The 144,179-nt window shown below is 44.3% G+C and overlaps 2 protein-coding genes across 6 annotated transcripts in view; one reads left to right on the top strand and one right to left on the bottom strand.

Annotated features, from left to right (window-relative positions):
* Positions 1–54,650: 54,650 nt before the first annotated feature.
* GALM (galactose mutarotase) lies at positions 54,651–127,893 on the top strand. 2 transcript variants are annotated; one of them, XM_009442346.4, is made up of 7 exons: positions 54,651–55,105; positions 65,318–65,472; positions 70,710–70,916; positions 79,375–79,456; positions 121,534–121,675; positions 124,904–125,078; positions 126,614–127,893. In XM_009442346.4, the coding sequence occupies exons 1-7, from the start codon at positions 54,916–54,918 to the stop codon at positions 126,689–126,691; spliced, it is 1,029 nt and encodes a 342-aa protein (XP_009440621.1). In that variant the 5' UTR covers positions 54,651–54,915; the 3' UTR covers positions 126,692–127,893. The 2 variants fall into 2 exon arrangements, with proteins under 2 accessions (XP_009440621.1, XP_054534324.1); XM_054678349.2 differs by lacking the exons at positions 121,534–121,675; positions 124,904–125,078; positions 126,614–127,893 and adding an exon at positions 100,593–100,958 and having other exon boundaries at positions 54,663–55,105.
* Positions 127,894–138,321: 10,428 nt separating this feature from the next.
* SRSF7 (serine and arginine rich splicing factor 7) overlaps positions 138,322–144,179 on the bottom strand; it is a 6,614-nt gene continuing 756 nt past the window's right edge. The window contains exons 2-8 of one of the 4 annotated variants that reach the window (XM_009442347.5): positions 143,433–143,613; positions 142,964–143,140; positions 142,014–142,088; positions 141,485–141,595; positions 140,130–140,183; positions 139,580–139,615; positions 138,322–138,617 (exon numbers count right to left, since the gene is read on the bottom strand). In XM_009442347.5, the coding sequence (XP_009440622.2) occupies positions 138,563–138,617; positions 139,580–139,615; positions 140,130–140,183; positions 141,485–141,595; positions 142,014–142,088; positions 142,964–143,140; positions 143,433–143,613 (689 nt within the window). In that variant the 3' untranslated portion in view covers positions 138,322–138,562. The remainder of the gene's footprint in view (positions 138,618–139,579; positions 139,616–140,129; positions 140,184–141,484; positions 141,596–142,013; positions 142,089–142,963; positions 143,141–143,432; positions 143,614–144,179) is intronic. The other 3 variants (XM_016948377.4, XM_016948378.4, XM_016948379.4) reach the window with 3 other exon arrangements.

Here is a 144,179-nt window from a genome sequence, read left to right as displayed (position 1 = left end):
ACATCCTCTTTAATATTTTTGCAATAAAAATATTACAGGTTAAAATTGAGTACTGTTGTGAGTCACAAACTCTTCTAAGGAGTTTTAATCTTTAAAAGTTATTATACAGTTTCATTATTAGAGATAATTTTAATCTCCCATTATAATGACATCAAAGGAAACTTTATTTAGAGGATTGCAAAATCATTTTTTAAAAACCCATAAGGCCAGAACTGATATGTGATTCAGATGGAGAAGGACAGAATGACTCATTAGTACTAACCATAATTCTTATTCTGCAGAATGCTTCTTGGAGCTTGCTCAAAATCAGAAAGAATTTCTAAGGAAATTTGGTATAAGAAAAAAATGAATTCAGAATTATTCCATCACTGCTACCCAACACTGGATTTGAGTAAGAATTTAATGTATGTTTGGCGTCAATGGGAAAGTTACTTAAAATATTTTGACAATTCTCAATTTTATTTTTAAAAATGTATTAAGGATTACAGCGTCTAACATTCGCAGAATGTTCTACCATGTTCATTCTCTCATTTAGTGAATTTGAGCACAAGAAATAGAGCTTCAGTTGTGAACATGTGCTGAGTAACATAAGTAGGTAATATAGAACAAAGAGTGTAGGCTACTCTAACACTGTAGGGTTGGGAAAGAATAAAATTGTCAATATTCAAATAGCCATTCTATTCCTTGCTCTGGTAGAACAGGTGATTTTAAACTGTTTTAGAAAGTCTCAATAATATTATTCTACAAAGCAATATATCTGAGAAGTGGGTAACCCAGTGCCTAAACCTTGCCAGAGAGGCAGATGTAGATGGTTGACAATCACCCTTTCCTGTTCTGAGGCATATATGTGATTCCATAAATAAGTGCAGGGGTATTTGATGCTTGACTTGGAGAGCTAAGCCTGGAGGCTTGGGGGAATTTGGAGGCTGAGGAAGAAAGGAAAAGGTAAAAGGCTATGAGCAAGAATCTCAAGAGAGTGGAGAGAAAAACATGGCCTCTCGCTCTTCCACCTTTACTCTACCCCAACCCATTTGGTCCTGTGGACCCAATTAGGTCTTCATGAAGATCAGTGTTAGAAGACAAAGGAACTTTCTCATGCCATATTGTCAGATTCAGCATGTACAGCATTGAGACCCAGGTAATAAAGGATAGAGTGGGCTGGAGGCGTTGCCTTCATTTCTACACAGTGGGAGCAAAGCAGTCCACCAAGTGCTGTGAAGCACAGGGCAGCAGAAAATCAGAAATTACAGGAAGGGCCCCATCAACAGGGCCAGCACCTCCATCCAACAGATTTGGAACAAGGGACTTCTGCCAGGAGACTGGACCTTCATAGGAACATGAGCAGACTTGTTCCTAAGGACATACCGGAAACTTGCTCACAACTCCCAGATTAACTGGTGGAGATTTTGTGAGGGGAAGTTATTGAAACCTTTCAGTTAGGCATTTAGTGTTATTATGACTTTTTTTGGTTTCCATGGGTTGACTAGGTATGGGAACATTCCAACTACCTCTGATTTACAAAAAAAAAAAAAATACCCCACCAATTCCCAGTTTTATATTTCACAGGTGTCCCTCACTTTAAAAATAAGTATTTCATAAAAGTTCGCTATAAATAAGATGTAAAGCAAATTCTATTTTCTCATAGGTAGACATTTTTAGGTATAATTTACATAAGCACTCATCATTAAATTATTTTTCAATGGACAAAAAATTCCAATAAGTGGATCAAAAACTTTTGATAATGAAGGACAGTGAGATGAAGGCTAGCTCAAAGTAGGCTGGGCACTGCAAACCAATAGAGACACATCCCCGACTCTAAAAGTATTCCTCCACCATTGGCCACTGCCGTGGTCACAGTTACCAGATTGTCAAGTTAATATTATGAAGCTATGAAGTAACAGTGTAATAGCATCACTTCTGCAGGTACTATGATCATTACTCTGAATTAAAGTTCACTTAAAGCTACATAGAACAAATCAGTTCTGTGTCCATTCTGAAAGTTTAGAATGTTTTATATTGAATGAGGTGATCTGTGTTAGGGGCTATGCTAGCCAGCACACAAGGGCAAGATTCTAATCCATCGGTGGTAAGTGAACCTGTAATGGACAGCTCTCATTTTTAATAGCCAGGTTCCTCCTTCTTGTGATAGAACTCTCTTTCCTGTGAGGAACCCGATCCATGTGTCTCAGCTGGAGCTGAACTCTCACTTGGGGCTACACAGCCATTATCACAAGAGTAGGCAAGTGACCCGACAAAGCCAACCAGAGTTCCCCATTTCCCTAGTCTGCTTGGTTGTTCCAGAGAGATATATGTGACCAAGTAGAACATATCAGAATCAACCCCAGGAGTTTTTTGTCAGAGCTATTGGGAAAGACTGGCTCTTTTTACCAGATTTACTAAGCTAAGAACATAGGAGCCTGGGATTGGAGAAGCTCAGAATGAAGCTGCAAGAGGTAAGCAGAGCTAGGAGACAGAAAAACAGCCCTAAAGACATCATCTGAGCCCCTGGATCCCAGTTCTGTCTGAAGCTGGTTCCACATTGACTCTTTTTTTCTCCTACCATCCACTCAGGAACAGTAGGCTTCATTGCTCCAATCCAGACCAGTTTCCCAAGGTCATCAGGAGTAGAGACTCCCAGCATTTCCCAGTTCTGGGTTCCTGGGGTTTCTTCCAGGCAGTGGTGCCAACAAAACAATTGGTGGGACAATAAGAATACACAAACACACAATTCACTGTCTTTGTTAACTTTGACCAAAGTCAGGGTGAGAGACAACAGTTGGAAGTACCTACAATCACTATCAAGCCTGCAGAGTCTAACTAAACCTTTTTATGTAACATAAATTATTTTCCTTCTGATATTATTCTTCTATTTATTTTATTTTATTTTATTTTAGACAGGGTCTCACTTCGTTGCCCAGGCTGGAGCGCAGTGGCACGATCTCGGCTCACTGCAGCCTCCACCTCCTGGGTGCAAGTGATCTTCCCACCTCAGCCCGCCAAATAGCTGGGACTACAGGTGCACACCACCTTGCCTGGCTAATTTTTTTGTATTTTTTGTAGAGGCAGGGTTTCATCATGTTGCCCAGGCTGGTCTCAAACTCCTGAGCTCATGCAATCCGCCCACCTTGGCCTCCCAAAGTGCTGGGATTACAGGTGTCAGGCACGGTGCACCCAGCCAATATTATTATTTTATCGGTGGCACAAATCACTTTCAAAGCTCCACTCCAGATAGTCCCCCAAGGTTCAGTTAGCTAGACCACCTATAGTTTTGCCCCTAATTGTTGTTTACTTTATTCAATGTGGTCTTTGTCATTATCATAAAGAGGGTGTTCTATTGTCAGAACTGGAAGGGGAGCAAACAGCACACCACAACTTGAATGGAACTTGAATCATACCAGGTGAAATTCCCATGGATTCTTGGCTCCCTTTGCATTTGTTTTCACATAAACATTCTGCAATTGCTGCCAATTTGTGTCCTTGCTTTCTCTCCCTTTCTAAAACTTCTGGCTGACAGGTTCACTTTGCCCTGAATTTACTGATTTAACTCATTTTACTTCTACTAACTAACCTAAGGAGCTTTTCTTCCTCCTACATAATAGATTCACGCTCTGAATTTCTCCTTTAGATCAAAAGTGTCCGTTCAACTTGAACCACCCACTTTAGTGAAACAATAAATTCCTCTTTTGGAATTCCTCTTTTGGAATCCTACCTGTTTGGGTAGGATTTATTTCACCAATAAGTGATTTGAGCTCCTGCCACAATCCGCTGAACTATTCAATTCTTCTCAGAGGTTTTCATTCCTACAGCCAACTATTGGGATGCTACTATGGTTTGAATCCGTTTCCCAATATTCATGTGGTGGAAACTTAATTTGCCATTGTAACAGTATTAAGAGGTGGAGTCTTTAAGATATGATTAGGCCCTGAAAAAAATGTTATCTCAGGAGTGGGCTCCTGATAAATAGATAAGTTTGGCCCCCATCCTGTCTGTTTGTCCTGTGTGCTTGCTTGCCCTTCTGCCATGGTTATAACACAGCAAGAAGGCCCTCATAAGATGCAGACCCCCCAACATTGGACTTCTCAGCCTTCAGAACTATAAGAAATAAATTCATTTTCTTTATAAATTACCTAGTCTGTTATATTCCATTACAGCAACATAAAACAGACTAGGATAAATGCTCACTACCATACATTCTGGGATTCAAAATAAAGTTAACTAGAAAAAGGAAGGAAAACATGGTACAGTGACCACACTTCTGTGCCTCCTCCCAAACACCAGTGACACAATAGTAAAGGAATACACAGAAAAGAGGTTTTAGCCCCCAGCAACAAGTTGGAGAAGAAACAAGAACAAAGAATATTCAACAAACTTAGGGAAGATGGAAAGTGAATGGAGAAGTAAAAAAGACTTAATAGGACAGAGGAAGTGGAAATCTAAGCATCTTGGCGGGGAATTTCAATGAGTAATGAGCTGTAAAGAGTCTCAGTGCTTGCAGGCAGCAAGAGCCACAGAAGGTAGAAGTGAAGCTGTGACTCCAAGATTATTAAGATTGGAGGGCTACATGTGTGGGAAATGGTTGGACTTCCAGTCTCCTCAACAACTCTCAAGCAGCCAGACCCCTCTCTGCTCACTACCCCAAAAGAGAATGGAGGTTCATATTCTGATTAACCCAGCAGTCTCTGAACTTGAAGATTAAGCCACATGCAGGACAAAATGAGTTACAGAGCTGAAAACTGTAGTTTCATGTAAGAGACTATGTACTGACCTGTGAACATGTCAGGCATGTCCCTTTCCTGCTCTCAAAATGCCAGTAACCAAGCATGTACCTACCCCCACCCCGTGCCCCACCACCACCAAACCTAATCAATCCTCTGGAGAAACTGGATAGTCCCAGAGAAAAGGCCTTCAGGCTCTGACATTACAGGGTTCCCCAATAATAAAGCTGGTCCACCATCTAATCATCCTACAGAAAAGCCCTTTAGGCAACACACATTGCCAATGCGCCCAGAGTTTCCAAAGAGGCTTTTTAGGAGGCACTCTTAAAAATAATAGCCAGCCAAGGATCCCAGACATTTCAAAACGGTCTGCAACATGAAACACAAATACCAAAACAAACAGAGAAAAATGGAATTCAGATGTTAGAAACCAGAGAGTTCTTGACCCTGGAAAGAGTAAAGTCAAGTTACAATCACTGTTTGTGAAGCTGTTTGATCAACAGAGTTAGTGCTGCTATGGCTACAGTCTCATATCGCCAAGGATAACATTCAACTACAAGTAACAGAAAACCAGACTACAATGGCTTAAACAAACAGCCGTTTATTTTTGTGACATAACAAGGAGTTGGAGGTAGCAGCTGCAGGCATTGATTCAATATCTCAATCGTGGCAGAAATGGCACCTCTGTAATTTTCCACTCTTTTCTTCAGGGTCCAAGATAGCTGTTGCAGTTTCAGGAATCACATATATATTGTTCAAGGCCACAGAGGGAAAAAAGGAGGCAAATATGGTACCAACTATATCTTTCTTTATTGTATCATCTTATTGGCCAGAACCATGTCACGTGGCCCCCGATTTGGCTGGAAAAGTTCGTATCTATACCAGGAAATGCCATTGCTGCCCTAATAAAATTAGGATTATCTCAACAAGAAAGAAGTGGGAAATGGTCACTAAACAGGTAACTAGCAGTGGCTATCACAGTCTTCAAAACAAATTGTTGTTCTCTGGAATTTATACTTTCGTAAGATCATAAGTGATTTTTAGGTGGTGATATAGAAGAAAGACCTGGAAAATGTTGATGAAACTAAAGGTAGAGATTCTGGTGTTTTATCTTTCAGATGACAAGACTTTAGCCTTTTTATAGCTGACATCACTTAAATGTCTTCCTGTAACAAAGACCAGGAAGAAGCCACAGTACCACAAAAAATATGAGGCTATAAAGAGATGGAATTCAACGTAGATGACCATCAGTGGTGGACTGGTTAAAGAAAATGTGGTAATATACACCTTGGAATACTATGCAGCCATAAAAAAGAATGCAATCATGTCTTTTGCAGCAACATGGACGGAGCTGGACACCATTATCCTAAGCAAATTAACTCAGGAACAGAAAACCAAATACTGCATGTTTTCACTTATAAGTGGGAGTTAAACATTAAGTATACATGGACATAAATAAAGGAGCAACAGACACTGGAGCCTCCTCGAGGGTGAAGAGTGGGAGGAGGGTGAGGATCAAAAAACTACCTGTCGAGTACTATGCTTATTAATTGGGTGAGAAAATAATCTGAACACCAAACCCCTGTGACGTGCAATTTACCCATGTATAAAACCTGCACATATACCCCCTGAAGCTGGAATAAAAGCTGGGGGGGAAGAAGGGACATATTTTAAAGGGAGCGAGAACTTTGGAAATTAACAAATAAATGCTCACAAAATTGAAAAAAATATATATATGGCATTTCTATAACATTTTCCAGCCATATTTCCTACCTCTAATTTCAGTTTTGGGTTTCTACACACCTTCTTGTATATGGTAAATGTTAGCTCACCAATGGCATCAAGAACAGCACCACCACAATTGCTGTAAGAATTCTCGGCAGGGCACGGTGGCTCACGCCTGTAATCCCAGCACTTTGGGAGGCCGAGGTGGGCGGATCACGAGGTCAGGAGATCAAGACCATCCTGGCTAACACGGTGAAACCCCGTCTCTACTAAAAATACAAAAAAATTAGCTGGGCGCGGTGGCGGGTGCTTGTAGTCCCAGCTACTCGGAAGGCTGAGGCAGGAGAATGGCGTGAACCCAGGAGATGGAGCTTGCAGTGAGCCCAGATAGCGCCACTGCAGTCCGGCCTGGGCGACAGAGCGAGACTCCGTCTCAAAAAAAGAATTCTCATAGGTGAATATTTGCATTTAATATCTACGGTATGTTCCAACGTAGCTATAAGAAGTATACTATAGACTCAAATGAGAACATTACACATCATTATGCACCAACAGTTCCCATACTCATGTCCAGTATAACCTTATTCCAGTTAGAATTCCAAATGCAGAGATCTTTGTTTTGCTTCTATTAACAGTGCCTGGAATAGTGCTGGAACACAGTAGGGCTCAATGAGTATTTGTTGAATGAATGACTGAATCTCTTCAGTCATTTCCCTTTTCTCCTTACTTCCCTATTCCACCTCCCGCTTCTTTTGCAGAAGAAAACCACAACATGTCTGACATGTGAGGGCCTTGACCACAAAAGATAGAATTGTCCCCTACTTCTCATTATATGCTATAGTATTTTCACATTGTGCAGCCAGCAAAATAGTATTACCAATCACCTACAGATCGTTGAATGTCTAGAATTTTAAAATTATACCTAAAAGATATGATGAAGAAAAATAATTTGCATAGGCTTTACCTCTGCTCCTAGTATGTGTAAAAAGCATATTGTTATGGTTGTTTGTGAATGGATTCTTCCTGATCTGTGTCACGGGCAAATGCTCCTGTGTTCTTTAGGGTATAGTTTTAAGGAGCAGGGAGTGAGGTGGTCAGGATAGAATGTGTTTGCAAGACCGAATACAACACAAGTCTGAAGCAGGACATTTTTAAGCAGCCATTTTGATGTAGCCAGGTCAAAATGGCCCTGTATAAGCGTAAAATCCCGGTTTTTTTTTAAGTGCAAGTAATGGATTCAACAGACATTCTTGAACTTAGTTCACCTCCTATCAGCACTATCACTAAGGTACTACCTACAAATTTAATGAGGTTTTCTTTCTGAACTGAGAATAATGGAATCTGTTTGGCGTGTGTGTGTATTTTTCTCTCCAACCAGAGTCTAATGTATATAAGATCAAGGATAACGTAATCAGGATGTCTACAGAAAGCAGGCTGTTCATCCTCTAGTGTAGAACAGTTTAAAAACTCCATTTAGGCCGGGCGCAGCGGCTCACGCCTATAATCCCAGCACTTTGGGAGGCCGAGGCAGGCAGATCATGAGGTCAGGAAATCGAGACCATCCTGGCTAACACGGTGAAACCCTGTCTCCACTAAAAATACAAAAAATTAGTCGGGCGTGGTGGTGGGCGCCTGTAGTCCCAGCTACTCGGGAGGCTGAGGCAGGAGAATGGTGTGAACCTGGGAGGCGGAGGTTGTGGTGAGCCGAGATCACGCTACTGCACTCTAGCCTGGGCGACAGAGCGAGACTCCATCTCAAAAAAAAAAAACAGACACACACCATTTTAAAAAATTTCTCTGGCACAGTGGCTCACGCCCATAATCCCAGCACTGTGGGAAGCTGAGGCGGGTGGATCACCTGAGGTCAGGAGTTCAAGACCAGCCTGGCCAACATGGCAAAACCCCGTCTCTACTAAAAATACAAAAATTAGCCGGGGGTGGTGGGGAGCACCTGTAATCCCAGCTACTTGGGAGGCTGAGGCAGAGAAAGTTGCTTACAACCCAGGAGGTGGAGGTTGCAGTAAGCTGAGATTGCACCACTGCACTCCAGCCTGGGATATAGAGCAAGACTCCATCTCAAAAAAAAAAAAAAAAAAAAAAAAAATTCTCCTTTTTAGTACAAGAATCCAAGATCCTATAGCAATTCATTTTCCTATCACCCAAAGAGATTTCATCAAGCTTTACATTATTTAATAATTTTATTACTAATATTAATCATACTAATTATTATTTTACCATCAGAAAAAGTGGGCCATTAATTTTTCAGCCTGGAGGGATTAGAGAGAGGTCCTCAGCTCCACAGCCCCTGTCACTTTGGTTCCTTCGGAGGCAGTTCACTGGTCATTTGGGACAGCATGTGATTTGCATGAGGCCTGATAAGCCAAGGAGGAGCGATTGTGAATAGTCCATCAGGACTGGTCACTATGGAGAAAAAGACAGAAACAAATAGATGTCTACCACTTTAACTGCTGTGGCCTGTGAGCACCAGAAGACAATGTGTGCCTCGCTAAGGGGGAGTAAAAGTCAAGGTGGAAAAGTGAATCTGAGATGAGAACTGGATTCTAGATTCCAACTATTTGAAAACTGACCAGCCAATCAAAAGTCTCATAGTCTCGGCTTTTAAACAGTCTTCTGGATGACTGAGTCATGGGGACAGATGTCCAGTGGCATCCTCAGGATGGCAGCTCAGTGATACTGGATTGCAGCATTCTGGGGCAGTAGGGGGAGGGGCTTCAGATCCAGTTGGTATCCAGGATCTTTGCTGGTCTCTGCTGTGGAAGGACTAGTTTGGTCTTATTCCTGGATGATGACCCCTGAATGAAAATGTTCCTTTCTCTGCCACTCATGGTATTCTGCTGCCCCCACTGATGGAGTTGATGGTTTTGTCCATTTGCATTTTCATCCTGAAGTCTCTAAGTACACGGCTCTTTGTCCCAGCACATGCCTCTATTCAGTGTGTGCTGGTAAACGTTTAACTGGCTATCTCCAAATTACTTCTTGTCCTCGGGCCCCTAACTGCTCCGGGCTGTCTCTAGCATGCCTCTTCTAGGACTGTCTGTTACTCTGGCTGTGCCCCCATGGACTCTACCTAATCTCCGAATACACCACATGTCACGCATTTTGTCAAGCAGTTTACATATATGAACTCATGCAATCCTTACAGCAACTCTGGCAAGTAGATACCAGAGGGCAGAGTGTCTCAAAGATCGCACAATGTTTTTTCTCTGGTCTGTAGGTAAATAGAGCTGAGAGCTTAGGGTGGCCAGAAGCAGACAGGGACTCCAGAGAGCGGCACTGAGAAAATTGATGGTGGTGTCCCACACTCCCTTCCCCTTCAGCCCTCTTCTCATGCAAGACTGTGTTACTGGCCAAACCAGAGAGGAGCTGGGAAACAGGCAGCCTTGCTATCACCTCCTGGTCCCACTCCTAGCCTCCACACCCCCATCTTGATCAGCCGCATTCACTTTTTTTTTTGAGATGGAGTCTCACTCTGTCACCCAGGCTAGAGGGCAGTGGCGCGATCTCGGCTCACTGCAACCTCCACCTTCCAGGTTCAAGCAATTCTCCTGCCTCAGCCTCCTTAGTAGTTGGGATTACAGGCATATGCCACCACGCCCAGCTAATTTTTTGTATTTTTAGTACAGATGGAGTTTCACCATCTTGGCCAGGCTGGTCTCGAACTCCTGACCTCAGATGATCCACCCGCCTTGGCTTCCCAAAGTGCTAGGATTACACACATGAGCCATGGTGCTCTGCCCCCATTCACTTTTTCAATAAATATTTATTAATTGTCTTTTATGGACAAGGTACATATGTCTTTTATGAACTAGGTATTTCAGGGAATGCAATTGTGAGTAAACCATGATTCTCATTTGTCTTCTGAGCGATTATAATCTAGAACAGACAAGATGTGCACACAAATTACGATTTTTAAAATTTGCTACTTTGTAAGTGTCAGAAGAGTTTTAAAGACAGTGAATCAAACCTCTTGTGTGGCCCTAACCCCCAAATGCTCTGTAACCATCTCTCATAGCTCAAGAGCAGCTTGCATTTAGATGGGTGATTTGTCATTTAAAGAAATATGTCAATCATCATTAAAGATACATGGAAAAATGAAACTGGTTTATTTGTTGAAGTAGTGGAATTATGGGTGATTTTTCCCCAGTGGTTTTGATTTACATTACCATTATATAATGGTGCTTGAGCTTTGTTATGTTTAAAAGAAAAAGCTGGAATTGTTGTCATCCACAACCCAGCTCCAGGGACTGATTCCCAAGTTAGCTTAGCTCATCTCTGAATTAATCTCCTGAGGATCTGAGAAAACTCTATAGAGTTCCACAGAACACTGCCAGCTTTACATAGTCACAGGAACATATCTTTAAACCATTTGAGGATGTTTTCTATATTGTATGTAACATGAAATGGTTTTTAAATGGTGTTAAACCTTTGAAAAGTGATGTGCTTGTAGAACTGTCTTCTTAAGACCCACTGTGGGATTTTTCCCCTCCCCCCACATCCTTTTGATGTCAGTGATAACAGTCCCACAAGGGCACACTGTCAGTTAACTAGATAGGAAGCTTCGTTAGGCAAGCAGGTGTCAGCAGTGGCACAATCTACTAATTTATAAATGAGTGTATTAGTCAGGGTTCCCTACAGGGACAGAACTAATATATATACGTATACATAAACGGGAGTTTATTAAGGAGTATTGACTCACACAATCACAAGGTGAGGTCCCACAACAGGCTGTCTGCAAGCTGAGGAGCATGGAGGCCAGTCCGAGTCCCAAAGCCTCAAAAGTAGGGCAGCCAACAGTGCAGCCTGCAGTCTGTGGTCTAAAGCCCAAGAGTCCCAAAGCTGCCCTCAAACAAAGACTTGCAGTCTGATGTTTGAGGGCAGGAGGCATCCACCACAGGAGAAAGACAGAGGCCAGAAGACTCAACTAGTCTAGTCTTTCCACATTCTTCTGCCTGCTTTTTTTTATGGCCATGCTGCCAGCTGATTAGATTGTGCCCACCTAGGTTGAGGCTGGGTCTGCCTTTCTCAGTCCACTGACTCAAATGTGAATCCCCTTTGGCAACACCCTCACAGATACACCCAGGAACAATACTTTGCATCCTTCAATCCAATCAAGTTGACACTCAGTATTAACCATCACAATGATCATTACCTGACTACTTGCATTTAACACCAATCTAAGCCAAGAGTCCTCTGATGAGAAACTGGGCTCTACAAATATGAAGAAAGATTTCTCTGAGCCCTTGGCAGCCATTAAGCTACTCCCATTAACAGCCTCCCTTACACTCTGTATAGGATTCCCCACTCATAAAGAAGGGCATGGGGACTGCATCAGCCTTTAATAAGATATGATTCCTGAAACTGCAATGACCATCTTGGACCGTGAGAAAACGAAGGAGAAAATCACAAAGGTGCCGTTCCTGCCATAATTGGGATATTGAACCAATTCCTGCAGCTGCTACCTCCAACTTCTTGTTTTGTCACAATAATAAATGGCTATTTGTTTAAGCCACTATAGTCTGGTGGTGGGTTACTTGCAGTTGAATGTAATCCTTAGTGATATGAGACTGTGGCCATAGCAGTGCTAACATTGCAGATCAAACAGCTTTACAAGCAGTGATTGTAACTCGACTTAACTCTTTCCAGGGTCAAGAACTCTCTGCCTTCTAACATCTGAATTCCATTTTTCTCTGTTTGTTTCAGTATGTGTCTTTCACGTTGCAGGTTTTCTTGAAATGTCAGAATCCTTGGCTGATCATTAGTTTTTAAGAGTGCCTCCTAAAAAGGCTCTTTGGAAGCTCCGGGTGCATTGGCAAGGTGTGTTGCCTAAAGGGCTTTTCTGCAGGACAATTAGATGGTGAACCAGCTTTATTATTGGGGGACCCTGTAATGTCAGCAGCAGCCCCTCCAGAGAGATACTTCCACCATTTCTCCTCATCACCTTCCCCCTCCACTGTTCCCAACCCCAACTCCAGCCTCTCCAGTGATCTGAGACTTTCAGGAAAGAACTTAGGGAAAATAGATCTTTATTTTAGAGGATGATATGGCCAGAGTGTATCTGAAGCTCTGTGTCAAGTAATGTTATAGCAGTGCTCTATAATTCTTGTTGATATCACAGTGTTCTGTACTCAGTGACAGCCTAACTGGAAAAAATTTAAGTAATAATAATGATATTTGACATATTAAGAACACACCATGTGCCAAGCAGTTCGTTAAACACTTTATACATATTAACTCATTAATCCTACCCAGCCAAGTATACTCTTGGTATCCCATTGTACCAATGAGGAAAGGGAGGCTAAGAGGTTACATAACTTGCCTAGAGTTACACACCTAGTGAATGGATCATTGGAATCAGGTGTTTTTGTTTGTTTGTTTGTTTTTGAGATGAAATCTCACTCTGTTGCCCAAGCTGGCGTGCAGTGGTGCAATCTCAGCTCACTGCAACCTCCACCTCCTGGGTTCAAGCTATTCTCCTGTCTCAGCCCCCTGAGTAGCTGGGACTACAGGCACGTGCCAACACGCCCGGCTAATTTTTGTATTTTTAGTAGAGACGGGGTTTCACTATGTTGGCCAGGCTGGTCTTGAACTCCTGACCTCATGATCCACCCACCTTGGCCTCCCAAAGTGCTGGCATTACCATGAGCCACCGCGCCCGGCCTGGAATCAGGTTTTCTTACAGTGCAAGCACTTGGCAGGTATAAGCAAATTATCTTTGGCAGGACACACTTTAAACCCAGACTTTGAAGAATTCTCACAAAGTTCCAAGGAACATGACCTCACAACAAAAAATTATATAACACACAAAGAAACAAGCCACAGTATGTGAGAGTCATCAGAAACAACAGCAAAATCAGCTTGTAAAAACTTTTGATATTGGATGATCAATTATAGATTTATTTTATAAATATATAGAATGTATTTAACATTGAAAGTATAAACAGGAGAATATAAAAACTGACAAAGTAGATCTGAACAATTAGAATAACTAAAAATTAAAAATTTTAATTGAAATAAAAAAATCAAAGGGACTAGTTAGCATATTAAAAACAGATGAAAATTTAACAGTAGGCTGTCATGACCAAAAAAAAAAAAGAGAGAGAGAGAGAGAAAATCAGTCCAGGCACGGTAGCATATCCCTGTAATCCCAGCACTTTGGGAGGCCGAGGCAGGTGGATTGTTTGAGCCCAGGACTCCAAGACCAGCCTGGCCAACACAGTGAGAACCCGTCCCTATCTTAAAAAGTAAAAAATATTTTAACTAAAAAAAAATACCATTAGTGTACTAGAAGATAGAAGTCAAGAAGTTTCTCAGAATACAGTACAAAGAGAAAAAGAGTATCTTCAAAAACCCTCTAGCAGGTGGTACATTAAAATCATATCCATTAAAATCAGAAATTTAAAAATGATGGCTACTATCATCATATCTATCAAATATTGTACTAGGGGTCTGAGCAGCCCAATAAGATAAGAAAGAAAGAACTGGGAAAGTAGAAAGAAAACTACAGTTATTTGAAAATGATAGAATCTGATGGAATAATCTCCAGATAAATTCTTAGAATAAGTAAGGTTCTTAGATACAAAAATCAGTTCACAAATATCAACAGCATTTCTATAAAGTGTAAGATATAATAAAATTAATTTTTAAAATGCCATTAAAATGGCAATGAAAACTATAAAGTGATTAGAAATAAATCCAGCAAGTTATTTTTATAACAGCTATGTGTGGAACAATATTGCATTTGTGTCCTATTACTGCTGTAACACATGACCACAAACTTGGCATCTTAAAACAACCCAAGTTTATTATCTTACTGTTCTGGAGGTCAGAAGCAGGAAAGAGTCTTATGGGCCAAAATCAAGTTGTCATAGCCGCATTCTTCCTGGAGGCTCTAGGGGAGAACCTTTTCATTGCCTTTTCCATATGCTACAGGCTGCCTGCAATTCTTGGCTAGTGGCCCCTTTCTTGATCTTCAAATTCAAACCCTGCTTCAGTCCTCACATCTTCTCTCTGACTTTGACCCTCTTGTCTCCCTCTTATAAAACCCTTGTGATTACACTGGGCCCATCTAGATAACTCAGATGTAATGTAACATATCACAGGCTCTGGGCATTAGGACATGGACATCTTAGCAGGGGGCATTATTCTGTCTACCACCAATATAAATGGAAAGACACATCTGGTTGTTTGTTTTTTTTTTTTTTTTGACGTAAGGTCTCACTCTTAGCCCAGGCTGGAGTGCAGTGGTGCAACCACGGCTCACTGCTGCCTCAATCTTCTGGGCTAAAGCAATCCTCTTGCCTCAGCCTCCCAAGTAGCTGGGACTACAGGCATGTGCCATCATGCCCAGCTAATTTTGTATTTTGTGTAGAGACTTGGTCTCACCATCTTTCCCAGGCTGGTCTCGAACTTCTGGCCCCAAGTAATCCTCCTGCCTCGGCCTCCAAAAGTGCTTGGATTGTAGGCGTGAATCACCACACCTAGCTAAGACATACCTTTTTCATAAACAGAACATCATAAAGATGTCTGTTCTATCAAATTGATTTATAGAGTCAATGCAATTCTGAATCATACTCTATTAGGTTTTTTTTTTTCATTAAACTTTACAAGTTTTTTCTAGCATTTATATGAAAGAACTAAGTGCCAAGTATAGGCAAGACCCTCCTGAAGAACAGGTGTAAAGATCTGCCCTACTGGATATTAAGACGTAATATGAAGCTATAATAGTTAAGACTTAGTGGTACTGACCAGAGACAAATCCACCAGGAGAACAGACTCAGGTAGAGACGTGATATGTAATAGAACTGTACTGCATCAGCTCATAGAAGCATGCATACACTCTAATTGCATTGATACAAAAGTTGAAAACAGGAAATATCAAGCAATATATTACTTAGAGACACACACACACACATATATGTATGGTAAAGCTATAAAGAAAGGCAAGACATAAAATTTAAGACTGGTAACCCCAAGACTTGGGAAGGTTGAGACTGGGGAGTTTTACATAGTGCTTTCCAAAGTACTGCTAATGTTCTGCTTCTTAAGCTGAGTGTCAGGTATAGAGGTGTTAATTTTATTATTAGTCTTTTTTTTTCTTGAGACAGAATCTCACTCTGTCACCCAGGCTGGAGTGCAGTGACACAATCTCAATCTCAGCTTACTGCAACCTCTGCCTCCCAGGTTCAAGCAATTCTCATGCCTCAGCCTCCAGAGTAGCTGGGATTACAGGCGCGCACCACCATGCCTAGCTAATTTTTGTATTTTTAGTAGAAACAAGGTTTCACCATATTAGCCAGGCTGGTCTCGAACTCCTGACCTCGAGCAATCCTCCCGACTCAGCCTCCCAAAGTGCTGGGATTACAGGCATGAGCCACTGAGCCCAGCTTATTATTAGTCTCTAAATTGTGCAATATGTTATAGATACCCTTTTGTTTGAATACTATCTTCATATTTTTAATATAAAAGGTAATCTGAGTTCATTTAAAAATTTTGTTTAAAACAAGTTAAAATGCATAAAAACAATGTAAAGTATCAGTGTTGTATCCAGTTCATATAAACTATCAGATAAATATTAAGACTACGTTAGAAAATGGCATAGAAGTCATTAATAAACAAATTCACACAAGAAGAAATCTAAATGGCAATTAAATATATAGTATTTTTAAAAAAATCTTCCATCGATCTAGTAGTTAAAAAATTAAATATTTAAATATTATCGCCTCTCTAATTCAAACGGGGTTAAATATATCATATTGGTTGTTGGTATGATACTGCTGATAGGCAAATACATTGATAAGAATTTGTGAAAAACAATTTATCAATACCTATCAAGCGTCCTAAAGTGTTTATGCCCTTTTGTTAAATAATACCATTTCCAGAAATCTGTACTAGAGATAATTCTTATATATCAAGAAATATTTTTGTGACCAAAAAAATAGTATTAACTGAATGCTTATGCTGGTGCCAAGTATGGTACTAAATCCGCCCCATAAATTAGGAGACTTGGGTTACTGCCAACACTACTCAGCCTGGAGATACTAGGAGGGTCAGGATCAACACCCAGCAGTGCGATTCCACAGCCCATATTTTTAAGCACCACACCACACTGTAGCATTGCCACCTGGTTTCTAATTGTTGAGAAAAAAAAAAATTAATGATTAAAAAATCAGTGTGAGACAATTATTCGAAATGAAAATGAAAGAAAAAAACCTAGAAATGACCTGAATGTTCAGTAATAGCCAAATAGCAAAATTAAGCATGGTATATTTATATGTAGCAGGCAGGGAGAAAGTAGTCATTACAGAAATTTTAATATGTGGAAAAATACATCTTAAAATTGAAGAAATGTGGTATTGTGATTCAGTGCAAATGTATCACTGTTATAATTAAACTAAAAATTAAAGTCCTACTGATAGTGGGTCATAGTATCATCTTAATCATCTTAGCAAAGAACCACAAATTGTTTTTTTGTTTGTTTGTTTGTTTGTTTAAGATGGAGTCTCGCTATGTCTCCCAGGCTGGAGTACAATGGCGCGATCTTGACTCACTGCAACCTCCATCTCCCGGGTTCAAGCAATTCTCCTGCCTCAGCCTCCCGAGTAGCTGGGATTACAGGTGCCCACCATCATGCCCAGCTAATTTTTGTATTTTTGTAGAGATGGGGTTTCTCCACGTTGGCCAGGCAGGTCTTGAACTCCTGACCTCAGGTGGTCCGCCCACCTTGGCCTCCCAAAGTGCTGGGATTACAGGCGTGAGCCACTGCACCCAGCCCACACATTCTTTATTTCTATTTTAATTTAATGTGAATAGATAACACATTCATTCATTCACATTGTCCAAGCAGCAAACAAGTATAAAAATATACACAATAGAAAGTGTCACCCCTACTCTGCTCCAGGGCCCACTGGTTTCCATTCTCAGCCTCAATTGGGTTATCAATATTAGTAGTTTCTTGTCTGGCCTTCCAGAAGGCTGTTCCTAGTCAAAGACAATATACATTCTTTGTCCTCTTCTCTTTTTATACAAATTACAAAATACTATACACATTTTTCCAGCAAGTTACTTTTTGCATTTAATAGATCTTGAAGATCTGTCTAAATCAATACAAAAGCACTTACTCATTTTTAATAGCTATATAGTATTCCACAGTGTAGCTATGCCATAAATAACTTAAAAAGGCCTGTACTGATTGACATTTATGTTGTTTCCAATTTTTTTTCTGAAAAACTTTTCTGAAGTGACCATTTCTTTTGCTGTTACAAAAAAAAAAGCAATGAATAATATTCCTTCAATACTATCTCTAGAAATCATTATTAAAAGCATAATAGAATGCTGGGTCCAAATGTACATGTATTTGTAATGTTTAAAAATAATTTTAACTTTTGGGCCAGGTGTGGTGGCTCACGCCTGTAATCCCAGAACTTTGGGAGGCCGAGACGGGCGGATCTTGACGTCAGGAGATCGAAACCATCCTGGCTAACATGGTGAAACCCCGTCTCTACCAAAAATACAAAAAATCAGCCAGGCTTGGTGGCGGGCGCCTGTAGTCCCAGCTACTCGGCAGGCTGAGGCAGGAGAATGGCTTGAACCCGGGAGGCGAAGCTTGCAGTGAGCCGAGATTGCGCCACTGCACTCCAGCCTGGGCGACAGAGCAAGACTCCATCTCAAAAATAATAATAATAATAATAATAATTTTAACTTTTATTTTAGATTCAAGGGGTGCATGTGCAGGGGTACATTTTAGATTCAAGGGGTTCATCCCCATGTTTGTTACACCATGAGTATATTGTGTGATGCTGAGGTTTGGGATATGAATGATTCCCTAACCCAGGTAATGAGCATAATACTCAATAGTTTTTCAACCCTTGCTGCCCTTCTTTCCTCTCCCATCGAGTAGTCTCCAGTATCTTTGTTGTCATCTTTATGTCCCTGAGTACCCAATGTTTAGCTCCTACTTATAAGTAAGAACATGCAGTATTTGGTTTTCTGTTCCTGTATTAATTTGCTTAGGATAATGGCCTCCAGCTGCAACTATCTTGCTGCAAAGGACATGATTTTGGTTTGGTTTTTTTTTGTTTGTTTGTTTGTTTTTGGCTGCACTATTGTAATTTTAATGGATACTGCTAATCTCTAATTGGCTAACATCTTGATGCTGTTAGGCTTCCTCCCCAAGAACATGGTCTACCTTTCCATTCGTTCCAGCCTTTTTTTGTGAAGGACAACACAATTTGGATCCACTACTTTTCAAAAAGCAGTGTATATATGCAAAACTTTATCTACCAATGATTTCAGCTATGCACCCCAAAAAAAGTTAAAAGGAAATGGGTCACTATGTTAATATGAAATGATCTATCAGGGCAGGTGGGATTTGGGGTTGTATGGGATATAGGTTATATGGGTATTCTTTATTCTTTCTTGCATTTTTCAATTTCTTGCCTTATTTTGTTTTATCACTTTTGTAATAAAACAAAATAAAGCAAGAAATTGTCACCCATACCCTGGGCGATAGAGCAAGACTCTGTCTGAAAAAAAAAAAAAAAATCTTTTTTCTTTAATCACAGAATAGTCAATAACTTTCAAAGTAATAAAATTTAGCATCATTCACCAGAGAAAAAGCAATATAAATCTATTAAAGTTTGCCCCAAAGGATTAGATACTTTGAGATGAAATTTTAAACTGTCTAGATAAAGCACATTCCCCCTTTGACCTAACCATGTCCCTATATCAGATGACAAACTCATGAAAGACCAGTAAAGAGGAAGCTGTACCCTTGCTCTGAGTTTGACCTTTCTCAAAGCAGAATGTGGTTTTGCTAAAATAAGAAAAGAATCTGTCAAGGTCACGCAGTACTTGATTGTTATCTTACAAAATTTGGCAGAAGTTTTGCCCTAAACGTATCAGCAATACTGACAATTCCATTAAAAAATTTATTTAAGCTGGTGCCACTGCTGCTGATGCATAATCTCATTTTAGGAAACTTCATTGTTTTTGGAAATTACAGTTTTAAAGATTCGTAATTTGATTTTTAAGTAGGATAATTTAAATAAAGATTGCCTGAAAGGAAAAATTCTAATACAATTGAGACTCATTGGAGGAAAATTTTACTGAAAATTTCCTTTAGGGGACATTTCCTATGTAGTATAAATGACTTTTCCCCTTTAGTCAATTTTTATAATAATTCTTTTTTTATGGCCCCAAACCTTTTGTTTGCTGTTGTCATTATGTTTTGTATGTTTGAGATGGGGTCTTACTGTGTCACCCAGGCTGGAATGCAGTGGCACCAATCGTAGCTCACTGCAGCTTCAAACTCCTGGGCTAGGCGTTCCTCCTGCGTCAGTCTCCCAACTAGCTAGGACTATAGGCACATGCCACCACATCTGACTTATTTTTTAAAATAATTTTTGTAGATACCAGGTCTTGCTATTTTACCCAGGCTGGTCGTAAGCTCCTAGCCTCAAGTGATTCTCCTGCCTTGGTCTGCCAAAGCACTGGGATTACAGGCATGAGCCACTATACCTCAAAACCTCTTACTTCTTATTTTGGGAAGAAGAAAAGATAGAAGAAAATGAAAGCAGGTCTTAAAATCCTAGGGAAGCAGAGGAAGGACCATCCTTAATTACATTAAGGGCTCATCCTAGGCAAAATTACAAGGAAATTTCCTTTTCTTCTGCTATCATACCTCCCAGTATCCTTTCCAACTTACCTGTTTTGTATTTCTTCAAACTCTTGCTCCAAGTCAGATGTCAAACATGGACAACTATCTAATAAACAAATTCTCACTGAGATGGTTTCCCTTTCCAAAGAATATTCAGATTTCTAAAGACCAAACAAACATAAGTCTGATAGTGGTATTTTAGAAAATATGAGAGAGCATGGGTGCAGTGGCTCATGCCTGCAATCCCAGCACTTTGGGAGGCCGAGGCAGGTGGATAACTTGAGGTGAGGAGTTCGAGACAAGCCTGGGTAACATGGTGAAAACTCGTCTCTACAAAAAGTACAAAAATTAGCCAGGCATGATGGTGCACACCTGTGGTCCCAGTTACTAGGGAGGCTGAGATGGGAGGATTGCTAGAGCCCAGGAGGCAGAAGTTGCAGTGAGCCCAGACTGCACCACTGTACTCCATCCTGGTTGACAGAGTGAGACCTTGTCTCAAAAAATAAAAAATAGAAAGAAAATATGAGAGGCTGTTGGAAAAACATAGGAGGCTCTTATCAGCATCCCTGACTCACAACACACAGGTTAGTCACATATGCTGCCTGCTTAAGATTAGTCCCAAGTCCCCAAAATGCCCTAGAGAAAATATCTTGATTATTTCTGCCTTCAAATAAAGAAAGAGGGAAAAGATTTAAAGTGACAGCATATAGGTTTTGTTTTCTGAAGCAAAAGAAAACATCCAAATCACACATCATTAGTGTTTCATTTAATGCACTCAAAATATGTTTAAACTATTAGATACAGGAGATTCACAAAATATTCATAGAAAAGTAAAAAATGAAGATATATACCACATCCAATGTATATCTCAGTACCAGAAATAATTAATCCTCCCAATTATAGGAGGATTTTTTTGTTACTTGGCAGCTCACTGAGTTTTTCCAGATCAGGGACAATGAAAGCTCCCACCTACTATAGATTTTTATTCTCCTGGCTGGGTGCAGTGGCACATACCTGTAATCCCAGCACTTTGGGAGGTCAGGGCAGGTGGATTGCTTGAGGCCAGGAGTTCCAGCGAGACTCCATCTCAAAAAAAAAAAAAAAAAGATAGTGAGTGAGTTTTCATGAGATCTGGTTGGGTAGCACCTCCCCTTTCTTTATCCTGCTCTGCCATTATAAGGCGTGCTTGCTTCCCCTTCACCTTCCGCCATGATTGTAAGTTTCCTGAGGCCACCCAGCCATGCTTCTTGTACAGCCTGTGGAACTGAGTCAATTAAATCTCTTTCTTCATAAATTACCCAGTCTCAGGTAGTTCTTTATCACACTGTGAGAACAGACTAATATAGTTACCAAGGGATTAAGATGCAGAATTGTAGAAGGGAGAAGTCAGAATATATGTAGGAGAGAGCATCCCACTAAATCTGATGGCTAGAGGGGACTCACAGACCAACTTCTTCAAGGCCTGGTGTCTGGGGATACAGCTGCCACCTGGCTTACCCCAATCCAGCAGGGAAAACTGGAAGTCCCAAGATTAAGAGCAAGCAGCAAGAACTCCATTCAAAATAATGAAAGAAAGAAAGAAATGCCGGGCACGGTGGCTCACGCCTGTAATCCCAGCACTTTGGGAGGCCGAGGCGGGCGGATCACGAGGTCAGGAGATCGAGACCATCCTGGCTAACACGGTGAAACCTCGTCTCTACTAAAAATACAAAAAATTAGCCGGGCGAGGTGGCGGGCACCTGTAGTCCCAGCTACGCGGGAGGCTGAGGCAGGAGAATGGCGTGAACCCCGGGGGGCGGAGCCTGCAGTAAGCCGAGATCGCGCCACTGCGCTCCAGCCTGGGTGACAGAGCAAGACTCCATCAAAAAAAAAAAGAGAGAGAGCGAGAAAGAAAGAAAGAAAGAAAGAAAGAAAGAAAGAAAGAAAGAAAGAAAGAAAGAAAGAAAGAAAGAAAGAAAGGAGGGAGGGAGGGAGGGAGGGAGGGAGGGAGGGAAGGAGGAAGGAAGGAAGGAAGGAAGGAAGGAAGGAAGGAAGGAAGGAAGGAAGGAAGAGGGAGGGAGGAAGGCAGGACGGCCGGGCGCAGTGGCGCACGCCTGTAATCCCAGCACGGTGGGAGGCCAAGGCGGGTGGATCACGAGGTCAGGAGATCAAGACCATCCTGGCTAACACGGTGAAACACCGTCTCTACTAAAAATACAAAAAAATTAGCCGGGCATGGTGGCGGGCACCTGTAGTCCCAGCTACTCGGGAGGATGAGGCAGGAGAATGGCGTGAACCCGTGAGGTGGAGCTTGCAGTGAGCCGAGATCGCGCCACTGCACTCCAGCCTGGGCGACAGAGAGAGACTCCGTCAAAAGGGAAAGAAAAGTAAGAAGGAAAGAAAAGAGGGGAGGGGAGGGGAGGGGAGGGGAGGGGAGGAAAGAAAAGAAAAGAAAAGAGACAGGAGGGAGGGAGGCAGGGAGGGAGGGAGGGGAAGGAAAGGCATTCATGACATAGAATAAAGAAAATAGTAGAAAGTATGAAAATGAAATTCAAAGGAGTCACAGCAGATTTATGGCAGGGGAGGAGACAGAGATGAGAACGTGATGAGGGTGAGGGTCAAAGATACTTCACATTTATTGGGGACTATTTTATTGTATACATATAAAGCCTAAAAGCAAATATGTCAAGACACAGATAACTCTCAATTCCATGAGTCAAGAAAACTTTATACTTATCTGTATTTTTAACTTATTTAAATTTTTTAAAAATGGAAGAGCTTGAAGTAGAAGGGGGTGCATTCGTAAAGGATTCCTGAAGAAGATGAATTTTGAGTGTGTATGCAATGTACCCCTAAATGTAAAAAATGGACCTTGGAGGAGTTTTCCTTTTGGATACTGTGACAACACAGAAAGTGCAATTAGCAGTCCCTGTTTTTCAGAAGCTAGTTTGAGATATAAAAATTAGCTATGTGAAACACTCAGTGACCAATATATACTCAAAGTTATCACTTATTACTAATAAAAGAGAAAGCAAAAAATTACTCAGAATGAATGATTCGGAATTTTTCATGACCCCACCTCAAATACATCATCTATATTTCTTTCAACTTTCCCACCCACTATCATCTATAGCTATGCCATCATCACATAAATGATTCCTTTGGAATGGTCTTAAACTAAAAAAGAAGGAAGGAAGAAAAGGAGGTAGGGAGGGAAGGAGAAAGAGAAAGAATGGGGGTACAAAGGAGGGAGGGAAGGAGACAAAGAGGGAGAAAGAGAAGGAGGGACAGAGAGAGACAAGGAGGAAAGAGAGCAGAGAGCTCAATATATGTCCAGGTAACTCACAAATGGGCTGGATTATCTTTCATTCTAGAAAAAAAGGAAAAAGCAGATAAACCCACAATATCACAGTGGACAAAAAGAAGTTTTCTTTTTTGAGGGACAAAAGCAAAAGTTGTCCTAGAAGGATATAAGTCTCTAACCCTGTGACTAAAATATACCAGAATATTTTTGGCTCTTTTGGGCTGGCTATTTTTATGAATATATGATTTCAACAAAAATCTTCCCTCCTCATGTTTCTCAATCCTGTGTGTATCCACCGAAGTGCTTGATGTCATTTTTTGTGTTAGGTCTTTTTCTTTTTAAGAATAATTCATGGCCAGCGCTGTGCAACCCTCCAAGTGTGAAGTGACAGCCTTGTGTGTGACACTTTGCCCTCCCCAAGTTTGCATTTTCAACATTAAAGTTTACTTTTTATTAAAAAAAAAAAATTCATGGCCAGGTGCGGTGGCTCACGCCTGTAATCTCAGCACTTTGGGAGGCCGAGGCAGGAGGATCACCTGAGGTCAGGAGTTCAAGACCAGCCTGGCCAACATGGTGAAACCCCGTCTCTAATAAAAATACAAAAATTAGCCGGGCGTGGTGGCAGGCGCCTGTAGTCCCAGCTACTTGGAGGCTGAGGCAGGAGAATGGCGTGAACCCGGGAAATGGAGCTTGCAGTGAGCCGAGGTAGCGCCATTGCATTCCAGCCTGGGCAACAGAGGGAGACTCCATCTCAAAAAAAAAAAAAGAATAATTCATTTCATTATCTTGCTATCTTTGAGTACCGTGGTATCAATTAACAACATAAGCCACAGGACATCTGACGACAGGAGATGTTGCCACAGCTGCAGAACTCACCTAGGCCATAAAACTGCATTTACATTTTGTCTTTTAGAGTTTGAATAAAATCTGATTTCATTACTATGCTATTGAGCACATTTATAGTGTGAGCATTCATAAACACCCCTCCATGATAAGATGACTCAATTGCCCTTTTTTCCTGAACTGCTGAAGCCTGAGATGCTACCTGTGAACAGCCTAAAATGTGAGGTCAGAGTCAGGCCAAAAGTATTAAACAGTATGTCTTTTCCAGAGAAAACTTTTAAAAAGAAATTCTGATGCAGATAAAATATTTAAATGAAGGGGGAAAGTAAAAACATTCAAGTCACTCTGAAACTAAATAATGGTAAATTATAACAGCTTTCAACAATACTTAGTTCTCATGAAAAGTATTTATCATGGCAACCATTGCATCAAATTGCTCTTAAACAAGGAATAAATTCAAGAGATCTATTGTACAGCATGGTGACTACAGTCAAAGACAATAATATTGTATTCTTAAGAAATGCTAAGAGAGTGGATGTTAAGTGTTCTCACTACAAAAATGATAACTATATGAGGTAATGCATTTGTTAATTAGCTAGCTTTAACCATTCCACAATGTATATATACTTTAAAACATAATGTTGTATAAATTATTATAATTTCATATCAATTTTTTAAAATAAATTAATTTGTTCAGCAGCAATAAAAAATAATTTATTTTTAAAATAAATTTTAAATTTTAAAATTTTTTAAATTTTTAAAATTACAGGTGGCTCATGCCTGTAATCCCAGCACTTTGGGAGGCCGAGGTTGGCAGATGACCTGAAGTCAGGAATTTGAGACCAGCCTGGCCAACATGGTGAAACTCCATCTCTACTAAAATTACAAAAATTAGCCGGGTGTGGTGGTGGGTGCCTGTAATCCCAGCTACTCAGCAGGCTGAGGCAGGAGAATCACTGGAACCCGGGAGGTGGAGGTTGCAGTAGGCTGAGATCACTCCATTGCACTCCAGCCTGGGAGACAGAGCGAGACTCCATCTCAAAAACAAACGGCCAGGCGCAGTGGCTCATGCCTGGAATCTCAGCATTTTGGGAAGCTGAGGCGAGCAGATCACTTGAGGTCAGGAGCTCGAGACCAGCCTGACCAATATGGTGAAACCCTGTCTCTACTAAAAATACAAAAATTAGCCAGGTGTGGTGGCGGGCACCTGTAGTCCCAGCTACTCAAGAGGCTAAGACAGGAGAATTGCTTGAACCCGAGAGGCAGAGGTTGCAGTGAGCTGAGATCGTGCCACTGCACTCCAGCCTGGGCAATAGAGTGAGACTCTATCTCAAAAAACAAACAAACAAACAAAAAAACAAACGAAAAACAAAAAATAAATTTGAAGATAATTGCTCTTAAACAGTTCCCAAACTATAACAAAAAAGGGAAGCAAGAGAAGGTTATCTCCTAGAATTATACACTTTCCCTACACATGCTTATCCATTTTTATGAACTTAAAAGCTCACCTTAAAAATAATAGCACCCTTTGACCCAGCATGTCACTTGCACTCCTAAGTACAAATATTAGAGAAGCACTCACAAGATAATATATACATAAACGTACATAGCAACATTGGAATTACAAAAATTTGGAAACAAACTACACTTCCATCAATAAGAAGAAAGTTAAATGAATTATACATATAACTCATACAAACTACACAGCACTTATGAAACTGAATAACTTGAACTACATATAACAACAATAGTTAATCTCACAAATAAAAAGTTGAGCAAAAAAGCAGGTTGAGGAAGATTACAGTATGTAGCACTAAGCCAGACATGGTGGCTCAGGCTTGTAATCCCAGCTACTCAGGAGGCTGAGGTAGAAGGATAGCTTGAGACCAGCCTGGGAAACATAGCAAGACCCTGTCACTTAAAAATGTATGTATACATTTTTTCATATTCATATGAAATACAAATATTTATATATAAATATTATCTATAAATATTTTTATATAAATATATATTATCTATAAATATTTATAAAATATGTAGCACTACTAGAAGTATACCAAATAAATATTTTGGCATAAGGTCAATAAATTGAAATCAATATTTAGTTGAGGAGAAAATGAATACCAACATCAAAGAATGATTTCTGGGGTACAAGAACAAACCTGAAATTATGGCCGGGTGCGGTGGCTCACGCCTGTAATCCCAGCACTTTGGGAGGCCAAGGCAGGTGAATCACCTGAGGTCAAAAGTTCAAGACCAGCCTGGCCAACATGGCAAAACCCCGTCTCTACTAAAAATACAAAAAAATTATCCAGGCACAGTGGTGGGCGCCTGTAATCCCAGCTACTCAAGAGGCTGAGGCAGGAGAATCACTTGAACCTGGGAGGCAGAGGCTACAGTGAGCTGAGATCACACCATAGCACTCCAGCCTGGGCGACAGAGCAAGACTCCATCTCAAAAAAAAAAAAAAAAGAAGAAGAAGAAACCTGAAATTATATTTAAAACATTGATGACTATTGTATTATAAATTTTAGTAGTAACTGCATCATAACACATGAACAACTATTTCTTTAGCACTGTCAGATGGCTGTCTTGCTCTCGTAGTCACTGATCTACCCATGTGTGATACCAAAAAGACACTCCTTTGCACCTGAGGTCAGTTGAGGAGCAAGATATTTGGGGGTCATCTAATTTTTCTCTAACACTTTTTTCTTTTTTTTATATATTTTATATTTTTTATTAGGTTTGAATCAAAAACTGATTCATTATAGATGTTGTACATGAATTTGGAGTTTTTTCTTGGTGAAATTTTGAGATGACAAAATTAATATTCTACTTTAAATATATCCTCATAAAGGCCAAGTGCCGTGGCTCACGCCTGTAATCAGCACTTTGGGAAGCTGAGGCAGGTAGATCACTTGAGGTCAGGAGTTCAAGACCAGCCTGACCAACATGGTGAAACCCCGTCTCTACTAAAAATACAAAAATTGGCTGGGCATGGTGGCAGCTGCCTGTAATCCCAGCTACTCGGGAGGCTGAGGATGGAGAATTCCTTGAACCTGGGAGGCGGAGGTTGCAATGAGCCAAGACTGGGCCACTGTGCTCCATGCTGGACGGAGTGAGACTCGGTCTCAAAAAAAAAAAAAAAAACCAAACAAACAAAAAAATTATCCTCATAAAGAGAAAAGAGGCCAGGTGCGGTGGCTCATGTTTGCAATCCTAGCACTTGGGGATGAGGCGGGCGGATCACTTGGGGTCAAGAGTTTGAGATCAGCCCGACCAATATGGTGAAACCCCATCTCTACTAAAAATACAAAAATTAGCCGGGCGTGATGGCACAAGCCTGTAGTCCCAACTACTTGGGGGGCTGAGGCAGGAGAATTGCTTGAGCCCAGAAGGTGGAGGTTGCAGTGAGCCAAGACTGTGCCATTACACTCCAGCCTGGGTGACAGAGCGAGACTCTGTCTCAAAAAAATAAGTAAATAGGCCGGGCGCAGTGACTCACGCCTGTAACCCCAGCACTTTGGGAGGCCGAGGTGGGCGGATCATGAGGTCAGGAGATCGAGACCATCCTGGCTAACACAGTGAAACCCCGTCTCTACTAAAAATACAAAAAAGTAGCCGGGCGTGGTGGCGGGCACCTGTAGTCCGAGCTACTAGGGAGGCTGAGGCAGGAGAATGGCGTGAACCCGGAAGGCAGAGCTGGCAGTGAGCTGAGATCACGCCACTGCACTCTAGCCTGGGCGACGGAGCAAGACTCCGTCTCAAAAAGAAAAAAAAAAAAAAAAAAAAAGTAAATAAATAAAATAAAAAAGAGAAAATAATTTCCAAATAACACTTTTTCTTGAACACTCATGATCTAAATGGAATTTAAAAGCTAAAAGTCAAATAGAGTTCTTAAAGATTATTTGTTTTGGAAACTAGTATACAAACAACTGTAAAATGATTGAAATTATAATATAATGTCTATTATTCTAACTTGTATTATTTTTATAAGGAGTTATCAAGTCAATAAAAATCTACTGTTCTTCCCAAAATTGTCAACTAATACACTGTCAATATTTTTAACTATTTATTTCCCTATTTAACTATTGAAAAGTTTTTAATAATTTTGTACGTAAATTAACAGCTTTCAAAATAGTAATTATTACAGCATATTCCACTTGCAATAATAGATATACATTTGTACTTCACCCTACTGAAAATCTCAACATACACAGGAATACAAAGATATTTTCACTATGAGTTACATCTAGAATATGCTTAACTATGTTTGAAAATGACTTTCCAGCTATTAACAATAAATTGAAATAACATGTCTTGTTTGTGTAACTGATACCATGGCCTAAATGACTATGATCTGCCTACACAATCACATGATCATTGATTGGGCCTCGACCGCTGAACCAAGTGCCAGAAACTACACTGAAATAGGCATTCTGCTGTTTGACTTTCCAAAACCCAAAGCTGAGGCAGGAATTGTAGTCCTTCCCTCATCTTGAAGTTTAAAATATGCAGAAACAACCTTATTTTGTTTAGGGAGCACATGAATATTTATCACAATTATAAAGATATGCCTGAGAATAGACATGAACCCAGGGCATAAATTTGATTCTTTTTGGGGAGAAGGTGGGGAATGCAATAGGGGAAAGATACACAAAAGGGCCGATTGTGTTTGCAGTGTTTTTTGTTTGTTTGTTTGAAGACAGAGTCTCACTCTGTCACCCAGGCTGGAGTGCAGTGGCATGATCTTGGCTCACTGCAACCTCTGCCTCCCAGGTTCAAGTGATTGTCTTGCCTCAGCCTCCTGAATAGCTAGGATTACAGGTGCATGCCACAACACCTGGCTAATTTTTGTATTTTTTGTAGAGATGGGGTTTCGCCGTGTGGGCCAGGCTGATCTTGAACTCCTGACCTCAAGCGGTCCCCTGCCTCGTCCTCCCAAAGTGCTGGGATTACAGGCGTGAGCCACTGCACCTGGCCTGTAATGTTTTATTTCTTAAGCAAAATTTGCAACTTGAATGTTTATTATTCTCTATGCTTTTTTTGCATGCCAAAACATTTTAATATCAAAAGGATAAGAAAAATAGCAGCTAAGTAAAACCTGTGATTATTAAGAAGCCCATACATTCTAGAAGCCAGAAATATTACTTTCTCATTTATGAACTTTCTAATTTGGAAAAAATATTTGAAAATAGGAACTTTTCTTCAGAGGTGACATTATTGGTTATTAAAGTGATGCTAACAACATTCACTCTGCCAGAGCCTAGTAAAGCAATCACTGTGACAATGGGTTTTGTAAAAGAGAAGATTTATTCCCAGGGCAGCCCAGCGAGGAGGTGGAAGAATAGCTCTCAAATCTGCCTCTCCAAAGATAAGGCTTAGGAATATTTATGGGTTAGAGAAGCGGGGTGGTCTAAGGCATGGGGAAAGGTGACTGGCAGTGGGGAAAAGGAAGTAATCAGTGATCTGTGTAAGCATAGTCCAGGTTCGTGGCTCTTCACAGGATGCATGTTCAGAAAATAGTGGTGTTACCATGATTTGAAGGTGGAGTTTTTGGCCCTCTGACATCAAAAGACCACGTCTCATGCATTTGAACAGGTCCAGTTGAAGGGAAGGTGGTCTCAACCGGTTTGAACAGAACAGGAGCTGCTCTCAAGTTCCTGACAAACAACTTAAGTAACTGTTACCAGGGTGACACATACATCACAAATGTTATCAGTAAGGTAACCAGTGAAGGTTAAGTAATAGCATTTAACAGCATGGCTTTTAGATATATGAGTGAAAAAATTAGCAAAAAGCAAACAACCAAAAGAAAGCCAGGGCAGGTTAAGTTTGGCAGACCTAATCAGATTAGCCCTTCAGTTTTGAAAGCATCCACTTAATGAGTGATTTATGTAAATCTCAAAAAATAAGATAAAAATAAGAAAAAGCTAACTTTATAGTCAACCACTTTATTTTACTTTTTTTTTCTTTTTTGATACAGAGTCTTGCTTTGTCGCCCAGGCTGAAGTGCAGTGGCGTGATCTCAGCTCACTGCAAGCTCTGCCTCTCAGGTTCACACTATTCTCCTGCCTCAGCCTCCGGAGTAACCGGGACCACAGGCGCCCGCCACCATGCCCTGCTAATTTTTTGTGTTTTTAGTAGAGACGGGGTTTCACCGTGTTAGCCAGGATGGTCTTGATCTCCTGACCTCGTGATCTGCGCACGTCAGCCTCCCAAAGTGCTGGCATTACAGGCATGAGCCACCATGCCCGGCCTTTATTTCATTATTTTATGTTATTTTTTGAGACAAGGTCTTGGTCTGTTGACCAGGCTGGAGTGCAGTGGCACCATATCTGCTCACTGCAACCTCCAGCTCCCGCGTTCAAGTGATTCTTTTGGCTCAGCCTCCTGAGTAGCTGGGACTACAGGCGTGCCACCCTGCCTGGCTAATTTTTGTATTTTTAGTAGAGATGGGGTTTTGCCATGTTGGCCAGGCTGGTCTCGCGCTCCTGGTCTCAAGTGATCCACCACCCTAGGCCTTCCAAAGTGCTAGGATTACAGGCGTGAACCACCTCCTCTAGCCCACTGGGTCATTTTAAACAGCAAACTGATACAAAATGTCTTTCTGCTACAGCAATCATAATTAAAGGCAAAAGAAAACAAAAAGCTCAAAGAAAAAGAAACTTGGTAGTGTGTCCGAAATTGGTGAGTTCTTGGTCTCACTGACTTCAGGAATGAAGCCGTGGACCCTCGCAGTGAGGGTTACAGTTCTTAAAGATGGTGTGTTCGGAGTTTGTTCCTTCTGATGTTTGGACGTGTTTGGAGTTTCTTCCTTCTGGTGGGTTCGTGGTCTCACTGGCTTCAGGAGAGTAGCTGCAAACCTTTGTGGTGAGTGTTACAGCTCTTAAAAAGGCGTGTCTGCAGTTGTCTGTTCCTCCCGTCTGGAGTTGTTCATTCCTCCCAGTGCATTCGTGGTCTCGCTAGCCTCAAGAGTGAAGCTGTTGACCTTCGCAGTGAGTGTTACAGCTCTTAAGGGCAGTGCAGACCCAAAGAGTGAGCAGCAACAAGATTTATTGCAAAGAGCCAAAAGACAAAACTTCCACAGCGGGGAAAGGGACCCCACGGGGTTGACGCTGCTGGCTCGGGCAGCCTGCTTTTATTCCCGTATCTGATCCCACCCATATCCTGCTGATTGGTCCATTTTACAGAGAGCTGATTGGTCTGTTTACAATCCTTTAGCTAGACACAAATGTTCTCCAAGTCACCACTAGATTAGCTAGACACAGAGCACTGATTGGTGCGTTTACAAACATTGAGCTAGACACAAAGTGCTGATTGGTGCATTTACAATCCTCCAGCTAGACATAAAAGTTCTCCAAGTCCCCACCCGCCTCAGGAGCCCAGCTGGCTTCACCTAGTGGATCCCTCCCCAGGGCCGCAGGAGGAGCCTGTCCAGTCCCATGCCGTGCAGCCTGCACTCCTCAGTCCTTGGGCGGTTCGATGGAACTGGGTGCGGCGGAGCATGGGGTGGCGCCCATCAGGGAGGCTCCGGCCGTGCTGGAGCCCACCAGGGGTGGGGGGCTCAGGCATGGCAGGCCGCAAGTCCGGAACCCTGCCCCGCGGGGAGGCAGCTGAGGCCCAGCGTGCGCTGTGCAGGCGGGCCAGCACTGCTGGGGGACCCAGGGCACCCTCTGCAGCTGCTATCCCAGGTGCTAAGCCCCTCACTGCCTGGGGCTGGCGGTGCCGGCCGGCTGCTCGGAGTGCGGGGCCCGTTGAGCCCACGCCCACCTGGAACTCGCGCTGGCCCGCGTGCGCCGCGCGCAGCCTCGGTTCCCGCCTGCACTTCTTCCTCCACATCTCCCCGCAAGCAGAGGGAGCTGGCTCCGGCCTTGGCCAGCCCAGAGAGGGGCTCCCACAGTGCAGCGGCAGGCTGAAGGTCTCCTCAAGCGTGGCCAGAGTGGGTGCCAAGGCCGAGGAGGCGCCAAGAACAAGCGAGGGCTGCCAGTACGCTGTCACCTTTCGGTAGTCTGATCCTGATTGAAACCAAATGAACAAGATTCAAATCTGCAGTCGTTAGGGGTAAATAAGATCTGTCGACCTTAAGTGGTAGTAACTCAATATCAAAAGCCAGCACACTGGGATGCCCCCTCACTTCTGTTTGCGCACAGCTTTCTTTTCTACTATTATCTGGTACAAAACTGGTTTTCTGTACATCTCCTCAACCTCTGACCAGAAAGCCTTGGCCCTGGAACCTCTTGGTGATAGTTGTTTGCCTGTGCTAAATAACAACCTCATTTCCTGTTTTCTCTTTTATCTCAACACAACAGGTACAGAGTGGAGGATGTGACAGTTAGAGGGAATGTTGCAACAATAATGAAAGCAATTACTCTGGAGTCTTAGGCTTCCTTGCTCGTTTTCGTTTCAGTAGATTATCTCTTGTGAATAACACTTAAAGTGGACAGGGCTTGTACAGATACCAGGGGAGAAGAAAAGGCACGTGACTCCAGTGTCACTGTCAATGAGCAGCTTGTTTGGCCGCTTCTGGCGTTAGGTAAATTTTTTGTTTTTAACTAAAGCCTTACTTATAATCAGACCCTCAGTTTCTTTCTTTTTTTTTTTTTTTTTTTTTGAGATGGAGTTTTGCTCTTATTGCCAAGGCTGGAGTGCAGTGGTGTGATCTTGGCTCACCGCAACCTCCACCTCCCAGATTCAAGTGATTCTCCTGCCTCAGCCTCCGGAGTAGCTGGGATTACAGGCGCCCGCCACCACACCTGGCTAATTTTTGTGTTTTTAGTAGAGACGGGGTTTCACCATATTGGTCAGGCTGGTCTCGAACTCTTGGCCTCAGGTGATCCGCCCTCCTCAGCCTCCTAAAGTGCTGGGATTACAGGCGTGAGCTACTGTGCCCGGCCCCAGACCTTGAGTTTCTTTTTGAGTTTTGTAATTTTATATCTACTTTATGTCTTTATAAATCTCACTTACCTTAAAGAAAGGCTGAACTATAAGACAGCCAAGATTTAGAAAACAGTATGATTATTTAGGACAGTGAAATGAGGAAAGAAATGAAGTGCTTAGAAATTTTGCTTTCACTAAGTGCGGTATGGAATCAGTTCCTTCACAAAAAACTCTCCTACAGTAAATGAATTGCCTTTCATGATATATTTAAATTTAAGTATCTACCCTGCAGCTCATTTTTATAGTGTGTTCTACTGACTTTCCAGCAGAAAATCTGGCTCTTTTAAACATTTTTGCTCAAATAGAAATTAAATGAGCGGTTGCCTGGTGGTGGGGTTTGGGGTGCAGATAGGATTGACTCCTATGGGGTGGGGGTTCCTTTTGGAGATGATGGAAATATTCTAAACTTGGATTTTGGTGGTAGTTGCACAGTTCTGTGAATATGCTAAAACCATCGAATTGTACACCTTAAATGGGTGAATTTTATGGTATGTGAATTATATCTTGATAAAGATGGTTTTAAAAAAATCTATTCTGGGCTGGGCGCGGTGGCTCAAGCCTGTAATCCCAGCACTTTGGGAGGCCGAGGCAGGCGGATCACAAGGTCAGGAGATCGAGACCATCCTGGCTAACACGGTGAAACCCTGTCTCTACTAAAAATACAAAAAAATTAGCCGGGCGTGGCGGTGGGCGCCTGTAGTCCCAGCTACTCAGGAGGCTGAGGCAGGAGAATGGCATGAACCCAAGAGGCGGCGCTTGCAGTGAGCCGAGATCGCGCCACTGCACTCCAGCCTGGGCGACAGAGCAAGACTCCGTCTCAAAAAAAAAAAAAAAAAAATCTATTCTGGAGGAAGAATCTACAAGAGAGAAGACTGCCATAAAAGAGAAGTTAGAGGTCTCTTAGATTTGAGTGATTTCTTTGCTAAACCGGAGAGGCCAAGAAGCCAATGACAGACTTTGAGGTTTTTTTAATCCAAAATATCCTGCCGGGTGTGGTGGCTCGTGCCTGTAATCCCAGCACTTTGGTAGGCCGAGGCAGGTAGATCACTTGAGGTCAGGAGTTCAAGACCAACCTGGAAAACATGGTGAAACCACGTCTCTAGTAAAAATACAAAAAAACTAGCCAGGAGTGGTGATGGACGCCTGTAATCCCAGCTACTCGAGAGTCTGAGGCAGGAGAATCACTTGAACCCGGAGGCGGAGGTTGCAGTGAGCTGAGATCACGCCACTGCGCTCCAGCCTGGGCAATAAGAACAAAAAACTCCATCTCAAAAAAAATACTAACATTCCACCATTCTCTCTCTCCACCTTCTATCAAGGTCCTTCATTATTTATCTAATGAGTAATCTCACCCAATACAGCATTGTGATAGACATTGGGGATTCCTGTTCTCTTGCCCTTTTCTGCTATTTAAAGGCTGAATAGCAAAATTTTCTGTTTTCCTTTTATACAGCCAAAGGTGGCTATATGATTTACTTCTGGCCAATAAAATGTAAGGTGTCTCTTTCCAGATGAAAAGGGATAGATACAGCTGGAAGAACCCTGCTTCTTCTGTTCCTGTTGCCTCGTCCCCCTTTTGCCTGTCTAGAAAGCAGATGTAAGGTCTGGAGACGCAGCAGCCAATTGGTAACATGAGGTGTCAAGCATGAGCATAAAAGTCCCTAAGCTAGGAAATGCAGAGCAGAAAAACTAAAAGAGCCTTGGCCCTTGGGTGCATTTCTTAGCAGCTACACCAGCATTGCTCAGCTCTTGGCTTCTCAATACCTAAGAAAAATAACTTTTTTTTTTTTTTTTTGAGACAGAGTTTTGCTCTTGTTGCCCAGGCTGGAGTGCAATGGCGTAATCTTGGCTCACTGCAACCTCCACCTCCCAGGTTCAAGCGATTCTCCTGTCTCAGCCTCCTGAGTAGCTAGGATTACAGGCATGCACCACCACACCTGGCTAATTTTGTATTTTTAGTAGAGACGGGGTTTCTCCATGTTGGTCAGCCTGGTCTTGAACTACCAACCTCAGGTGATCCGCCCGCCTCAGCCTCGCAAAGTGCAGGGATTACAGGCGTGAGCCACCATGCACAGCTCTAACTTTTTTGTTAATGTACCGTTATTTGCCGTTGAAACCAATATCCTGTTATTTGTGACCAAAAGCACTTGAATAAAGGCCAGGAGCGGTGGCTCATGCCTGTAATCCCAACATTTTGACGGGCAGATCACTTGAGCTCAGGAGTTTCAGACCAGCCTGGGCAACATGGTGAAACTCCATCACTACAAAAAATACAAAAAATTACCCGGACATGGTGTCACATGCCTGTAGTCTCAGCTACCCAGGAGGCTGAGGTAGGAGAATGGCTTGAGCCCAGGAGGCAGGGGTTGCAGTAAGCCAAGATCTTGCCACTGGACTCCAGCCTGGGTGACAGAGGGAGACCCTGTATCAAAAAAAAAAAAAAAGAAAGAAAAGAAAAGAAAAAGCAGTCTAATAAACCAACTCTGAGATGTTCATATTTTACAATTATGTAAACATGTCAGTGTCTAAAGTGAGTTTGTTTTAATGACCAAGGGCTGCTTCTTGTGCACACAAAAGAGCATTTGTTGTTAATTGGTTTTTAAATTATTACACAATTTATTGAAGAAACAAATTTTTCTTAAATTTTTAAGTTTAATTTAAAATAGTTCAGCTTACATATAGATGTAACAAGTGACATACTAGAGATCCATGCAAAAAGAAAGAAAAAGAAAACATTGTTTCACAGAGAAGCATTTGAGCTAGGCCTTAAATAATGAGAAAAAAAGAAAATTTAAGGCAGAAAAAATAGCACATGGGGTCCTAAAAGGGTGTATTATGTTAGATGTCCACATGAGGCAGGAAAAATAGAGATGAGGCTGGAAAGTAAATGAAGGCCAAATTGCTTAAGGTCTTATTTAAACCAGACTAAGCAGCTGAAAGTTTATCCTATAGAAAATTGAGGTTGGGCACGGTGGCTCATGCCTGTAATCCCAGCACTTTGGGAGGCCGAGGCGGGTGGATCACTTGAGGTCAGGAATTCAAGACCCGCCTGGCCAACATGGTGAAACCCCATCTCTACTAAAAATACAAAAATTAGCTGGGCGTGATGGCTGGCGCCTGTAATCCCAGCTGCTCGGGAGGCTGAGGCAGGAGAATCACTTGAGTCCAGGAGGCAGAGGTTGCAGTGAGCCAAGATCACGCCACTGCACACCAGCCTAGGCAACAGAGCAAGAGTCTGTCTCAAAAAAAAAAAAAAAAAAAAAAAGAAAAGAAAAGAAAAGAAAAGTGGAAGCTCCTAAGGGTTTTTTATGACCATATGGGCATTTTAGAAAGATGCTCTGCAGCTGTGAGAAAGAGACTGGAGGAGGCCATAGGTGGAGAGGCTATTCGGAGACGATTATGGTATAACTAATGATAGAGGACACAAGTCTGAACCAAGAGAAGACCCCGCTGCATAGGCTGCAGCAGGCCACCCTTACTACAACACCAGGGCTTCGTTCTAGGTCCTACTGTTCGCCACACAGAAACCCAATCACTGGGGCAGTGAGTATTGCCAGGGAAGAAGGCTTTAATCGGGGGCTACAGCCAAGGAATTGGGAGATCAGTCTCAAATCCATCTCCCTGATCAACTAAAATCAGGGGTTTATATAGCAAGGAAGAAATGAAACTACATGCAGGAAAACAGGAATAGGGAGGGGTGAGGAAGAGGAGTTGGTCAACAGGAAGCAGGTGGTGAGTTAGGCAATCATGATGGGTGAGGTGTCTGGCATCTCACTGTCCTGATGCAGCAACCTGGTAAGTTTCAGCTTCCTGATACTATCTGGGAGGCATGATGGTTGGTTTCCTGAGAATGGAACTCACATAAGACAAATGGAACTTACTCAAGTTTTAAGACTAAGAGGATTCATTCATATGTTTATTCAGAAGAAACTATAAACATTAGTTGTATGGGACAATTGGGCAGGTTTCACAACCTGGGCAGGTTTCACAACCAGGGCAGGCGACAAGTGGGGGACAAAGCAGAGGCTCAGAGTTCACAGTCAGAGCTGAGGGCAAGTCAAGTCTGTAATGGAAAGGGGGCCAGTGTTCCCAAGATGCATTGCCAAGGCTGTGCAGGACCACAGGACCAGTGCCGGACCTGCAGGACCTTCAGTTCAGGACCACATGCTAACTGCTACAGGCTGCAGCTTCAGAAGCCAGCAGAGCACACAGAAAACAGGTGGACAAAGGAGAGAGAAGGTGGGGGACCCAGCAGGGGCCCGTGGCTCTTCCTGCTGTGGTGAAGACTCGTAAGCCATACTAGTCTCTCTTCTCCATACATCTGTTCACCACATTAGGAGAAGAAGCATGGAGACCGGGAGATTATTGAGATAATTCATCCAAGAGAAACTGAACATAGCTAAAGGAATTATGTCAATGATCAGCATTACCGTGCTTTAAACCAGATTGGACATTTCAGTCATCTTCACCACCACCACCACCAACTAACCAAGTGAGTGGTGGCTTAAGAGAAGACCAGAGCAGCTACGGACAAACTGATAGGAAAACCCATTTCATCTGCACAACAAAGTTGGAGCACAAGTTAAATTATGCAACTCTCTTGGGGAGGCCAAGGCAGGAAGAGCATTTGAGGTCAGAAGTTTGAGACCAGCCTGGACAACATGTTGAAACCACGTCTCTACTAAAAATACAAAAATTAGCTGGGCATGGTGTTGCGCGCCTGTAATCCCAGCTACAGGGGAAGCTGAAGCAGGAGAATCGCTTGAACATGGGCAGAGTTTTCGGTGAGCTGAGATCGCACCACTGCATTCCAGCCTGGGAGACAGAGCGAGACTCCAACTCAAGAAAAAAGAAAAAAAAAATTGTGCAACTCTGATACAGAGGCATAGAAAAAGAAGAGTTGAAGATACAAACATTGTTTGATAATATCCAGCACTGTCCAGGGAAGACACTGAATCTGAGGAGCATCAGCAGTTCGTCATCAGAGATGAACTCCCCCTTGTGAAGCATGGACCTTTCCTTGGGCACGTACATTTCCTAGCCAGCTCTTTGCAGCAACTCATGCTCATAAAATGGCCCTTCTTTTTTTGTTTGTTTCTTTTGTTTTTTTTTTTTTTGAGATGGAATCTCGCTCTGTCACGCAGTGGCATGATCTCTGCTCACTGCAACCTCTGCCTCCCGGACTCAAGGGATTCTCCTGCCTCAGCCACCCAAATAGCCGGAATTACAGGCGCCCACCACCATGCCCAGGTAATTTTTGTATTTTTATTAGAGACGGGGTTTCACCGTGTTGTCCAGGCTGGTCTGGAACTCCTGACCTCAGGTGATCCACCCTTCCTCAGCCTCCCAAGGTGCTGGGATTACAGGCATGAGCCACCACGCCTGGCCGGCCGTTGATTGTTAATTCATCTAATTCATCATCACCAGTTCTTCCATACTAGGAAAGGGAGATTAGAACATTCCAGGCCCTGGAAGAGGATAATCTCTTTTAAATAGATAGAATAGGCTTTTATCTTATATACCAGTCCTTAAAAATGTAGCTGGGGTTAGTCTCTAAGCAGGACGAATCCCGGGGCACTGACAATACTGAGTTTCTTGCCTGAAAGGCTGAGGACCAGACCCTGGACTAAAAGGTGAATTTACACCCTGGTGATCACTTGGCTAATTTCTCCCGACAACACCGCTACCTTCCTGTCCTGTCCCTTCCATCAATGTCATGTCACACTGCGACTCCACCTTGGATGAATAAACAAACTCATGGAAGTACAGCACAGTTTGGCCAGGTGCACATATTTCCTCCAAGCTCCTATTCTTGCCCTGTGACATGCTCCATGTGTGTTGGCCAAGCTGTGGCCTCACAGACTCATCCCTAAATCACCTCCCATCACCTATTCCACTCTATTCTGACCTACTGTCAAAGTTCTGGCTGCTGATTTTTATATTCCTTCTATTTATTTTCCCACTGTTCCTGTTGGATTTGGATTTGGCTTACTCAGAAAGCCCTGAGTGACGCCTTTTCTATTTCAGCCCATCTCCCTCTACACCAGCCCTGAACAGAAGGGCTGTTCTCCTACCCAGCCCTCCCTGGCCTTGCAGACAGGACTTAGGACCAGAGAGCCGTCCAGGGGACATTCACCACATCAGAAGAAGGTCAAATTGGCATCAACCAAGCTAGATTCAGCATTAGATGTGGAGGTTCCAACAATCTCCAGAACCTTTGGCCAGACTCTACCTCAGGGATCTGAGATCAGCATATTCTACAGAGAGACAGGGACACATTCAGCAGGACTGCTCATTCCCCAGGGAGGCTTTGAGAAAGTAGTGCTTCAGGAAGCAGCATCTGGGAGCTGATGGTGCTCCTACTTGGCAGCACAGAGCTGTCCTGTCCTTCCCACTGTTCCAGACGCAGTGATGATGGAGCAAAGAGCACTACACTGTGGCTGCAGCAGCTCGAGCTCACAGCCAAGTCACACAAGCTCAACATGTTCCCTGCCCATTACATACTATTTGGGGGTAGACATTGGAGCCAGGCAGGCCTGAGTTTGAATACCAGTGTGACTCTTTGGCCCCAGTCCTCTTTGAGTCTCAATTTTCTCAGCTATGAAATGACAGTGGTTATACCTCCCTCACAGATTAAACCACATAAAAATGCATAGCATGCACATCGCTTGATACAGCAGACACTAACCAATGTGAATTCCGATTCCTTTTCCTGAGAATCTAATTCCAACCTGCGGCAGAATCTCCAGGATCCTAAAGTAGATGCGCTCCGCCGAGCCATCCTCTGTACTCAGCCGTCCTTCTGCCTGGCCCTTGAGGAAGAAGGCCAACCTGAGTCAGATGGGGCTCTTCCTTCAGAGCATGACTGAATAGGCTTCATGGGAAGGAGTGGTGCTGGGGGTGAGGGACTCAAAAAAATGTATACCCCTTTGTTTTCAAACTTCAGTGAGCATGGTAATCATTTAGAGAGTTTATTAAAAATAGAGGCCAGGGGCTGGGCACAGTGGCTCACGCCTGTAATCCCAGCACTTTGGGAGGCCGAGGCGGGTGGATCACCTGAGGTAGGGAGTTTGAGACTAGCCTGACCAACATGGAGAAACCCCATCTCTACTAAAAATACAAAATTAGCCGACCATGGTGGTGCATGCCTGTAATCCCAGCTACTCAGAAGGCTGAGGCAGGAGAATCACTTGAACCCGGCAGGCGGAGGTTGCGGTGAGCCGAGATTGCGCCACTGCACTCCAGCCTGGGCAACGAGAGCAAAACTCCATCTCAAAAAAAAAAAAAAAAAAAAATAGAGGCCAGGGCCAGGTGCAGTGGCTCACGCCTGTAAACCCAGCGCTTTGGAAGGCCAAGGCGGGTGGATCACTTGAGGTCAGGAGTCTGAGACCAGCCTGGGCAACATGGCACAACCCCATCTCTACCAAAAATACAAAAATTATCCTGGCATGGTGGCACACACCTGTGGTGCCAGCTACTAGGGAGGCTGAAGCACAAGAATCACTTGAACCCGGGAGGCGGAGGTTGCGGTGAGCTGAGATTGCACCACTGCACTCCAGCCTGGGCAACGAGAGCAAAACTCCGTCTCAGAAAAAAAAAAAAAGAGGCCAGGGCCAGGTGCGGTGGCTCACGCCTGTAATCCCAGCACTTTGGAAGGCCAAGGCGGGCAGATCACTTGAGGTCAGGAGTCTGAGACCAACCTGGGCAACATGGCAAAACCCCTTCTCTACCAAAAGTACAAAAATTAGCCTGGCATGGTGGCACACACCTGTGGTGCCAGCTACCAGGGAGGCTGAAGCATGAGAATCTCTTGAACCTGGGAGGCAGAGGTTGTAGTGAGACAAGATCACGCCACTGCACTCCAGCCTAGGCGATGGAGCAAGACTCTGTCTCAAAAAAAAAAAAAAAAAAAAAAAAATAGAGGCCAGGTCCCTCCTTAGACTTACTGTTATTAAATACAATTTAGAGGAGGCCATTGGTTTGAACTGAGCTCCTGCACTAGGCCTGACAGACCAAACCAAAATAGTCACTCACACTGAAGCTCCACCCCACCAAGTTGAAAATAAGTTGTTTATCTGACCTTCCCAGAAATTGAGAGTGAGATAATAGCCCAGTACCCAAGCTATTTGAGCTGATATGATAAGAAAATCTTCTCTACTTTAACCTTTACAAGGAAAGGAAATTTGAAACCACCAATCCACTTTTCATTTTCTGTTTCTGCTTCTCTCCCAACTTCTCTGTTTCTAAAGCCAACCTCCTCTGCTCAGCTTATCGGAACACTCATCGTATTTTATGGAATGAGGTATTGCTCGATTCTAGAATTGTAAATAAAAGCCAAGTAAGATCTTTAAATTGGCCAGGTATAGTGGCTCACACCTGCAGCCCCAGCACTTTGGGAGGCTGAAGCAGGAAGATCACTTGAGCCCAGGAGTTCAAGACCAGCCTGGGCAAAACAGTGAGACTCCATCTCTATGAACAACCATTTTTTTGTTTTCTTTTTTTGAGACAGGCTTTCCCTCTGTTACCCAGGCTGGAGTGCAGTGGTGCAATCACAGCTCACTGTAGCCTGGATCTCCTAGGCTCAAGTGATCCTCCTGTCTCAGCCTCCAGAGTAGCCAGGACTATAGGCATGCACCACTATGTCTGGCTAATTTTTTTTTTTTTTTTTTTTTTAAGTAGAGACAAGGTCTTATGTTGCTCAGCTGGTCTCAAACTCCTGAGCTTAAGCGATCCTCTCACCTCGGCCTCCCAAAGTGCTGGGATTACAAGCGTAAGCCACCATGACTGGCCTACAAAAATTTTTTTAAGAATTAGCTGAGTGTGGTGGCATGAATCTGTAGTCTCAACTACTTGGGAGGCTAAGGTAGGAGGATTGCTTGAACCCAGGAGGTCAAGGCTACAGTGAGCTATGATGGTGTTACTGCACTCCAGCCTGAGCAACATAGACACTATCTCTAATATATATATAGTCTTGTCCCTTGGAATCGCCTGAGTTATAAGGGGTTTTTTTATATGCTAATGAAATGACTCAAGATTGGGGGGCCCTACATAGCTTCAGGATGGAAGCTGGTTGCCAGAAAAACCAACCAAGAGATTTGAGGATGAGAACTGTCAGCCCCACTTCCCTAGCGGGTGAGGAGGGATTAAAGGTTGAGTTTCATTATCAAACACAAAGACTTGATTAATCTTGCCTAGGTAATGAAACCTCCACAAAAACCCCTAACCAATAGGTTTGGTGAGTTTCTGGGTTGGTAAACATATTGATGTGCTGGAAAGATGGGGCACAAGAGAGGGCACGGAAGCTCTGCGCCACCCCACCCCCATATCTTGCCCTGTGCATCTTTTTCATTTGGCTTCCCCTGAGTTTTAGCCTTTATAAGAAACCAGTGAGCACATGTAAGGTATTTTTCTGAGTTCTGTGAGTCATCCTAGTGAATTAGCAAACCTGAAAGGAGGTCATGGAAACCCTCACATTTGTAGTGGTCTGGGCAGAAGTGTGGGTAGCCTGGGCACCCTATTTGCAGCTGGTATCTGAAGACAGGGGCAGTTTTGTGAGACTGAGCCCTTTAACTTGTGGGATCTGACACTAACTCCAGATAGGCCATGTCAAAATTGAATTATGGGACACCCAATTGGTGTCATAGAATTGGTTGGTGTGATTGGGTGTCAGAGCTGGTGTCAGAAAAAAACACTGCCCAGGAGCTTGTCACATTTGCCCTCTCCTGACCTCGCCTGGCCCTTGCATAACCACACATCTTTATAGAATGTGGTTAAACTCAGAAGAAACTGCCAATTCCACTGCAATTCTCTGACCTAGATTCAATGTTAGCCTTTTGAAGAGACACAGAAGCAAGGCTTACATTTCTCTGTTCAAGCCTGCCCAAGGCAGGGCTGGATTAGCCTGCGGGCCTCTGACCTTCTGACTACAGTCCACACTGCACCCAGTGGGCTGTTCCAAAAGACCACGGAGCACAGGGCCTCTGCTCTAGAACAGGGCGGAACACACTTGCTGGCCATCTAATGGACTCACTGCCAGCCCTGACTGTGGAGGGACCCTGTCTTGTAAGCCTGGCCATATGGGGTCTGCCTGGCCACATGGGGTCTGCCAGAGCCGTCCTATCTGGCTAGATAGACTAGAACTTTGCTCTAGTTCCTCTCGGCTTTTTATCAGTAGTTCAGCTTTTCCTAGGGCCGCACAGTTGCTGAAATAAACTTACTCAGCCATTTCCACTTGCACGTGCCCCAGGAGCCCAGGCAAAGGCTCTGCTGAAAAGACTTCCCTCTTGCCCCTGAGGTCACAGCCATACTTCTGTCCCAGTGTGTGGTTAAACGCCATCTCCCCTCCTTGCCTTTCCCTCTCTCTCTCTCCTTCTGGAGAAGCCACACAGTTTCATCAATCAATGCCACCTATCTTAGTCCGTTTGTACTGCTGTAACAAAACTACCTGAGACTGGATAATTTATCGACAGCAGAAATTGATTTCTCACAGTCCTGGACGCTGGGAAGTCGAAGATGAAGGTGCCGGAGGGCTTGGTGCCTGGTTAGGGCCAGGTCTCTCCTTCTAAGATGGTGCCTTGAAGGCTGTGTCCTCACGTAGTGGGAGGGAAGGAAGGGCAAAAGCATCTAAACTAGTTCTCTCCAGCCTCTTATAAGCCACTAATCCATTCATGAGGGCAGAACCTTCATGACATCATCACTTCCCAAAAGACCTCACTTCTTAATACTACCACAGTGGGGATTAAGTTTCAACATGAATTTTAGAGGGGATACATTCAAACCACAGCACCACTCGTCTTGGTGTACCTACTGGCATACTTGAAACCATTCAAAAGGGCTTCATTCTCTGTTTATTTTTGTTTTGTTTTTTTCAAAAATGTGGCATTTCTTGACAGGAACTGCCTCTGCTACGACCCCATTCAGAACAAAGTTAATCTGGTCAATGAGTGTCTCCCCCACCTGCAAGGAAGAATTTGGTAAGAGATGGCACAAAATCAAGGGACATGACTGAGGCTCAAAGAGCTGTAGAACTCCAAGTGGAATTTGCTGGCCAAGCTTCTACTTTGAGCAGAGGCTGAAGTCATCCATAGAGAGGCTTTCCTGGAACTACAGGGATACACTGCAGAGCTCTCCCATTAATTAGTGGAAACTCCTACCAGCTGCAAAGCCATCCCTGGGGACCTCATCTGGATATGACTTGGGATAGTGCCCCAGGTAGCTCCCAGTCATTGGTCCAAGGAAATTCCTTACTGTAACTACACTGGGTCAGTGTTGACTCCTGGAAACCTCTCCTTCCAACTGTCAGTCTCCTGTGACTTGGAGTTCTCCATGTCTTTCATGGGAGCCAGCTCTGCGAGGGTTGGGGGAAACCCTGCATGGCTTGAGGGCTACTGTTGACAACCCATTGCCATCAAAATGGTTCTTACTCTGTACCACCACCCTCTGGGCATAATGAACATCTCTGTCTAGAGCTCTTTCGGACCTTCCCACTGCGATCCTCAGGGTCCCTAACTCCACACTCATAAGTGCACCATCGTCCGGAATAAAATTTCTGTGTTCTCCTAGATCCCAGGAAATCATTTGACTCCTCTGTTTTCTCACCTTGGGTCATGCCTGAAGTGTATCTGACACCCCAGGTGTGTACTCATAAACACGTAGCGACCAGTACACACCCAGGACACAGGCTCAGATTCTCAATGTATATGAAGGATGGGAGGAAAGAGGATGCACTGCCAACCCTCCAAGGTCCCAGGAAAGTATATATTTAAATACCATCAACTATTAATAAAGAATGCGGCAGAGTTCTAGTTATTCCCCCAATGTCTTCTCCTTTTTGCTACATTAACAGAATGCCTAGATTAATGATTATACATTTCCAAACCTACCCTGCAGTTTGATATGATTATTTGAATATAAGTTCTGGCCAATGGAATGTGAGGGGAAGTGATGTATGGAACTTTCAGGATATGTCCTTAAAGAAAGGGGCTGGCCAGGCGCGGTGGCTCACACTTGTAATCCCAGCACTTTGGGAGGCCAAGATGGGAGGATCACTTGCAGTCAGGAGTTCGAGACCAGCCTGACCAACATGGTGAAACCTCGTCTCTACTAAAAATACAAAAATTTGCCAGGCATGGTGGCACATGCCTGTAATCCCAGCTACTCGGGAGGCTGAGGCAGGAGAATCACTTGAATCTGGGAGGCAGAGGTTGCAGTGAGCTGAGATGGCACCATTGCACTTCAGCCTGGGCAACAAGAGCGTGGCTCTGTATCAAAAAAAAAAAAAAAAAAAAACAAAGAGGGGCCATGCCACTTCTCCAATATTCCCTCCCCTGTCCCCTTTCTTATCCTGCTGTGGACATGGTGGCATCCTTGGCCAAGTGGACTTCAAGCCATACCCCACACCCTAGGGATGGTGAGACAACTAGTTAGAAGACGACTAGGTCCCAGATTACCATAGTGAGCACAGCTACCATACTAATCAGCCAGGGCCCTGATCATCACTGAACATCCTTTTTGGATATGCCAAAGAGGCAAAAAGAAATGGCCTGACCGCTCTTTAGTTGGCCATTTCCCAGGGTTACGTTTGCATGAGTAGCCTTGAGGGATGAGGTAACATCTCCCAGACAAAAAGCAGGCTTGCTTGCCACTCTGTAAAAATGGTAGATTTCAGCTGCAACGTGAGTCCACTATGTGTACAGTGTTCACCTGGTTCCCTCTGTGTTGTCTTCTTGGGTCTTGGAGGACATGGGGAACTAGCCCCAAAATGATGAGTATGCTACTTGTTGTGCAGTGAGTAATAAAATCCTTTGTCTCACCCTGCCCGGCCTGTTTTGCAATTTTTAATATTATATAAATGATAAATATGTATCCTTTTGTCACTGCTTTTTTTGCCCCCCCTCCCCCACTTAACATTGTAGTTATGAAGTTCATGTCTGAGGATCTGTGGAGTCCTAGCACAATCATTTTCCTGTTTTCTCATCTGCCATTGCATGGATATACCCCAATTTGCTTATCTGCTCTTCAACTGAAGAACCTGAAGTTGTTTCCACATTTTTATTCTTATACATAATATGGCTATAAATATTCTTACATGCATACGCAAGAGATCATCCAGAGTATATTATAGGGAATGAAAATGCTGGGTATTCATGGGGTGTTGCTGGTTTATGTGCAATTTGACTTTATTATATATCAACAATTTGTCCTCCAGAGTGGTTTTACCAACTAAGACATCCACCAGCTGTGTATAAGAGATGCTTCACATTCTCTCCAGCATTCAATCATTCATTCAACACATATTTACTAGTGATCTACTAGTTTGTTCTACTTATGGGTATGCAGTAGTGACAGTTCCCACTCTCTTGGAGCTTCCATTCTCTTGGCATGAGATATCCAATAACAAATAAACAAATTAATACATAATACATCTGGAGGTGATAAGTCCCTTTTTTTTTTCTTTTTGAGACAAAGTCTCACTCTGTTGCCCAGGCTGGAGTACAGTGGCGTGATCTTGGCTCACTGCAACCTCTGCCTCCCGGGTTCAAGTGATTCTCCCGAGTAGCTGGGATTACAGGCGTGTACCGCCATGCCTAATTTTTTTTTTTGAGATGGAGTCTCTCTCTGTCGCCAGGCTGGAGTGCAGTGGCACGATCCCAGCTCACTGTAACCTCTGACTCCCCGGTTCAAGTGATTCTCCTGCCTCAGCCTCCCGAGTAGCTAGGATTACAGGCATGCGCCACCACGTCCAGCTAATTTTTGTATTTTTAGTAGAGCCGGGGTTTCACCATGTTGGTCAGGATGGTCTCAATCTCCTGACCTCAGGTGATCTGCCTGCTTGGCCTCCCAAAGTGCTGGGATTACAGGCGTGAGCCACAGCTCCCTAATTTTTGTGTTTTTAGTAGAGACAGGGTTTCACCATTTTGGCCAGGCTGGTCGTGAACTCCTGACAAATGATCCACATTCTTCAGCCTCCCAAAGTACTGGGATTACAGGCGTGAGCCACCGCGCCCAGCTGAGTGCTTTGTTTCTAGGCTCTATGGGTGCAAAGGAGTAGCCTTTCTTCCTGGGGCCTTTACAGTAAGTGAATGCAACGCCCTCATGAGCCCAACATGACCTAATTTAAGAAAACAACATTTTAAAACTTGTAATTACTATAAAATTAGAAGATGAACATTTTACATTCCGTAATGTGTTAAAATAGACAGTATTTTGGAATCCATGTTCTCAGATGACCTATATAATACCAGGCAGCATATGAGGAAGTGGTGAAGTATTCCCATCTTTGCAGTCATGCTGCCCAGAATCAAATCTTGGTTTCCTGACTTACCAACCTTGTGACCTTGAACTCTGTAAATTTAACCTCTCTAAGTCTCAGTTTCCATATCAGATAATAGTGCCTGAGTCATAGGGGTGTTTATCATGGTGCACAATAAGTTTTTAGCATGGTGTCCAGTACATTTTACTACCAGTCAATTAATAATAATTGAATAGGCCAACCATGTGACATTATTCCTCTTTTACAGATGAGGAAACTGAGGTTCTCAGTAGCTGAACAAATTGTCCAGCCAGGAAGTACTGGTGCCTCTTTAACCCAGGTCTTCTGATACCAGAGCCAGTTCTCTACTACAACATTGCTTATATATATGAATGTATCAGGATTCATCCAATAATTATTTATTGAACATCTACTTTGTGATAGTTACTTGGTGCTTGGTGCTAGGAAATTCTAAAATAATCCTAACAGGGCTAGTCATCTTTGAGCAACCCTGAAATTACACATATCCTGAGGCAGGTTTCATCCAGCATTGGCTGTTAATGAAGTGTGAAGCTTTTATTTTCACTTTTATGAGGGACGGAGATGAGGATTGTATCACATTTGACTGTAAGCTTCTTGAAGACAAAGACCAACTTTTACTTATCAGTGTATAACCACTACTTAGCACAGTGTCTAGCACATACTCATTGAGTATTTGATGAATGAGCAACACGCCATACAGTCAAATTTAATCCATTTTCCTTAATAACTTCTCACATGCAGCAAACCATGCAGTCAAATTTAATCCATCTTCCTAAATAACTTCTCACATGCAGCAAACCATGCAGTCAAATTTAATCCATCTTCCTAAATAACTTCTCACATGCCCCCCATAATGCCTTCCCCAGCAGTTGCTCCAAAATAATTGATGCAATTGAGTAGAATTAAACTATGAAGGCTTGGTGCAGTGGCTCACAGCTGTAATCCCAGCACTTTGGGAGGCCAAGGCAGGCGGATCACTTGAGGTCAGGAGTTTGAGACCAGCCTGGCCAACATGGCAAAACCTGTCTCTACTAAAAATACAAAAATTAGCCGTGCATGGTGACGTACACCTGTAGTCCCAGCTACTTGGGAGACCGAGGCAGGAGACTAGCGTGAACCTGGGAGGCAGAGGTTACAGTGAGCCCAGATTGTGCCACTGCACTCCAGCCTGGGTGACAGAGGAAGACTCTGTAAAAAATAAAATAAAATAAAATAAAATTGAACTGTGAATAATTCTACCTCTTGTAAACTTGATGAGATTCTCTCAGATTCCTAGCTTCCAGTACAGGTAGTTTTTGTTGTTGTTGTTGCTGTTGTTTTTGAGACAGGGTCTCACTGTGTCACCCAGACTGGAGTGCAATGGTGCAAATTTGACTCACCAAAACCTCCGCCTTCCAGGCTCAAGTGATTCTCCTGCCTCAGCCTCCCAAGTAGCTGGGATTACAGGCATGCGCCACCATGCTTGGCTCATTTTTGAATTTTTAGTAGAGATGGGGTTTCACCATGTTGGCCAGGCTGGTCTCAAACTCCTGACCTCAAATCATTCACCCGCCTCAGCCCTCCAAAGTGCTGGGATTGCAGGCGTGAGCCACCAAGTCCAGCATGTACAGGTAGTTTTTATCTAAAATCAAGTATAGTGAGTTTGATTTGCAAAAATATATAAGTTGGGCTGGATGTGGTGACTTGTGCCTGTAATCTCAGCATTTTGGGAGGCTGAATCAGGAGGAAGGCTTGAGGTCAGGAGATTGTAACTAGCCTGGGCAACATAGCAAGACCCCATCTCTTAAACAAATTTAAAAATGAGCCAGGTGTGGTGGCACATACCCATGGTCCCAGCTACTTGGGAGGCTGAGGCAGGAGGATTACTTGAGCCCAGGAGGCTGAGGATGCAGTGAGCCATGTTTGTGCCACTGAACACCAGCCTGGCTTACGGAGAAAGACCCTGTCTCAAAAAGTAAATTAAGTAATTAAAATAAATTAAAAATGGGGCCAGGCGCGGGGGCTCACGTCTGTAATCCCAGCACTTTGGGAGGCCGAGGCAGGCGGATCAAGAGGTCAGGAGTTCGAGACCAACCTGGCCAACACGGTGCAACTCGTCTCTACTAAAAATATAAAAAATCAGCCAGGAGTGGTGGCATGTGCCTGTAATCCCAGCTACTCGGGAGGCTGAGGCAGGAGAATCACTTGAACCCAGGAGGCGGAGGTTGCAGTGAGTGGAGATCGCACCATCGCACTCCAGTCTGGGTGACAGATCAAGACTCCATCTCCAAAAAATAATTAATTAATTAAAAATATGTAAGTCTGGCCAAGCACGGTGGCTCATGCCTGTAATTCCAGCACTTTGGGAGGCCAAGGTGGGTGGATCACCTGAGGTCAGGAGTTCGAGACCAGCCTGGCCAACATGGTGAAACCCCATCTCTACTAAAAATACAAAAATTAGCTGGGCATGGTGGCACATGCCTGTAGTCCCAGCTACTTGAGTGGCTGAGGCAGGAGAATCACTTGAACCTGGGAGGTGGAGGTTGCAGTGAACCAAGATCATGCCACTGCACTCCAGCCAGGGCACAGAGTGAGACTCTCAAAAAAATATATATCTATATATACGTAAGTCAAACTATTGAGTCAGGAAGCCGATAGTTGAGTAAGCAACAATAACAAAAATATACTCATGGAAAGATAAGGAATGATTTGAGACAGTGGCTACTGAATGCCCATTAAGAAGAACTGACAATAAACAATGTTGGAGTTCAGAGAACTGACAAAGAGAACAGGAGTGTGGTAATGGACCAACGTGACTGGAGAGAATCTTTTCCAGGTCTTTTTATAGACAAACTGTAACTCAGTTTTGTTATTATAACTCAGAGAATTTTCTCTGCATAGCAGCTTGTCAATAGCTTAAAACTTTGTGTTGTTTTTATTTTTATTTTATTTTTTGAAACAGGGTCTTGCTCTGTCACCTCAGCTGGAGTGCAGTGGTGTGATCATGGCTCACTACAACTTCAACCTCCCAGGCTCAAGCAGTTCTCCAGCCTCAGCCTCCCAAGTAGTTGGGACCAGAGAAGCCCACTACTACACCCAGCTAATTTTTTTTTGAGACGGAGTTTCATTCTTGTTGCCCAGGCTGGAGTACAATGGCGCGATCTCCACTCATTGCAACGTCTGCCTCCTAGGTTCAAGCAATTCTCCTGCCTCAGCCTCCCGAGTAGCTGGGATTACAGGTGACTGCCACCATGCCCGGCTAATTTTTGTATTTTTAGTAGAGACAGGGTTTTACCATGTTGCTCAGGCTGGTCTCGAACTCCTGACTTCACGATCCGCCTGCACCAGCCTCCCAAAGTGCTGGGCTTACAGGCATGAGCCACCGTGCCCAGCCTAATTTTTTTTACTTTTAGCAGAGATGAGGTCTCGCTATGTTGCCCAGGCTGGTCTCAAACTCCTGGGCTCAAGTGATCTTCCTGCCTTGGCCTCCCAAAGTGCTGGGATTACAGGCATGAGCCACTGCGTCCGGCCTGGAGTGATTTTATGAAAGCAGGGTCTGACCCCTCCCAGGAACAACACACCTTGCCATTTCTGTGTTGAATGAGGAGGTGGTGGCAGCCTCCAAGAGCTCAGATTTCCTCACGCCTGGCTTCCCAAGCACTCAGTTTTGGGGACTTACCTCTATCTGATAAGAGACAGACCTTGGCTGGGCACAATGGCTCACGCCTGTAATCCCAACACTTTGGGAGGCCGAGGCGGGTGGATCACCTGAGGTCAGGAGTTCGAGACCAGCCTGACCAATATGGTGAAACCCTGTCTCTACTAAAAATACAAAAATTAGCAGGGCATGGTGGCATGCACCTGTTAGTCCCAGCTACCCAGGAGGCTGAGACAAGAGAATTGCTTGAACCCGGGAGGCGGAGGTTGCAATGGGCCGAGATCACGCCACTGCACTCCAGCCTGGGCAACAGAGTGAGACTCCCTCTCAAAAAACAAACAAACAAAAAAAACACACAAAAAAACCAGACCTTATTCTTCACCTGGCCACCCTGACACCTCCCCTTCTAGTTAGAGGAAATGCTATCTACTTCAAGTAATTCTTTTTTTTTTTTTTGAGACAGAGTCTCTCTCTGTTGCCCAGGCTGGAATGCAGTGGTGTGATCTTGGCTCACTGGAAGCTCTGCCTCCCAGGTTCACACCATTCTCCTGCCTCAGCCTCCCGAGTAGCTGGGACTACAGGTGCCCGCCACCATGCCCAGCTAATTTTTTGTGTTTTTAGTAGAGACGGGGTTTCACCATGTTAGCCAGGATGGTCTCAATCTTCTGACCTTGTGATCCGCCTGCCTCGGCCTCCCAAAGTGCTGGGATTACAGGCATGAGCCACCGCGCCTGGCCAGTAATTTTCCTTTTACATAAATGCCATAATCCCTTTTCCCTTTACCTTATAATCTCATCCTCAGGCCCTTACCCCAAAATAAAAATAAATACCTCCTGAAATTTGACAGTGCTTCATTTTCTAGATTACTACCTTGCATCTGACTTCCCTGCAGATGGAGAATTGCCCCTAGATTTAGGGGTTTTGTTTGTTTTTAAGTGCACAGATATTCCTTTAGAGTTTCACTGTGGGATAAAAATAGGATATTAGGGTGAGAAAAATCAAGGTTTGTGCCTGACAGTTGATTCAAGCACAAGGTAATCCTATTTGCGACAATATGTTAGTTAAACCCTTCAAAGGAAAATGAAATCGAGAAGTGTACTCCTTACTTTTTTTTTTTTTGAGATGGAGTCTCACTCTGTCACCCAGGCTGGAGGCAGTGGTGCAATGTCAGCTCACTGCAACTTCCGCCTCCCGGGTTCAAGCAACTCTCCTGTCTCAGCCTCCAGAGTAGCTGGGACTACAGGCACATGCCACCATGCCTGGCTAGTTTTTTTTTATTTTTATTTTTAGTAGAGATGGCGTTTCACCATATTGATCAAGCTGGTCTCGAACTCCTGACCTCAGGTGATCCACCCGCTTCTGCCTCCCAAAGTGCTGGGATTACAGGCGTGAGCCACCGCGCCCAGGCCTCTTTACATTTTAGGGAGACATCATGGTACATTCATTTTCTACCAAATGGAGTAAAAAGAGCTTCCGTAGAGACATTTAGCATTGGGCAGGCAAATACATTTATTTCCTTCTGTAACAGCATGTGCTTGGCAGAACACTGAGAACTGGAGGTTGAGAAAAAAAAAAGTGGTCTTCCTGCTCACTTTTCTAAGACATCCTTGCTAACACAGCATTGCCAAAGGGCTTGCGTGTGAATCACCACAAAGTTAAGTGGCTGATGAAACTGAGAGTTTATGAGAATTTCTGATGAAGCAGCACATAGGAGTGCCTGTCGGTTATTGTATGAGTGTGATGCAGTCTATAATTTGACTTGTTTGGGGCTTTTTATTATTATACGTTGAGCTTCACTGAAGCCTGTTGCAAGCTTTTTTATTTTTCCTTTGCTATCAGAATTCTTCTGCTTCATGATGGAGAATTGAGGCTTTATGGCAAGAATGCTAAATATTCCTTAAATTACAGACAGAAGAAGCTGAGAGATAGTTATTATGTTTTATTAGCATCTGATTCCAGGCACATAAACCCAATTCTCATAATTTCCTAATCAAAGATGCATTTCATTTCTGCACTCACCCCAGTCTAGTTGGATACCCTCTGAAGTACCCAGGAACCAAGCCAAGAGCAGTATCAAGAAAAGATAGATGATTATGCAGATGGCTTGAGTAAAACTTGTCTTTAGGCTCCCAGCACCCTCCCACTTCCTAGGCTCAGTACTCCTCTAAAGTTGCCAGACTTAGCAAGGAAATACATAGGTGCCTGCATGTTATCTCATTAAGGCCCTTAATAGCTTTATCTTAATCCTTCTGCCATCAGAGCCTATTTTTTTGGGGAAAAAAATTCAGATTACTCATCAAGCCTTAGAGCAAGATTTCTCTAAATCTGGTCCCAGATAATCTGCAGAAGAATAACTTGGGAACATGAAAAATGCAGATTCCTGAGTTTCACCCTAGACTTCCAGAATTAGAAATTCCAGAGGTGGGGACTGGGAATATGCATTTTAAATGTCCTCAGCAAATTCTGAGACACAATCAAGCAAGACAATTATTTAATAACCGTAGTGTCTTTCCTCTCCAACTGTACATATCTGAAGACTCCATCCTACTTGTAGAAAAGGAGATAACAAAGGTTCAGTACCTGGCATTTACAAGGACCTCTATAAATACTTGTTTCCTGAATCCCTTCTTAAAGGAACTGTGGACTTCAGGAGCCAGAAGACACCAGAGGTCCCTTTCCAGTCCCTTGAAGTAAAATAAGTCTGAGGCTGTCTCTAATCACCTCCGCACACCAAGGGCCTAATCCATCTACCTGACCCTGTCTGGTCCAAGCTCCTCAAGGCTGGCACAGCTTTGGCCGTCAGGAGAGCCTTCTGGGCAGTGGCTCTAACAGAACCATGTCCAGGACTTCATCCGTGGGACAAAAAGAGTGAATCTTCAGTAAGTCTGTGTGCAGAGAAGCCTGAGATGATTTACCTCATTTCTAAACTACTACTGTACTTCGTTGTTGTTGTTGTTGTTGTTGTTGTTGTTGTTTTGAGACGGAGTCTCGCTCTGTCACTCAGGCTGGAGTGCAGTGGCGTGATCTCGGCTCACTGCAAGCTCCGCCTCACGGGTTCACGCCATTCTCCTGCCTCAGCCTCCCGAGTAGCTGGGACTACAGGCCACCACCACCACTCCCAGCTAATTTTTTTTTTTTTTTTTTTTTTTTTTTTTTTTGTATTTTTAGTAGAGGCGGGGTTTCACCGTGTTAGCCAGGATGGTCTCAATCTCCTGACCTCGTGATCCGCCTGCCTCGGTCTCCCAAAGTGCTGGGATTACAGGCGTGAGCCACCGAGCCCGGCCAACTACTGCTGTACTTCTTACCCCCTGTATCAAAGAGTTAAAATCTAATTTTCTCCCAAGATCGGTCTCACTGTAAGTCTGCTATCTGTATTTTCCCATTCTTCGTCTGATAGCCACCGACATTAATGACCAGCTCATTACATGTTGAGGTGTGGGGAGATGGGGGTAGAACACTGTCAACCCAGGATTCGAGTTTAGAAAGACTACAAGCCCCAAAATGCAATTTCACCTCCCAAAAACTACCATTCCCAACATGCAATGCAACCAGGACGAGCCAAGGAAAAGAAGAGCAAGTGTGGCTGCAAAGTTTGCCCCTCTTGTTACCCTCAGGCAAATGATTGATATAGAAAGCCCCCAGGGACTATTTTTTGCAGGAACGGTCACTCCCTAAATCCAGGCAGGGAAAGGGAGGAGTCTGAGCCGAGTCACGCCCCTTCTCCTGTAAACTTGGGTCGCCTCTAGCTTAGCGAGCGCTGGAGTTTGAAGAGCGGGCAGTGGCTGCACACGCCAAACTTTCCCTATGGCTTCGGTGACCAGGGCCGTGTTTGGAGAGCTGCCCTCGGGAGGAGGGACAGTGGAGAAGTTCCAGCTGCAGTCAGACCTCTTGAGAGTGGACATCATCTCCTGGGGCTGCACGATCACAGCCCTAGAGGTCAAAGACAGGCAGGGGAGAGCCTCGGACGTGGTGCTTGGCTTCGCCGAGTTGGAAGGTGGGTTGAACTGTGCCCTGGGCTGCGAGCAGGCCCCAGGCCCACGCTACATACCTCCCGGATCTAGCGGGCCACTTGCAATGCGAGGGACCAAGGGGGAAAGTCGCCTAGCTTGGGACCGTCTGACTTGCAAGCGCATGCATCATAGAGGGCCGTGCGGCCATCCGGCATTTGGGAAAAACTATAATAAATAAGCTATGGGAGTTGGCCTCTGGTTATCCGTTCAGGCTTTGCCCCAGTTAACGTAAAAGGTCAGCTGATGGTATGATACACTTCAGCGATCCTGGAGCGATCTTTGAACTGCCTAATCTTTGAACTGCCTGATACCTGGAGAAGGCTGGAGAGGAAAGAGCAGGCAAGAGGGGGTGTGGCTCCCACTTCCTCCCTTCTGAAGAAGGAAATTCAAATACTTGCCTCTTCTACTTCCTTCTTCCTTGATCAGATTATCTTTGAGGCCTGGTTGTCTCAGAAATGCTCCAGTAAGCTCAGTGGTTGCCTAGTACACCAGCTACCCAATAACCATTTAGGAACAAAATAGAGAAGACCAACTCAGTGTCTTCTCAGAGATCAGGTCTCCTACCAACTAGGATGGACTTTTATCCCAGAATCCATGGGCAATTAGGATCAGGCATTAATTAATACATTTGAAAACTCTATTAATCCGACGACCTCATTAAACAGGACAGACAAGGTCCCCACTCTTGCGGTTTGGCTGGGGAGATAGACTTTAACTCAGTAATTGCATAAATAAAGAATGACAATTGCAGCTTGATTGCAGCAAAGGAAAATGTACATCATGCTCTCTTAGCACCATGGTGTAACTAGACAGAAAATGAGGTGTGAAATAAAGCTGGCAAAGGGAAACTGAGAGTTAATACTCTCTGCTCAGTGGTTGGGGCGTAGACAAATTCTGCTGGAGAGGAGGTTTGAGGTTTTCCTTTTGGTGTGTCATTCTGTCTGTTTGGTTCTTCCGATATGTAAGATATGTAACTTGGCTCATGGTTACATGTTGGCCAGACCAGCCTGGCCAGCATGGTGAAACCCTGTCTCTACTAAAAATACAAAAAAATTAGCTGAGCATGGTGGCACGTGCCTGTAATCCCAGCTAGTCAGGAGGCTGAGGCAGGAGAATAGCTTGAACCCAGGAGGCGGAGGTTGCAGTGAGCCAAGATTGCGCCACTGCACTCCAGCGTGGGTGGCAGAGCGAAACTCTATCTTAAAAAACAGAGAGCAAATTTCAATTCCTCAGGGAAAAAAACAAAACTCAGCTTTCTGTTGAACACCACCATGCCCGGCTAATTTTTTTGTGTTTTTGGTAGAGATGGGGTTTCACCATGTTGGCCAGGCTGCTGGCGGGCACCTGTAATCCCAGCTACTTGGGAGGCTGAGGCAGGAGAATCACTTGAATCTGGGAGGCGGAAGTTGCAGTGAGCCGAAATTGCGCCACTGCACTCCAGCCTGGGCGACAGAGTGAGACCCCATCTCAAAAAAATAAAAATATACTCTAACCTTTCCCTCTGCCTTTCTGTGTAACAGCTGACCATAAAGAAATTAAGACCCTCATTCCAGAGGGGTCCTGCCCCATACCCGGAGGAAGGAATGCTGCATGGGGAGGCCAAGAAAAATCTGAACACAGGCCTTGCCGAGTTTCCCCACTCACTCTATTAGCAACAGATCTTACCCTTTTGGTCCAATCATATTTCTATGTGGCTGTCCATGTTCCACTGGACCTAAGCATAGAAATGGATTGTTTTCCTTGTATCTGTCGGTCTTCATTCTGAAAGCTCCCGTGTCACATAAAACTATAATCAAATAAATTTGTTTGGCTTTTTTATGTATTTTTTATTTTTTAGAGGTGGAGTCTCGCTCTGTCACCCACGCTAGAGTGGAGTAGTGCAATTATAGCTGACTTGCAGCCTCGAACTACTGGCCTCAAGCAATCCTCCCACTTCAGCCTCCCAAAGTGCTGGGATTACAGACATGAGCCACTGTGCCCAGCTGTTTTGCTTTTCTCTTGTTACCCTGTGTTTGTTGTAGAGGTGTGGGCTGTGACTCTTACAGGGGAGATATACAACACTCTGTTACTATTTTGATGGTGCTCTGATACTACATTTCTAGCGCATTAAAACCTATGTTAACAATAAACTGGTAACAGTGGTTGTTAAGAAAGGATCCCGGGTACCCAGGGTGCAGAGGATGGGAAGGAGACTTAATTTTCACTGCATATTCTTTTAAACCATCAGAGTATGTAAGTATATATAAACCAACAGAGGTAAATAATTTAAAGTAATAAGACTTGACAGAGGCCGGCATGGTGGCTCACACCTGTAATCCTAGGAGTCCAAAGTGGGAGGATCGCCTGAGGCCAGGAATTTGAGACCAGCCTGAGCAACATAGTGAGACCCTGTCTCTAAAATAAATAAATAAAAATAAATAAATAAATAAATTTAAACTTAAAAAAAATTTTTTTAAAGACTTGACAGAATAAGGGGTTATCTTGACATTACCATATCCCAAAAATGGTTTTGAGCCATGCGGAAGATCTGAGCGTGGATAATTCCATGAGACATGGTCCTTTTGTAACTGCAGAGTTAGATATGAACAATCTTCAATTTCCCAGACAGGTTATATAAACTGTTTGGATGACAGCCATAACCAGAGGTCAGAATGGTTCAGTTTCTCCCTGGGAAAATGGGATTTTTTTTCTTTCATAGAATTCTAAAGAAGAAAATTATATAAATTTTTAGTTACAGTAAGAGAGGAGACCACCCCTCATATTGCCTTATGCCCAACTTCTGCCTCCAAAGAAAGAAGCAAAAACTAAAAGGCAGAAACGAAATCCACAGGCAGACAGCTCGGCACTACGCCATGGGCCTGGTAGTTAAAGATCGACCCCTGACCTAACCAGTTATGTTATCTATAGATTCCAGACATTTTATAGAAAAGCAATGTGAAAATCCCTGTCCTGTTGTGTTCTGTTCTGATTACCGGTGCATGCAGCCCCCAGTCAGGTACCGCTGGCTTGCTCAATCGATCACGACCCTCTCACGCAGACCCCTTTAGAGTCGTAAGCCCTTAAAAGGGACGGGAATTGCTCACGCGGTGAGCTCGGCTTTTGAGACGCAAGTCTGCCTTCTTTAATCCGGTGTCTAAGGAGTTTTGTCTGCGGCTCGTCCTGCTACAACAGCCTAGAAAAATCAGTAATGCCTCCTATGAGTTTTTCAACCTTTTTTTGTATTTAAAAATGTTTTTTGCCGGGCACGGTGGCTCACGCCTGTAATCCCAGCACTTTGGGTGGGTGGATCACAAGGTCAAGAGACGGTGACCATCCTGGCCGACATGGTGAAACCCATCACTACTAAAAATACAAAAATTAGCTGGGCATGGTGGCGCATGCCTGTAATCCCAGCTATTCAGGAGGCTGAGGCAGGAGAATCACTGAAACCTGGGTGCTGGAGGTTGCGGTGAGCCGAGATTGTGCTACTGCACTCCAGCCTGGTGACAAAGCAAGACTTCATCTCAAAAGAAGAAAAAAAAAAGTTTTTCTTTTTTTTTTTTTTTTAGTGCAGTGGCGCTATCTCGGCTCACTGCAGCCTCCACCTCCTGGGTTCAAGCGATTCTCATGCCTTAACCTCCCAAGTAGCTGGAATTACAGGTGGGCACCACCACACCCGGCTAATTTTTGTATTTTTAGTAGAGACGGGGTTTCACCATATTGGTCAGGGCTGGTCTCAAACTCCTGACCTCAAGTGATCCGCCTACCTCAGCCTCCTAAAGTGCTGGGATTACAGGTGTGAGCCACCACGCCCAGCCTAAAAATATTTTTCATCGGCATGTCCCACCTACAGTCATTATGATTTCTTTCAAAGCCTGTGCTGAAAATATTTGCTTATAAGCCACAGGTATAAACAACCTACCCATACAATCATTGAAACGCCTTCCTTTTCATGTTTCCCCCAGTTGCCACCAAAGACCTGGCTATTAACTGCCATGAGAGGCATTAAGGAAAAAATAGAAAAAGTAAATTTAGTGCCTTTAGAAAACCTGGGTTCAGAAGCAGGGATGAGGGAAAAAAAGGATCAGGTTAGAGGCTGCAGTTTATTGTCGCTCACGCCCAGGAGCACCCTGGTGGGAGCATTGAAAATTCCTGGTTTAAAGTTCTGCTTTCTTCCTTAAAGCTGTGCGACCCCGGGCAATTTACTTAAACTCTCCAGACCTATTTTCTCACGTGAAACAAATGGATTGTGATGATTTAATGAGCTATGGGCTGTGATATGTGTCTAACCATATCTGACCACATATTTGATACGTCTCTGACCAGAGTGAGCAATTAATCATTTTTATCCCCTTTCTTTCCTTTGCCCCCAAATACCATCTCTGACTCTACTAGAACTTTTTATTTCACTTAATTAACACTGCAAAAAATGGCATGGCGATTCAACTAGGACAGCAAGCAGCCACTAAAAAGTATATAAATTATCTGAGACTACTAAAGTGCTTATTAATTAAATTGTTTTCTTCATGTAACTACAGGATAAGTCATTCTGTGAATGGGGGTTTTGATTGAGAGTGGTGAGTAATTTTATTTCAGACTTTAGTGCACTCTGGCTAATTTTGGGCTGTCCAAATTGGGTGTCACAGTGTGGTCCTTGGGTTGTTAGAGGAGTGGAAAGGGCCATATCCCATGATTAAGCATTTATTAATTTATTCTCGCCAGTGCCTTGCCCAGGAAAAGGGGCAAGCGTTTCCTCTACTCTAAGCTCAGCAATTGACTTGGTTAAATCAATATTCATGGCTTGACCTAGGAACTTTGAACATTTTCATGAAAAACAGTATTTTCTGCATTTCAAAACAAATTTTTAGCCATGCCTTATTCGGGATTTGGGGATTGTCACTTTTTGTAATTCCAATTTGATGTGAAAGCTTAGTAACTATTAGTCCACTGCTATAAAAGAACTGCCTGAGACTGGGTAATTTATAAAGAAAATAGGTTTAGTTGACTCACAGTTCCTCATGGATGGGGAGGCCTCAGGAAACTTCCAATCATGGCACGAGGCGAGGAGGAAGCTAGACAGATCTTACACGGCAGTAGGAGAGAGACAGAAAGGAGGGGAAATTGCCACTTTTAAATCATCAGATCTCGTGAGAACTCACTGACTATCACGAGAACAGCATGGGGGAACCACCCCCATGATCCAATTACCTCCACCAGGTGGGATTACAATTCGAGATGAGATTTGGGTGGGAGCACAAAGCCAAAGCATATCAGTAACATTTGAAGGTAGTATAAAATTTATTTGTTCTAAAGGGTTTTTCAGAGACAGGATTTCTGCTGTGCTTAAATTCTTAAAAACTATTCCTCCAGGGGCACAGTGGCTCTCACCTGTAATCCCAGCACTTTGAGAAGCCTAGGTGGGAGGATCACTTGAGCTCAGGAGTTCAAGACCAGCCTGGGCAACACAGGGACACTCTGTCTCTAGAAAAAATACAAAAAGTATCCAGGTGTGGTGGCGCATGCCTGTAGTCCCAGCTATTTGGGAGGCTGAGGTGGGGACCTGAGCCTGGAGGTCAAGGCTGCAAATAGCCGTGATGGCACCACTGCACTCCAGCCTAGGTGACAGAGAAAGACCCTGTCTCAAAAAAACAAAAACAAAAACAAAAAAACCCCTGATAATTATGGGGAAAAAACAAAAAAAAACAAAAAAAAAAAACGCTATTCCTCCAAACCAAGGTACTGGCCTGGCAAGTGCTTCTTATCTCCATGACGTGATTGTTTTTGGGTAGTGGTCACTTGTAAGGGAATTCTTGCAAGCCCATGTGGTAGGAGGCCTGCTGTTGGCTTTGTGGTAGTCTCCAACACCCAGTGTGCCTCTGGCAGAGAGCGGGAGCTCAGTGTTCACTTGTTGAATGAATCAAAGTAGGACTCAAAAATCTCTACAGTCAAACATCTTGTTTTTTAGAAAAAAAATTCTGCTTTTCTATAATTTTTGAGCTTCTGAAAAGCGGATGAAACAAAACCAAGGAAAGATTGTTCGGCTCTTTGGGACTCCTTTTGGTTAACCAGTGTATGGGCTTTTAAAGCTATTTTCAGAAAGAGAAGAAGGTGGGGAGAGGTGGGAATAGGAGAGAGAGAGATCAGCCTGGCCTGTGCCTAGGGATGGAGGTAAGGTTAATAACCAGAAAGCCTGCGCTTTTCACATAATTTGATACTGAAGAACATGGACTCATGAGCTAGACTGTCTGGATTCAAGTCTTGGTTCTGCCACTACTTAGCTGTGTGTTTTGGGGCAAGTTATTTAACTTTTCTGTCCTCAGTTTCCACATCTGTAAATTGGGATAGTAATAGTGTCTACATCATAGAAACATTCTGAGTATGAAATGAAGTAAATGTAGAGCACTTAGAAAGTGGCTGGGACACACTTTGGGAGGCCACGGCAGGTGGATCACCTGAGGTCAGGAGTTTGAGACCAGCCTGGCCAACATGGTGAAAACCCATCTCTATTAAAAAAAAAAAAAAATTTAGCCGGGCTTGGTGGCGGGCACCTGTAATCCCAGCTACTTGGAAGGCTGAGGCAGGAGAACTGCTTGAACCCAGGAGGCGGACGTTGCAGCGAGCCAAGACCGCACACTGCACTCCAGCCTAGGCTATAAGAGCGAAACTCCGTATTAAAAAAACACAACACTCAGTAAGTGTTAGCTATTATGATAGTCAATGGGCAACACTCTGATGCACCTGCAGATTAGCAAAGAAGCAAACCAGGAAAGGCCTGGAAGAGAAGGATTAATGTTTAATTTGTACCCAACCAGTTGGGTAATGGAAACCTGTGACCTGTAACTGGCCTAATCAGCTCAGGGTCTGTATCCTGAGAGCCTCTCCATCCCTTGAAAAAATAGTTCATATGCTTGAATTGCATTCTCTGCTGATCTGAAGTAGACATGACAGATACAGAGTACCACGGGAAAAGGGAATGGAATTCAGAGGACATCTAAGTGAAAACTAGAGTGGAAAGTAATCTTGGTGATAATACAGAAAACCATCTCCAGACCTTAATCTTTTCCATCGTAAAGTAAGCACAGAGGAATTTAAAGAGAAGAAAAGTACCATAATATGCCCACGCCCAAAGTTGTAAGTATGAGGACGCTACTTTGCTTTTTACAGCCCCTCCCCTAAAAAGGCCCCAAACAGTTTATGCTGATTATTATACCATGTAGCCATCAAAAGTAATATGGGGCCGGGTGCGGTGGCTCATGCCAGTAATTTAAACTCTTCGGGAGGCCAAGGCGGGAGGACCACTTGAACCCAGGAGTTCGAGACCAGACTAGGCAACATAGGGAAACTCTGTCTCTACAAAATAAAAAGTAAAAAAATTAGCCAGACATGGTGGTATATACCTGTGGTCCCAGCTACTCCAGAGGCCGAGGTGGGAGGATCATTTGAGCCTGGGAGGTCGAGGCTGCAGTGAGCTATGATGGCTCCACAGCACCCCAGCATAGGCGACAGTGAGATCCTATCTAAAAAAATAAAAAGGAATATGGTCTGGGCGGGGTGGCTCACACCTGTAATCCTAGCACTTTGAGAGGCCGAGGCAGGTGGATTGCCTGAGCTCAGGAGTTTGAGACCAGCCTGGGCAACATGAAGCACAGTAGAAACCCTGCCTCTACTAAAATACAAAAAAAAAAAAAAAATTGTCTGGGCATGGCAGCGTGTGTCTTTAACCCCAGCTACTCAGAAGGCTCAGGCAGGAGAATTGGTAGAACCCGGGAGATGAAGGTTGCAATGAGCCAAGATTGCACCACTGCACTCCAGCCAGGGCAACAGAGCAAGACTCTGTCTCTAAAAAAAAATAAAAAGCAGGCCGGGCGCGGTGGCTCACACCTGTAAGCCCAGCACTTCGGGAGGCCGAGGCGGGTGGATTACAAGGTCAGGAGATCGAGACCATCCTAGCTAACACGGTGAAACCCCGTCTCTACTAAAAATACAAAAAATAAGCCGGGCATGGTGGCGGGTGCCTGTAGTCCCAGCTACTCGGGAGGCTGAGGCAGGAGAATGGCGTGAACCTGGGAGGCGGAGCTTGCAGTGAGCTGAGATCGCGCCACTGTACTCCAGCCTGGGCGACAGAGCGAGACTCCATCTCAAAAAAAAAAAAAAAAAAAAGGAACTCAAAAAAAAAATAAAAAGGAATATGGTAGATATGTCATGACATGGAGCGATCTGAAGATATTTGATAAATGAAAAGTTGCAGAACAATGTACGATTATAGTGTGATATTCTATATAGTATGATTGTCTTTATATGGAATATGTGTGTTTGTGTATTTCTATATTTGCTAATATGTAGTTAATTCAAATTTTTAAATGAAGTGTACGTGCCAGACTGTTAATAGTGGTTACCATTGGAAAGGAGGGGAGTGGAGAGGTGAAGGAAGGCTTTTGTGTTTTAGTCCTTGTTTAGGTTGCTAGACTTCACAAATAAAAGTACAGGATGCCTGGTTAAATGTGGATTTCAGATAAACAGCTTATACTATTTTTTTTTTTTTTGAGACAGTCTCGCTCTGTCGCCAGGCTGGAGTGCAATGGCATGATCTTGGCTCACTGCAACCTCTGCCTCCTGGGTTCAAGCAATTCTCCTGCCTCAGCCTCCCAAGTAGCTGGGACTACAGGCGCAGGCCACGACACCCAGCTAATTTTTGTATTTTTAGTGGAGATGGGGTTTCACCATGTTGGCCAGGATGGTCTGGATCTCTTGACCTCGTGATCCACCCTTCTCAGCCTCCCAAAGTGCTGGGATTACAGGCATGAGCCACCGCGCCTGGACACAACTTTTAAAGTATAAGTATGTCCCATGTATAATAATAACATGAACATACTTATACTAAGCAATTATTTATTGTTTATTTGAAACTCACATTTAACCAGGCATTCTATATTTCCTCTGGTGAGCCTACTCTATGTCCTTGTGTATTACCTAACTCTCTTTAAAGGATATTTTAATGTACTAACTATGTGATTAAAAAAAATAAGAAGAGAAAGAATAAGATCGTTTCCCCTCAAGACCACACGAAAGTATAACTTTGGCCTATAGAAAAGGAGATTACAAAGCAGTGTTATACAGTCCCCCTTCAACCATAGTTTTGCTTCCTGCAGTTTCAGTTACTCAGAGTCAACTTTGGATTGAAAATAGGTGCATACACTACAATAAGACGTTTTGAAAGAGAGAAAAGCCTGGGCACAGTAACTCACGCCTTTAATCCCAGCACTTTGGGAGGCCAAGTTGGGCGGATCGCCTGAGGTCAGGAGTTCGAGACCAGCCTGGCCAACATGGTGAAACCCCGTCTCTACTAAAAATACAAAAATTAGCTGGGTGTCGTGGTGCATGCCTCTACTCCCAGCTACTCAGGAGGCTGAGGCAAGAAAATCACTTGAACCTGGGGGGTGGAGTTTGCAGTTAGCCGAGATGGGGCCACTGCACTCCAGCCTGGGCAACAGAGTGAGACTCTGTCTTAACAACAACCACCACAACAAATAGTTTTATAAAAAGAAAGAAAAAAGCACACAGATGCATGTACTAAAAGATGGAAGAGTGTGTGCACATAAGAATATTAGCAGTGGCTCTCTCGAGTGATGAGATGAAGGATAATTTCAGTTTTTTCTTTGTGCTGTATAAAATTCTTTACAATTTTGTATAATGAATATTAATTACTTTTGGAAAAGGAAAGGATCATATGTAATGAAAGCCATTTTCTGTGATTCAGTGAGGACTTTGACATGCCCAAGATTTTACCATGTGCAGCATTCCTCTGAAGAAGGTGGGGGACAGTGGCATGCAACACACCTTTGGATTGAGGGGTTTTTTTTTTTTGTGTGTGTGTGTGTGTGTGTGTGTGTGTGTGATGGAGTCTCGCTCTGTCGCCCAGGCTGGAATGCAGTGGCGCGGTGTCGGCTCACTGCAAGCTCCACCTCCCAGGTTCATGCCATTCTCCTGCCTCAGCCTCCCGAGTAGCTGGGACTACAGGTGCCGGCCACCACGCCCAGCTAATTTTTTTGTATTTTTAGTAGAGACAGGGTTTCACCGTGTTAGCCAGGATGGTCTCGATCTCCTGACCTTGTGATCCGCCTGCCTCGGCCTCCCAAAGTGCTGGGATTACAGGTGTGAGCCACCGTGCCCAGCCTGAATTGAAGTTTTAAAAGTGCTATCATCCCTTGTCCTTGCAGGATACCTCCAAAAGCAGCCATACTTTGGAGCAGTTATTGGGAGGGTGGCCAACCGAATCGCCAAAGGAACCTTCAAGGTGGATGGGAAGGAGTATCACCTGGCCATTAACAAGGAACCCAACAGTCTGCATGGAGGAGTCAGAGGGTTTGATAAAGTAAGTACGGCACATGTGACTGAGTTCCCTTTAGGCTCACTTTACGCATACCTTCTGCTTGCCAGGCACAGTCATAGGCCCTAGAGCACATGAGTGGTGAGATGCAGGAAAGAGGCCCCTCCCATGGTTCAGGGCAGCAGGTGCAATGGGCATGTGCTAGGACCCATCCTTCTCTAGTTCATCTGTTGGAACAGACAGGGGAGCCTCAAGAGAAAGGATGTCAACCTTTGACTTAGGAAAAATGAGAAACAACTTTCTCACAGTGTTGAGATCAGGGAGTCGGGTTGAAGAGATGTGGATTGATAACAGTATCTTCCACTTATTGGACAAGACATTGACATATATTATCTCTTACTCTTACTAAAACTCTGTGTTATCACTAAATGGGAAAACTGAGGCACTGAAAGGCCACATGGCCAGGCACAGTGGCTCATGCCTGTAATCCCAGCACTCTGGGAGGCCGAGGTGGGCAGGTCACCTGAGGTCAGGAGTTTAAGACCAGTCTGGCCAACATGGTAAAACCCCGTCTCTACGAAAAATACAAAACTTAACTGGGTGTGGTGGCGGCCACCTGTAATCCCAGCTACTCTGGAGGCTGAGGCAAGAGAATCGCTTGAATGTGGGAGGTGGAAGTTACAGTGAGCTGAGATCACGCCACTGCACTCCAGCCTGGGCAACAGAGCCAGAGTCCGTCTCAAAAAAATAAAAAATAAAAAATAAATAAAGGGCCACATGACTCCTAAGTGGGACAACCAGGGCTGCCTGGCCCAAAACACTCATTCTTACACCATAGCTGCTGGTGTCCACCCAGGCTGCATGGGTGCCCCCGTCCAACATGCTTCCCTGTACCTGTCATTAAGCCCCCCGCCCCATGCAGCATGGCCCTGCACCAAGGCCTGCCCTTCCACTGAAGTGCCTCATGCCTCAAAATCATATCAGATTCTCCCCAGTTCCTCCTCTCCACATGAAAATGACCATTCTTTAAGCAGATCCCTAGAAAACAAGGTCAGGAAAGCAAATTGATCGAACAGCTTCTCCCTGGGGTGGGAGTGCTTGGCCTCCTGCTTCCTAGCCCCATGGGAGTCTATGGGTTAACCCCAGTGATTGCTCTCTTACTAGTCTAATTTCAGGCTGTGCAGGAGTAAATTTCAGTAGTTAACTTTCTTTTAAATTATACCACCCAGGTTATTTGCTAGAGAAGAGCCAGAGAAGAGCCAGAGAAGACAGGAACATGTATGGCCACTAATGGCCACAGTTTCTTCTCTTCTGCCTCTAACCACCACTTGTCCTGCAGAAGGAGGCTGGTGGCTCTGGCTTCCCCGCCTCCCTGAGCTTCCTGCTGGTGGCCTGGAACTAGACTGACTGCCCCATGGGTTTCCCTTTCCTCAGTGATGGGATTCTTCATGCCGGGGAGGCAGAGGGCAGCATGTGCTCTGCCAGTATTAGGGCAGAGTCTCTAGAACATGCCAGGATCATGAGCAAACCCCAGCCAGAGAAAGTAAGGCCCAGCCTGGCTTCAGACAGGGATCTTCAGAGGAGCCTTAGGACAGCACCTCGTTCTAGCTTGCCCCTGCTCCCCCTGTTCACTGTGGCATTTTCCGTGGTGTTGCTTAACTTATATTCCCTTCAAGAACACAGCAAAATCGTGAGTATACCTAGCCTTCAGTGCAGTGTGCCCTTGAGCCCCTTCTGTGAAGCAGGGGGCACAGTAGGCCAAGGACTCCTGAGGCTCACAGTGTAAAGAGGGAGGTGGACTCTTACATGATAACTGTTAAAGGCGAATGGCCACAAGCACCATAACAAGCCAGAGAAGACAGGAACATGTGTGGCCAACAAGGTGCTATAGGAACTGGGTGTGAACAAATGAAATAGCAGCCTAGGAGACAGGATTGGAACTGGCCTTGAAGAGCCAATAGCATTTCATTCAATACATGGATATGGGAGAGAATGACTGCACAGTGGCCCTGAGAGGGGTGGGGAAAGACTTTGAACTCTTTTTTTTTTTGAGGCAGAGTTTTGCTTTCATTTTCCAGGCTGGAGTGCAATGGCGCCATCTCAGCTCACCACAACCTCCACCTCCTGGGTTCAAGCAATTCTCCTGCCTCAGCCTCCCAAGTAGCTGGGATTACAGGCATTCGCCACCATGCCTGGCTAATTTTGTATTTTTAGTAGAGACAGGGTTTGTTGGTCAGGCTGGTCTCAAACTCCCGACCTCAGGTGATTCACCCACCTCGGCCTCCCAAAGTGCTGGGATTACAGGCAAGATCCATCGCACCCGGCCACCAACACATTTTTTTTTAAGATGACAGTTGAATAGGATTTGAAATGGTATAAGAAGATCTAGAGCTGCAGAGTTTCTGGAAATTTGGAAACTACAGGCTCAGGGAAATCCTTCCATAAATAGGAATTATGCTTAACCAATCATATTGGTTTACACAAAAATCTTTCCATTGTGTCCTTTCTCTACAAAAGAAAAACTAGGTAGCAAGATTTCATTTCAATTATTTAATTCCTGAAATGTTCCATTTGGGATATTCTATTTCTTTTTTAATTACACATATAACAGGCTTCATATTTTGAGTGTCTTGAAAGTTCAACCTTTCTGGGAGCTAACTAGGGTGTAAAATGAATTTTTCACTAAGCTCAGTGAAAGTATTTCACATACCAGCTGCCTTCACTGTAGGTGAAGGCAGAGACCTCCGTTCCTGCTGGGTTCTCCTTCCTGGCAAATGCCACGTCTGTGAGAGCAAAGTGGACAGATCCTGGGCTCAGAGACCACTCCTGTGGCCCACAGAGGCTATTATCTTTCAAGTCTATAGAGTTTGGCCTCAACTCTTCTGTTGAAAAGGAAGATTCAGACAAAAACTTCACTGAGACTAAGATGTGGAATAGAGGAGACAGCCAGTCCTGAGTTTGAACCCCAGCTCGGTCACAAATAACATGTATAACTTTATTTATTTATTTATTTTTTGACACGGAGTCTCACTCTGTTGCCCAGGCTGGAGTGCAGTGGTGCAATCTTGGCTCACTACAACCTCCACTTCCCAGGTTCAAGTGGTTCTCCTGCCTCAACCTCCCGAGTAGCTGGGATTACAGGCATGAGCCACCATACGTGACTAATTTTTGTATTTTTAGTAGAGACGAAGTTTCACCATGTTGGCCAGGCTTGTCTCGAACTCTTGACCTCAAGTGATCTGCCCGCCTTGGCCTCCCAAAGTGCTGTGATTACAAGTGTGAGCCACTGCACCCGGCCACGTGTGTGACTTTAAACAAGATTTTTTTTTTCCTTCTAAACAATGGACAGGTAGTATGAAACTCCCCACCCCCCCGACACACACTAGGAATGTAGAAGGTAGATGTGGGTATAAGTTAACTCCACTGAACTCAATTTGCTCATCAGTAAAATGGAGGTAAATAATATTTGTTGAAGCCACATGAAATTGCCAGTGTTCAACTGTTTTGACCTACAATGATGGTCATTTCATTTGGGCAACCAAATCTTTACCTTGCAAGATGATTTATGTAAAGCACCAGGTCATTGACTATCGAGCACTCAACAAGTTGGAGGTCTCATGCCTGCAACAGGCCCCTTCTTTAGTGATCCCAGAGCTCTCTAAAGGCACTGGGAATCTCTGGCCAACTCATCCCCTGATAGTATAGAGTAAGGGAGCAGTCTCAGGATCCAGTCCAATGCCACACACTAGCTGTGTGGCCTGGGGCAAGCGGTTTATCCTCACTGAGCCTCCATTCTTTCATTATTCAATGAGGATGATGTTACCTACTTTAAGTCTGCTTTGAGACAGATAGACAGTGTCTGTGAAGTTTCTAGCAAAGAGTCTTGACTCATAATGGGCACCCGATAAGTGTTCGTTTTCCCTTCCCTATAAGTGTAATCTTGGAGCCTCTAGGACAAAGTTGAGAACAGCCACTATGTTAATCCAAGATTCCAATTCCTATTTCCAAAAGCAAAATGCCTTTTATTTATTTATTTACTTTTTTGAGACAATGTCTTACTCTGTCACCCAGATTGGAGTGCAATGGTGTGTGCGATCTCGGCTCACTGCAGCCTCAACCTCCTGGGCTCAAGCGATCCTCCCTTCTCAGCCTCCCGAGTAGCTAGGACTACAGGTATGCACCACCATACCTCGCTAATTTTTTAAACTTTTTCGTAGAGATGCCATCTCACTATGTTGCCTAGGCTGGTCTTGAATTCCTGAGCTCAAGCGATCCTCCTGCCTCAGCCTCCCAAAGTGTTGGGATTACAGGCATGAGCTATTGCACCTGACCACAAAAAAAAACTTTAAAAATAAACTCTTCTTCATACTTTTTTTTGCCAGTCTTAGAATCATATTTTCTGGAACAAGAAGAAACTTCGAGATAATTTCTTCAACCCCTTTATTTTATGAAAGAGATTAATGCCTAGAGTCACACAATGAGCTAGGGACAAATGAGGCCCCTCAAATCAGGACTCTTGACTTGTAGGCTACAACTCTTCTTAATGGCACAAATGCCTTATTTGTTTTGAACTCTGCCTAGGGAACACAGAGAGCCTTGTAGGGATTTTAATAAATATTTGTATATATACCCCTAGGAGACAGGGGCTGATTTATTAAAGTTTTTTTAATACTCTCAGCAGATATTGCTATATGGCATTTAGCAAAGTGGGGCTACAAGATTAAAAAAAAATCAAAGAAAAATCATCAAAGAAGAGGAGAGGAAAATATTGTAGACACACATCATACAAAGTTAGAGAAAAGAGAATGGGGAGTGTGAGAAGGTAGAGAACAACAAACATTTGTAATAATTAAAATCCAGGGACCAGGTGCGGTGGCTCATGCCTGTAATCCCAGCACCTTGGGAGGCCGAGGCAGGTGGATCACTTGAGGTCAGGAGTTCGAGACCAGCCTGGTCATCATGGCAAAACCCCGTCTCTACGAAAAATGCAAAAATTAGCCAGGTACAGTGGCTCATGCCTGTAATCATACTCAGGAGGCTGAGGCTTGAGAATCGCTTGAACCTGGGAGGTGGAGGTTGCAGAGCCAAGACTGTATCACTGCACTGCAGCCTGGACAACATAGTGAGACCCTGTCTCAAAAAAAAATCCAGGCTATCATTAAAAAGTCTTAATTGATTGTATAACCATTTTCCTTGTGAAATCAATTGTCTTTAAATATTGAAATATGGCATTTAGCTTGAGGATGGAGCAACTACATAACTTTGAAAACACTTTTTTCCAGGTGCTCTGGACCCCTCGGGTGCTGTCAAATGGCGTCCAGTTCTCGCGCATCAGTCCAGATGGTGAAGAAGGCTACCCCGGAGAGTTAAAAGTCTGGGTGACATACACCCTGGATGGCGGAGAGCTCATAGTCAACTACAGAGCACAAGCCAGTCAGGCCACACCAGTCAACCTGACCAACCATTCTTACTTCAACCTGGCAGGCCAGGTAAGTGAACTTGTTTCTTCTTTCCTGCTTCGTGCTTTGTGGAATGTCCTGGGCTGCGGCTAGAGAGATCAGAGCAGTGTGGAATTGCTGTGGCAGTGAGGTCACCCTGATGATGATGAAAAGGGCCCAGCAGAGGGCTTATAGTAGGTGCTCAATAATTGAAAATTATAGAGAAAGACAGAATGATTACATTGTACTGCCAAGAGAAGTACCTGTTTCCCGTTTGCTTCAGACAAGTAACTAGCTGTTTCAAGAACTCCCTCTCAGAATCTAATTGTAACATGTGCTTATATTTGCTTCCCTTATTTCACGTCTACTCTCCGCAAATTTGTTCCAATTAAGGTGCCTTCCACCCTTGGAGCTTTGGAAATGGGCATGGTCCAGCTCCTTTAGATGTGCTGCCAATATGTGTGTGCTTCCCCTGTGAGCCTGCCAGCTCCTCCCAGGGGTTTGGGTGGGCCAGTCCTGCCCTGCGCAGTACCGTGGAAAGAGCACTGGACTTGGATTTAGAAGACCTGGTTTTTTTAGCTTAATAAAGGCATATTCTCAATTTCATAGTAATAACACTACCTACTATTTGTCAGCTGCTGTTAGAAGCCCTTTATGAAGTTGTTGGTTAAGACACTAAAATCAACCCAGCGGAGGGATAAACCCCAGTGGAGGACCACTTGAACTGCCCACATAAGAGTGGTGTAGAGCTGCTGACAACCCCCCTTAAGTGATCCCTTCTGAACTACCTCATTCCCTCCTAAAGGTAACAGTTTAGCTCATTGAGGAGGATATCACATCAGACAGAATAAAAAGCTTAGCTAAACTCTGTAGATTATATCTATTACTTCCTCTTTATCTGAAGAACTCATCATTGTCTACTATACTTGACTCACTTTGGCCTGACTTTCTACCGCAAGATGGTGTTCACAGTCAACTAGTAATATCTCACCTTTTTATACTGTTTCAGGAGTTTGCTGATGATCTGCTGGATTCTGTTTTCTAGAATTTTCCCAAATTGCAGAGTTAATTGGTTCTTGTAAAATTTCCAAAGTTCTCCCTTTAAAAAAGTTGACCCTTCACTTGCGTGTTCCTTATCCTCAGGAACTTTCACCATCCTTCTTGAAATCTTAAAAACAAGGCCAGGTGCTGTGGCTCATGCCTGTAATCCTGGCACTTTGAGAGGCCGAGATGAGTGAATCACCTGAGGTTAGGAGTTTGAGACCAGCCTGACCAACATAGTGAAACCCCGTCTCTACTAAAAATACAAAATAAGCTGGGCATGGTAGCGTGGGCCTGTAATCCTAGCTATTCGGGAGGCTGAGACAGGAGAACCACTTGAACCTGGAAGGCGGAGGTTGCAGTGAGCTGAGACTGCGCCATTGCACTCCAGCCTGAGCAACAAGAGTGAAACTCTGTCTTTAAAAAAAAAAAAAAAAAAGTCTTAAAAACGAAACAAAAGACAAAAACAAAACAAAAACCCTCAGACCTAAGAGGCTCTACTTATTAAAATAAGTTCAGAAACAAACGACAGAAATAGAAGAAAGTATTGTTTTATGTAGGTAAAAAACTAGGTGATAATTCTGTTTTTTACATTTTTTGCAAACTTAGGACATCCTATTTAATAATAGGGAGGGGAGATCTAAAGGAATAGATTAGAAATAAAAAGAGAAATTATGCATGCAGTATTCCATCTGCCAGTGTGTTCCAATGAAGGAGACAATATGGGAATGTTAGGTTTACTAAGGCTTTTTACCACTCTTCCAATCCTGCAGGGACTTGGAGTGACGGGTATTTCTGAATCTCTTTTCAGAGGCTGAATAGTTTCCTAGATCATAGACCCCACCCAAAAGCATGGCCAATGAACTTCCTTCCATATACCACAGATTGAATATCCCTTATCCAAAATACTTGAGGCCAGAAATGTTTTGGATTTTGGAGATTTTCAGATTTTGGAATATTTGCGTTATATATACTTATTCATTCAGCATTCCTAATCCGAAAACTCAAAATCTGGAATGCTCCAGTGACTACTTCTGAGCGTCATGTTGGCACTCAAAAAGCTCAGATTTTGGAGCATTTCAGATTTTAGATTGTCCTCTTTTTTTTTTTTTTGAGGTGGAGTTTCACTCTTGTTGCCCAGGCTGGAATGCAGTGGCACGATCTCGGCTCACTGCAACCTCCACCTTCTGGGTTCAAGCAATTCTCCTGCCTCAGCTTCCCTAGTAGCTGGGATTACAGGCGCCCACCACCACGCCCAGCTAATTTTTGTATTCTTGGTAGAGATGGGGTTTCACCATGTTGCCCAAGCTGGTCTCGAACTCCTGACCTCGGATGATCCACCCGCTTCAGCCTCCCAAAGTGCTAGGATTACAGGCGTGAGCCACCGCACCTGGCCCCAGATTTTAGATTTTCAGATTAGGGATGTTCAACCTGTATTTTAGTAAGCGTAGCTTGAATCCACAGCCACTAGCTTCAGGTTTGAAGGTGGATGGGGGCACCAGCCTTCCAACGCACTCCGGTAGGAGTGGATGATCACCAAGCCAGACCTGGAGTCAAGGGCCTCTGCATCTTCAGAATATCTCTTGCCATACCTTGAGAAGCATTATCATATATCTCAAACCCTCCCCAGGCACATAGCGCAAAACCTGATATTTAAATTAGTCAGCTCATCTTATATATTTTTGTTTGTTTTTTAAATTTAATAAGTGGTATTTTTGTTCTATTTGGGCCCAAGTATTGCTCATCACTTCTAAGTTTGAGGGTTGGAGACCTGGGGAGGAGGGGAGAACTGGCTTTGTCAAAGAATATAAAAGGTATGTAGGTTGCAGGTCGTTTTTTGTTTTATTTTATTTTTCTGTTCCTTCCTGTGCCTAACACAAAACTAGGATAACTTTTTTTTTATTGAAACTTTACCTAAAGACCTGGGTGTGGTGGCTCATGCCTGTAATCCCAGCACTTTGGAAGGCCAAGGTGGGAGCATCACTGGAGCCCAGGAGTTCAAGACCAGACTGGGCAACATAGAGAGATCCCCATGTCTAAAAACAAACAAACAGGCTGGGTGCGGCAGCTCACGCCTGTAATCCCAGCACTTGGGAGGCCAAGGTGGGCAGATCACTTGAGGTCAGGAGTTCAAGACCAACCTGCCCAACATGGTAAAAACCCGTCTCCACTAAAAATACAAAAAATTAGCTGGGCGTTGTGGCACATCCCTGCAATCCCAGCTAATCGGGAGGCCGAGGCATGAGAATTGCTTGAACCCAGGAGACGGAGGTTGCAGTGAGCCAAGATTGCGCCACTGGACTCCATCTTGGATGACACAGCGAGACTGTGTTTTTATAAACAATAAAAACAAACAAACAAACAAACAACGGAAACTTTACCTAAAGAGTTATGAAAGCAGGTCTGGGGGAATTTGAGATGAAAAGCAATAGCATGTGGTACATGACAGGTAGACATGTCATTAAGGACCCAGGTTCTTCCAGTTTTCCATCTGCTTCCTCAGTATTTTGGCTTTTGTCTTCAGGCTTGTCCCCTCATGGCCACAGCTCCAGGAATCACCTCCTCATATAGTCACATCCAGAGACAAAAAGACCTATTCCATTTTTCATATCTCTAATGTCCTCTTTTTAAGAAAAAGCAATGCTTTTCCTAGAAGCCCTCCAGCCAACTTTCTCTGATTTCTCATTGGCCAGAAGTGTGGCCTATGCTCTGCCTAACCCAATCGCCAGCAAGGGAATTAGGCCATGATGATTGGCTTAGACCAGTCAAAATTTGCCCTCTGGAAATGGAGCGGGGGTGGGTCTTCTTCCCTGAATATCTGGTCTAGCATAGGATAATCAACAAGCCTAGTTTCTGCCTGGGGGCACAGAGTTGCTGGTAAAAGAGTTGCCATGGCTTGTGGGTAGTAACCCACAGTGTCTGTACCCTCCCGCTAGAGGTGATGAGAGCTGAGTTAAGGCTGTGGTAGTGACATTGCACAATGTCTTTAAAGTCTCCTGCAAATCATAATGGGCTCTATAAATGGTTAATGTTACAAACAGGTAGCAGCCAAGCAAAGTTAACCAAAACAAACACTGAACCCAGAGATGGGCCTCAAGGTCTGTTTGTGAATCAGCCTTGAAAGGAAATGATTCCAACAGTAATATTCCACCAGAGTAGATCATTGCATTTTTCCAGCCTAGAAGAGTCATAAAAAGAAGCATGCATTTTTATTTTTTATTTTTTTGAGACAGAGTCTCACTCTGTCTCCCAGGCTGGAGTGCAGAGGCGCAATCTCGGCTCACGGCAACCTCCGCCTCCCAAGTTCCAGGGATTCTCCCGCCTCAGCCTCTGGAGTAGCTGGGATTACAGGCGCGTGCCCCTGGCTAATTTTTTGTATTTTTAGTAGAGATGGGGTTTCACCATGTTGGCCAGGCTGGTCTTGAACTCCTGACCTGAAGTGATCCGCCCATCTCAGCCTCCCAAACTTCTGGGATTACAGGCCTGAGCCACCACGCCTGGCCACAAAGCATGCATCTCTTTAATGAAGGAATGTTACTACCGCTTGGTGACCCAGTGACCCTTAAGAGGGTGGGTGCCTGATGAATGTTCTTTTCCTTCTCCTCCTAGGCTTCTTCCTAAATCTCAGGCTCATCAGTTTATTTGGAGTGTGATTTTCATGTTGATTCATTTCTCTAGTGCTTAAAAAAAAAAAAAAACACACAGAAAGTGGAAATTTCTTTCTTTCTTTCTTTCTTTCTTTCTTTCTTTCTTTCTTTCTTCTTTCTTTCTTTCTTTCTTTCTTTTTCTTTCTTTCTTTCTTTCTTTCTTTCTTTCTTTCTTTCTTTCTTTCTTTCTTTCTTTCTTTCTTTCTTTCTTTCTTTCTTTCTTTCTTTCTTTCTTTCTTTCTTTCTTTCTTTCTTTCTTTCTTTCTTTCTTTTTTTGAGATGGAGTCTCGCTCTGTCGCCCAGGCTGGAGTGCAGTGGCGCGATCTTGGCTCACTGCAACCTCCGCCTCCCAGGTTCACGACATTCTCCTGCCTCAGCCTTCTGAGTAGCTGGGACTACAGGCGCCCACCACCACGCCCAGCTAATTTTTTGTATTTTTAGTAGAGATGGGGTTTCACCGTGTTAGCCAGGATGGTCTGATCTCCTCATCTCGTGATCCACCCACCTTGGCCTCCCAAAGTGCTGGGATTACAAGCATCAGCCACCGTGCCCAGCCAGAAAGTGGAAATTTCTAAGCAGCTTTATTTATAATAGTAAAACACTGGAAGCAACCCAAAAGTCTATCAATAGGAGAATGGATAAACAAATTGTGATACAGCCATACAACGGAATACTACTCAACAATACAAAGGAATATAACATGGATGATCCCAGGAGCATTATGTTGTGTGGAAGTAACAAGGCACCAAAGAATATGTACTGCATGGTTCTGTTTCTAAGGAGGCAGGCACCTAGGAAACAGAGTGAAGACCTGAATTAATGCTAGGCCAGGAGTCTGGAGAATGGCTTTGCCTCCTGCAGGTGTCCTCATTGGATGACATTACAGAGCTTGTGTTCCTCCAGGCTTATTTGTGCACAGGAAGTATAGAGGTGCTTCGGTCCATCTGGGTTCTCCTTTTCTAACATGATTCAGCTCTGTATGTGGGCTGCAGCTCCCAGTTTAGCGCTACCAAGGCCTGGAACCCAACCTTCACACCCCTTGTCTCGACTGACTCAAAGCCCTCTGTGTTAAGCTGAGTAGTGAACAAATAGGGCCAAGGAAATACAGTAGTCCCAAATTCTCATCCCTCAGCTCCTCTCCCACAGTCCCAGGGGCATCTCCAGGTGCTGGCACCACCCTGAGGCACGAGAGGATGGCAGGAGAGAGAGCCGCACAGAAGAGACATCCTCTCTAGGCTAGACCTGCTCTAGGCAGGGGTACAGACCCTCTCCCATCTTGGACCTGCTGCCCCAGCTCACAGCAGGGTGAGCTGTAGAAAGTGCAGAGGAGAGGCCTTTGCCCTGGCTTTGTGCCCCACCCACTCATACCCCTACCCAGCACACACCCACTGGGAGAAAACAAGAGCATCATAGTTCTTCTGGCCAGGCATGGTGGCTCAAGTCTGTAATCCCAGCACTTTGGGAGGCCAAGGCAGGCAGATTACTTGAGGTCTGGTGTTCGAGACCAGCCTGGCCAACATGGTGAAACCCCATCTCTACTAAAAATACAAAAATTAGCCTAGCATGATGGTGGGCACCTGTAATCCCAGCTACTTAGGAGGCTAAGGCAGGAGAATTACTTGAACCCTGGAAGTGGAGGTTGCAGTGACCCAAGATTGCGCCACTGCACTCCAGCCTGGGCGACACAGTAAGACTCTGCCTCCGAAAAAAAAAAAAAAGAGAATCATAGTTTTTCAGAAAAAGAGCCTACTAGTGGTGTAATTAAACCAGTTTCTGTCGTGTTTAGACATGCATTCTCATGGTCTCTAAAATCTTGACCTTTCTTCTCAGAATTACTCAGTTGGATTGTGTGGGCCAGTCTTTCAGACCATAGAATCTGTTTCCAGCTAACCTGTCCTAACCCTGTCTCAAAAAAACCAGTCGGCCGGGCACAGTGCCTCACACCTGTAATCCCAGCACTTTGGGAGGCTGAGGTGGGTGGATCACCTGAGGTCAGGAGTTTAAGACCAGCCTGACCAACATGGTGAAACCCCATCTCTACTAAAAATACAAAAATTAGCCAAGTGTGGTGGCACACGCTTGTAATCCCAGCTGCTCGGGAGGCTGAGGCAGGAGAATTGCTTGAACCTGGGAGGCAGAGACGGCAGTGAGCCAAGATTGCACTACTTCACTCAGCCTGGGCGACAGAGTGAGACTCTGTCTCAAAAAAAAAAAAAAAAAAAATGTATACTGGGCGTGGTGACTCACACCTGTAATCCCAGCACTTTGGGAGGCTGAGGTGAGCAGATCACCTGAGGTCGCGAGTTCAAGACCAGCCTGACCAACATGGAGAAACCCTATCTCTACTAAAAATACAAAATTAGCCAGACGTGGTGGTGCATGCCTGTAATCCCAGCTACTAGGGAGGCCGAGGCAGGAGAATCACTTGAACCCGAGAGGCGGAGGTTGCAGTGAGCCGAGATCACGCCATTGTATTCCGGCCTTGGCAACAAGAGCGAAACTCGGTCTCAAAAAAAAAAAAAAAAGTCAAATGTCAAATATCCCCTGAGGGACAAAATTATCCCCAATTGAGAACCACTAGTTTAGCTTATCTTTGAGCATTCACTAAGCAAAAGCCCTCACTTGGTTTCCCTTCCGCATCTTCTGGTGTGAAGCTTTAAAATATGTTGCTGTTGATAATATAAAATAATATTTGTACTAGAAACATGCATGTATAAAGTTATTTGCCGATTTGCAAACAACACAATGCACCTTTCCTAAACTGTAATTCACAAGGACCCTGGAAAAGGTAGAGGCATCATTAGCCCAAATTTATTTTATTTTATTTTATTTTATTTATTCTGAGATGGAGTTTTGCTCTTGTTGCCCAGGCTGGAGTGCAATGGCGTGCGCGATCTTGGCTCACCGCAACCTCCACCTCCCGGGTTCAAGCAATTCTCCTGCCTCAGCCTCCTGAGTAGCTGAGATTACAGGCATGTGCCACCACACCTGGCTAATTTTGTATTTTTAGTAGAGACGGGGCTTCTTCTTTTTGGTCAGGCTGGTCTCGAACTCCTGACCTCAGGTGATCCGCCCGCCTCGGCCTCCCAAAGTGCTGGGATTACAGGCATGAGCCACCGCGCCCGGCCTCATTAGCCCAATTTTAAACCAAAGGAAATGAGAGTCTATGAGGTTAAATGAATTCCCTGGGACCACTCAGGAAGAGCTGGAACTAGACCCCAGGCCTTCTGACACTGACCAGTACACCAGCCTTTGACTCCCCTGAAAAGGGCAGGCTGCATCTTCATGGAGGAGGTGGGCAAATTCTCAAAAGCAGGGACTGCGGTTCTGACACCTGGGCTTCTGTCATGGAGCAGAGAGTGGGGCCTCTGTGTGGAAACTGGGCTAGAGGGGGGTGCCAGGTGCACCCCCAGGAGTGAGCCTGGAGCAGTACCCTGACCTCTCAGGATGTGTATATTCCTGGTTACCAGTCATTGCTCTTCTGTTTGCCTGGCAAGTGAGAAGAATAGAAGAAACACCTCCACTAATAAGCCAAGGTCCAAAAGGCTTTCAAACCACTGTGGTCTCTGACTTTTCACCTTCATATTCTATTTAGAAAAGACAATGCATGCACACTTGAAAGTTTCTTCCAAATTTATCTGTTGCTATTTTGAGGCCTTATCTACCTCCACTTAAATGATTATATTTAATCATGACCATCAGCCAAACAAGATTTTAAAAGTTTTTGTCAATGCCTGAAAACATTTTTGCAAGATCAGTTAAAAAACAAATGTATGAAATAAGACTAAGCAGAAAACCTTTCCCCTGCCTTTTCCTCCCAGGGTTCCCCCAATATATATGACCATGAAGTCACCATAGAAGCGGATACTTATTTGCCTGTGGATGAAACCCTGATTCCTACAGGTTGGTGAATTTAACCTTTTTGTGTTATGTGGGATCATGGATTGGCTCTCGAGGCCAAGAAAGGACATTAGTGGAGAAAGTGGTGAAATCTTAATAAAGTCTACAGTTTAGTTAATAGAATTATTCCAGTGGTAATTTCTTAGTTTTGATATGTGTACTGTGTTTATGTAAAATGTTAGCATGAGGGAAAGCTGGGACAGAGATGCAGTATTTTTACCACTTTTCTGTAAGTCTAAAATTATTTCAAAATTTCAAAAATTTTTAAAAAATGGTGAGTAAGATAATACTTTACTGGGGCTGGGCGCGGTGGCTCGCGCCTGTAATCCCAGCACTTTGGGAAGCCAAGGCGGTTGGATCACTTGAGGCCAGGAGTTTGAGATCAGCCTGAGCAACATGGTGAGACCCCGTCTTATTTTTTTTTAAGATTAAAAAAAATTTTTTTTAATGCAAAAGAAACTAAAGTTAAAAAAAATTTTAAATAACTTTACTGGATACTCATCTTACACTAGGTAACAGCTTTTGTTTTAGTTGGCTTTTTTGGGAGGGGGGCGGTGCGGGAGGGGATAGGGTCTCATTCTGTTGCCCAGGCTGGAGTACAGTGGCACAGTGTCAGCTCACTGCTGCCTAGACCTCCTCCCCAGGCTCAGATGATTCTCCCATCTCCACTTCCTGAGTAGCTGGGACCACAGGCCCATACCACCACGCCTGTTGTATTTTTAGTAGAGACAGTGTTTTACCACGTTGCCCAGGCTGGTCTCAAACTCCTGGACTCAAGCAATCTGCCCGCCTCAGCCTCTCAGAGGGCTGGGATTACAGGTGTAAGCCACCACGCCCGGCCACTTTGGCCTCTTTAATGGGTTGAGTTTATGGCTGCTAGTTCAAACTTTTTACGAGGAAGAAAGGTAAGCATGTGAGCCTGCATACCCAACAGCAACTTCAGGTAACAGCAGGCATTAGGAACTCCCATAAATATAGTGACTACAAAACTAATTGGAATAATAATGAAAAATTGAGCTCAATGGGGTCAAATTTTTGGCATCACAGTTTTTGAATATTTTCCTGGCTCCAGGGCTGAGTTTAAAGGCTTTTCTGTTTGTCTTGGTAGCATGTGTCATCTTGTGATATTTACATGACTCAATAGAAGGGCATGAGTAAGCTGGCCCATCTGGTCCTAGAGGCAGAATTACTGCAGTAGAACTATATGTTGTGAACTGCAAGGAAAAAATAGTGGTGGCTGCTGTTTTGTGACTGACAAGGAAGAAAGTGAATCAATTAGCTTATAAGTGGAGGTTATGAAATAAGTGCATATTTATTTGTGTATATTTATAAAATCTTCTCATGCTATCTGGTTGAGTTGATCAGATGAAAATCACAACAGGGCATAATTTGTGCATTTAAAGGCCTGTAAAGGCCAAGTTATTTTACTTGATTGTAAAAAATCATTGTGGCAAAGCACAGTAGGGCTTAACATGCACTCTAATGGACTGCATAAAACTTGCGTTCGCTGGGTATGGTGGCTCACACCTGTAATCCCAGCACTTTGGGAGGCTGAGGCAGAGGAGGATCGCTTGAGCCCAGGAGTTCGAGACCAGACTGTGCAACACAGTGAGATCCCATCTCAACAAAAAATTGAAAAAAAAAAAAAATAGCCAGGTGTGGTAACACGCACCTGGGGTCCCAGCTACTCAAGAGGCTGAAGCAGGAGGATCTCTCGAGCCCAGGAGTTGGAGGCTGCAGTGAGCCGTGATCTCTGCTGCACTCCACCCTGGGCAACAGAGCAAGACCCTATCTCAAAAAAAAACCTAATTGGGAATATATGTGTTATATTTCAGTAGTTTTTTTTTTTTTAAAAAAAAAGACCAAACTACCATTTATAATCACCATCTTTTCATTAAAGAATATTTTAGTACCATAAAAGTGTAAACAAATTTAATCTCAGAATAAGGAACAACTCTTTATGTTGAATTTATTTAGCTTTTTAAAAAATAATATGGTACCACTTGGAGCCAATACTATAAAAAAAATAAATAGAAGATTATCCAAATGTATCTCAGTTTTCTGGGGACCAGTGAAAATGTTATCACTAACTCATAATTGAGAACTAGTAATTGATCTGTAAGGCCACTTCTCTCTCTTGCATTCTCCAATTCTACGAGGCTCCTAGCATGACATTTTACTGCTATTTCCACAACTCTTCAAATCCTTTAGAGCTCTATCATTGAAGTAAATAAGTTGCTGCAACTTCAGAGCTCATGAAAAATTTGTAATTCTCTCCTACCTATCCATACTTGAGTCAGACCTACATGTTATACCTGTTTGCCGAGTGACACTTAAACAGAAATTGTAGTATTGTTTTCTCTTTTCTCAGAAGTCCTTAAGAAACAAGCTAATTGTCTGATTCCTTTGAAACTTCCTCCAAAAATGGGTGGTAGTAACTGCTACCCTGCACTTTAGGAATGTAAGAATTCACATGTCTGGCCCACTTTCAACTGAGAACAAATCTCTAGGAGCCCAGATTTTCTCTTTTTTTCTTTCTGGTTTGTAGAGACAGGGTCTCCCTATGTTGCCTAGGCTGGTCTTGAATCCCTAGGCTCAAGCAATCCTCCCACCTGGGCCTCCCAAAGCGCTGGGATTACAGGTGTGAGCCACCACGCTGGTCCTCATCTGACTCTTAACACTGATCAAAAGCCCATGAGCTTAATTTTGAAAGAAATCCAAAAGGCTTGCCCATCATTTGATCGTTCAGAAGTGCTGCTGGGCTCTCTAGGAGTTGGCAGTCTATGGGAAGGGTCAGCCAGAATTGTGTCCATTAATCTGGAAAATATCAGGATAGACATAACTAGGAGACTTGGCACAGAGGGCAGGCACTGCTGAGGGGGCTTCCAGATAGAGGAAATGAGAGTTAAATAAAACCTGGAAGGGAAAGTGGAAGTTTGCCAGGGAGTGAGGAGGAGAAAGGTGTTCCAGATAAAGACGAACAAGCGTGGGCGGTGCAAGAAACAGCAGGACTAGCCCAGGGAAGTGCTGTGCTTTTGAAGCAAAGCATTTGGGGCATAATTTTAGTGGCAGAGAGTGGATGGGCCTGGAGAGGTTGATTGGGGCCATGTCAGATCTGTACCAGGCTCTGTGGAACTGCAATCCCTAGGGTGGCCCTGGGTGGCCCCAGGCTGGCCTGGAGCTCAAGGCCGATCCACATAGCTGACTCACAGGTGTACCTGAGTCCAGTCTCAAACTTCAGCGTGTTCTGCCAGAGCTGGACTGAACCACAAGGCCACTTTCCTGAGACGTGCTACAAGAACCTGTTAGACCAGGTCGGGTGCAGTGGCTAATGCCTGTAATCCCAGCAATTTGGGAGGCCGAGGTGGGCAAATTACTTGAGATCAGGAGTTCGAGACCAGCCTGGCTAACATGGTGAAACCCTGTCTCTACTAAAAATTCAAAAATTAGCTGGGTGTGGTGGTAGGCGCCTGTAATCCCAGTTACTTGGGAGGCTGAGGCAGGAGAATCGCTTGAACCCGGAAGGCAGAGGTTGCAGTGAGCCCAGATCACGCCACTTTACTCTAGCCTGGGAAACAGAGCGAGACTCTGTTTCCAAAAAAAAAAAAGAGAGAGAGAGAGAGAGAGAAAATAACCTGTTAGACCAGCCATACTCCATTAAGACTTCTCAAAATAAATATGCGCTATCTACTGACTGTGGTTTGGTTGAATTGAGAAAAAGAAGATACTGATTATCTGTGAGATAAGGTGAAGCTTTATGATAATAATAGCTAGTATTTCAGGGAGGACTTTATAAATAATTCATACCACAAGCCTGTAAGGTAGGTTCTGTTCATTTTTCTTATTTAACAGATGTGAAAACTATAGAACAAGGAGTTAAAGTACCTTACAGAGGATGACCCAGTTAACAAGTTGGGGAAAGCCGGGATTCACACCAAGGTAGTCTGGTATTAGAACTCAGGCTCTTAAGTAGACCTGCACTCTACAGATCTTACAATGTGGTTAGATGTCAAGAAGGTTTGGTGCCAGGCACAGTGGCTCACACCTTTAATCCCAGCACTTTGGGAGACCAAAGATTGGTTGAGCCCAGGAGTTCAAGAGCAGCCTGGGCAACATAGGGAGACCCTGTTAATACAAAAAATTTTTTTGAATTAGCCAGGAGTGTTGGTGCATGCCTGTGGTCCCAGCTATTTGGGAGGCTGAGGTAAGACGATTGCTTGAGCCCAGGAGGTCAAGGCTGCAGTGAGCTGTGATTGTGCCACTGCACTTCAATGTGGGTGAAGAGCAAGACCCTGTCTCAAAAAAAAAGAAGAAGATTTGGGAGGTAGGGGAGAGGCCGAAAGGAGTGAGGAAAGAAAGAAAAGTAAATTAATTTCTTTACTATATAAATACCCAAGTGCAACATATAGTCAAGAAATGAGAAGTAAGCCAAAACAAAGAACAGACTTTTGCCAGCTGTCAATCCTCAGCTCTTTTGCCACCTTTTGTACAGGGAGCCTCCCCAGTCCTCTCACTGTCTCCTCCTTGTTCCTTCCTCCCTTCAATTTATTTCTACTTTTCTGCAAAGAAAACAGGAAACCAAGTTTGTTTAAATTAAATATAAGAAAGGGAGAGAGAGAAAGAGGAAGGAAGGAAAGGAAAAAGGGAAGGAGGGAGAGGTTTTCTTGAAATTAAAGAGCATGAATTTAAGTGTCTGGCCTTGTCAGTCTGACAAGAAAGGGAAAGTCAGGCTGGGCGCAGTGGCTCAAGCCTGTAATCCCAGCACTTTGGGAGGCCGAGGCGGATGGATCACGAGGTCAGGAGATCGAGACCATCCTGGCTAACATGGTAAAACCCCGTCTCTACTAAAAATACAAAAAAATTAGCCAGGCGTGGTGGCAGGCGCCTATAGTCCCAGCTACTCGGGAGGCTGAGGCAGGAGAATGGCGTGAACCCGGGAGGTGGAGGTTGCAGTGAGCCAAGATCGGGCCACTGCACTCCAGCCTGGGCAACAGAGCAAGACTCCGTCTCAAAAAAAAAAAAAAGAAAAGAAAGGGAAAGTCACCTCGGGTGTCATTGTTCTGTTGCAACATATGGTGTTCCTGACAGATCCCTTGTCTTTCTGGTTCTTGGTTTTCTCATATGCAGAATCTTGCTATGACCAAGTTGTGTTGAAAGTTCACATTCTTTAAGTATGTATGTTGGTCATCTCTGTTGAAGATGATAGAAAAATCACCTTTAGTAGAAAATTTACAAACAGGCCGAGCGCAGTGGCTCATGCTTGTAATCCCAGCACTTCAGGAGGTGGAGGCGGTTGGATTTTTGAGCCCAAGACTTTGAGACCAGCCTTGGCAACACAGTGAAACCCCGTCTCTACCAAAAATACAAAAATTAGCCAATCTCACAGCCCAGTCTCAAAATAAATAAATTAAATAAATAAATAAATAAAGTTTCAAAAAAAGAAAGAAAACTTACAGACATAGTTAAAGAAAAGCTGTACCATTTACAGGGTGGCGTTCAGCTATCTGGAGCAGTCCCTTATGGTGGGTACTTCATTTATCCTGGGGAGATGCTGGATAATGAGTTCATTTTAGACCCTTTGCTCTACCTGGCTTTTCCTGGGGTGGCTGCTTGGTTGTGCTGAAACCCTCAGAAATCAACAGTAGAAAACTTCTCTAAAACAGCTTTGGCCTTTTTGCGTATGAATGACTTTTACTCCGTAAATCAGTTATTTTGCTTACCATCCTAGTCCTCTGCTTTCCACCCCAAATCCTTGTTTATGTGTTTGTGGTTTTGTTTGTTTGTTTGCTTGTTTGTTTGTTTTTTGAGACGGAGTCTCACTCTGTTGCCCAGGCTGGAGTGCAGTGGCTCGATCTCAGCTGTCTGCGGCAACCTCCACCTCCCGGGTTCAAGTGCTTCTCCTGCCTCTGCCTCCTGAGCAGCTGGGACTACAGGCGCGCATGCCACCATACCCGGATAATTTTTGTATTTTTAGTAGAAATGGGGTTTCACCATGTTGACCAGGCTGATCTTGAACTCCTGACCTCAAGTGATCCACCCGCCTTAGCCTCCCGAAGTGCTGGGATTACAGGTGTGAGCCACCACACCCCGCCTGTGTGTTTGTTTTTTTAATCTCTCTTCTTAGGGTCATGAGATTTCTCATTAATTTCACTTAGAGCTCCTGGAGAGAAAAGCCTCTATTATTGTCACTATAACAGTAAAAAAAGTGTAGAGATTTTTTTTTCTTTTGAGACAGAGTTTCGCTCTTGTTGCCCAGGCTGGAGTGCAATGGCATGATCTCAGCTCACTGCAACCTCCACCTCCTGGGTTCAAGCGATTCTCCTGCCTTGGCCTCCCAAGTAGCTGGGATTACAGGCATGTGCCACCACACCTGGCTAATTTTGTATTTTTAGTAGAGATGGGGTTTCACCATGTTGGTCAGGCTGGTCTTGAACTCCTGACCTCAGGTGATCCACCTGCCTTAGCCTCCCAAAGTGCTGGGATCACAGGCATGAGCCACTGTGTCCAGCTTTTCTTTTTCTTTTCTTTTTTTTTTTTTTTCAGACAGGGTCTCTTTTTGTTGCCCAAGCTGAAACAGTGACACAATCATAGCTCACTGTAACATCAAACTTCTGGGGCTCAAGCAATCCTCCTGGCTCCGCCTTCCAAATAGCTAGGATTACAGGTGCACATCACCATACCCAGGTAATTTTTTCTTTTTTTACACGAAAATGTCTCAACATGATTTTTTTTTTTCTTTTTTGGCAGAGATGATGTCTCACTATGTTGCCCAGGCTGGTCTCAAACTCCCTGCCTCAAGCCATCCTTCCACTTTAGCATCCCAAAGTGCTAGGATTACAGGCGTGAGCCACCGCACCCACCCCCAAGAAAGCTTTTTTTTTCTTTCTTTTTTTTGAGACAGAGTCTTGCTCTGTCAACCAGGCTGGAGTGCAGTGGCGCGATCTCAGCTCACTGTAACCTCTGCCTCCCAGGTTCAAGCAATCCTCCCGCCTCAGCCTCCCGAGTAACTCGAATTACAGGCACATGCCACCAAGCCCGGCTAATTTTTGTATTTTTAGTAGAGAGGGGGTTTCACCATGTTGGCCAGGATGGTCTCGAACTCCTGACCTCAAGTGATCCACCTGCCGTGGCCTCCCAAAGTGCTGGGATTATGGGCATGAGCCACTGCACCCGGCCCCCAAGAACTCTTCAAATGCACCTAGTGTCACAAGAAAAGATAGCTAAACTGCGTCTGAAAAAGTGGCTTATGTGGGGAAATTTGTGATGGATTTGGGGAAACTTAGGGTAAATTTTAAACATAAGGTCTTTTGTCAGATCACCTACATTCCTCGGATTGTGCGTGGGTTTGTCGCAGATGCTTGATGTGACAAATTACACAGCTTCTATTGCTTCATTTGATCAGCTGCCTGTTGACTTTCAGCCAAGTCCTGCAGGGTTGCTTCTCAGATTGTATCTTTCTGCAAGACAAAGATGTTTTCATAGTCTCTCTTTAACTTCTGCCTTTTGTGGCTATTAATTTATACTTATATGTTTTTCAACTCCTTATTTTTGTTTTCTCTTTATAAAAGTTTTAACGTGTGCTATTCTTGAGGGAAATACTGATGCATATCTAAACTTTAGGGGTGTTTTTCACCCTGGCTACAGACACTCGGTAAATAATTTTTCAGGTGATGGGAAAACACATCATCATGAGAATGTAGCAACTTTTATTTTGCAGTAACTGTTAAAATTGTGGCCACAGTGCTCAGTAAAAGGGGACCTTCCCCCTGTAGGTGTTTGGGGAGGAGTGACGTCCTGTCCTCCATTTTGTTAGTAACCCACTTATGGATGGGGCATTATCACCTAGAAAGAAAAGAGATACCATGGTATGCAGTTACAGGGAGCCGGAGCAAGAGCAAGACAAAGAAATTCCCTTACGTCTTCAATGCAGAGCCGGCATTTAGACCTCTACCCCAGGCAGGACCCACAGATCTTTGGCAGCCATGAGCACCTGTTTTGCTCCTGCCTTCTTCCTGTTGGCAATTTTGGGTTTTGGGGTTTTTTTTTTTAGACAGAGTCTCACTCCATCACCAGGCTGGAAGTACAGTGGTGCATTCTCGGCCCACTGCAGCCTCCGCCTTCCGGGTTCAAATGATCCTCTTGCTTCAGCCTCCCAATTAGCTGGGACTACAGGTGCGCACCACCACGGCCAGCTAATTTTTGTATTTTTAGTAGAGATGGGGTTTCACCATATTGCCCAGGCTGGTCTCAAACTCCTGACCTCAAGTGATCTGCTCACCTCAGCCTTTCAAAGTGCTGGGATTATATATATATTTTAAATAAATGAATAGAATTCATCACCTAACTTTTTTTTTTTTTTTTTTTTTTTTTTTTTTTGAGACGGAGTCGTCTCGCTCTGTCGCCCAGGCTGGAGTGCAGTGGCACGATCTCGGCTCACTGCAAGCTCCGCTTCCCGGGTTCACGCCGTTTTCCTGGCGCAGCCTCCCGAGTAGCTGGGACTACAGGCGCCTGCAACAACGCGCGGCTAATTTTTTGTATTTTTAGTAGAGACGGGGTTTCACCATGTTGGCCAGGATGGTCTCGATCTCCTGACCTCGTGATCCGCCCGCCTCGGCTCTCAAAGTGCTGGGATTACAGGCGTGAGCCACCGCGCCCGGCCATCACCTAACTTCTAAAGCTACCTCTGTAGATGAAATTCCGGCACTTAGGAGTCAGCAGTGGTGTATTGAATGCATGGCCCTTGCTCACAGGTGCTTCTTTCCTGTCCCATGGCAGGTGGCACCAACAGAAGGTTTCTGCAAGGCTGAGAGCTCCTTTTACCCATGGACCAGGAGCAAAGTTTGCAGGTACACTGTCAGGCTGTGTTTGGATGTTAGCAGTTAATTTAGCTCTGCGTCTTCAGAGCAATTATTCTTAGCTACTTAAAAAAAAAAAAAAAAAAAAGGAAAAAAATGACACCCATAAAGCATTTGCTGCTCCATAGGATGGGAGCACACTCTGTTGTTGGGCATTTGAGTCCCTCTGGCATGTGTTCTCTATGTTTATTGTTGTCAGGGCTGTCCCTGTAGTTTCTCAGAAGTAGAACTCCCTGAAGCTATTTCCCAGAAAGGGCAGGGGTGTAGATAATGGATGTCCAGAGACAGAGAACACTGCAGTGCCAGATCCCTGTGCTGCTTTGTCAGACATTTGTTTATATATTATTTTGTTTGTTTTTGAGATGGGGTCTCACTATGTTGCCCAGGCTGATCTTGAACTCCTGAGCTCTCAAGTGATCCTCCCACCTCGGCCTCCTAAAGTGCTGGGATTACAGGCATGAGCCACTGTGTCCAGCTGTTATTATTATTATTATTTTGAGACAGAGTTTTGCTCTTGTTGCCTAGGCTGTAGTGCAATGGCACATCCTCGGCTCACTGCAACCTCCGCCTCCTGGGTTTAAGCAATTCTCCTGCCTCAGCCTCCCGAGTAGCTGGGATTACAAACGCCCACCACCATGCCCAGCTAATTTTTGTATTTTTAGTAGAGACGGGGTTTCACCATGTTGGCCAGGCTGGTTTCGAACTCCTAACTTTAGGTGATCTGCCCACCTCGGCCTCTCAAAGTGCTGGGGTTACAGGCATGAGCCACCGTACCTGGCCCCAGCTGTTATTATTTTTAATTGATACCTAATACATATTTTATTGATACCTAATACATATTTACAGGGTACATTGTGATATTTTGATACATGTTTACAATGTATAAGGATCAAATCAGGGTAATTAGCATATCCATCACCTCAAACATTTATCATTTTTTTGTGTTGGGACATTCAAAATCTGCTGTTCTAGCTATTTGAAAATATACAATAAGTTGTTGTTAATTATAGTCACCCTATAGTGCTTTAGAGCACTAGAACTTATTCCCCCTATCTAGCTGTACTTTTATTAACATTAAACAACCTTTAGGCTGTGTGCGGTGGCTCATGCCTGTAAACCCAGCACTTTGGGAGGCCGAGCTGGGCGGATCACCTGAGGTCAGGAGTTCAAGACCAGCCTGGACAACATAGGAAGAACAGTCTTAAAAAAGAAAAGAGAAGAATATTTAAAATTTTCTTCACTGATCATTCAGGAGCATATTGTTTAATTTCTGTGTATTTGTACAATTTCAAAAGTTCACCTCGCTGTTGAGTTCTAGTTTTATTCCATTGTGGTCAGGAAAGATACTCGATATAATTTCAATTATTTTAAATTTGTTGAGACTTGTTTTGTGGGCTAACATATGGTCTATTCTGGAGAATGTTTCTTGTGCTGATGAAATAATGTGTTTTCTGAATCTGTTGGATGAAATGTTCTGTAAATGTCTCTTTGTTAGTCTAAAATGCAGGGTTTTTTGTTTTTTTGAGAGAGTCTCACTCTGTTGCCCAGGCTGGGAGTGCCGTAGCATGATCTTGACTCACTGCAACCTCCACTTCCCAGGTTCAAGCAATTCTCGTGCCTCAGCCTGCCAAGTAGCTGGGATTACAGGTGCCCGCCACCACACCCAGCTAATTTTTGTATTTTTAGTAGAAACAGGGTTTTACTATGTTGACCGGGCTGGTTTTAAACTCCTGGCCTCAAGTGATCCGCCCACCTCAGCCTCCCAACGTACTAGGATAACAGATGTGAACCACTGCGCTCAGCCTAAAGTGCAGTTTAAGTCTAGTGTTTTGTTGTTGATTTTCTGTCTAGATGATCTGTTCAGTGCAGAGAATGGGGTGTTGAATTCCCCAGCTATTGTATTGGTGTCTATGTCTCCCTTTAGATCTAATAATATTTGCTTTATATTATATATCTGGGCGCTCCAGTGTTGGGTACATATATATTTAGAATTGTTACCTCCTCTTACTGAATTGATCCCTTTATCATTATATAATAACCTTTTTCTTTTTTTTAATCGTTTTTTACTTGACGTCTGTTTCATCTGATACAAGTACAGCTACCCTGCTTGCTTTTGGTTTCTGTTTGCATGGAATATCTTTTTCCACCCTTTCGGTCTATGTGTGTCTTTACAGATGAAGTGAGTTTCTTGTAGGCAACCGTAGTTGGGCCATGTTTTATAATCCATTCAGCCAGTCTATGTATTTTAAGGGGGGAAGTTTAATAAGTTTACATTCAAGATTATTATTGATAGGTGAGGACTTCTGTCATTTTGTTAATTATTTTCTGTTTTTTTAAATATATCCTTTGTTCCTTTCTTCCCCTCTTATTGTTCATCCTTGTGATTGGTGGTTTTCTGTAGTGGTAAAATTTGATTCTTTTCTCTTTCTCCTTTGTGTATGTGCTCTACCAGTGAGTTTTCTACTTTTTTGTGTTTTCTTGATAGTAATTATCATTTCACTTCCAGATGTGGGACTCCCTTGAGCATTTCTTATAAGGCTGGTCTAGTGGTGATGAATTCTGTCAGTTTTTATTTGTCTGAGACACGTCAGGCATTTAGCTTCAGGACCTGATTCTAGTTCCCTGCCCTGTGGCAACAAGTAGAAACAGATCCCTGGTACCCTGCTTAAGTATTACACCAGCTAGATGTGAGCAGATGAGAAAATCAAATCCTTCTATTTTGCCAGGGATTAATTCATTCTCAGGATTGTAAATATTACATTTCACCTTTCACCTCACAGAACTGTAGAATTAGGAGGTGAGCTGGGCAGCCTGCCCAGCAAGACATTATGATGTATACAATACAGTGCACTACTAAGGAGGTGTCTTTAAAGGCATTTACAGCACACAGTTTTTTTTTTCCTTATAATTTTGCTGCTCTTTATTTGTAGTAGTAGATGAGGAATTAAGAAAGCAAAAATGAGTGCTTTGACTAGGTCTTTTGCCTTTGAAAGTAGCATTAGTAAAATCCCCTCTTCTTTTTTATTCTTATAAAATTTACCCAATTCACTCTGCCCCCCAGCCCATCTGTGTTCACTTGCTGTTCTTGCTGCTCTCAGTTTTCAAAAGCTTATTCTAAAATTACATGAAAGCAACCCCATTTTGACAAAATTAGAATTCTGGTAGGAAACGCTTGCCATGAGGCTGTGGAGAGAGGCCCAGTAAGACTTTTGTATTTTATTTCAACCTCTGTCGGTTAAACCTACAATTCGGTAGATGATATAATTACCTCCCTGGGGCAGGTCTCTATCTCTGCCTTGGAGAAATAGCAAACTCCAAAGTAGTCTCCTCATTCAAAGATGTTGCAAACGAAGGCTGTTTTGATCTTTATGTATTAGCATTTGGGTGTTAATCTTTCTGGAGCTCCTGACAGAAAATTCCTTTAAATTTATTATATAATTCTAAAATATTGGACATATTTGTTTCAAGCATCTGTCAGTATCCTTACTCTTTCCATTCCACTCCCCACTGCCTTAATTAGTCATCAGGTCCTACTGATTTTTAACTCCTAAGCATTTCTCAAATCTGTCTCCTCAGTATGTATTGTTGGTTATATAACTCCATCTCCATTTTCACTGTGCTGCTTTAGACTATCTTTTCTTGTCTAGATTAGTGCCTGGCTTATATTATGGGCTTCATAAAGTGGGATCAATGAATGAATGATTCATAATCTGGACAACTGCACTCTAACACCTAACTGGAAAAAAAAAAAATCTTAAGATCTATCTTCCATGTAAAAGCATCTATCTAAAATGCAAATCTTACTTTGATAATCTCCAGGTTAATAAACCTCTTAGACGGCTCTCAGGCCTCCCCAAAACCATCTCTCATTTCACTGATCAAAAAAATAAAAATTTAAAAATTTTAAAACTAAAAAAAAAAATTGAACATTTCACTGGTCAAAAAACAAAAACAAAAATGATCTCCGAGCATGCCTCCCTCACACCCCACCCTGCTGTGCATCCCTTTCCCACCCCCAGCCTACAGAGACCACCCAATAACCTCTTCTTTGCTACATGACCCTTACCCTCCTTCTTCAAGAGTCATACTTTCTCCTTAGAAACTTTTCCCCCCACTTTCTGGAAACTGTAGATTCTTTCTTGCTTATGGTTTTTGTAATGACATCAGCCATTTAGAATTCATGATGTGCCCAGTCTCTGCTATCTGCCTCTCCACAGAGCTTGCTCAGATAATCCATCAGGATTTAGTCACAGATCCAAAGTAGGGAGCTAGAAGGGAGCTTCAGGCTTGGTCTCTTCGGGTTGAAGCTAGAAAACTAATCTATACTGAACACAAAAATGAAGCTGAGTAATAGCCAACCTATACATCCTAGGAATTAACTATTGCTTATTTTGCCCCCAGCCAGTCTCTCCACACTCCTCTCTCCTTTACATTTGTTTTAAACACTATATATATATATATATACACTTTATTTATATATATATATATAATATATGTAATTTTTTTTTTAATTAGCTGGGCATGGTGGGGTGTGCCTGTGATCCTAGCTACTCAGGAGGCTGGGAGGCTGAGGTGGGATGATATGTGGATTTTATATATATATATATATATATTTTTTTTTTTTTTTTTTTTTTTGAGACAGAGTTTTGCTCTTGTTGCCCAGGCTGGATTGCAATGGTGCGATCTCAGCTCACTGCAACCTCTGCCTCCCAGGTTCAAGCGATTCTCCTGCCTCAGCCTCCCGAGTAGGTGGGATTACAGGTATGCACCACCATGCCTGGCTAATTTTGTATTTTTAGTAGAGACAGGTTTCTCCATGTTGGTCAGGCTGGTCTCTAATTCCCGACCTCAGGTGATCCACCCACCTTGGCCTCTCAAAATGCTGGGATTACAAGCGTGAGCCACCGCACCCAGCCTTAAACACGGTATATTAGCCCAACACTGGGTGAGAACTGGGATTCAGAAAACCAAGATATAGGTCTCCGTTCTGCCATCCACTAGCTATGCTATGAGTCAGCCATGAAAATTCTCTGGGCCTCATTGACTGAATCTGTAAAATCTGACTTGATGAGGATTATATTCATTGAACTCTGAGGTCCTGTCCATTTCTTACACCCTGATTCAAAGACCGCACAGAATCTCTAACCCAGATATTCTTAACTAGGGTTCCTGTATGTCTGGGAAGATGATGAAAGAACTTCAAGGGGATCATGAGCTCTTTAAATTCTATATAAAATCCAAGGCTGGGCGTGGTGGCTCACGCTTGTAATCCCAGCACTTTGAGAGGCTGAGGTGGGCAGATTGCCTGAGATCAGGAGTTCAAGACCAGCCTGGGCAACATGGTGAAACCCCCTCTCTGTGAAAATACAAAAACAATCAGCTGGGTGTGGTGGCATGTGCCTATAGTCCCGGCTACTCAGGAGGCTGAGGCACAAGAATTGCTTTGAACCCAGGAGGCAGAGGTTGCAGTAAGCCAAGATCGTGCCACTGTGCTCCAACCTGGGAGACAGGGAGAAACGCTGTCTCAAAAAATAAATGAATAAATAAATAAATAAATAAAATAAAATAAATTCTATGTAAAATCCTTTGTGAACTTGCTGCATCACCTTGGCCCACAAAGGGGGTTTTCTTATCTTTTTTCCTCTTTCAAAGTAATGATAGTCTATGGTTGCCCTACTATGTATTCTCTTTTTATTATTTTATTTATTATTATTTTTTTTTAGAGACAGGGTCTCACTCTGTTATCCAGGCTGGAGTGCAGTGGTGCAATTATAGCTCACTGCAGCCTTGGCCTCCTGGGCTCACGCGGTCATCCCACCTCAGCCTCCTGCATAGCTAGGATCACAGGCATGCCCCCACCATGCTCAGCTAATTTAAAAAATATTTTTTTTGAGGCTGGGCACAGTGGTTCATGCCTTTAATCCCAGAACTTTGAGAGGCTAAGGCGGGAGGATTGATTGGGTCCAGGAATTCAAGAACCTGAGAAATACAGAGAGACCCCATTTTTACTACAAAAAAATAGAATCAAAAAATTAGCCAGGCCCAGTGGCATTCACCTGTAGTCCCAGCTACTTATGAGGCTAAGGCAGAGGATTGCTTGAACCCAGGGGTTCAAGGCAAATTGAGCTATGATTGGGCACTGCACTTAGCCTTGGTGACATGGCAAGACTCTGTCTCCATTAAAAAAAAAAAAAAAAGTAAGGCTACAGATAAGAAAGTACTTGGATAACAGTAAAAAATTAAACTCATGACATTGGACCCTATGAAATGTGTTTACCCTAGAGCTGTTTATTGTATGATAGGTCCCTGCTAGATAGTATTCAAGGTTTAATGCAAAAACTCCAAGGACCTCTCTTGGTAGCAGTGGTATTCTTTAAGACGGCACATTACTGAATCCTTCCTGTAAAATGGTCACAGGATCATTTTTATGAGCCTCTAGAATAACTCCTGAAGCTACTCATGCTCCCTACTGGAAAACACATTACTGTTACAAGATTGGCAAACATGAACCAGCATGGTAGAAATCTGGCAGGAAGAAAGCTCAAAATTTAGCACTTGGCCAGGCGATGTGTAATTCCTGTGAAAATTGCAGGCTAACAGTCAGTGAATTTGTCAGAAGGGGAATTATTTGCTAGAGCTCTGACCACCACCCTTGGAGAGTTGATGGTTCACATCTACCCTTCCTCCAGCCCAGGACTGGACAAGGGCTGCCTCTAGTTCATTCCTGGTGCATAGCCATCCTTAGTGGTCACTACATTCTGAAGGGGCTTAGTGGGACTGTGGGCCTTGGGCAATGGACCTGATGTTAACTCAAGTAAGTTCCCACAGCAGATTTGTATTCAGTTCAGCTAACATTTATAGAGCACCTACTGATTGCTACATGCTGCCTGAGAGATAGAGAGGATGGAACACTGTCTCTGCCCTTGAGAAGCTCAGAGGGATGGGGAGAACCTAATGTGGTCAGAGCAGTTGTAGAGATAATGCCTGTGGGACTGAAGGAGTGTAGAAGCCAAGGTAGAAAGAGGCTTCTCAAGATTGTCCTGAGCTGTGAGAAGCCTCTCAGTGTCTGTGAGGATCTAGCCACAAGGAGAGTGAGAGTACCAAAGCACAGAATGCAGGAGTGGTGATGACTGTTGAGCCAAGAAGCCAAAGAGGCAGTTGGGCAGAGCAAGGGCTAGGGTGCAAAATTTAAGGCAGCATCCACTCCCAGGGTCGTGCATGTGCAGGGTCAGCACCTGAGAGTGTGTGTCTTCTTTAATTTTGCACCCTAGGCACCTCATTTGCCCAGCCCTACAGTTGGGTACAGTCATGATTGTCTTTCTGGGCCATGCCGATGAGCTGGGATTTTTTTTATTTTTTATTTTTGACGGAGTCTTGTGCTGTCGCCCAGGCTGGAGTGCAGTGGTGCAACCTCCCGCTCCGGGTTCAGTGGTCCAACTTCCCGCTCTGGGTTCAAGCTATCCTCCCACTTCAGCCTCCCGAGTAGCAGGGATTACAGGTGTGCACCACCACATCAGGCTAATTTTTTTTTTTTTTTTTTTTTTTTTTTGCGACAAAGTCTCACTCTGTTGCCCAAGCTGGAGTGCAGTGACACGATTTTGGCTCACTGCAACCTCCGCCTCCCAGGTTCAAGTGATTCTCCTGCTTTACCTCCCAAGTAGCTGGGATTACACGTGCCCACAACCCTGCCCAGCTAATTTTTGTATTTTTAGGAGAGACGAGGTTTCACGATGTTGGCCAGGCTGGTCTTGAACTCCTGACCTCGTGATCCACCCACCTCTGCCTCCCAAAGTGCTGGGATTACAGGCGTGAGCCACCACGCCCAGCTGGAATTTTAACTTTAGATCATGGAGGGCTTTCAAGCATTCTAAGCTGGGAACTGACCTGTCAAGATTGGCATTTTAGAAATATCACCCCAGGTTGGGCGTGGTGTCTCACACCTGTAATCCCAGCACTTTGGGAGGTCGAGGCAGGTGGATTGCTTGAGCCCACGAGTTCGAGACCAGCCTGGGCAACATATCGAGACCCCATCTCTAAAATAAAAAAAAAAATTAGCCAGGTGCGGTGGCCCACACCTGTAGTCTCAGCTACTCGGGAGGCTGAGGCTCAAGGATTCCTTGAGCCAGGGAGGTGGAGTTTGCAGTGAATTGTGATCCAGCCTGGGTGACAGAGGGAGATCCTGTTTCAGAAACAAAGAAATATCACCCCAGCAACTGTTCTGGTGGGACTTGACTGGAGACAGAGACCAGTTTAGATGCTGTTGTTGGAGCTGGGCACAATGGTGTGTACCTGTAGTCCCAGCTACTCAGGAGGCAGAGGCAGGAGGAACACTTGAATCTAGGAGTTCAACTCCAGTCTGGGCAACATAGTGAGACTCCATCTCTTTAAAAAAAAAGGGGGGGGGGCCGGGGGGGGGCGCTATTTTAATAGTCCAAACAAGAGATGAGACCCAAATTAAGGGTCAGGTGGAAGAAGGCAGTTTAATCATATTTAGGAGGTAAAACTCAGGAGGCCTGAATTGAATGCATAGATGAGGAAGCAGGAAGGCTGTGTGATGACCCCAGGACTCTAGAGCAGCTGCTGGGCAGTAGAGATGGGGATGTTCAGTGAGTCGTGAGTAGGGGAGGAGGGGGAGATGGCATGGGGGGCTGGGAGAACTATGGATCTGATCTTGAAATATTTGAGGTTAGGGTGCCTGTGGGGTGTACATCTCCCCTGTACACCTGACCTTACACTTCCAGCAGCTGGATGCATGAGTGTGATGTTAGAGAAATGAGAGCTGGAGGCATACATCAGCGTGTACTTTGTAGATTAAGCCACGTGGATTTACCAGAGAGGAATCATAGATTGAGGAGAGCAGTGGTCTGAGGACCAAACCCTGGGAAACTCTAGGAACCAACCACCAATATTTAAGGTCCAAAAAGGGTCTACCTTAAAGTGCCAAGGGAGATGGCCAGGGGTAGAAGGCAAAGAAGGAGAAGAGGTGTCTAGAAGTCTTGGAGTGACCAACAGTGTCAATACTCCAGGGAGTCAAGTGGCAGGAGACCTGGGAACCTGCATGGCTGTGGTGGTTGTTGTCCTGACCCCGTTTAAGAATGTAACAGAGTGGTCAGGGCAGAAGCCAGACTGTAACCGTTTGAGAAGTGACAAAAAGTGAGGAACGATTCAGGAATATAGGCCAATAACTGGTTCCCAACTAGGCAGCTTTCTTGAATACAGAACCCTGCCAGGCACAGTGCCTCACGCCTATAATCCCAGTCCTTTGGGTAGCTGAGTCGGAAGGATCACTTGAGGCCAGGAGTTCAGGACACAGCAAGACCCCATCTCTACAAAAAATATATAAAAATTAGCAGCCGGGTGTGCTGGCTCATGCCTATAATCCCAGCACTCTGGGAGGCCGAGGTGGTGGATCACTTGAGGTCAGGAGTTCAAGACCAGCCTGGCCAAAATGGTGAAACCCTGTCTCTACTAAAAATAAAAAATTAGCGAGGCGTGGTAGCACACACCTGTAATCCAAGCTGCTCGGTAGGCTAAGGCAGGAGAATCACCTGAAGCTGGGAGGCGGAGGTTGCAGTGAGCCGAGGTCATGCCATTGCACTCCAGCATGGGCAACAGAGTGAGACACTGTATCAAAAATAAAATAAAATAAAATAAAATAAAAAAGCCTGGCATGGTGGCTTGCACCTGTAGTACCAGTTGCTTGGGAGACCGAGGCAAGAGTATCTCTTGAGCCCAGAGAGCTAGGGGCTACAGTGAGCTGTGATCACACCACTGCACTCCAGCTGGGTGACAGAGCAAGACCCTGTCTCTAAAATAATAATAATAATAAAAATAAATAAAAAAGAATCCTGGGCCCCACCTCAGAGATTCTGATTCATTTGCTTTAGCACAGGGCCATGGAATCTGTCCCAGCATCCTAGAAGCTGCCTCAGTGAGTTAACAGAAAGGACTGGTATTGAAAGTGCTGTCGCCTGGGCACAGTGGCTCAAGCCTGTAATCCAGCACTTTGGGAGGCCGAGGCGGGCGGATCATGAGGTCAGGAGATCGAGACCATCCCAGCTAACATGGTGAAACCCCACCTCTACTAAAAATATGAAAAATTAGCCAGGTATGGTGGCGGGTGCCTGTAGTCCCAGCTACTCAGGAAGAATGGCATGAACCCGGGTAGGCGGAGCTGGCAGTGAGCAAGATCATGCCATTGCACTCCAGCCTGGGTGATAGAGCGAGACTCTGTCTCAAGAAAAAAAAAAAAAAGAAAGAAAGTGCTGTCAACAAGCTGTGACAAAGAGAAGGCTCCTCTGTGAGGCAGGGAAGTGGGGTCAAATAACAGTTTTTGTTTGTTTGTTTGTTTGTTTTTTGAAGGAGAGGAGCTGATTTAGGACAAGTAAAATGGTTGTCAGACAGCAGAGGAATCCAGGGAAGGCTTGAGACCGTGAATCTGTGGTGGCCTCAGCCGGTGCTTCTGTGGGCTTTCTCCAGCTCTCTTGGCAGGGCGGAGTCAGGAGCAGAGAAGGCAAATGGTGGGATGACCTGAAGTTGGGGTTTTATCAGAGAGGAGGAGCAGGAGGACAGGGTGTAAGGCAGATCAAGGAGTGTTACTAAGGGTCTCAGGTCCTAGACAGTGGGCCTAGACAGGTAGGCAGTGAGGGTTGTGGGGGACAGGGAAGACGCGTGGCAAGGGGCCCTGAAAACCAGGGGAATATGGCAACATCAGGGGCCTGGCAGTCCCAGGAGGGGAGCAGGTCTAGCAGGAATGCCCTTGCGCCTGTGCAGGAGAGCAGCAAGACTAGGAGGCTGCAGACAGACAGTGGGTAACTGAAAGGTGAACTTTCTACTAGACAGCAAATCCCTGGATGTCATCCTGATGGATCTAAGATGAAAAATACCCCACCATGAAAATGCCTTACATGGTCCCAACCATGAAGCGTAAAATTGCCTTTTCACCTGAAAACGACCTGCAGCTTGGTTTAGCATTTTATGCCTCGGATGTCATGTAACATCCAGAAGCAATACCCTCCCCCGTTGCAAGTCAAGGTAAAATCAGAAAATGCTCAGTGGAAAGGAAAAAAAAAAAAAAACCATAAGACAAAAAGCCAGCAACAGAATAAAGCCGCAAACCCAAAGCACCAGCAGAGGAAAGGGAAAAAACCCTGCAACATAGACAAGCTTTGATGTTGTGTGATCTGTGAAAAATGTATAGAAATGTTACCTTACCAAAAATTCCCAAGGTGTTTTACTTGCCAACCACTGGAAGGAAGTAAAAATTCCCACCCAGGGTGTTACTTTTAATTATCATCCTCTTTATGTTGTTTCCTAAAATAACAACAGGCATTCTAGAGATGATTTACGAAGATGGCTTAATGAGGTGTCAGATGAGTACCTGTGCCCACGAGCCCCTTTACCGCAGGCCTCCTTATGCAAATTTGACTGACTCTTCTGAGCCCGACTAGATAAAGAAACAGACATAATTGGAGCAGCTGGGCTGGAAGCACAGCTGGGCTATCCCCATGGAGACCAGACTCTAGCACCACGTGCTCTTCCTGCTGCCCCAGTGTCCCTCCCAACTTTTGCTTTTCAGAGCAGCAGCCCACCTGAACCTGGGGCTTCCTCAGATGATCTCCACATCAGTGCTTGTCAGCATTCATGTGCACACAGATCACCTGTGCAACTTGTGAAAATGCAGATTCAGACTCAGTGGCTGGAGTGGAGCCTCTGGATCTATGTGTCTAACAAGCCCCTGGGTGATGCATGTGGTCATCAGATGGTCCTAGGTCCACATTTGGAGGAGCTATTTAGAGCCTATAAAATAGTTACTCCCCTATCCAGTGTTTGAGTCCCAGACTTCTGCATTCTGCCAGCACTCAGATGCTTCTGGGACAGGATGCTTACTGTCCATCTTGGGTCAACATGTCAGAAAGGCCTTCCTGTATTGAGCTGAGATCTGTCTACCTAGGGCTCACCCTCACCTGGCCTACTTCTGGGCCTTGGATCCTATGTAGCAGGCTTAAGGCATTAGAAAGTGGCTGGCATGTCCCCGAAGTATTTTATTCAGGCAAAACATGCCAGGTCCTCTGGCTATTATTTTAAAAATTTGTTTTAGAGACAGGGTCTCATTATGTTGCCCAGGCTGGTCTCAAACTCCTGGGCTTAAGTGATCCTCCTGCCTCAGGCTCCTAAAGCGCTGAGATTACAGGCATGAGCCACCATGCCTGGTCTTGGCTATTTTTCTTATGCTATGGTTTGGTCATACTGGTCATTTCCTTCTTTTTCTTTTTTTTTTTTAGACGGAGTTTCACTCTTATTGCCGAGGCTGGAGTGCAATGGTGCGATCTTGGCTCACTGCAACCTCTGCCTCCTGGGTTCAAGCGATTCTCCTGCCTCAGCCTCCCGAGTAGCTGGGATTACAGGTGCCTGCCACCACACCCAGCAAATTTTTGTATTTTTAGTAGAGACGGGGATTCACCATCTTGACCAGGCTGGTCTTGAACTTCTGACTTTAGGCGATCCACCCATCTCAGCCTCCCAAAGTGCTGGGATTACAGGCGTAAGCTACTGCACCGGCCCCTGGTCATTTCCTTCTGATCCTGCTCTGTGTCTTTAGGCCTCTCCTCTTGTGATACCCATGCTGCAAAAAGTAGCTTGGGACTGTCACCACCTCATTACAGATAGCCTTTTTTTTTTTTTTTTTGAGACGGAGTCTCGCTCTGTTGCCCAGGCTGGCATGCAATGGCGTGATCTTGGCTCACTGCAACCTCCGCCTCCCAGGTTCAAGCGATTCTCCTGCCTCAGCCTCCTGAGTAGCTGGGATTACAGGCGCGCACCACCACACCTGGCTAATTTTTGTATTTTTTAGTAGAGACAGGGTTTCAGGATGTTGGTCACGCTGGTCTCGAACTCCCAACCTCAGGTGATCCGCCCACCTCGGCTTCCCAAATTGCCTGGATTACAGGCATGAGCCACCACACCTGGCCTTACAGATAGCCTTTATGTGACTCGTGTTGAACTTGCTGTCAGCCATCATCCTTAAATTCATTTTCACTCATGCTGTGGATCAGCCACATTTCTTCCTAGTCAGTTGTTATCATAATAATTATACTTAATACTTACGAGAGTTAGTATAGCAAGGTGGTTAAGAACATAGTCTCTGGAATGAGACTGCCTAGTGAGAAGCACTATGATTAGCACTGTGTGTTATCTGTCACCATCACCATCATCATCATCCATCACCATCACTATCACCACCATCATCATTAACATCACCATCACTATCACCACCATTATCACCATCACTGTCACCACCATCATCATCACCATCATCATCATACCACCACCATCATCACCATCCCTACCATCATCACTACAACCACCATCATCACCATCACCATCATCATCACCAGCACCACCATCACCATCATCACCATCATCACTACAACCACCATCACTACAACCACCATCATCCTGATCACCATCACTATCATCACCAGCACCATCATCATATTACCACCATCATCATCACACCATCACTATCACCACCATCATCATCACCATCACTATCATCACCATCACTATCACCACATCACCATCACTATCACCACCATCATCACTATCACCATCATCACCATCACTATCACCGCCATCATCACCATCACTATCACCATCATCATCACCATAACTATCACCACCATCATCACCATCACTATCACCACCATCATCACCATCACTATCACCATCATCATCATCACCATCACTATCACCGCCATCATCACCATCACTATCACCACCATCATCTTCACCATCACTATCACCGCCATCATCACCATCACTATCACCACCATCACCATCACCATCACTATCACCACCATCATCACCATCATCATCACCATCACTACCACCACCATCATCACCATCACTATCACCACCATCATCATCACCATCACCATCATCATCATACCACCACCATCATCACCATCACCATCATCATCACCAGCACCATCATCACTACAACCACCATCATCCCCATCACCATCACTGTCATCATCATCACCAGCACCATCATCACTATTACCATCATCATCACCATCACTATCACCACCATCACCATCACTATCACCACCATCACCATCACTATCACCACCATCATCACTATCACCATCATCACCATCACTATCACCACCATCATCATCACTATCACCACCATCATCACCAGCACCATCATCACTATTACCACCATCATCATCATCACCATCACTATCACCACCATCATCATCACTATCACCATCATCACTATCACCATCATCACCATCACTATCACCACCATCATCATCACCATCACTATAACCACCATCGTCACCATCATCACTATCACCACCATCATCATCATCACTGTCACCACCATCATCACTATCACCATCATCACCATTACTATCACCACCATCATCACCATCATTATCACCACTATCATCATCACCATCACTATCACCACCATCATCACCATCACCACCATCATCACTATCACCATCATCACCATCACTATCACCACCATCATCATCACCATCACTGTCACCACCATCATCATCACCATCACTATCACCACCATCGTCACCATCATCACTATCACCACCATCACCATCGTCATTACTATCACCATCATCACTATCACCATCATCACCATCACCATCACTATCATCATCATCACCATCACCATCATCATCACTATCACCACCATCACCATCACTATCACCACCATTATCACCACCACTATCACCACCATCATCACCATCACTATCACCACCATCATCACCATCATCACCACCACCACCATCATCATCATCATCATCACTATCTTAATTAAGTGTTTTGCCTACATTTACTGATTTAATTCTCATAACAACTCCATGTTGTAGGGGCTGTTGTTATCCCAGTTTTACAAGTGAGGAAGTGGGGCCTCACAAGATTATGTTTTGTGCCCAGGGTAACAGTGACAAGAAGCTAAATCTGAGCAGTGTCCTTTGGTTGGTTTTGTTTCATTGTTGACAAAAGTCCAAGACCATATCTGTTCCTGCTATTCATAAATTTCTTCTTTTAGTCAGCATTTTACCCTTACTTTACACTATCTTTTGGATTCCTGGTTCTGTCATCCCAAATGTATCTGCCTCCTAGCTTCATGCTGTCTGTTATATTGTGAGAAAAATATGTATCTTCACCTAGTCGTACACAAGGTCAGAGGCCATGTGGCAATTCCCTACAGATTCTGCTCACTGAAGCCCTGAAGGTGCATATCTCCTGAAGCTCCCTGAGCCTGTAGTCTTGTAACCCACTCAGAGAAGCCTAGAGAGTGGTCAGGCATGATTTGTATTTGAACATATTTGTATTTGGTTCCTGGGAAACATGTTTCCTCTTCGCTTTCAGGTCTCCATTCCAGAATCCTTTCCAAGATGGACAGCACCCTCCAAATTTATAGTTGCTGAAATCAGTCCTCTGGGCAGGGCCAGATGCAAGGAACAAATAGAAAGCAGGGTCTGCAGAACACACATCCCAGAGGGGATAATGACCAGTTAATCCCCGCAGATAGTTAGATCTAGGAGACTGTCCCTGGGCTTCAAGGCTCCCTGCCTCTGACTCCAGCAGTGCAAATGAAAGCCTCTATGTTCCCACTAAACCATAGGTGACTGAGCAGCCATGGTGTTGCCTGCATTTCTATAAAGGAGGAGCGCAGGACAGCAATCTCATCAGAGCGGAGGCTGGGGCTGGCCTCGAATTTAGGTTGTATGTTTATTTGCGGCGATGTGCAAGCAGGGGGTGCCCTGATAGAGATTACGGGGGCTAAATCCCCCACATAAAACCATTTTGTGCCACTGCTCCTGTGCCAACTGACCAGAAAGGCTGGACTGATTTCTCCCCTCTCTCATTTCCTGGTTCTGTTCTCTGACCCTGGGTGATTAATGTAACCTAGCTGTGTTCAATTACCCACCCTTTTCACGATGCCGGGATGTCTGCCACCTGTCCCTAGTGCCCTTCTTGGCTTCCTGTGAGTCGTGACTGTGGGAGCCTTGCGACTTTTGGAGGAGAGCAGGAGGCCCTGGGTCTGCCATCAGCATGGGCTCCCTACTCACACCATTGTCACCGGAGCCTGCCCAAGCTGCTGGGAAGTAGCAAAATAAGCATGCAGGGAACATTCTTCCACCCCAATATGTTCCCCTCATGAAATCATCAAGCAAACCCTGAATGCCTTCTCTTGGTGTGGTCAGGCAGAAGGGTTGTCTCTCTCATACTAGAGCAGTCAGTGGCCATTGGCTGACTGATCCTAACGGCAGATCTAGAAAGATTTGGAGAAGGCTGTCTTGGTTCTCTTAGAACAGCATGTGGCCCTAGAAGTCCTCCTGTTCTTGGACAGTGGTGCCCCCTCATGCCATGAAAACTGATGGGGCAGGCAGGGGAGCTCCAGCCAGAAACGGGAAGTGTCTCAAACCTTAGTGAAGTGATCTTGAATCGCTGATTTACAGGGCTGATTTTGACACATTGTTCTCAGGAAAACAGTGGTTTAGGGCATGGTCTCAAGCTCTGTCTAGGTTGAAATCTTGTCGGGTGTGCTGGCTCACATTTGTAATCCCAGCACTTTGGGAGGCCAAGACAGAAGGATTGCTTGAGCTCATGAGTTTGAGACCAGTCTGAGCAACATAGAGATACCCCATCCCTACAAAAAAATTAAAAAATTAGGTGGGCATGGTGGCACACACCTGTAGTCCCAGCTACTGAGGAGGCTGAGGCAGGAGGATCACTTGGTTCCAGGAGGTCGAGGTTGTGATGAGCTGTGATCGTGCCACAGCACTCTAGCCTGGGCAACAGAGCAAGACCCTGCTTCAAAAAAAAAAAAATTTACCAGCTGTGTGATCTAGGACAATTTATTTGAGTTCTATAGGCCTCATCCAATGATAATAATTGGACTTACCTTATTGGTTGTGACAACTAAATAAAAAAAAAAAATACATGTAAAGTGCTTAGAACAATCCCTGGCATTTAGTAAGAGCTTTGTAAGTATTAACTATTATTAGTACCATCATCATCTTTATTGCCACTATTTACTGAGTGTCTAATATGTACCAGACATGTCTAAACACATATAGTACATGCATTATTAGCTCATTTAACTACTTTGGGGTTTTTTTTTTGCGGGGGAGTTGTTGTTTTTTGAGATGGAGTCTTGCTCTGTTGCCCAGGAGGGAGTGCAGTGGTGTGATCTCGGCTCACTGCAACCTCTGCCTCCCAGGCTCAAGCAATTTTCCTGCTTCAACCTCCCGATTAGCTGGGACTACAGGCGTGCACCACCACACTCGGCTAATTTTTGTATTTTTAGTAGAGACAGGGTTTCACCATGTTGGTCAGGCTGGTCTTGAACTCCTGACCTCAAGTGATCCACCCACCTCAGCCTGCAAAAGTACTGGGATTACAGGTGAGCCACTGCGACCGGCTGAACTACACTTTGAAACAGGGTGTAACCCACTTGGCTCTCAAGCAGAGCCAAGTGTAGAGAAAAAGGCAATATAATAATTATCTGCTTTCTAGTCCTTCCTTTTAGCCCCTGGAGAAAATAGTAACCACTTTCTGTGTTAAACAAACAAAAAGAAGAAAAACAGCAAAACTGAAACAAACTAACAAACAAATCCCCTCAATATTTGATTTCCAATTTGTGAACCACTCCAATACAGATAATTCTGAGAAGCATGTAACAACCAGTAAGAAAACCTAGTATGTTTGCTTTAAAGTCATAGACTAGTTTTCAATGGATAGTCAACTAGCGTTGGAAATAAAAGAGTAAGATCAATGTTGTAGGTTCATTTGGTCTATAGTATAGTTTACCTGTGATGTTTCTTTGTTGATTTTCTGTCTAAATAATCTGTCCAATGCTGAGAAATGGGTTCTCAACTATGATTGTACTGGGGCCTATAGTTGGATTTTTTTCCTTTAGCTCTAATAATATTTGCTTTATATATCTGAGTTCTTCAGGGTTGGGTGAATACACATTTACAATTGTCATAGCCTTTTGCTGACTTGATCCTTTTTATCATTATGTAATGAACTTTTTTGTCGCTTTAAACATTTTTTGTTTTAAAGTGTATGCTGTGTGATGCAAGCAGTAGCTACTCCTGCTCACTTTTGGTTTCCATTTCTGTGGAATATCTTTTTTCATCCCTTCACTTTCAGTCTATGTGTCTTTATAGGTGAAGTGAGTTTTTGAAGGCAGCATATACTTGGGTTTTGCTTTTAAAATTCTTTAAGCAAGTCTGTATATTTCAGTGCTTCAGTTGAGGAAGCTAAAAATGGGAGAGTTCAGTAACCTGCACAAAGTTAAACTGGTAAGTAATTGGTGAAGTCAAAATCTAGAATCAAGGCGTTTTTGTTGTTTATTTTTTTGTTTTGGAGACAGGGCCTTGCTGTGTTGCCCAGGCTGAAGTGCAGTGGTACAATCACAGCTCACTTTAGCTTCATCCTCCTGGGCTCAAGTGATCCTCCCACCTCAACCTCCTGAGTAGCTGGGACCACAGGTATGCACCACCACACCTGGCTAATTTTTGTACTTTTTGTACAGACAGGGTTTTGTTGTCCTGGCTGGTCTTGAACTCCTGGGTTCAAGTGATCTGCCCACCTTGGCCTCCCAAAGTGCTGGGATTATAGGCGTGAGCCACCGTGTCCGGCCTGCAATCGAGTTTTCTTAACTCCAGAGTTACGCTGTTATTTCCCTCTGCTACTGTCCATAGTAACAGCCATATTACTGAGTACTTACCACTTGCTGAGGAGGGTGCTGGGCACTTTACATGCCTTATTTCATTTAATGTTCGCAATAATCCTGTGAGGTAGAGTCTCGTTATCCCCATTTTACAGATGAGGTAACCAAGCTTCAGAGAAGCTAAGCAGCCTCCACAAATTTATACAGCAAAGAAAGCCAGCCTTTAAATCCAGGCCTGCCTGACTCTAAAATCTGTTCTGTTGAGTTTAACTGCCAAACAGGTGAGCAGGATGCTCCTAGGAGGGTGGTAACAGTGATTGGTAATCCATGACTTCTGGGATCCACTGAAACCCAGGGATATGCAGTTTGCCTAATCAGCCCTATTTTCTGAGCTATCATTAGGGACAATTTTCACTTTCTCTGATGCTTCATTTCCCTGCAGCTTCTGAAAGCTGTTGATTTGCTCAGCTTAAGACCAGCTTCTGCGCCTTTCGCGTGTCAGATTGTTGTGCACGTGTTCAAGAGTATGGAGGAATCATAAACAGTCCAGAAGGAGGCCCTGGTGTACTACACAAAGTTTTTGCCACATTGCTATGGGAGGAATCTGTGTTGCTTGAGCAAACACTTGAGGTTATGTGACTGTGAGATTCCAAATGTGCATTTCAACATCAGGTCATGACGGTGCAACTTGTTTTGTGATGAATAGCACTATAAGTAGAACATATTCTATAGACCAAGGATTCTTAGCCAGGGATGCATGGCGGGGCTTCAGAGGCTCTGGGAACATTCTGTATGTGTGTGTGCATTTTACTGGAGAGAGATCTCATAACTTTTATCATATTCTCAAAGGAGTTCATGACTCAAAAAAATCATTTAAAAACCATTGTTCTCAATTTTAAAATCACTAGAAGAGGAAGCTTCAGAAAACAGAATAAGCCAGGCACAGTGGTGTGTGCTTGTAGTCCCCGCTACTCAAGAGGCTGAGGTGGGAGGATGGCATGAGCCCAGGAGTTTGAGGCTGCAGTGAGCTGTGATTGCACCTGTGAATAGCCACTGCACTGCAGCCTAGGCAACATAAGAGACCCTGACTCTAAAAAACAAACAAACAAACAAAAAACAGAAACCTTAAGTACTCTAATGAAAATGACAGTGTGCTCTGGAGGCAGAAATGCACCTTCCTTTTTGCATGAAAGATTTACGCTATGGGGCCGGGCACAGTGGCTCATGCCTGTAATCCCAGCACTTTGGGAGGCCGAGGCAGGCGGATCACCTGAGGTCAGGAGTTCAAGACCAGCCTGACTAACGTGGCAAAACCTCGTCTCTACTAAAAATACAAAATTAGCTAGGCGTGGGGGCACATGCCTGTAGTCCCAGCTACTCGGTAGGCCGAGGCAGGAGAATCGTTTGAACCTGGGAGGCCGAGGTTGCAGTGAGCCAAGATCACGCCATTGCACCCCAGCCTGGGCAACAACAGCGAAACTCCATCTCAAGAAAAAAAAAAAAAAAGTTTATGCTGTGATTAATACCTGGTCTCTGTATTAAGGGAGTGTGTGTGTGTGTGTGTGTATAAAAGAGAGTGAGAGAGCACACACACTATGTGCCAGGTAAATGCTAATATTAGTTCCATTTTTCTTTTTGAGACAGAGTCTCACTCTATCACCCAGGCTGGAGTGCAGTGGCACCATCTCGGCTCACTGCAACCTCCGCCTCCTGGATTCAAGCAATTCTCTTGCTTGAGCCTCCCAAGTAGCTGGGTTACAGGTGCACACCACCATGCCTGGCTAATTTTTTGTATTTTTAGCAGAAACAGGGTTTTGCCGTGTTGGCCAGGCTGGTCTCAAACTCCCGGCCTCAAGTGATCCCCGCTGCCTCAGCCTCCCAAAGTGCTGGAATTATAGGTGGAAGCCACCATCCCTGGCCTTAGCTCCATTTTATAAATGGGGAAATTGAATCTTACAGAGGCATAGAAATACCCAAGATCAGTGAGTAAGTCCATGTGAGCCCTAAGACAGCTTGCATACATTTGTAAGGCAAAATACGGAACAAATTATATAAAACCATTTTCTTTTTTTTTGAGACAGTCTCGCTCAGTAGCCCAGGCTGGAGTGCAGTGGCACAATCACAGCTCACTGCAGCCTTAACCTCCTGGGCTTAAACGATCTTCCCACCTCAGCCTCCCAAGTAGTTAGGACTACAGGCACGCACCACCATGCTTGGCTAATATTTTCTGTTTTTTGTAGAGACGGGGATCCTGCTATGTTGCCCAGGCTGGTCTCGAACTCCTGGGCTCAAGAGATCCTCCCATCTCAGCCTCCCAGAGTGCTGAGATTACAGGTGTGAGCCACTGCCCCCAGCCAGAAGACAGTTTCCAAATAACATGCTTAATATTTGTACAAGTATTTCTTTTTTTCTTTTCTTTTCTTTTCTTTTTTTCTTTTTGAGATGGAATCTCCCTCTCTCGCCCAGGCTGGAGGGCAGTGGCGCAATCTCGGCTCACTGCAACCTCTGCCTCCCAGGTTCAAGTGATTCTCCTGCCTCAGCCTCCCAAGTAGCTGGGATTACAAGTGCCGCCACCTCGCCCAGCTAATTTTTTTATTTTCAGTAGAGACGGGGTTTCGCTATGTTAGCCAGCCTGGTCTCGAACTCCTGACCTCAGGTGATCTGCCCACTTCAGCCTCCCAAAGTGCTGGAATTACAAGCGTGAGCCACTGCTCCCGGCCCAAGTATTTCTTTTTTAGGGGAGAAAAAATTATTGGAGAAAATTTCTTTCCTACTCATTTCCCAAATTTTTCTAGGAAGTCTATGTCAGATTTTCTTTCTTTTTTCTTTTCTCCCTTAAAATAATTTTTAATTGTTATTATAAACAGGATGTACCTGTGCTGAGGAGTGTCTAGCAGGACTGTGGTTTTATTCCTGCACTGTCTACTGGGTTGTGTGAAGATGGGCTAGAAAGAGGATCTGTTGGGAAGGAAGAGTCTAAAAATGAATGAACGTCAAGAGTCAACGACTCTTACAGCATCATTACCGTCTGTTCCTCTTCTCAGAGAGTCAGGCATGAGGGCCACCAGGCAGGGAAAAAAATGACTTCAGATCATGAGAAATTAAAAGCTTTTAATTAAAATTCACCCAGGTGAGAGAGTGTTCATGGCCAAATATTACAAAAAAAGCTATTTTCCTGTAATCAGTGCTTGGTCAGAAGTTCATAGACCCAGTTCACTTTCTACCCCATTTCTTCAGTCTTCCCCCTCAAAATTAAGTTAGTGCTAGGAGCCTGTAGAATGTGTGTGGCATAAATGTGTCTTGCCTGTGCTACAGCTGCACTTTCACTGGTGGCTGGAGCCAGTCCTGTGCATGTTCTCTCCTGCACCTCGTCAGTTAGCCAATCCCAATTTACCCTCCAAGATTAGGATCCTGGCTGGGCACGGTGGCTCATGCCTGTAATCTCAACACTTTGGGAACCCGAGGTGGGTGGATCACGAGGTCAGGAGTTCAAGACCAGCCTGGCCAAGATGGTGAAACCCTGTCTCTACTAAAAATACAAAAATTAGCCAGGCGTGGTGGCAGGTGCCTGTAATCCCAGCTACTCGGGAGACTGAGGCAAATAATTGCTTGAACCTGGGAGGTGGAGGTTGCAGTGGGCCGAGATCACGCCACTGCACTGCAGCCTAGGCAACAAAGTGAGACTTTGTCTCAAAAAAAAAAAAAATTAGGATCCTGGCTGGGTGCAGTGACTCACACCTATAATCCCAGCACTTTGGGAGGCTGAAGTGGGCGGATCACTTGAGGTCAGGAGTTTAAGACCAACCTGGCCAACATGGTGAAATCCTGTCTCTACTGAAAATACAAAAATTAGCTGGGTGTGGTGGCGGGCACCTATAATCTCAGCTACTTGGGAGCTGAGGCAGGAGAATCGCTTCAACCCCGAAGGTGGAGGTTGCCGTGAGCCGAGATCACGCCATTGCACTCCAGCCTGGTCGACAAGAACGAACTTCTGTCTCAAAAAAAAAATAAATAAATAAAGATTAGGATCTGTCACACCTCAGAGAACCTTTAGTGACCCCCGAGGCTGAGTTTGATGATGCTCCCTGCTCCCCCAGAGCCTTAGGAATTTCACTTTCCTTGCATGTCTCACACTCTCCTGTAAATGTTTATTGTTTTGGCCAGGCGCGTTGGCTCACACCAACACTTTGCGAGGCTGACCGGGTGGATTGCTTGAGCCTAGGAGTTTGAGACCAGCCTGGGCAAGATGGTGAAACCCCGTCTCTACTAAAAAAATAATAATAATAATAATTAGCCAGGGGCAATGGCACACACTTGTAGTCCTAGCTACTCGGGAGGCTGCAGTGGGAGGATCACCTGAGCCCAGGGAGGTCAAGCCTTCATTGAGCTGTGATCATGCCACCACACTCTGCCTAGGTGACAGAGTGAGACCTTGTCTCTAAATAAATAAATAAATTTTTATTGTTTTAATCTGTCTCTTCCACCAGATTCTAGGCTTTCTGAGGTCAGTTTAATGCCTGGCACATAGAAAACTCTCAAAAATTGGTAAACTAACAAATTTGTGTTTGTTTTTTCCCCATCCAAAAGTAATTGCAAGGATTAATGTTCTTAAGGTATAATCACGTGAAGGCACTTCTATGTTAAAAAAAAAAAAAAAAAAAAAGGCTGGGGGTGAGGGCAAGGAGGAGCCAGGGAGGAAAATTAGTCTCCTGTCAGAATTTGTGAAGTCAGTGCTAGGAGGTGAAAACATCACCTCTTAGATGCTAGCAGTATACTAGCAATCTATTGCTATACAACAAATTACTCCAGCACTTTGTTTATTATCTCTAATTGTTTCTATTGGCGGGGAATTTAGACAGGGCACATCTTGTCTCTGCACATGATGTCTAGGGCCTCAGCTTAAAAGATTAGAACAGGGCTGGAATCATCAGAAGGCTTGTTCACTCACATGTCTGGCAGTTGATGTTGGCTGTTGGTTGGAGGCCTTGCTGGGGCTGTCAGCCAGAACAGCCCACACACAGCCTCTCCACGTGACTTGAGCTTCCTTACAGTATGGTGGCAGGGCTCCAAGGGCAAATGTCTTGAGAGGGAGAGAGAGGGCGAGGCTGGAGCCTTTTACATAACCTGGCTGCAGAAATCACACAGCATCACTTGGCCACATTCTTTTGGTTAAGGTGGTTAAAAAGGTCCATCCAAGTTCAAAAGAGGAAACACAGACTCCACGGCTCAGTGAAGAAGTGTCAACATCACATTGTAAGGAGAGCATGTGGATGGGATCTAGACTACTGTGGCCATCTTTGAAGAATGCAATCTGCCACAAGCAGTCATGGGGAAAAGGCCAAATTCCTCATAATAGAATGTGGGTGTGAATCTCTTATGTAAGACAAGAGATATGAATCAAGGCAGATGGATTTTGTGAAGGCAGTGAGTTTTTCCTTCACTTTCAGAGTGCAGGTAATTATAAGTCTGTCAAGAATGCAAATAGAAAGAGGAAGGTTTAATATTTTGTGACAGAGATCTGGAATGTTATAAAGTCCTATTTCCAGTGATCAGATCTACTTCATCTTCTTGCAAAAATGAGGCAGTTGTAGTGGCTAGAGTAACACCCTCATGAACTCTCTTTGTTAAGTCATCCCCCCTCCCAGTCACTTCCACCTCTTCCTGGCTTACTGTCACTCTAACATCACTCTTGTCATAATCCTTGATTATTTTCTTATCCATGTTGGTGATACCCTGACCACTCTGCTTCTTTTTTGAGACGAGCTCTCACTCTGTCACCCAGGCTGGAGTGCAGTGGCATGATCATGGCTCTCTGCAGCCTTGACCTCCCAGGCTCAAGTGATCTTCCCACCTCAGCCTCCCTAGTAGCTGGAATCACAGGTGTGCACCATACCACACCTGGCTAATTTTTTAATTTTTTGTAGAGACGGGATCTCACCAGGTTGCCCAGGTTGGTCTTGAACTCCTGGGCTCAAGGGATCTGCCCGCCTTGGCCTCCCAAAGTGCTGGGATTACAGGCGTGAGCCACCGCGCCTGGTCCACTCAGCTTGAGATCCACTCATCCAATGATCTTGTCCTTCACCCTTCTCAGCTGCTCACTTCTTTGACTTTGTCATGACCTGTCTTTGCAACCTTCCATGATCGCTATTCTAGATGTCTTTCAGCTCCAATAATTCTTCAGCACCACAAGAACATACAGTTCTTTGGTATAACTACTACCTTTTCACTGTCCCTCCCCAACTATGCCTTCCCTTCCCCCACCCCCACCCCCCCCCCCCCACCTAGAACAGAAGTGCATCATGCGGGCCAGGTGAGGCGGCTCATGCCTGTAATCCCAGCACTTTGGGAGGCGGAGGCAGGTGGATCACTTGAGGTCAGGAGTTCGAGACCAGCCTGGCCAACATGGTGAAACCCTGTCTCTACTAAGAAGTCCATCATGAGAATCACCCCTTTGCACACACTCAACTCTCTTGCCCCCTCCCTCCTTCTTGTGTGCTCCTAATAAACCCAACCCTGATTAACCCCACCCCCTACACCCTCCACAGCTGTCATCATGCAGTTTCTGGTCTCTGTATTTATGAAAACAACCTCTAGTGGGCCCTTGATGCTGTCTGCAGTCAGACATTCTCTGAAATAGGGCATGAGCTGCTTGCTCCTCTGGCCCAGAGCTGTAACCCTAGATTGTTGGGTCAGAGCCCCTCATCTGCCAGGCACTGCTGCCCAGACCTTAATACACACCCATCTGGCCTCCAGGAGAATAACAAATCCTCTTCAGAAACTGCTTCTCCCTGCCGACACCCCTGGCTTTCTGGTGGCTTCAGAACTAAAGTTGGAGGATGTGACATTCTGTCTGAGGGTACCCCTTCCATTTCCGCTTCTTTTTCCTGAACACTCAGCATTGCTGAGAGCTATTTTGACAGCTCCTTCTATTCTTAGCACCAAAGCACAAAGTCATATATGCAGATAAACCAAGGCTAGAAAAACTGCATGTTCATTTTCTAAATTCTTAGTGAGAAAAATCAAGAGCAACTGTCGGGGTTGGGGGCGTAAGGGGCTGTAACCAAGTCGGACACTCCAGAGGGAGGTGGAAAGTGCCTGAGTGGAGATTCTGACACTATGCAGATGTGTCACCTCGGGCAAGTCCCTTCAGTTGCCGGGGGCTCAAACTCACCATCTGCAAAGTAAGGGGACGGGATGAGGGAATTCCTAAGCCCCTTTCTAGATCTTTCATTCTTCGTCACCAGATGCTACAATATACACAGTTGCCTCTGGGTTTTTTTCTGCCTCTCCTGCCTTCATTCATCAGTTTTTCAATCAACGAAAGGCTCTGCTTCATGCCCAGAGGGTACAGAGATAAATAGGGCACAATTCTTGCCCTTTAGGAACTCACTTTCCTTATAGACACATCACTTGATATATGTGAAAGTTGGTTATACAAACTGGGTCATTGTCATACCCAACTAACTCAGAGTTGAGAGGCCGGGGGAAAAGAGCAGTTAGGGTACATAGCACCTGCTCCAAGAATTGATTTTTCTGCAAAGCTGAAACAGCCTGCTATAACCCTGAGACCAGTTTCACCCTAGTAATCGCTAAAATGACCTGCTGTGACTCTAACACTAGTTTCACCTGCTGCTGTCACTCACGAGTCAGAGCCTGCCAGCTCCCAGAAGTTTCTTTAGTGCCAATGAGCGTTCTTTCAGAACAGTATGTAACATTTCTCTTTCTAATAAAACTCCCAGCCAGGTGCAGCAACTCACACCTGTAATCGTAGCACTTTGGGAAGCTGAGGCAGGAGGATCACTTGAAGCCAGTTCAAGATCACCCTGGGCAACATCGTGAGACCTCATCTCTACAAAAAAATTTAAAAATTATAGCTGGTGTGGTGATGTACTGCAGTAGTCACAGCTACTCGGGAGGCTGAGGCAGGAGAATCCCTTGAGCCCAGGAGTTTGAGGCTGCAGTAAGCTATGATCAAACCACTGCACTCCAGCCTGGGTGAGAGAGCAAGACACTGACTCAAAAAACAAACAAACAAAAAGCAAAAACAAAAAATATGTATATCTAATAAAACTCCCAACCTTCTCTTTGTTTTCCAGACATGCTGAGGACCACCTAGGCTGTGTGTGCACTCTGAATTGCAATTCTGTGATTCTCTCTTTTTTTGAGACTTAGTCTCACTATGTTGCCCAGGCTGGAGTGCAGTGGCACAATCTCAGCTCACTGCAAGCTCCACCTCCTGGTTCAAGCAATTCTTCTGCCTCAGCCTCCAGAGTAGCTGGGACTACAGGCACACACCACCATGCCCAGCTAATTTTTGTATTTTTAGTAAAGACAGGGTTTCACCATGTTGGCCAGACTGGTCTCGAACTCCTGGCCTCAAGTGATCTGTCCATCTCGGCCTCCCAAAGTGCTGGGATTACAGACATGAGCCACCACGCCTGGCCAATTCTGTGATTCTCAAATAAAACATTGAGAGATTCATCTCTATATTTTATTTGACTTTGACAAATCCTGTAATTATGTCATAATATGATGAACGTTTTGAGAAAAGTCTATTCTAAGTATAATGAGAACAAAGAAAAAAAAGATTGGTCCTAGCTATAGAGGTTAGAATATTTCACAAGAAGAAATTATGTTAGAGAATATTCTTGAACGATCAATTGGACTTTGCCAGAGTGTGGTGGGCATAGGGGACCCAGAAGGAACATTCATTCTAGTTATGAGAAAGGGCCCAGAGACATGGCGAATCTGGGGGACAAATTCCACATTTTCCATATACCTGATCATTAAGCACATGACCAAGTGTGTCAGTGCATGAGGATGGACAAGATAGATTGGAGCCTTCACTGTTTTTTTCTTCTCATTTACCAAAAATTTCATCATTTTAGAATTGTCCCAGTTTTCTAATTTTAAGTCAGGGCTTCTTTGTCATGCTTAAAGTCTTACCCTCTGTGCCCTCTGCTCTGTGTTCTATATGGTAGCCTGAAATTTGGCCCTGTTATATATATTTATTTATGCCAGACTCCTGAAGATGTTCAAGCGTATCATTTATCAAATATTTCCATGTAATGTGGCAGCTAATAACAGCTTCGTTTTACAGAGGGAAGAGCTGAAGCAAACACTGATTTGTAGATTGCTTGGTAACAGGAAAGAGACCTGATGTATGCCCTCTGTCTTTCCTTCACAAAAATTTTGTAGCTTTCTTTGTTTCTTCAAGCCTTCTACCTGTAGTTATACTTTAAGGGAGATAATTATAAGCAATTTTGATTGACCTGAGTCGATCACACTAGGACTGTCATAAGGGTTAGATTTTGAGTTGACTGTGGCTTTAAGGAAGAATTAAATATTGTAACACCATTTAAAGTTATAGAAGAAAGCATAAGTTACCACTCAGAATATAGGTTGGTAAGACTAAAATCTTCCTGAGCCCATGAGAATACCTGCTTTTTTTTCCAAGTCTAATTGTTTCATGAAGAATTGCTGAGCATGGTGGCTCATGCTTGTAAACCCAGTACTTTGGGAGGCTGAGGCAGGAGGATTGCTTGAGCCCAGGAGTTTGAAACCAGCCTGTGCAACAAAGTGAGACCCCCATCTCTACAAATAATTTAAAAATTAGCCAGGGGTGCTGGTACATGCCTGGGGTCCCAGCTACTCAGGAGGCTGAGACAGGAGGATTACCTGAGCCTGGCAGGTCGAGGCTGCAGTGAGCTGTGATCATGCCACTGCACTACAGCCTGGGTAACAGAACGAGACCCTCGCTCTTAAACACACACACACACACACACACACACACACACACACACACATGTATATATATAATTGGGCATACACCTGTAGTCCTAGCTACTCAGGAGGCTGAGGCAGGAGGATCACTTGAGCATAGCAGGACCCTGTCTTTAAAAAAGAAAAAGAAGAATTATTGTTGCCTTTTTCTTTTCATTTCTTTTCTTTTTTTTGTTTTGTTTTGTTTTGTTTCGTTTTTTTGAGACAGAGTCTCACTCTGTCTGGAGTGCAGTGGTGAAATCTTGGCTCACCACAACCTCCATCTCCCGGGTTCAAGCGATTCTTGTGCCTCAGTCTACTGAGTAGCTGATATGACAGGTACGCGCCACCACGCCTGGCTAATTTTTGTATTTTTAGTAGAGACGGGGTTTCGCCATGTTGCCCAGGCTGGTCTCAAACTCCTGACCTCAAGTGATCCGCCCACCTCGGCCTCCCAAACCTCTGGGATTACAGGCATGAGCCACCATGCAAGTCTGGGAGGTAGTTTATCATGTAAACATTGCAGGACAAAAGCATACCCAAGTGGGTCACACTGCTATCTAGGATTTGGCCTTTGGCTTTCAAGATCCAAAAAGTTCAACTATGAATGCTGCCAGAACTGATCAGCGTTTAGAGGATGTAAAGCAACCTCTTTCTATTGTGTCTCTAGCACCATCTACTGGGAAACAAAAGTGCCTTTATTAAAATACCTTCAGATGAAAGTGTCAGCAACCTAACTCAGGTAGCAGAGGAAGGAGAAAAGGGGAGGAAAGAGAAGCTCAGAGCAGATTCTATCTAAGAAAAAGAGGATTAAATGCTTATATATAGATGGAACCACTAAAACAAAAATAACAAACCTTCTAAATTTAAATTATCAGAAATGCACACATGCAAACACAGGCCATATGGTAAAAGATTTTTTTTCTTTTCATTTTTTTTGAGACACGGTCTCACTCTGTCACCCAGCCTGGAGTGCAGTAGCACGATTTTGGCTCACTGCAGCCTCGACCACCTGGGCTTAAGCGATCCTCCCACCTCAGCCTTTCTAGTAGCTGGGACTACAGGTGTGCACCACCATGCCCTGCTAATTTTTGCTTTGTTTTATAGAAATGGGGTTTCATCATGTTGCCCAGGCTGGTCTTGAACTTCTGAGCTCAAACGATCCCCCCGCCTTGGCATCCCAAAGATTTAAAAAGAAAAACAAAAAAAACAGAAGTCATAAAAACAGAAAGTATACTATAAAGTATAATGACAGAACTAACAACAGTTAGAACACACACACACATATGTGTTTATATATATACATATATATATATGCTGTATTAATGCAGTTAAATGTGCCTATTAAACAGAGTCTCTCAATTTTGTGTGTGGGGGGGGCGAGGGGGGGTTGTTTTTTTTCTTTTTTGAGATGGAGTCTCACTCTGTCACCCAGGCTGGGGTGGGTGCAGTGGCACAATCATAGCTCACTACAGCCTTGAACTCCTGGGCTCAAGCAATCCTCCCACCTGAACCTCCCGAGTAGCTGGGACTACAGGCATGTGCTACCACACCCAGCTAATTTTTGTATTTTAGTAGAGACAAGTTTTCACTATGTAGGCCAGGCTGGTCTCAAACTCCTGACCTCAAGTGATCCGCCCACCTTGGCCTGCCAACGTGCTGGGATTACAGGCATGAGCCACCCCGCCTGGCCAAGTCTCTCACATTTAATCCCAACACAATGCTGTATACAAACCAAGTGACTCAGAATAAGAATGCAAAAGTAAACCAGACAAAGGCAAGCCGAAGTAGTCTCGGCCGGGCTCAGTGGCTCTTGCCTGTAATCGCAGCACTTTGGGAGGCCGAGATGGGCAGATCACCTGAGACCAGCTTGGCCAAAACGGTGAAAGCCCGTCTCTACTAAAAATACAACAATTAGCTGGGTGTGGTGGCAGGCACCTGTAATCCCAGCTACTTGGGAGGCTGAGGCAGAAGAATCGCTTGAACCCGGGCGGCCAAGGTTGTGGTGAGCTGAGATCACGCCACTGCACTCCAGCCTGAGCAACAAGAGCAAAACTCTGTCTTAAAAAAAAAATTGGTTGCATGTGCAAATATTCCCTATTTAAAAATTTGGCCAGATCACACCTGTAATCCCAGCACTTTGGGAGGCCAAGGTGGGCGGGTCACTTGAGGTCAGAAGTTTGAGACCAGCCTGGCCAACATGTTGAAACCCCGTCTCTACAAAAAATACAAAAATTGGCTGGGCATGGTGGTGTGCCCCTGTAATCCCATCTGTTTGGGAGGCTGAGGTGGGAGAATCACTTGAACCCAGGAGGCAGAGATTGCAGTGAGCCAAGGTTGAGCCACTGCACTCCAGCTTGGGCGACAGAGTGAGACTCCGTCTCAAGAAAAAAAAAAAAAAAAAAGAGCAAGGAATCCTTTGTGCACTTCCCAGATTCTCTCGGTTGAACAGTGGACACCCAGACACCAGGATGGTATCGCCTGGACCTCAGTGTCTCACTTGAGTGCTTCGTACCTAGGCATCCTGAGGCTGTATGTGAACTCAGAACTCCAGTCTTCAGGCACTAGGAAGACTACATTTCTGAACAGCAGTTCTGAGTTTAAGAAAAGAAATGGGGCCGGGTGCAGTGGTTCACGCCTGTAATCCCAGCCCTTTGGGAGGCCAAGGCAGGTGGTTCACGAGATCAGGAGTTCGAGACCACTCTGGCCAATATGGTGAAACCCCGTCTCTACTAAAAATACAAAAATTAGCTGGGCATGATGGTGCGTGCCTGTAGTCCCAGCTCCTCGGGAGGTTGAGGCAGGAGAATCACTTGAACCAGGAGGCAGAGGTTGCAGTGAGCCTAGACTGGCCATTGCACTCCAGCCCAGGCAACAGAGGGAGACTACGTCTCAAAAAAAAAAAAGAAAGAAAAAGGAAAAATAAATTAAATGTCCTCTTTTACTCAGATAGATTTGTGTGTTCTCTCAGCATTTAGGAACCCACAAAAGCAGAACCAAATGTTTTAAATGACTGGCAATTGGTTCTTCTTTTACTTTTTAAATTATTTTAATGGTAAGGTACAAGTTCCTGCTTTTTCTTAGCCTCCTAAGATTTCAGCCCTACTTTGCATGCTACTTCTCTCCCCTAATTACAGTGGAAGCCAAGTTCCTAAAATTGCCATTTGACCACATGAAAGGGAAAAATAATTATCACCCTTAAAGAGTATGTTAACCTCCTAACATTTGCATTTACCTTTAAAATATATGAGACAGCTCTGGGACTATAAGAAAACTTTTTAGGCCGGGCATGGTGGCTCACACCTGTAATCCCAGCACTTTGGGAGGCCAAGGCAGGTGGACCACCTGAGGTCAGGAGTTGGAGACTAGCCTGGCCAACATGGTGAAACCCCATCTCTACTAAAAATACAAAAATTAGCTGGGCGTGGTGGTGTGTGCCTGTAATCCCAGCTACTTGGGAGGCTGAGGTGGGAGAATCGCTTGAATCTGGGAGGCGGAGGTGGCAGTGAGCTGAGATTGTGCCATTGCACTCCAGCCTGGGCGACGAGCAAAACTCTGTCTCAAAAAAAGAAAAAAATTTTTTTTGGCTGGGTGCAGTGGGTCACGCCTATAATACTAGCACTTTGGGAGGCCGAGGTGGGCAGATCACCTGTCAGGAGTTCACGACCAGCCTGGCCAACATGGTGAAACCCCGTCTCTACTAAAAATACAAAAGCATGGTGGTGTGCACCTGTAATCCCAGCTACTCATGAGGCTGAGACAGAAGAATCACTTGAACCCAGGAGGCGGAGGTTGCACTGAGCTGAGATCGCGCCACTGCGCTCCAGCCTGGGTGACAGAGCAAGACTCCATCTCAAAAAACAAAACAAAACAAAACAAAACAAAAACTCAACCATAACATTGTTTAAGCCTCTGAAACAGAGCCCTTTTCTTTTCCTCTTCAAGAAAAAATGGCTGGAGTGATTTGGCCTGCTACAGAGGAAACTGGTATTCTCTGTACTTGGTGCAAGGTTCTAGCACCTGGCTGTTACTTACTCCTGGGTGGGCCATCATTTTAAGAGGAAGTGGACCTCTGCCATCATCTTATCCTGGGGTTTTCCACCTGCGCTGCTCAGAACCTGTACTTGATTCAGCTAGAACAACTCTGGCTTTTATATATATGTTACTATATATTTATGAGTATATATTTTCCATTGTCCCTTGGAATCCATGGAAGATTGGTTCCAGGACCCCCTACTGATACTTAAATCATTAGATACTCTAGTTCCTTCTATAAAATGGTGCAGTATTTGCATATAACCTGAGCCCATACTCCCATATACTCTATTTATTTGAGGGTTTTTTTTTCTCTTCCCCACCCTCTCCATATTTGTTTTTTAAGACAGTCTCATTCTGTTACCTATGCTGGAGTGCAGTGGTGCAATCATGGTTCACTGTAGCCTCGACCTCCTGGGCTCAAGCAATCCTCCTGCCTCAGCCTCCTGAGTAGCTGAGACCACAGGGACACATCACTATGCCTGGCTAATTTTTTACATTTATTTATTTTATTATTTTTTATTATTATTATTATTTTGGCAGAGATGGGGTCTCTCTGCATGTTTCCCAGGATCTGGGCTCCCATTTCCTTAACAAATTAAAATGAAGGCGGAGAGAGTAGAACCAGTGAGCCTTTGTGGAGGCTCTATATAAAGATGAGACTTGGGCATTTATCAACTTTGTTTTCTGTCTCTTCCCATCAGGAGAAGTTGCCCCAGTGCAAGGAACTGCATTCGACCTGAGAAAGCCAGTGGAGCTTGGAAAACACCTGCAGGACTTCCATCTCAATGGTTTTGACCACAATTTCTGTCTGAAGGGATCTAAAGAAAAGCATTTTTGTGCAAGGTCAGGTACTTTTCACTTCCTGAGTCTGTAAGGAAGAAATGACACCAAGTCCTATTTTCCTTTGGAGCTTTTCCTCTGGCCATATCAATAGCATTTACTATGCTACAGGTGACCCAATACCACATCCCATATTTTCTCAAAGCTCCCATGGCACAGGTGAGCTCTGTAGAATTTATCCCAGTCCCCCACCTGCCATTACCCCTATTCCCCCTGCTCGGCACCCGCTCTCTCCCTCTCTGCCTGTTCTTTAAGGCCCATTTTCTGTTAGAAGCCTTAACTCTTCCTAGTGAAGTCACCTCGGCTGTCACTGAACTTCCAGAGCCTTTGTGCTTTCTCGATCTGTGACTTATGCCTGCCTACTCCATGGCCAGCTGGAGGCTAGGCATCTCCTGCAGCACTCACCGCCTCCAGCCTTGACTGATAGACACTTGTGTGCACGCTCTCGCCTTCTCACCAAATCCCAGTTCCTCATGCCATTTCATCTTTGTGAAGCCCTACCTCTACCCCAACACTTAATATCATCCTTGGCACTAGCAAATAATGAATAAATGTTTGCAGAATTAAGTTTTCTGTGTGTGTGTGTGTGTGTGTGTGTGTGTGTGTGTGTGTGTGACGGAGTCTTGCTCTGTCGCCCAGACTGGAATGCAGTGGCGCGATCTAGGTTTACTGCAACCTCCGCCTCCCGGGTTCAAGTGATTCTCCTGCCTCAGCCTCCTGAGTAGCTGGGATAACAGGCACGTGCCACTATGCCCAGCTAATTTTTGTATTTTTAGTAGAGATGGGGTTTCACAATGTTGGTCAGGCTGGTCTTGAACTCCTGACCTTGTAATCCACCCACCTCGGCCTCCCAAAGTGCTGGGATTACAGGTGTAAGCCACTGCACCCGGTCAACAGTTTCTAAATAAAGCAGAAAAAATGACTCAAACCAAATAGTGACAGAAAGAAGATCAAAGACCTTCTCCGGGCTGGGCGTGGTGGCTCACGCCTGTAATCCCAGCACTTTAGGTGGCTGAGGTGGGCAGATCACTTGAGGTCAGGAGTTTGAGACCAGCCTCGCCAACATGGTGAAACTCTGTCTCTACTAAGAATACTAAAATTAGCCGGGCATGGTGGCGCGGGCCTATAGTCCAGCTACTCGGGAGGCTGAAGCAGGAGAATCGCTTGAACCAGGGAGGTGGAGGTTGCAGTGAGTGGAGATCGCGCCACTGCACTCCAGCCTGGGTGACAGAGCAAGAGTCTGTCTCAAAAAAAAAAAACAAGAAAAACAAAAACAAAAAACCCTTTCCTGACTCCGAGCCCCAGCACAAGGCCCCAGCAGTGTTCCTGCAGCTCCACCCCACTTTCTTCCTCTGTGCTCTTACTCACATTCCTCTCCCCACCCTGGGAGACCCTCCTGCTCTCTCCCCATTTACACAAATCCTAGCCCTCCTTCTCCAGGCATCTTTCTCAGAACCTCTTGGGTGACTACCTGTGGTGGGGATATTTTAACAATTTCATGCATGTGTTTTGCCTCTCAGTGAAACTATAAGACCCAGGCCTTTTTTTATCTATATCCCTTCAACACCAAGTGCAGGACCAGGCAGGAAACTCCCCTCTTTAGAGGCCTGGATTTTTATGTTTTATTTTGCTTTGTTTTGTTTTTGAGACAGGTCTTGCTTCATCGCCCAGGCTGGAGTGCAGTGGCGAGACCACAACTCACCTGCAACCTTGACATCCCAGGCTCAAGCAATCCTCCCACCTCAGCCTTCCAAGTAGCTAGGACCACGCGCCTGGCTAGGTTTTTAAATTTTTTATTTTTATAGAGATGAAGTCTATGTTGCCAGGGGTGGTCCCAAATTCCTGAGCTCAAGCAATCCTCCTGCCTCAGCCTCCCAAAGTGCTGGGATTACAGGCGTGAACCACCATGTCCAGCTAAGGCCTGATTTAAAACAAACAAACAAAAAAAAACACAGTGAATCTAGTGAAAACCCACAGCAGGACTGTTGTGAGGGGAGACCTAACTAAAAAACAGCCTGTTTAAGTCCCAGGGAGGGGGACAGTTTAATTTAGAAAAGCTTCTCTTCACTTTCATGAGACAGGGCTGGTTGTTTTGCCAGGTCAAGCAGAGCCCTAATTCTTTATGAAAAAGAATCTCAGCCTGGCATGGTGGCTCACGCCTGTAATCCCAGCACTTTGGGAGGCTCAGGCGGGTGGATCACCTGAAGTCAGGAGTTCAAGACCACCCTGGCCAACATGGTGAAACCCCGTCTCTACTAAAAATATAAAAATTAGCCAGGCATGGTGGTGGGCACCTATAATCTCAGCTACTCAGGAGGCTGAGGCAGGAGAATCACTTGAACCCAGGGGGTGGAAGTTGTAGTGAGCCAAGATCATGCCACTGCACTCCAGGCTAGGCAACAGAGCAAAACTCCATCTCAAAAAAAAAAAAGAATCTCAGGCCAGGTGCAGTGGCTCTCATGCCTATAATCCCAGCACTTTTGGAGGCTGAGGTGGTCAGATCACCTGAGGTCAGTAGTTCAAGACCAGTTGGGCCAACATGATGAAACCCCGACAATACTAAAAGTACAAAAAATTAGCCGGATGTGGTGGCAGGTACCTGTAATCCCAGCTACTCTAGAGGCTGAGGCAGGAGAATTGCTTGAACCAAGGGGGCGGAGGTTGCAGTGAGCCAAGATCGCACCACTGCACTCCCCCCTGGGTGACAGAGCCAGACTCCATCTCAAAACAAACAAACAAACAAAAATTAGCTGGACATGGTAGTGCGCACCTGCAGTCCCAGCTACTGGGGAGCTGAGGTGGGAGAACTGCTTGAGCCCGGGAGGCTGAGGTTGCAGTGAGCCGAGGTCGCGCCACTGCACTCCAGCCTGGGCAATAGAGAAAGACTCTATTTCAAAAAAAAAAAAAAAAAAAAAAGCATGTCAGCCTCTCCAGGACCTTCCTCTCTCCAACCTGGCTGCTGCCTTCCTCCCTACTCCCCAGCTGGCAGGAGTGAGTCTGTTTTGTGATGCCCCAAAGAAGCTACTGAGGATCCTGAAAGCCACCTGCTCATGCCTTGCCTTTGAGACTGGAAGAATTTTCCATCATGCTCTTCCTAACTTCATCTCCTCCTTATATCTTGTGTCTGCTCTGTGGCTGGGTCTGATTCCTGTCTCAAAGCCGCTTCCCAGCTTCTACTCCTCCCCGCCTGCTTTTCTGCCCTGGACTCATGTTGTTTGTATTTCTTACCAGGGTGCATCATGCTGCAAGTGGGCGGGTACTAGAAGTATACACCACCCAGCCCGGGGTCCAGTTTTACACGGGCAACTTCCTGGATGGCACATTAAAGGGCAAGAATGGAGCTGTCTATCCCAAGCACTCCGGTTTCTGCCTGGAGACTCAGAACTGGCCTGATGCAGTCAATCAGGTAATGCCACAGGCTGGCTTTTCGGAGTGGAGTTGTGTCCAAGGTCACACTATACGACAGAGTTCACTACACTCGAATCAGCTTGTATGATTCAAAAGTTCATGCTTTGTTTGTTTGGTTTATTTTTTGAGACAGTCTCACTCTTGTCACCTAGGCTGTAGTGCAGTGGCACGATCTCAGCTCACTGCAACCTCCGCCTCCTGGGTCCAAGCGATTCTCCTGCCCCAGCCTTCCGAGTAGCTAGGATTACAGGCGCCTACCACCATGCCTGCTTAATCTTTGTATTTTTAGTAGAGACAGGGTTCCACCATGTTGGCCAGGCTGGTCTCAAACTCCTGACCTCAGGTGATCCACCTGCCTTGGGCCTCCCAAAGTGCTAGGATTATAGGCGTGAGCAACTGTGCCCGGCTCAAAAGTTCATGCTTATTCTCTTCTGCAAGTCACAGAAAACCCATAGCCAAGCTACTGACATGGGATTTACATGGTTTTAAGAAAGCTGAAATTTTGTACCTTCAAAGCCTTTATCCAGTTTGTTTCTCCTTACCAATACCTTCTCGTTTTCTGCAGCCACACTTAAGGAGAGCTTCCATGTCGTCTCCTCCTATGTGCTCCCTCATAACTTTCTTTTCTGGTTGTTACCTAGAGCAGTACTCCTGAAAGTGCCAACCCACAATAAGAAGCTTGCACCTTGGGCTGGGCAAGGTGGCTCATGCCTGTAATCCCAGCACTTTGGGAGGCTGAGGCGGTAGGATTGCTTGAGCCTGAGATTGAGGCTAACCTGGGCAACACAGGGAGACCCCATCTTTACAGATTATTAGAAAAATTAGCCGGGTGTGGTAGTGCACACCTGTGGCCCCAGCTACTTGGGAGGCTGAGGTGGGAGGATCCCTGAGCCTGGGAGGTCAAGGCTGCAGTGAGCCATGATCACACCACTGCACTCCAGCCTGTGCAACAGAATGAGACCCTGTCTTTAAAAAAAAAAAAAAAGGGCCAGGTGCGGTGGCTCACACCTGTAATCCCAGCACTTTGAGAGTCTGAGGCAGGTGTATCACTTGAGGTCAGGAGTTAGAGACCAGCCCGGTCAACATGACAAAACCCTGTCTCTAGTAAAAATAAAAAAATTATCTGGGCATGGTGGCAGGTGCCTGTGATCCCAGCTACTCTGGAGGCTGAGGCAGGAGAATCGCTTGAACCCAGGAAGCGGGGTTTGCAGTGAGCTGAGATCGCCCCACTGCACTCCAGCCTGGGCAACAGAGCAAGACTCCATCTCAAAAAAAAAAAAAAGCCTACACCTTACACCAGATTATAGATCAACACACTGCTTCCCTTCATCAGGAAAGCCTTCCTTTAACAAAGTGTGCTTTTTTCACTCTGATTAAAGTTCTTTATCTCACTATGAACCAATCATAAACAGTTCCCGCACTGGCAGCCATCCACAGAGCACTGGTCTAGAAGCCCGTCCAGAAGCACACCCAAATGGTTAATGTTGCAGCCTGCGGTGTCAAGCATCACCTGTGTTGTTTCCCCCTTCACAGCCCCGCTTCCCTCCTGTGCTGCTGAGGCCTGGTGAGGAGTATGATCACACCACCTGGTGCAAGTTTTCTGTGGCTTAAGGCAGTGTGAAGATATGATCCAGTCCAGGGCTAGGCTCAGCCACCTGTCTCCTGTCCAGAAAAAAGGTGAAGATTAAGAAGCTTTCAGAATGATTCTATGGATTAAAATCATACAAATGGTGGCTGTTCTGAGAATCAGCCTGGGTATTGATTTCCTTTTCCAGTGACTGGCTCCAGGCCATGTCTCATGACCAGCTCGATTCCCTGTGCAGTTCAGAGGGCAAGTGAACCCAACCAACAATGTCGTCATCTAAGCCCTGACCCTAGCCAGGGACTCCCATGCTGCTGTTGGCTCCATCTCTCCACACTGCCTCTTTCTTTTCAACTTTTTGCCCTTCCTTTCTTTAAAGCTATTCTCACATTGCTTTTATTTCCTCCTCCTTCACCTCCAACCACTGTCAGCAGCACTCCGGAGTTTTCAAATGTCACATTAGCCTCACCCTGCGTGCTAGGAGATGGACCTGTCTCTATACAGCAGTAGATGATTGATAAGTGAGGAAACTGAGGCTTACAGAGGTTGAAGACCAACAAGCTAATAAATAAAAAGTTGAGGCCGGGCACGGTGGCTCACGCCTGTAATCCCAGCACTTTGGAAGGCCGAGGCAGGCGGATCACGAGGTCAGGAGATCAAGACCATCCTGGCTAACATGGTGAAACCCCATCTCTACATAAAAAATTAGCTGGGTGTGGTAGCACGCACCTGTAGTCCCAGCTACTTGGGAGGCTGAAGCAGGAGAATCGCTTGAACCTGGGAGGTGGAGGTTGCAGTGAGCCGAGATCATGCCACTGCACTGGGCAACAGAGCAAAACTCGATCTCAAAAAAAAAAAAGAGGAAATAAAAACAGCTCTCTCTCTCTCGGGAGAGGGAGGGGACTTCCGAGAGGAAAAGGCCTGCAAGAGCCTTTGGGTTAACTGAGAAAGCACAGCCCGGCCAACGCTTGGGAAGAAAGGCAGGCAAGCACTGGAGACAGGAACTATTAGGATGAGGAGAGAGCCTTGCCTTTCACAGCACAGTGAGGATGACATTGCACCAGGGACAGAGATTGTATGTGACAAGGCTGGGGGCTCCTTCTTTCCTAGACAATCAAAGTATCGGTGATGGGTTTTGGTTGGTGATTTTGAAAAAAAAAAAAAAAAAAGTATGTTATACTAACGTATACTGTACTGAATTGAAATAAAACCAAAATCTGCATCTTCAGAAGACTTGTTCCTTTACTCAGCTTGAAATCTCTCAGGCGTGGACCTTTGGGAAATGCACCAAGAATATGGGTGTGTTCTGGATTCTACTTTGCCCTCCAGTGGGAGCCCTGGCATTTTCCTACCTAACAGTTAGGAAAGCTATCTCAGTGGAAGTAGCTTTCCACACTTCCTCTTTCTTGGTAACCGATAATAAACCAAAGATCTTGTTTATTTTTTAATTCACTTCAGCATGGATTTTCTGAGCACCTGCTCTGTACACAGCCCTCTGCTGGGTCTGTGAAGGGATTCAGGTCAGGTGTGATGCTGCCCACGGCAGCCAGTCAGGCGAGGTACACGCTCAGTTGTCTTCTCACTGGTGAGGTTAACTTTGGTGACTTGAGCAAGATGCTGCCTGCAGATCTCTCCACTCTTATTAAAGTTACCAATGTATACATTAGCCAAGAGGCCTCAGAGGTGAACTATTAAGCTGACTGCAACCCAGCTACCAATTTGATTATTAAATTGTTCGACGCAGGGTTCTCATACTCTAGGTGCAAGCAATCATTTAGGAAATCCCAGAGAAGAAAAGAATGAACATTTTCTTATTCACAAGTGTAGAGTTGCCAGTTGCCCCTGCTTTCTGTATCCTGACCAAAAGTCACAGAGTGCCTTGACCTTTGTCACCTCGCCAGCTGCAGATTTTTCCTAGCAGGCTTGAACCCAAACCGGGCCTTGAACATTCCCAGGCACTGATAAATCTGTCTAGGTTGTTCCCTAAAACACTAAAAGAAACTGGCACTGGGCCGGGCACAGTGGCTCATGCCTGTAATCCCAACACTTTGGGAGGCCGAGGCAGGTGGATCACCTGAGATCAGGCATTCAAGACCAGCCTGGCCAACATGGTGAAACCCCGTCTCAACTAAAAAAAAAAAAAAAATACAAAAATATTAGCTGGGCATGGTGGCGGGCGCCTGTAATCTCAGTTAGTCGGGAGGCTGAAGCAGGAGAATTGCTTAAGCCCAGGAGGCGGAGGTCACAGTAAGCCAAAATCACGCCATTGCACTCCAGCCTGGGTGACAGCAAGACTCTGTCTCAAAAAAAAAAAAAAAAAAGAAAGAAAGAAAAAGAAAAAAGAAACTGGCTCTGGCCCTGAGCCAAATTCCTTTAACTGTCATAGAAACTCCCTCACTGCTGATATACCTGGGCAGAACACCCCTTTTCTCTCTCAACGATTGCTGCAGCACTCTGTAAGGAAGTTCCTCTAATAAATGCTTTGGATTGATCACCCTGGCGCTTAGAGCTTCTTTCTTTGAAATCCCAGCCGGCCCTATCTTGAGATAGTTTGGAGCACTCCCTGATGGGGTCTCCCCTGCTGCCACTATGGGGGCGATTCCAGCCCTGGATCCACTGAGACAAAACAAAGAAATGTAACAACTACAAATTAGTTCTTAACGTAATGGCCTCTAGGTTTGAGAATGCCAAATTAATTAATTAATTAGCCAAATACTTTGTTTTCTTCTGTCCAAAAAGATTATTGTTTTTATAAGAAGCCAAGTCTACAGTAGTCCAAGTAAGGATATTCATTGCCTGTAGGGCAGCTGAAATAAGTTACTGGCCTTTAAATTAATGGTGTTTATAAAAGCAAGTAAAAAGGCGGCCAGGCGCTGTGGCTCACATCTGTAATCCCAGCACTTTGGGAGGCCAAGGTGGGTGGATTGCCTGAGGTCAGGAGTTTGAGACCAGTCTGGCCAACCAGGTGAAACCTGGTTTGAGACCAGGCTGGCCAACCGTCTCTACTAATAATACAAAAAAATTAGCTGGGTGTGGTGTCATGCACCTGTAATCCCAGCTACTCAGGAGGCTGAGAGAGGGAAATTGCTTGAACCAGGGAGGTGGAGGTTGCAGTGAGCCGAGATCTCGCCACTGCACTCCAGCCTGGGCGACAGAGCGAGACTCTGTCTTAAAAAAAAAAAAAAGGCTACATTTGTCACACCATGCATCTGAGGGAAGCAAAAATTTAGAGAAACTCTTTTTGTGGCAGCAACCAATCTGTCCTTTTTCATGAAACACACGACAACTTTGCTTGAGAAGCCCTTCCATGTGCTTATAAGACATAGATTGTGACATGTGACAGCATGTGAGCATAATTGGGTGATTTTATGATAAAATCGCTGAAGGCCCCAGCAAGAAGTAAAATTTTAGAAGGTGCTGGACGCGGTGGCTCACGCCTGTAATCCCAGCACTTTGGGAGGCCAAGGCGGGTGGATCACTAGGTCAGGAGTTCAAGACCAGCCTGGCCAAGATGGTGAAATCCCGTCTCTACTAAAAACACAAAAATTAGCCAGGCATGGTGGCAGGTGCCTGTAATCCCAGCTACTCAGGAGGCTGAGGCAGATAACTGCTTGAACCTGCGAGGCGGAGGTTGCAGTGAGCCTAGATTGCGTCACTGCACTCCAGCCTGGGTTACAGAGCAAGACTCTGTCTCAAAAATAAAAAACTGTACAAGGTAAGATGTCATATTAAAATAATTACACAAACACTGCTGTGAAGACTAAGATGTCATGCTGTGGAGGTGGAACTGGAGAGTTTACGAAAAGTAGAACATGAAAAAAATGCAGGACTACCAGCACAGGGCAGGAAGGAAGCCCAGCATGTGTCCTGGTCCCCGGCCAGTTCCCATTTTCACTCTTAACCATTTTAAGCAATTGGATCACCAGTTTTCAAGAGGCTGTTTGGACAGGAGTGCAATCCTTTCCCAATCAAGGCATTTCCTGCTTAACTCAGTTACGCAGATCATCATTAAAGTCTCGTGCTTTGGGCAGCACTTCCAGCTATAATCAGGCAAGGACGTCAGCAAATCCTCTCCTTATTATAGTTCGAGCAATTAAAATGCTGAAAAAATTTGACGAAACTTTTTTTTGTTGTTTATAGAGATGGGGGGGTCTTACTATGTTGCCCAGGTTGGTCTTGAATTCCTGCCCTCAAGCAATCCCCCCTCCAGCCTCAGCCTCCTAAGTACCTGCAACTATAAGCACGCACCACTACTCCCAGCTCAAAACAATTTTGGTGTTCTGGAAACAGACATAAAACCTTCCAGTCTGAGATATGTCGTCTGAAAAACTACTGAGCTTTGAGTAGGAATAGTGGGAGTCTGTAGTGTTCTTGCCTGGGGCTGTTCGCATCCCCCTCACTCCTCCAACTCAGTAATTGTGAAGGTTCTGCTGAGGCAAAACAGAACATGAGGACAAGCAAGCAGCTGTGGTTGAAAGAGGGTTAACTCCATTTGGAGGTGTGAGTGGCAGCCATACCCAAACCATCATCAATAGAAGTAACAATCCCAGTGCTGTGCAGGCAGGGAGGGCCTATGGCTCTACTGGCCTGAGGTTGCAGTCATGGCTGCAAGCAGATTTTTGGCTGATCGGAGGCTGGGTACATGTGCAACAGAGATGAAGGGCTCAACAAAAAGTAAAACTTAAGATAGACTTGAAAGCAGCCTGAATATTAAAATTACTCACTTACCTACACACAGACGCATCAGCAGAGGACAGAAGTCTGACTGGTTGAGGTGTCAGCACAAACTCTCCAGAAAGTGGCTGTCCCCTAAGCTGTGCAGACACAAGGCAACCACCTAGAATTTTAAAATAAGCATAAGAAGCTGGGCATAGTGGTTCATGCCTGTAGTCCCAGCTACTCAGGAGGCTGAGACAGGAGGGATGTTTGAGCCCAGGAGTTCAAGACTATAGTATACTATGATCCCACCTGTGAATAGCCAACTGCACTGCAGCCTGGACAACACAGGGAGACTCTGTCTTTTAAAAGATAAATAAACACAAGAATGTTGAAAACAAAAACAAAAACAAAAAAACTGGAGATTATAAAAAGGAATCAAGTAGGCTGGGGCCAATGGCTCACGCCTGTAATCCCAGCACTCTGGGAGCCCGAGGCAGGCAGATCACCTGAGGCCAGCAGTTTGAGACCAGCCTGGCCAACATGGCAAAACCCAATCTGTACTAAAAATGCAAAAATTAGCTAGGTGTGGTGGTGCACACCTGTAATCCCAGCCACTTGGGAGGCTGAGCCAGGAGAATTGCTTGAACCTCGGAGGCGGAGGTTGCAGTAAGCTGAGATCATGCCACTGCACTCCATCCTGGGTGACAGAGTGAGACACTACCTCAAAAAAAAAAAAAAAAAAAAAAAAAAAAGGGAATCAAGTAAAAGTTTGTTGAAAACAGTATAATGATGCATAAAAAGTTAACTAGAGAGGCCAGGCACAATGGCTCACACCTGTAATCCCAGCACTTTGGGAGGCTGAGGTGGGCGGATCACTTAAGGACAGTAATTCAAGACCAGCCTGGTCAACCTGGCGAAACCCCATCTCTACTATTACTACAAAAATTAGCCAGGCATCACCACGTGCCTGTGCCTGTAATACTGGGAGGCTGAGGCACGAGAATCACTTGAACCCGGGAGGCAGAAGTTGCAGTGAGCCAAGATCACGCCACTGCACTCCAGCCTGGGCAACACAGTGAAACTGTCTCAAAAAAAAAAAAACAAAAAAAAAAAGTTAACTAGAGAGAGTCAGAAGTAGATTTGAGACAGCAGAAGAAAGAGTAAGTGAACTTGAAGGTAGATTAATAGGAATTATTCAATCTGAAAAACAGAAAAGAGATTGAAGAAAACTGAACAGAACCTCAGAGACCTGTGAGAAAACAAGCACATGAGCGTATGAGTAATGGGAGTCCAAAGAGAGGGACAAAAAAAATAATGGCAAAAAACTTCCAAATTTGATGAAAACCAATTATCTATAAATCTAAGAAGCTCAACAAACTTCAAGAATAGAGATTCCCATCTAGATACACCAAACTGTTGATACATTTAAACTGCTGAATGTCAAAAGCAAACAAAATTTGAAAGCAGCAAGAGAAAAATGACTCCTCGCTACAGGGGACCACCAGCACCAGTACAATTAACAGCTGACTTCTCATCTGGAACAATGGAGTCCAGAATGCCGTGGAATGGCACGGTCAAAGTGCTTCAAAACCAGAGATTCAATTATCACCCAGAACTATCCTTCAAAAGCAAAGGTGAAATAAAGACTAGGGAATTCATTGCTAGCAAGCCTGCCTTACGAGAAATACTAGAGGAAGTCCTCCATACTGAAATTACACCAGAATCCATGGAAAGAAATAAAGAAGACCAGAAATAGTAAATATATGGATTAATAAGAAAGACATTGTATTTTTTCATTTATTCTCTTAAAAGACATAAGATTAGCCGGGCATGGTGGTTCACGTCTGTAATCCCAGCACTTTGGGAGGCTGAGGCAGGCGGATCACAAGGTCAAAAGATCAAGACAATCCTGGCCAACATGGTGAAACCCTGTCTCTACTAAAACTACAAAAATTAGCCGGGCATGGTGGCACGTGCCTGTAGTCCCAGCTACTCAGGAGGCTGAGGCAGGAGGACTGCTTGAACCCAGGAGGCAGAGGTTGCAGTGAGCCAAGATCATGCCACTGCACTCCAGCCTGGCAACAGAGTGAGACTCCGTCTCAAAAAAAAAAAAAAAAGACGTTAAGATTGCACAAAGCAATACTTGTAACACTGTAGTATCAAGTTTAGAATACATAAATATAGCATAAAAGAGGGAAGAGTAAAAGGAAATAGCACTGGGGTGTAATTTCTATATTTTACCAGAGTATTAATCAGAACTAGATTGTGGTAAGATTCAACCACTAACTAAAAAATAGTTTTAAAAAATCAAGAGGAATTAAGTAACACACTTAATTTTTTATACTAAAAAAAATATTTAGGCCAGACATGGTGGCTCATGCCTATAATCCCACCACTTTGGGAGGTCGAGGCGGGTGGATCACCTGAGCTCAGGGGTTTGAAACCAGCCTGGCCAACGTGGCGAAACCCCATCTCTACTAAAAATACAAAATTAGCCAGGCGTGGTGGCGCATGCCTGTAATCCCAGCTACTTGGGAGGCTGAGGCAGGAGAAATCGCTTGAACCCAGGAGGCGGAGGAGGTTGCAGTGAGCGGAGATCATGCCACTGCACTCCAGCCTGGGTGGCTGAGCAAGACTCTCAAAAACAAACAAAAACAAACAACAACACACACACACACACACACACACACACACACACAAAAACGCCGTCCTTCTCCTTCAGTGCCCCACCAGGGCTTATTTTCTTTGTGACAGAGTGTAGAGGGAGTTTAGGTCATCATACAGACCTGGTAAATACTTCTTCAAAATTCCTTAATAGAGGGCCAGGCATGCTGGCTCACACCTGTAATCCCAGCACTTTGGGAGGCTGAGGTGGGTGGATCACCTGAGGTCGGGAACTTGAGACCAGCCTGATCAACATGGAGAAACCCCGTCTCTACTAAAAATACAAAATTAGCCAGGCGTGGTGACACATGCCTATAATCCTAACTACTCAAGAGGCTGAGGCAGGAAAATAGCTTGAACCCGGGAGGTGGAGGTTGCGGTGAGCGAAATCGCGCCACTGCACTCCAGGCTGAGCAACAAGAGCAAAACTCTGTCTCAAAAAAAAAAAAAAAAAAAAAAAAAATTCTGAATAGAATGTTAACTTTTTTTTAAAGATGATTATTTCTTTGAGCACAGCGACCTCTACTGGTACTAATATAAATTAAAATGCAGTTTCTGTTTTTTTCAGTTTCCTTTCCAGCATGGGATCATTTGGAGACAGAGAAACCTAGAGGACAATAGCAGAATCCTTTAATTCACATGTGAGTGCTGCTACTTCCTTATTATAGTAGAATAAACCAGGCCAATCTTCCAATAACTAACACCACTTCCAGAGCAGTGGTTTTCAATTCTGGTTGCGTATTAGAAGAACCAGGGGAGAAGCAAGGCACTGTGGCTCACACCTGTAATCCTAGCACTTACGGAGGCCAAGGCTGGTGGAATGCTTAAGCCCAGGAGTTCGAGACCCACCCTAAGCAACATGGTGAAACCCCATCTTTAAGAAAAAAATACAAAAATTAGCTGGGTGTGGTGACATGTGCCTGTGGTCCCAGCTACTCAGGAGGCAGAGGCAGGAGGATCACCTGAGCCCAGGAAGTCAAGGCAGCGATCATGCCACTGCACTCCAGCCTGGGTGACAGATGCTGTCTCAGAAAAAATCACCAGGTGAAATTTTTACATTAATACCCAGGCTTCACCCTCAGTGATTCTTTCATTTGTATGTCTTTAAGCACCCTGGGTGATTTTAGTCTGCAACTAGCAATCAGAACCACTACCCTAGAGTAAAAGCTTTCCCTAGTATGGTCTCATTCATCCGTTTTATGGTAAGTGCGTAAATGTGTTTGGCTAGAATTTGCCCCCTAGCTTCACAAAGCACTTCAAGGAAAGAGTCCTGGATAAGTCAGGCTTCCCAGACCAAAAGTCTATCTTGGTAAGGCCCTGGCAACTCTACAAATAATCTTGGTACCCAAGATCTCCAGATAAAATTGTTTTGAAAGTTGTAAAGTTGAAGACACATATCTAAATCAGGGGCTGGCAAATATTTTCTGTAAAATGAAAAGGAGAGTAGATTTTACAGGCTTTGTTGGACTTTGTCACAACCACTCAACTCCACTACTGTTAGCACAAAAACAGTGACAGCCCATAAGCAAACAAGTCATAGCTGTTTCCATAAAACTTTATAAACACTACAATTTAAATTTCACACAACTTACATATGTCATAAAATGTTACAATTTTTATTCTTTTTCAACCACTTCGAAATGTAAAACAGCCGGGAATGGTGGCTCATGCCTGGAATCCCAGCACTTTGGGAGGCCAAAATGGGAGGATCACTTAAGCCCAGGAGTCCAAGAACAGCCTGGGCAACAAGGCGAGATCTCTACGAAAAATTAAAAAAAAAAAAAAATAGCCGACTGTGGTGGTGCAAGTCTGTAATCCCAGCAACTCGGGAGACTGAGGTGGCAGAATCACTTGAGCCCAGTTCAGAGGCTGCAGTAAGCTGATTGTACCATGGCACTCCAGCCTGTGCGACAGAGAACCTGCCTCAAAAAAAATAAAAATTTATGCTGAGGCCAGGCGCGGTGGCTCACGCCTGTAATCTCAGCACTTTGGGAGGCCGAGGCAGACAGATCACCTAAGGTCAGGGTTCAAGGCCAGCCTGCCCAGCATGGCGAAACCCTGTCTCTACTAAAAGTACAAATTAGCAGGGCGTGGTGGCGGGCACCTGTAATCCAAGCTACTTGGGAGGCTGTGGCAGGAGAATCACTTGAACCCAGGAAGCAGAGGTTGCAGTGAGCCAAGATCACGCCACTGCACTCCAGCCTGGGCAACAGAGCGAGACTCCGTCTTAAAAAAAATCTATGCTGAAACACCATTTTTCAACTTGAGATTGGTAAAAATCAAGTTTGATAGCCCATCAGGTAGGAACTGATACAAAGAAACAGGTACTCCTATACACTGCCATGAAGGCAAACCAACAGTACCCAGCAAAAATTATAATGCACATACCCTTTGACTCAGCAATTTCCGAGGATGATCTAGGTAAGCATGTTCACCTATCAATGATGTACTGTACAGTACATCACCTGTCAATGATGTACAGTACAGTACATTCACTGCAACACTAATTTTTTTTTTTGAGACAGAGTCTTTCTGTCGCCCAGGCTGGAGTACAGTGGCGCAATCTCAGCTCACTGCAACCTCTATTCAATCAGGTTCAAGTGATTCTCCTGCCTCAGACTCCCAAGTAGCTGGGGGATTACAGGCGCGAGCCACCGCACCAAGCAAAAAAAATTTTTTAAATTAAAAATAAAAACTGATTACTCTTCAGTGCTAGGCTAGTTTAGAAGGAATGAGTCTGGAGCAGCACTTCCAATCAGTGACAATCAATTTGGCAATCCCAATCACAGAAAACAAGCGGGGGGATGCACCAAAACAGGGGTGCCAAGTTGCACATGACCTAAGAGGTCAACAGCCCTTTTCCCCACAAAGCTGGAATTTAAAACCATTTTTGCCCCTACCCCTCCTCCACACCTTTTTATCCTTCCTATACTCATTTCTAGGACGCTACTAGCTGCCCATCCTAAAGCTACAGGATTAATGCCTCCTACTTTTGGCTGAGAGCTCCCACTTCCAAAAATTAAGTATCAGGATTATTTGTTCAATCTCTGCAGATTTATTGTTGAGTAAACTTATCTTTAAATAATACAGAACAATTAAAGCTAACCAAGTGCAACAGATAAATAAGCCTGCCAGTTATACACATAACTTTATACCAACCATAATTCAGCCAGTCAAAATTCCAAAAACAATCCAAATAACTTCCAACATACTAGCGATCAAACTACCAAATAAACTTGATGCAGACCAGTATTCCCAAGTTGCAATGGTATCCAATGACTTTGCTGAAATGCATAAAATGGACAAGCCTAGGTATCTGCGCAACCAGCAGGTTTTTTTTTTTTTTTTTTTTTTTGTACCAAGGCTACAGAATGCCTGGTAAAAGCTTGACCAGAAAACTCTCAAAAGTAACTGTTACTGCCCTACTATTCTTAAGATATTTAAAATTTGAATAAAGAACCTACTGGCTATATAACATTCTAAGGTCTACCAGATGCTACCAAAAAATATTAGCTACATGGAGTGTTGCTAAATATAGCTGAGATTTACAAAACCACTTTAGTCTCATTGACATTTCTGATTGACATCTTTAATTACTTTGCACCAGCCTGGCAAAATAGAAGAATGTTGTGGTTGGGAACTGCAAAACCTAGCTAGAAGATTAACAACAGGTCTTTGCTCAGAATGAGACAATCCATTTGAATAGATGAAGAGTATCTGGGCTGGAAAATTTTGCAAAGCTGGTTTACATGAAGGTGTTTTGTCCCAATTTCAGACAATTCCTCAAACATGCATTTTTTGGTATAAAACTAGTTAACTAATGTAGAAAGCAAAGAAACAAGACCATTGAGTAGAACTCCCCATATCTTGGGGAGTCCTAATTGACACTATGCCACCTAGTAGCCTGAAAGCTGCAATTAGTATAAAGATCATCCAGAAATCAGTTTCTATTTCTCATACATTTAATCAGTTTCGCTTAGTTCCTGTCATGCTCATGTAGACACATCAGTGGTCCTACTAGCTTCACCACTAATCATACAATACCTACTAACACCAACTTCAACCGGATTAGCTAACTTAAGGATCTGTCATGATGCATTCATGCTGTATTATAGGGGACTCAGGTCATCTTACCCAAAGCTACAAGGGTAAAATGGAATTTTCAAAGTCCCTTAAGATCCTGGCCAAGTTTTATGTATAGAATAGTGATGTTCAAGACTTAACCAACACCTTTCAATTCTGAATGTAGGTATGTATGAATAAGGTTAACAATTATAACGTCTGACTCTGAAATTTATCAAATTAAGAAGTGTTAATATTGAACACAAATCAAAAATCTAGTTAGAAACATTTTATTTAAATGTGCCAAATAAAAACCCACATTTTCAGACCATATGATGTTAATACATTCAACAAAAATTTATATTATCTTACTGCTGTGAATTTACATAGTAATCCAGATCCATTTTGATTAGATGGTTGAATTATCTTTCCTAGGTTACACTTTACAGACATCACAAATCCCTTATAATAATGTAAACAAAATAACTTTTCCCTAAAGGGTGAACTTGAGAGCTTCAGTCCATTCTTTCAGGACTTGCACTTCTGCGAGGACTTCCTGATGGGGAACGACTAAAAAGAAAAACATTAGGTTTGGATCCAATTAGTGTCAATTGAAACTCTCATGTACATGTACTAACTTTCAATAACTTCAAAGGTGGCCTAAGGTACTAATTTCCTATAGCAAAGACCTAAAAATGACATGAAACTTACATATATTCATCTTTTGTCCCTGGCTTAAGATTAGGCTACCCTGGCCAGGCATGGTGGCTCACGCCTGTAACCCCAGCACTTTGGGAGAGGCCGAGGCAGGTGATCACCTAAGGTCAGGAGTTTGAGACCAACCTGGCCAACATGGTGAAACTCTGTCTCTACTAAAAATACAAAAAATTAGCCAGGCTTGGAGGTGGGTGCCTGTAATCCCAACTGCTCAAGAGGCTGAGACAGGATAATTGCTTGAACCCGGGAATCGGAGGCTACAGTGAGCCAAGACTGAGCCACTGCACTCCAGCCTGGGGACAGAGCGAAAACTCCAACTCAAAAAAAAAAAACATTAGGCTATCCTCCTTGTCAAAATTGCAAGGTCAACTTGCAGTTAAATATGACAACTATTTGAAGTTTTCTGGTCATTAAGAAGCACTAGATAAATATGACAACTATTTGAAGTTTTCTGGTCATAAAGAAGCACTAGGCAGGTAACTATTTGCAAGACTTTTCTCCACACTTTGTATCTATTGTACATGTGGGGAAAAGGCATCTATCTTACCAAAATTTCTACCAAGTACTCACAGGACCAATCACATCTTAATAATCACCCTAACATTTTATGACTAAGTATTTCCAGCAAAAGTATAAACTAATGTTACTGAATCAAAAAAAAAAAAAAAAGAATTATTTCAGAAACTTAGCATAGTATTTTAATCTATATAGCACCAATTCTCCAAAGAGCTCAAAGACTGCAAAGCAGTAAGCAAACAAATTCTGCAGAGGCCACACTTGACAGGCAAGATTTGGCAACAAAACATTTAGCTTACCTTCTTTTTGGAGATGGAGATCTGGACTTTGATCGGCTGTCAAAACATGAGAAATTCTATTAAAGAAAGAGTACTAACCAATCCCTTTCTTGTAGTCACCAATACCGTAAAACCCCCAAATGTCCTAAGCTTAAAATGTCAGACTGCACTTAAACTGAAAAACATCCTACCAGTTGTTGCTAACAAAAGCCAATCTTTCAACAACTGTTTTTCAAAAAATGACTCAATTACTACATCATGATTAATCTTTTACATTCTGCTTTAAGCACATCAATTTCAGGATGCTTCTCCATGCACCTATCAGTTCTAACAAGGGCCTCTTTAATATAATCCCCAAAGTCACAAGCTTCTTTCTCACTATAGTTTTACATTCCCTTGTTCAGGGAAAGTCAGCCAGTAATAAATAGGACATACATAAATAAGGTACTGTGTTCCCATTAAAACCTAAGTTTAGAGTTAACACTTAAAATTTCAACAATTAAAAACACTTTGAACTCTTTGGATATTGGTGCCATATAACTAGAAAAGCATAATCAAATTTTTACCCTACCTGCTTCTTGGTCGTGAAATAGACCTGGATCTTGATCTTGACCTCGACGGGGATCTTAATAAAAAAAGTGAAAAACACAATTATATCAATCAGTCCAAAGGAATTTCCTTAACTACTCAACACTGTATTAGGTTGGTTAGGCATAAAGAAGCTAAAACTAAACAAGATGCAACACTTGCCTTATTCTGTCTAACACACTGTCAAACTGTTACCAGACATAAGGAACCACCATTTCAATTACTTGTTTCTATCACTCAATTGGTTAGTTTCTGTACAGGTATAACATTCTCAAACACTGAGTAATATCCAAGGGAAATACATGGTTTTCATTTGATGAGACTGGTATGAAGGAAGCAAAACTAACCTCACTTAAGGCACAGATCCCTCAGCTGGGCACTGTGGTACACAATGGCAGTCCCAGCTACTCAGGAGGCTAAGGCAGGATGAAAATAACCAGACCCCTGAACTGAGACTAATTCAGGTGATAAGGCCAGACGAAAAGAAAGCCACCCCCCGTTAGTAAGGCTTTATTCCTGGATCAAGTTATGTTTGAGAGCCATCAATCTGTCAGACAAACCAAATCAGACTGACATATCTATCTTTTAAATATGAACCACCTAAAGAGATGGTTCATAGCTTTCTCAAATAGACAACAAGATTCAGAATTCCTGCATTTAAAGATTTTGTGCTATTAAACAGCAATTTAACTCCCAGTAGCATTCTGTACCACGGTTTTATCGTTGGTACAGATAACAATATTGTTAATTACATGTTGCAATACTTATTTTACAATTTTTCCCATTCTATCTCCTTTTAAGGCCTTCTACAAAGAGTAAAGCTCTGGTTCTTTAGTTTTTTCAGGTCTGGAACGGTCTAAAAAAAAAAAATCCACATTCATTTCTGTGTACACACTACTGCCCTAGTCAACTTTCCAGTGTCTCAAATCAACCCCATCATTCCAAAAATGAGAAATGTTTCTACTTGCTTCTGATCTCTTTTCCTGGTTCTAATAGGCCTTTTTGTCGGGAAAATCAATTACCATCTTTCAGAGCTAGTATCATCCAATCTGAAGCCAGAAAAGTTTATAGCAACATGCCTACCCAGAGTGTTCACTAGAACTGTATTGCTTGGGACCCTTCTCTACCACACGGCCTAACAAGCCTTAAAATCTCTAGTAGCCCTTTTCTTCATCTGTAAAACTAGGTTGATATTTATGTTACAAGTTACACATAAATTCCAAACTTTTACATCTCAAATATTCCCTGAAGCAATCCATTTGAATTATGTCCTTAAGACACTCTACTGCTAAGATGTAAACAATCCAAACACAAGTAAGGAAAAAAAGTGTTACATACTGGAAATACCTCGATCCTTTTATAGAACCAGACCTAGATCTTCTGAGTGAAGCTGATCTTGATCTACGAAGAGAGATAGATCTTGATCGTCGAGGAGATGCTGACCTTGACCTAAAATAAAGAACTTTAAGTCCATCTCCACAGTTTTTTTTTTTTTTGGCCTGTTAAGACTTCAACTGGGGAACGGTGCAGTGGCTCATGCCTATAATCCCAGCACTGCGGGAGGATCATTTGAGCCCAGGAGCTTGAGACCAGCCTGGGAAACAGTGCAAGACCATTTCTACAAAAATAAAAATTAGCTGGGTATGGTGGCAGTGCCTACAGTCCCAGCTACTCGGGAGGCTGAGGCAGAACTGCTTAAACACAAGAGATCATCAAGGCAGCAGTGAGTCGTGGTTATGCCCCTGTACTCCAGCCTGGGTGACAGAGCAAGACCCTGTCTCCAAAAAAAATAATGAGCTTTTTCTGTCTTGGACTACCAGTGAATTTAATAATAATACAGAAAGACTTCAGTTAAACAAGATCTCACCTTCGGCCCCTGCTCCTGCTGCGTGAGCGAGAGTATCGCCTTCCTCTGGATCGAGAATGTGATCTAGACCGTGACCTATTTTTCAAGTTAGAGAAAAAACAAAATGTCAGACAATAACTCGTTTTTAAGAGTTTGTGTGCCTCTGCTGAAATCAAATCTCAAAACTATTTAAATTTAGTGTCTCATTTGGAAATAAACTCTGGGCCTATTAGTTGTTGAGTATTTTTTTTTTTACTACCTAAAAAAAGATTTGTTAAAAGCTGAATTACAACTTAGAATTACATAATATAAAACACTGTAATGTGTATTTAAAATAAACCTTGCAAGTTTGCAGGTCGACCCTCTTTGGCCCATGGTCTAGTAGATCTAGACGATCTAGAAGTATCTATAGCCGATCGCTGCATCTAGATGTTTTCTTCAATCTAACGACGATCAAACTGACAGCCAAATGAGCCAGGTGAGGCTTGATTGACGCAAGAAGATTTTTCTAGTTGGGAATGTGGTCAATCTGGTGTTCCTCTTTCTAAACCGGAGGGGGGCCCCAATTGTAAGCCAAATTTACTGTTACGGCGATCACCGTCTCAAATTTTCTGCCCTTTAAAGAATAAGGTGAAGCTAGGTGTAGATGACTCGAGGGGATCTGGCCTCTTATGCTGATCACCTCAAGGTCTAGGAGGATCTTAATTGTCGGATTTGCAAGGCGCCTCAGCATGATATCATAAGGCTCGTGACATTCTGAATCAAGGCGACTGACTCAAACGAAGAAACCTGAAAGGTTTTGACCAGGTTGATTATTAATATAGTAACATTTTTTTAATTAAACAAAAACTGTAAAATACACCTGTACAATTAACATTCAAGTTTATAGAAAAACACTAGTTTCTGCCTTGCTAATAAAAGAATTACTTGATTAACTAGAATACCAACCATTCCTTTATTAAAATAAATACCTGCTTCTTCTTCGCCGGCTGTAACGATGACAATCATAAGCATAATGTCCCTTTTCGCCACACTCATAGCATCTATCATTTGGATCAAAGGGACGTCGGGCAGGTGGTCTATCAAAACGTGATCTCCGAGGCATGCCTGTCGATAGTTCAACCCTCACTCGGGAGCCACAAATCACCCTAATAAAAGCAAATTAACAAAATTCTAAAGTTAAAAATATATTCAGGACTTAATAGATTTAAAAAGAACTCTTTCCAACCACTCCTTCCCCCCCAACAAACTTTGGCGGTCTTTACCAAGCCCTAACTCCATCTCCGCTATCTTCTTTAACCTTCGTGTGCCTTTAGCATTTAACACTATGACCAGCTATTTAAGGTCTCTTCCAGACTTCAGAATCCAAACTTAGCACTAAGTTCATTATCTAGCCACAACATATTTTAATGAACAGAAGATTCATAACATCTTACTTACTTTCCATCCAGTCCTCGTACTGCATCTTCTGCATCTCTAGGATCTTCGAATTCCACAAAGGCAAATCCTGGAGGATTTCTCGCAATCCATACAGTTCTTAAAGGACCATAATAACTGAAAGCCCTTTCTAACTCTCCTTTGCCAGCGCCAGTTCCCAGGTTACCAACATACACCTTGGTTTCTGTTTAAAAACGCAAATAGAAGAATGCACGTTATGCAAAATCTGGCCCAAGTTTCAATTACTTATTTGCCTTAAAACGGGCCATCCTCAAGATTGGGTAAAGCACATTTAATGCCCTCTATCCAAGACTAAACTTAATCGTAAAACTGGTGAAAGTCCGCAAATCCCTGAGAAACTAGACTTTTGACAAAATTGTTAACGTTCTGAATAATGCGGGGTGACCCTCCCGAACACAAGCAGAAATGCGTGGTAGGATACACCGAGGCGTGGGGCGGGACCTGGCCCGGCCCCACCCATGAGTCCCGGCAGCCCCGGGCGCACCGGGAGCGCGCTGGCCCGCAGCGGCAGCGGCGTCGGCGGCGGGAGGGCCTCAGTAGGGGCCGGGCCAGGAGAGCAGGGCTGCGCCGGCTCTCGTCCTCCGGGGCAAACGTCCCAGGCACAGGCTCGCCCAAGACTCCAGCTCCCCGCCCCAGAGCCATAAACCGCGCTCGAAATAACTAAAAAAAACCCAGCCGCCAGTCGCAGATTACGTCCCCATTCCCATTCCGCAATTTAACCGATTGTTT

Source organism: Pan troglodytes, chromosome 12, assembly GCF_028858775.2.
Source record: "Pan troglodytes isolate AG18354 chromosome 12, NHGRI_mPanTro3-v2.0_pri, whole genome shotgun sequence".
Classification (NCBI taxonomy): Eukaryota; Metazoa; Chordata; class Mammalia; order Primates; family Hominidae; genus Pan; species Pan troglodytes.
The sequence above is the reverse complement of the archived record's forward strand: the minus strand, read 5'-3'. Positions and strand labels throughout refer to the sequence as shown.

What these genes read in the sequence shown, in the direction of transcription:
- GALM (XM_009442346.4), top strand. Translation starts at nt 54,916, where the DNA reads ATGGCTTCGGTGACCAGGGCCGTGTTTGGAGAGCTGCCCTCGGGAGGA. An exon ending in GAAAAGCATTTTTGTGCAAG is followed by an intron (nt 121,676 to 124,903) that starts GTCAGGTACTTT and finishes ATTTCTTACCAG; the next exon opens with GGTGCATCATGCTGCAAGTG. An exon ending in GGCCTGATGCAGTCAATCAG is followed by an intron (nt 125,079 to 126,613) that starts GTAATGCCACAG and finishes CCCCCTTCACAG; the next exon opens with CCCCGCTTCCCTCCTGTGCT.